The sequence below is a fragment of the Quercus robur genome, chromosome 2, assembly GCF_932294415.1.
Source record: "Quercus robur chromosome 2, dhQueRobu3.1, whole genome shotgun sequence".
Lineage (NCBI taxonomy): Eukaryota > Viridiplantae > Streptophyta > Magnoliopsida > Fagales > Fagaceae > Quercus > Quercus robur.
In genome coordinates, this window is record NC_065535.1 from 68862555 (window position 1) to 68980236 (window position 117682).

Sequence of the window (117682 nt, forward strand, 5' to 3'; positions counted from 1 at the left end):
TATATTCATTGCAGCTTCATGTTTGTCATTGCAATAGATTGTAAAATAATTGATATTTTTGTTATTGCAATGTTAAATTTGTTGCAATAAGCCATCTCTTTGAAATTTCGATCTATTATAATATATCGCAAAATATATAATTGGCATCAAGTTATTCAATGGTTTCTTCAGTTTAAGTTATTAAAAAAAAATTGATTTCTTCAATTTAAGTTATTGCAAAAATTTTCTAAATTCAATTTAGTATTAAAATCTCTATTGCAACTAAAAATTATAAATTATTACAACTAATTATTATTAATGTAATAATTTACTATTTTTAAGTTACTGTTGCAACGACTTTTAATTTTTAGAAGTGAAATTATGTCTAATACCACTATACTAATTTTGTTGTATTAACACTTTATGTAATAGACTTATTTTGGTGTAGTGATATGAAATTAAACCCTAAAGAGTTGCAAAGATGGAAAACAACTAACCTTAAAAGAGTTTGAATGAGAGAGTCAATACTTCGATTAGACAGAGTTGATATATGAAAGTAGATCCTAAATTAAACCCTAAATTAATATCAATATATGAAACTAACCCTAAATTAATAAATCAATAAATCAATATATAAAATTAAACCCTAAAGAATTGCAAAGATGGAAAACAACTCACCTTGAAAGAGTCTGAGTAAGAGAGTCAATACTTCGATTAGAAGAATTGGGGAGATGCAAAATGCGAACTAACTTGAAGAGAGAGTTTGTGCTTGTGTGTGAGAGAAACTGAGAAAGTGCAAAAGAAAAAAAAAAGATTTGAGAGAGACAAAGAGAGTCTTGAGTGTGCATGTAAGAGAGTGAAAAAAGAAAAAGAAAAAAAAAAAGAAAAAGAAAGAAGCTAGAATATTAGTGCTAGCCGTAGCGTTAAGGGTTGTTAATGGGCTGGGTCAAACTGGTCTGGCCTATTTTTACTTGGCCTATGAGCACAATGGGCTATTAACTAGTTAATGGATTGTGCTATTAACTGGTTAATGGGTAGCTTGGGCTGGGCTGAAAGAGAAAACCCCAGCTTATGACCCTGCTCATGGGACAATGCCCATTTTTTTTAACGGATTGGACTACTGGGTTGGGCCTAATGGGCTACCCATGAGCTTGTATTAGCATATTATTTTATTATTTTTATAAGGAAAGAATCAATTTTTTATAAGGGAATAATCAATCTATTTTTTGAAAATGAAAGAATCAATTAATTTAATACTTAATTACAATTTTTTTTTTTTTTTTTTTTTACAGTCAAATCTATTTAATTTTTTGTTTTGTTGATGGAAACCTTTTTTATTTTTTTTATTTTTTTATTTTTTTATTAAGGCTTTAAATGGTTTTTTTTTTTTTTTTTTTTTATCATTAATTAAAAAAAAATGTCAAATGGTTAATTCAAAGTTGCTAGACTATTAGAAAAATATATATTTGGTAAACTAAGTTTAGCATAATCATTTTAAATATCTTAGTGGTTAGGGAAGTTCTCTTAAAAAATTCTTCTATAATGTCTCAAGATTCTCTATACTATCTTAAGATCAATCCTTTATACACTTTCTATATATTTTTGTTATGAATTCTAAGTTGTTGGGCTGGGTCACGAGTTGGGCTCCTAGGCTAGCCCACGGCCTAACCCATTGGGCTAGTGGGCTGCCCATGGGCTTCAATAACAACGGGCCGGGCCGCCCATTAGCCCGATGGGTCGTCGGGCTTCTAGGTCGAGTCATGGGCCATGGGCTAATAGCATACATGCATAGTTGACTTGAAACCCGAACATTCAGTTTGGGTCAGGTCTTAGTTCTGTTCATATTGTATTTTCAAATATAATTGGGTTAGTCAATGTTGAATTCTTAAAATTCAATTTGGTAATTGCATAGGTTTTAATGAGGTGACTATAGATAAAATCTTTCCATTAGAATTAAGTTTTTTTTTTTTTTTTTTTTAATACAATATAGAAATTCTACTCTAGCCTGATCTAAGTGTATATGTGTGTGAAGTTCCTTTCTGGAGACTTGAACTCCGAGCCTTATCCCCCACACCCCACAAACACTTATATATGTGTGTGAAGTTTCCATTAGAATTAAGCTTTTAAATTCAAATTTAAGTTGGCGTTTCTATTGGGAAAGTTTTTTTTATAAGTGATTAAATCTTTTCTCAAATAAATTGGGTGATCATTAATGTCCAGAGATTTCTTTTTAAGGTTTATTTCAAATTTGAATTGAAAATAAAATATGGAAAATATAAAAGATGATAGGGTCTTGAAATTTTAACTAAGGAAATTAGGTCAGGTTTTAAGTTGAAAAAGGAAATAAGAGGGAAGTTCAAAATAGGATTTGATTTTTTATTTATAATTGGAAATAAAAATATATAATTTCAAAAGACGACTTTTTTTTTTTTTGGTCTCAGTTGTGGTTCCTCGTTGATCACGATTTTTGTAAAGACCAGGCAGTCAAGCACATCAATGAGGAACCATAACAAAAAAAATTCTCTGCTAGTTTTGCATTCAGATCATCTTTCTTCTGTTCTGTACATGTCTATATGTCCTTGTCTTCATCGTTATCATAGTTAAAAGGTAGTTGTACTGACTTGAATGCCCGATACTTCCCAACATTGTTTAAGTGTTCATTCTCCAATCTGATCAGTTCAACATAAATTTCTCATTAGTATATGAGGAGATTTTGGAGCCTGGAATGTGCCCTAGACAGCTCAAGTTAAGGTTTATGCTTAAACCAGGTCTTGTAAGCAGTTTTGAAGCAATTCAGCTATGCATATACTGTTAAAGAAAAGAATTTTATGCATATTCTAACTGATTTGCATGTGGCTACAACATGATCTGCTGTTTGACTTTCTTAACAAGTAACCTAATCTTCATCAACACCTTAACTTAGTCAAAGAATAGTTCATTTTCATGAACACAAGTGAAAGGCAAAATGAATTGTTCATTTTTTTTTCCTGCACTCTATTCTAGGCCACATCAATTTATTAGTTAGATGCCTACCTTAGGAAAACATCACTTGCCAGAAAGCTTCTTGAGTTACACAAGTGCATATCAGCACAGTAACACCTTGAACAAATATGTAAGATGTATGCATTGCATCTCTTGTAGAGTGCTCTGGATCTTAAGGTATATCAAAACTAATTTTCACTAATATGACATACTGAAGAAAAGTTAATTTTATTGAAAGCAGACTATCCATTTTCATTTTAAAGATTATCAACCTATTTAAAGGCTCCAAGAAATCTTATTTTCTAATTAAAAAAATCATAAACAAATTCTAATGGATACAGTATCATAATAAGACTAAGGGTCTGTTTAGATACTGTTTTTTGCTGAAAACTGAAAACACTGTAGCAAAATAATTTTTAAATATATGAATGGTGCTATGAAACTCAGTTTTAAAGAAAAATTTGTTGAAATCCGTACTTACAAATCTCGTGAATAGTGCATAGGACCCACAAAAATGAAATGCAGACGTTGGACGCCGACCTAAAACACTATCCAAACTCAGTCTAATTTGTCTAGAAACCCCTTTAAAACACCTAAAATCAAGGAAATAAAATCATAAATCACTTAATCCTAAAATTACATAAAATATCAAAAATTAATAAGTGACAAAAATCGATGCCTACGTTATGTTTCACATCAAACCCCACGAATGAAACTTGATCTCAAATTTTTGTTTGAAAATTGAAATCTTCTACTTCAAATAGAAAGCCACATCAAACCCCATGAATGAAACTCGATCTTGAATTTTTGTCTGAAATTTGAAATCTTCTGCTCCAAATAAAACGATATTTCGAATACTTAAAAAAACTTGATATGGTTTTGAAATTTGTTCTGCATCCTGAGATAGTAAAACATAAAATCCCCACATTCTGTCCTACATTATACTGGGGAAAATTACGTGGTCAAATGACATGGGTGCCACCATTTATTGTGGAGTATTTGTAAGCAATGGATGCATTTATCTTGTAAATGGCTACAAGGTAACTTTTTGATATGTTAATCAAAACCATACTCTGGAACCTCACTCTTTTGTAACAAATGCTGCTTTCTTCCCCACAACCATGGGGAGAAATTGCATTTATGAATTAATATCTGTTGCACCATTGATGTCTATGGATAATAACAAAGTTCAAAAAAATATAAATTTCTTAATGTTTTCTTAGACTTATGATGGACAGTGGCCCAAACCTCCCAGTTTTTATTATCAGCTTTCTCCATTAACTTTCTCATAATCCTGACCTTTCCTAGGATGTCCTAGATCAATTTTGAAATACTCAGACAAGGGTGAAATCAGGCTAGGTCAGAGAAAGGACCTGACTTTACGCATCAGATTGGCTCAGCACCAACCTCATATTTTTATAGATTTTAATTTGAGCACATTTTGCTTGTCAAGCTTCATGGTAACAAATTTACTATATTGAGAAACTTTGTGGTTTAAAATAGGCCTAAATGCAAAAACACCCCTCGGGTTTGGATTAGTTGCAAAAACAATATGGGGTTTCCATGTCAATCAAATTGACCTCTGTGATTAATTTTTGTTAAACCTTATAGATGGAAAAATCATATGACCTTATAGATGTGAATCAATTGGTAAGTCTTCTTAATGTGGACAAGCGATTATCACGCTATTTTTCCAAACATAAGAGCTAATGGGAGTTAGTCCAAGGTCAATTTGGGGGATATGGAAACCTCAAAGAGTTATAAGGAATAATTGAAACTTCAAGAAGTGTTTTTGCAATTGACCCAAACTCCCAGGGGTGTTTTTGCTTTTTGGCCTTTAAAATATATAACGGTGAATAAAGAGAGAATTTTACAAGGCATGCAGTAAAAATGGAGTTCGGGGAGAAACATTTAGACTAAGGATATTTCCTGGCATCCATTCCTTGATATCCAATGCAGCATATCAAGAGGTACTGCACTTTTGTCAATCAAATAACCAACAAAAGATAAATCAATAAAGTAACCAAGCTAAATATTAAATTTTATATATTCTGGATTAAAAGCATAGTTAAGATTCCTTACATCTGAGAATTCTATGGTGGAGCAGAGAAATAAAGTATAAAGCATACATTGATGCTAATTTCAACCAATAATTCTGCTGAAGTGCAAGTCCATGACTATACATTGAATTAAACACGCAAAACACAAAGAAATATGGTTAAGACTCCAGGTACACCACACCCCTGTTTTTCCACATACCTTTCTAATATCTCAATTCTCAAAGCACATAGCACCAAACTCACCTTCTCCACCCTGGCCGGGCCACCTTATCTGAAATTCAAATACACCAAATGGTTAAAATCATAACAAAATTACAGAAACAGCATCAACAGTACGCAACTGAAGATTTTTTGGAAACTAATATATATATAAACTATGAATAGAGTGACCCAGAAATAGAAAAAATGGTCTGACTTTTATGCCAACATGCAAGAAGAAGAAGGTACACATAAGAATGGAAATCATTTTTTATGCATTTGATAGAAAGCTATTGTGTTGGCTAAGCTTACATCTTCCATGACCAACTTAAGGAATATTTGGAAGTTCAAGAGAAAAGATAACACAATATCTCTCAGCCCTTGGAACAATGCTAGAAACAAGTTGATGACATATAAGCAACATGCTTAATATCAGATGGATGCAACAGGTGTAGAAGAAAAATGTATTTTAAAAAACCAAGTGCATTACAACCAGCTGATAACAAAAGTACAAAAAAACTACATATCTGTTCAAGGTTCTTACCCTCACCATCTTTAGAGGAAGATGGTGATCTGTAACTTTTGCCCCCTCCTTTGCCATTTGATGGAGCTAGCCTTTGCACCCATGGTGACATTGAACTCAATTTACCATTAGTGGAAGCTGGCAAAGAATGCCGCCTGATGAAACCATTTTCCATTTCATCTTGACCAAACCCCGAGGATCCTTGTGCTCTAAGTTTTGCCTTGGCAGATTCAGTTGCTTGCATATACTTTGGCAGGGTTGGAGTATTCTGTGAAACATTCTCTGGGTATTCCTGCTTTGCTGGGAAAGATCTTCTCCAGCATTTCTGGTTCCCCTTGCTAGTGTAATCCTCCTTTGTATTTAGCTCCTCATTCACCACTGGAATGTTATCAACTTTTTCAACAGTTTCCAGAGGAATTCGCTCACCAGCAGGGTGATCATCATGCATCATATCAACTGTCTCCTCCAATGCCAATGGTTTTGGAGGTATTTCTACCTCAGACAGTTTAGAGTCATTGGAAACTACCACTATTGGGTCATTTACCTTTTCAGAGGAATTATTGCTACCTTTCTGAGGAGCATCAGATACTGTGGAGCTTGACACCTTTCGCATATTTAACTTTGGCTTCTCAGTCATAGCTTCTGACCAATCAGGAGCCACTGATTTGGATACGGCAACTTTCCTCAAATTTCGTTTTACCCTCACAATTTCATCTGGAGTCTGTTGATCATGGCTTTCCTGAGGTAGCGTCTGGGCTTTTCACACTCAGATGTGGGATGCAGTGAATTATTTTCAACATTTACAGTTGGGACCTTGCGCACACCTCGTTTTGCCCTGCTTGGTTGAGTTTCCCCTGTTTGAATGCCATCTTGCTGTCTATGAGATTTAGTGTCGGGAACACATTTTGGCTGTGAAACTGGTCCCCAAAATTGGATGATGACCAGCATTCTAGCCAATCCCAAGCTGAATTTGGTTCAACTGGGTCATAGTGGAGGCTCAAGGGCATAGCAGTTGGCAATGAAGCAAGAAGCTATATAACGAGCAACATTGAATGCCACCAACTCCTATATTACATGCTGTGATAAAAATAAAAGACTAAATATATAATATCCTAAAATCTTACTTGCTTTGTCACTTTGCTTCAATTTCATATGCTTTTCTTTTTCTTATATGAATCATTTAAAATGTAGATTATAGAGGCCACTCAAGTTCTGCAGCTTGAGCCTTATCTGGTAAGCAAACCAGTGTTGCATGGGTCACTCTATATTGAGAAGATTAATGACAATAATGCTATGGCCACTTAGTTTCCCCAATTAGTGCATCCATACAATAGTCTATACTACCTTTTGCATACATAATTGTAGTGAAAAGGCTGAATAGACAGTGGATTAATCCTGTACAGAAGATGATTCTAAAATTCAGAACATATTTTTTTCTCGATTGCAAATGATATACTAATTGTACAAACCATGAAAGTTTAAAAAAACCAGATGCTTATATACCTTACAAACTAAAGAATTTGTTGACAGCTTTTCTGGCCTAGTGGTTGTATGTAACCCAACTGGTCCAACCTGTGTAACAACCTGGTAAAGGGAAAGAGATATTACGAAGACAGAATAAGATGCACAAGATATTACCAGGTTTAGAGCTGCCTAGAAAATGCAATAAGCTCAACAAGAAATGAGCTTATCCAAGAAAATCAATAGATCAACAGTGAAAAGGAAAAAAGAACAAAAAGCAAAAGGAACTGAAAAGCATTATGACATCACATTCTTGAGATAAATGCTGGCAGTCAAGGAATATAAAGTCTATAAGGAAGCATGTATTAAATTTGGATGATGAATAGATGAGTGACACATGAAATTCATTCAAATCTGAAAATTCAAAGTAGCATCAATCAAGGACTTTTTGGGGCAGGTATATAAATCAGGACAACAATACAAAAGTGAGCAAGGTCATTTCACTCATCTGCAATTAGACCAAACCAGCTAGAAATCCTTGTGGTTCAATTTTGAAATTGCTGTTAAGGGCAATGAGAATAGCAAATGGTTGATGCTGTGATATAAGATACAATAGCAAATGGTTAACAAGTGATGACAACCTTTTGGCAGCCAAACCCGATTAATATTGTTTAAAATTTTGAGCAGAGCTGGTTTACACTCCTGCAATTACTTAAGAAGTGGGAATACCTCAAAGATGAACAGGATATGGATTTAGTGCAATGGGGTACTCCATAAATATACCAGAGGCACCAAGAAATGTAATTTTAGAATTTTTTCTATATGATGAACATAACTCACAACATTTTAGATAGGGCTAAACGGCAAAAAATGATCCATATAGCCAACCCCACTTACCTGGGATTAAGGCTTAATTAAGTTGAACTAAGTTGTATAAACACAGTGCATAAAGAACTCCCAATATTGGTATAATAGAAAAATTACGAGATTCTTTAACCACATCATATAGATATTCAGAAAGACCAGTTACAGATTAATTAAAACCAATTTAGGTGTTACTTGAAAACTTACCACACTGCATCCTTTCTGCACTTCAAGCCCACAAACAGAAAGTCTGACTTTTCGACCATGAATGCATGCCTGTAACTTAACAATTCCCTGCATGCAGCACAAAGTAGCAATGGCCTGTCTCCTAACCAAGTGTCTGCGAATAAGTGCTTGCAGCCTTATGATGCCCTTAAGAGCATGAAATACCCGGCAAGCCTTCACAGATATTATATTTAAATTAGATCCATATTACATTGAGATAACCTTGTACATTTAACTTAATGAAAGAAAAACGTATGGATCTTTGTTTCGCAGATAGCCAATGAAAACTTAGGTTTCATTCAAAAATTATTTAAGTACAAAATATCCTAACAGCAAATCACATAACTAATTAATTATATATATATATATATATATATATAAACCCACAAAATATAGTGTTTTGGAATCCATACACATACTTTTTCTTTACATTAAGCAGAAAATTTGTAATCCAACCTGAATACCTGTCAATAACTGAAATAAGACCCTCATACAATAGAAATATAGACACCTCTACAATATCTATACTTCCCCACCCCCCAAGCCAAAACCCTAAAAGATTAACTAGAAAATTAAAAATCAATGTGCACACATGCATATAGTGCTTTTTTTTTCTCTTAAACAATGAACCATAAAATTTTTACATGTATGTATTTCTATCTCAATTTTCATTTTATGATTATCATTAATAATGCTAATTGCTTAAACAATCATTCGCAATATGAACTGGTACTCCATAGCATCAATTTTTAGATGGTTTCACCAAAATATTACCTCATAATGGCTTTCATGAGTTCTTTAAAGCCACAAATGCTTTCAATTATAAGACAGTACTATAAGAGACTGTAGTCAAAACCCCAACATATTGTCATGAGGGTATGCATTTATCGAGAAGATGTGGCATACAACGCATTAGAGAACCAGAAAGACATGCTAGAAAGGATCGCAGAATTAGCTTCAAATTTCTGATTCATGCAATTAACCATTATGACATCTTTTTATTTCATGCAAGAAAAGTTACCAAATAGCCTTTAAAAGCTGCCTGTGCCTTTGTAGCAGCTTGTTTTTGCCTAGTAATCTCAGCACTGTCAGCTGAATCCAAACCCATGGTTCCTTCTGTATGTGCACCTTGCTTTGCAGGCATTGAGACAACTGCATCATGTGGTAGGTTGGCAGTTACTCCAATTTCTGATTTTTCTTCAATTCTGTTCAAGGTATGGAGTGCCACATCTGAAACTACAGAAGGATTCACTGACAAATCACCAGACACTGCCTTACAGGCAATGGTTGCCTCTTTATCGGTTGTAGATTTCTTCACATGAGATGAGATTCACAAATCAGTGCAGGCCCAAGTCAAACATTGCTCAGAGTATATCAAAAACCAAATTGAAAGCATGTGCATAATTTCCACTATATATAAGCAGTAAGCAAGTAACAAGCAACAGGCAACAGGCAAAATGGTAAAACTATATCTTCTAATTATCAATTGACAAAAGATACGTGAAAACATATTATGTAGTGAAATTTCAAGTATAACACGAATTAGATATATGACACATAATACCTAGACATAATGCTAACCTCACATAAACTTCTACACTTTGATCCAACAATCAGGGACAGGCTATAGTTGCAAAACATTGATAATCAGCCAATTGAACCTCCAGATGGGCTATAAGCCACATTCAATAATTATGCCTTTTATATAACTTAGTGGAGCATAAATCATTATAGGCATGAGATATTTAGATAGTATGGTATTCTGACATGAGAAGATGATATCAATATCTCAAGAAAAGAGAATAGTACAAGTAGAAACAATATGTAATAATCGGTCATTCAAATAATTATGGTGTTCCACATGCGCCCTTCATTCCAGTAAACCAACATCATATATCAAAACATGTACACATGCATAGATGTAGAAAGAGAAAGAGCCAAATCATAACCGTGAGCAGTAATGGAAAACTGAAAGGCAGTAACTAAGTACCTTTAGAAAGCTAGATTTGGATGGTTTCTTCCCAAAAAGTATGGTCTATACCACTTTCCTGGAGACTTTCCCATTGCAAGAAGGCTTATACCAAATAAATTGGACCTATTTTCCTAGCCCTGCATGGTTTAACAAGTTAAAGCTCAAAAGACAATATACAAGCTAAAAAATAACATGATATAAGTTTTATGCTGATCCAAAAAAAAAAAAAAAAGAACACCAAAGATTAAGTCAGGATTCTCAATCTCAATCTGAACCAATTTTTTGAGCCCACGTAACCTCAGTCTACGTCCATTTTATACAGAATATCATTCAAACAGAAATAAACAGCAATTTCTCTGTTGCGCCCTAAGAGCACTTAGACCATCCAAACTAAAAGATTCTCTCTGTAATGCCAAGCAAAAATTACCAAGATTTCTATACATAGCTACTGAAACCCTTCCCATCCCTCCCCCTCCCACTCTCCAAATACCCCCAAAAGAATTCATTCAATTGGTTGTTGTCCATATCATATCATCATGAATTAAGTAGTGAGCATGCAGCTATCATATACTCTTGACCACAAGACAAACACAGAAATTCCTCTAGCTCACAATCGGAACGCCCAGCATATAAATTCAAATTTCAAAACAAAGATGCAACCACAATTTTACTTGTATTTCCACCCAAAAAAGTAAACATTCCAGTAAACTAAAACACTTGAAGACAAATTACAATAAAGCATAAATGCAAAAAACTTGGTTCCTTCATTCATTCTCGATGCACCCCAATTCACCATTTTGCACAAAACCCAATATGCTAAATCAGACACAGCCTCATAAACACCACAGACCCATTACAATAAGCTCAAGGAAACACACTGCCCACAAACCAATACAGAGACAATGCGAAAATCCACAAACATCCCAAAAACCAAGCTCTCAAATGAAACTAATGTAAATAGAATAAACACACAAACACTGAAACAGTAGAAGATCTGCACAAAGTAAAACATACCCACATACATGAACACTCAGTTAAAATATATATATATATATATATATATATAATATACCAAACAAAATAACAACCAAAAAAAAAAACCAACATTTAGAGTGGAGAGAGAGAGAGAGAGAAATGAAAGTGGGTTTGAGCAATGTTGCTCAGATCTGAGACATACCTGAGAAACAGAGAATGGTGATAGCTAGGCGTATGAAATAGTTCAAGAAATGTTTGTACAAGGAAATCAAATTAAGTTTGTATGTATTAAAAATTTGACCTTTTTTTTTTTGTTGACACAGCATAAAGATTTGAGCTTTAAAACAAACAAAAACAAAGAAACAAAATTTCAGGAAGAATTACTTGATAGAACTGGTATAATGGATTGGAGCCCTTCAACTTCAACCTCTCTCTCTCTCTCACTCACTCACTCTCTCTTTTAAAGTGGTTTTGTTTCTTTTCTTTTTTTTGGGTGGGAACCGTGTTTGGTAAGTGTGTTTTGAACACACTTTTGAGAATTTTAAAGAATATTACACACATTTTTAACTAGAAGGACATGCTCTTGTAAGAACCGCACTGATCAATATACCAGAAGGAAACCTTGAGTCTTTTCCACGTTTCTTTTTTTAATTTTCCGTGGGAAGAAAATTAAGTAATCCTAAAAGTTTTGGGAGTACGTGGATGAATCTAGAATATTTGTGTCTCTATATAATATAAGAACACTATACAAGAAACCCTAGTAGCCACAAAGGAGAAAACATATTCATAATACATAGTTGAGAGCAGAGCAATATCGCGCGTTGTAGCCATGGCTGTTCTTTTTAATCTCTTTCTTCTTTCTTGCTTCACTTTGCTGTGCTTCACTACTAGTACTACATCCTTAGCCACCACTAGTCCCACCATCACAAAACCCAAGCGGTTGGTCACCAAACTCATTCACCATAATTCGGTTTACTCTCCATACTACAACCTAAGGACACCATAGCAGACCGAGCTAGATATGCAATAGACGGTTCAAATGCTCGTTCAGACTACATATGGAAGAAGATTCAAGGGGTTTCTCTAGACACAGATGATGTGCGCGCTGGTGTTATTGCAGAGACTAAGCATGAAGGGTTTATGGCAAATGTTAGTGTATAGCTTAGACTAGTTTAGCCTATTGGGCTTAGCCCAGTATACTGTACTTGTAGTTTACTCCTTTTACTTGTACTGCACACATACCTAGCCTATATAAGGCTCTCTATTGTATATTATTTCACACACATTAATATACAGACTATTCAGTCTTTCTCACACTTTATATTCTTAACATGGTATCAGAGCCAAACTCTGTTCTTGGCATCAAACAAATTCAAGCAAACCCGTGACATCAATCTCAGATCTATGCAACTTCAAGCTTCGCTTGATGAAACCAACACCACAGACGTGCTCCAAGATCTCCTGCGACCAAAACCCAGAAATCCGGTCACCCGAAGCCTTGCCACGCGCCTCCACGCGCCTCCGTAGCCTCTGGAAAATCTCCCACGCGCCGCCATAGAATCCTTACTTCTAGATCGTCTTCTGGGCGCACGCGCCGCCCTGTCGGCCTCCTCGTCCGCCGATCTACGAAACCTGCGATTGCGGCCCTCATCTGAGATAACACGCGCTCTCACGCGCTTCCAGGATTTCTGGCTTCTCCTCCACGCGCCGGTGACGCTATCACGTGCATTCCACGCGCCGGAAAACTATTGCTGATGTCATCTGACGTCATCGGATGACGTCATCACTCCACGTCAGCAACCACGCAAGCACGTCCACGTCAGCCCTAGTCCACGTCAGCGACACGTCATCAGCCACGTCAGCAGTGTCGTCTCGTCAGCACCACGTCACCTAGCTGACCGTTGACCGGACCGACCCGACCCGGACCACCCGGATCTGACCCGTGAGCACTTTGACTGTTGACTTTGACTCTGGACCAGTTGACTTTGACTTTTTGCGTTGACCTTTGACCAAAAGTCAAAATTTCCAAAAGGGCCTATCTTGCTCAGTTTTTCGCGTAGATTCCGATTTTGGCCTCCGTTTCTTCATTTGAAGTTTCGAAATTGGACAATTGGCACATTCTTCATTGTGGTTTCTTCAAAGGCATTCTACAAGGCATCTTCAAGTGATCTTCTCATGCTTATCCAACCTCAAGTCTTCATCAAGCTTCCGCCTTGAGTTTGAGGGAGGGTGTTAGAGATATATATTAGACATATTAGCCCAATATAATAGGCCCAAGCCCATTCCTGCTTGTACTAGTAGTCTAGGGTTTAGTCGCCTATATATACTCATGTTAGGGTTCATTGTAACACAGGAGGTTATTGTACTACACTCTCATACAATAAAGATGTAGCCCTTAAGGGATTCCTCCGTGGATGTAGGCCGTAAGGCTGAACCACTTTTTGGTCATTTTCTTCATTATGGCTCAACAAAGTGAACGAGATATCATACGTGCTATCACCATCATGTTGGATGGTCCTACTAGCTATCATGCATGGTCTCAGAATATGACCGTCTTTCTCAAGGGTCGTAAACTGTGGAGATATGTGACTGGTTCAATTCCTAAGCCAGTACCAAACCCTAAGTCCAAAGCCACAGCTGCTGAAGAGTCTTCCAAGACTGCTGTTACAACAGATGATTATGAAGAACGTCTAGAAGAATGGGAGAGTATTCAGAGTAAGATCTTATCTTGGTTTATCAATACCTCTATTCCCTCTATTCATAATCTTCTTCCTCGTCTTGAAACTGCTGAGGCTGCTTGGAAATTTTTGGCCGATCGTTATAACTGCACTAATGATTCAAGCTTGGAGTTTCACATTGAATCCAAGCTTTATCAAATGCGCCAAGAGACAGGTCAGTCTATTTCTGATTTTTATTCTCAGACTTCTACTATGTGGGAACAACTCTCTGCTGCAGATCCTCCACTGGTGTGTTCTAAGGACATTGAGCTCTTTGTCAAATATCGAGATCGCCGTAGATTTATGCACTTCATGATGGGTTTACGTGAGGATTTTGAGCCTACTAGGGCTTCTCTACTTAGCCGATCTCCTACTCCTTCTCTTGATGCTGCAGTAAAGGAGCTCATTTCTGAGGAGAATCGTCGGCCCACTTATCACATGACATCATCTGATCATGTCTTGGCTACACCCTCACCACAGCCTCCCATTGTTGCATTCACTGCTCCTCCGCGAATAAACTCCGGACGTCCCACCTCTCAGTCTTCCAAAGGTGCTCACTGCAAGTTTTGCCGTGCCAAAGGCCATGACATCTCTGTTTGTCGTAAGCTACAGAAATTTGTGCAAGAGCAGAATAAAACTTCTCTTCCTCAGGCAGCTGCTGTATGTCCTTCAGATCCATCGGTTCCTACAGGTCCATCTTTGGCTTCCTCACTTACTACGGCTGATATTGAGGCAGTTGTTCAACAGGTTTTATCCCGCACTTCCACTGCCCTTTCTGTCACCTCAGGTAAACAACCTTGGTTTTTTGATACTGCATGTTGTAACCATATGACTCCTGATGAATCCCAATTTTCTGATAAGGCACCCTTAGAACATCCAATCACCATTTACACTGCTGATGGAACTCCTATGCCTGTTAGTCATAAAGGAACAATCTCTTCTTCTTGTTTATCCCTTAGTGACACTTTTCATATTCCAAAGTTATCCCTCAATTTGCTTTCTGTTGGTCAACTTTGCGAATTAGGCGTAGATCTTCTATTTACTAATCATGGTGTGGATGTGCAGGATCCCCGGACGGGTCAAGTGCTTGGGACAGGCCGTAAGGTTGGTCGCATGTTTGAGGTTCATGACTTGAAGATTCCTTCACAAGTTGTTTCTGCAGCTGCTACAACTGCCACCTCCTCACCTGATCTATGGCATGCTCGTCTTGGTCATCCATCCTTATCTCGTCTTCAATTGTTAGCTTCTCAAGGTCATTTAGGTTCAGTTCAGTTTTCAAAATTTGATTGTACTTCCTGTCATTTTGGCAAACAAACAAAATTGCCATTTAATAAAAGTGACTCATTTTCTTCTACTCCTTTTGATCTTATACATTCTGATATTTGGGGTCCTGCACCTGTTCCCACTGAGGGGGGATCTAAATATTTTGTCATATTTGTGGATGATTTTTCTCGGTATACTTGGATTTATCTGCTTCACCATAGGTCTGAACTTGTGTCTATTTACCAAACATTTCATAAAATGATTGAAACACAGTTCAATTGCACCGTTAAAGTCTTTCGATCAGATAATGCTCAAGAATATAATGATAAATCTTTCCTATCCTTTTTAGACAGACATGGTACTCTTCCTCAGCGGTCTTGTCCTTACACCTCTCAACAAAATGGTCGTGCAGAACGAAAACATCGTCACATTCTTGATGTTGTCCGCACCCTTCTCATTTCTGCCTCTCTTCCTGAGCGATTTTGGGGTGAGGCCGCACTCACTGCTGTGCACACTATTAATCGTATTCCTTCACCAACTACACACAACAAATCACCATTTGAGCTTCTCTATGGTCAAACTCCTGACTACTCCTCTCTTCGGGTTTTTGGTTGTGCTTGCTTTGTCTCTCTTCCTCCTCATGAACGAACAAAGCTCCAACCTCGTACTCGTCTCTGTTGTTTCCTTGGTTATGGTGTGTCTCAAAAAGGGTTTCGCTGCTATGATCCCATTTCTCATCGCCTTCGTGTCTCCCGTCATGTTGAGTTTTGGGAACATCGTCCTTTCACGAGTCTTCAGCAGTTTCCTACATCTTCTTCCTCAGAGTCTCCCATTTTTACTGATCTTTTTCTCCCTCTCTATCCTGAACTTGTGGAGGATTCTTCAGCATCGACTGCCTCTCCAGACAACTCATCTCCGGTTCTGTCTCCGGCATATGACCCGCCTGTCTTGGATCTTGTGGCACCACCCTCTCCTGAGTCTCCTATTGGTCCTGAACTTCGTCGTTCCACTCGGGTAAGCATTCCTCCCCCTTATCTCACTGATTATCATTGCTCTTTTGCTCTTGCCACTCTCTATGAACCTCACACCTATCGTGAGGCTCATACTGACCCTCTTTGGCAGCAAGCTATGAATGAAGAACTAGATGCCCTTCATAAGAATCACACGTGGGATATGGTTGATTTGCCTCCTGGTCAGTCTGTAGTAGGTTGTAGGTGGGTTTACAAGATCAAGACCAAGGCTGATGGATCTGTTGAACGATACAAGGCTCGCCTAGTTGCCAAGGGCTTTACTCAGGAGTATGGTATTGATTATGAGGAAACATTTGCTCCTGTTGCTCGTCTTACATCTGTTAGATGTCTCATTGCTGTGGCTGCTGTTCGCCATCGGCCTCTTTATCAAATGGATGTGAAGAATGCTTTCCTCAATGGCGACCTCCATGAAGAAGTGTACATGCAACCACCCCCTGGCTATCCACACTCAGGCAATCAAGTTTGCCGCCTTCGCCGTGCTCTTTATGGCCTCAAGCAGGCTCCTCGAGCTTGGTTTGAAAAGTTTAGCTCAGTTGTTGCTCAGCAGGGTTTCACTTCGAGTCCTCATGACACTGCTCTCTTTGTTCGGAGATCCTCTGCTGGTATCACTCTTATTCTTCTTTATGTTGATGATATGATTATTACTGGAGATGATTCTGCAGGTATCCGCTCTCTTCAGAGCTTCCTTAGTCAGCATTTTGAGATGAAAGATTTGGGCACTCTCAGCTATTTTCTTGGGCTTGAGGTTACCTCATCCTCTGATGGATACTATCTTTCCCAGGCTAAATATGCTTCTGATCTTCTCTCCAAAGCCGGTGTCACTGATAACAAGACTGTTTCCACTCCTTTGGAATACAATGCAAAGCTCACACCCTTGGACGGTGAACCTATATCCGATGCTACTCGCTATCGTCAGTTGGTTGGCAGTTTGATCTATCTCACTGTTACTCGTCCGGATATTTCACATGCCGTGGGTATGGTTAGTAAGTTCATGGATGCACCTCGTTCTGTCCACTATGCTGCTGTTCTTCGGATTCTCCGATATGTCAAAGGCACACTTTATCATGGTCTGCATTACTCCTCTCGATCTTCTCTCGAGCTTCATGCTTATTCAGATGCTGACTGGGCAGGTGATCCGACTGATCGATACTCTATCACAGGTTTCTGTTTCCTGTTAGGTACTTCTCTGGTCTCGTGGCGCAGCAAGAAGCAGGATGTGGTTTCCCGTTCTAGTACTGAGGCTGAGTATCGTGCCCTTGCCGACACCACTTGTGAGCTTGTTTGGCTTCGCTGGCTCTTGGCTGACATGGATGCTCCACAGCCCACTGCCACTCCTCTTTATTGTGACAATCGTAGTGCTATCTACATTGCTCATAATGATGTCTTCCATGAACGCACTAAGCATATTGAGATCGACTGCCACATCACTCGCCAGCATCTTAAGAAAGGAAATCTCCAGTTATTCTCCATCTCCTCTGCTGACCAGCCTGCTGATATCTTTACCAAGACTCACCCGCCTGGTCGTCTTCGAGATCTTATATCCAAACTCCAGTTGGCTTCCTCCTTGCCACCTCGAGTTTGAGGGGGGATGTTAGTGTATAGCTTAGACTAGTTTAGCCCATTGGGCTTAGCCCAGTATACTGTACTTGTAGTTTACTCCTTTTACTTGTACTGCACACATACCTAGCCTATATAAGGCTCTCTATTGTATATTATTTCACACACATTAATATACAGACTATTCAGTCTTTCTCACACTTTATATTCTTAACAGCAAATATATCCATTGGTTCACCTCCTCTTCCACAGCTCCTGGTTATGGACACAGGCAGTGGTCTATTATGGACTCAATGTCAACCTTGCACTCACTGTTTTACCCAAGCTCTTTCAATTTTTAATCCTCCCGAGTCTTCCACATATAGTACGCTACCTTGTACGTCTCCTTGCTATCGAGCTCCCGGTAGCAATTGTCAAGCTTCACATTGCGCCTTCAAACAAGGATACATCGATGGCACCTCTGTATCTGGGTTTTTGGGCACTGAAAAGCTCACCTTTGAGACTTCTGATGACGGAATAACATCAATACCCAATTTAGTTTTGGGTTGTGCAAATAGCGTGGGTGGTTTTGGTGGCCAAAGTAGCGGAATACTTGGTCTAGCCGCTGACAAAATATCTTTGGTGAATCAAGTGGGTTCTAAATTCTCTTATTGCTTTGGCCCTATTAGGGATCCTCAATATAGTCATAATCAGTTGATTTTTGGGGATGGAGCAATAATACAAGGCTCTTCTACCCCAATTGAAATTTTGGCTGGCCTTTACTTTCTAACCTTAGAAAGCATCAGCGTGGGAGAGAAAACATTTTGCCTGAAGTGTTTACAATGACTCCAGCAGGCAAAGGTGGAGTAATGATTGACTCAGGTACAACACTTACTTATCTTCCAAGAGGAGCGTTCGATCCACTTAACGCCGAAGTTCGGAGATTGATGGATGGCTTGGTACAACTCGTGTCAAGACCTAGCTATGCAGCTCCATGCTTCAATGGGGTCATCAATCGTGACCTTGTTGGGTTTCCAGTAGTAACCTTTAACTTTGCAAATGGAGTTGATTTGGCTTTAGACGTAGAGAGCTTGTTTATCGAAACAAGTCCAATCCAATTTTGCATGGCTGTGCTTCCGAGTATAGCAAATGACATGACTATTATTGGAGTAATGGCTCAACAAAATTATAATATTGCCTATGATCTTGCTGGGAACTCAGTTTCCATGGAACGGATAGACTGTGAACTGTTAGAGTCCTAGTGAAGTGAGATGTCTTTGGAAGAATTATTATATTTTCTATTTTATAAATTTTCTAGAATAAGATCTTTTATTTTATTTGGATTTTGGTGTTGTTGCTAATTAAGTCAAATGATAAGGGTGTTTTTCTCTTTTCCTCCAAATAAGATCTAGTCTTGTTTAGTACATAGATATAATGGTTTTCATTTTTCAGAATGAGCAATGTTTGTTAAACGCATGCCAAAAAAAAAAACTTCAATAGTGACAAATTCACAATTTTCAACTTAGATTCACGATTTAAGCAATGATGGGTAATTGACCTCGCTAAGACATTGAAAGCGGCCATTTTCTAGATTGGAATTTTTCAACAGGAACTTAGAGTTTTGGCATTTAAATTGGATAAAGTTTGGTTACAAACATAGTTATAACCAATGACTACAACTCTATTCAAAATATTTTTATTGGATATAAATTTTGATAAATTCACCATTGAATTACATTTTCTTCTTATATCTCTCATGCTTGCAAAATTCCAAAAGATCAAAGACTAATGCTTTTTTATTAATCAAATGTTTAAATTTCAAGTTTTTTGTAATCTAAAATTATGTATAAAAAATAAGTTAAAAAATAGTAAATAAAATTTTATTGGCACGAAATTATATATTCATGTTAAGGAAAAAAAAAACACGCAATCCAATTATTACATTTTCAAAATATATAATTATGTTAATTTTTTTAGTGGGAGTTGGGAGTTAAGTGTTCAAAGTTCAAACATTATATTGTTATATATTAGCCTCGGGCCTCTCATCGGAAAACCATCAACATAGACCACAAAACCACCATCCACTTTTGGGTCCAATGGCAATCTAGCAGATGTATCAACAGATCAAGTTCTTCTCTCCTCACTTCAACTACTTTAATCTTCTTTGGTGGCTCCACCACCAATTCCTCCAAGAGAAGCAAGATAGTTGGAGTTTGATTTAGGGATACAGATATCCAATTAGAAATGGGTTTGAATCGGGTGTAATAGAAACAGGTTGTTTAAGGTGTTTATAACTTTTTAATAATTAAAAAGTTGCCATGTCATTTAAAAATGACGTATCATTGTTTCATTAGATTCATAGTTAAAGAAACTAATAGAGGTAAATATAAGGACCTATGCTCACTTGAAATTTCGGGGAGCAAAACAACTTAATAGATAAACTTTAGGAACCTCTAGTGAATCTTATCCTAAATGAAATCTCTTTTTTTGAGCCTTGACATATGCGAGATTGACTATGAATTGAACAATGTTAAATATGTTATACAATCTAAATATGCTTAGGATCGTAGGGTAAATGGTGACTAAGGCACCAGTTGCTTCTAGAAAATTTTCAACCCGATTCATGATTCTAAACCTAGTCATCTGGATAGAGTGTGACCATATTCACGTAGATTATTAGTAGATAAACTTAGCATGTACATGACTTTTGAATTCCAAATAAATGTGCTATTTGTTACTTCATTAATGAGAACCATCAATTTCATTGACATGATGCAAAGCCTAAGAATTTTATAATGCATTGGAAATTTGTTTGCAATTTGTATTAAGCTTGATTCGGCTAGTTAAGAATTTGGTTACTTACTACTAAAATGTTTCAATATATATTGAGTGGACAAGCTCGCCTCATTTCTTCCCTTTTGCGTTTCAAATTGAGAGGAATATCAAGTTTTGGGGCTTTGGCTAAGCTCAGCACATGAGATGACTTTAAGATTAATTTCACAACTAGTTGCTAACCTTTACGATGCACAAGATAGTTATATTTAAAATCACTTATATTTATAATAACAAAGATAAAACAAATGTGTGACTGCATTAAAGATAAATTAATATAAATGAATCTAAATGCTTAGAAAGGCTTTTAGAATAATTTCCCAAAAATTGAAGAGACCAATTTGATATTGTTAAGGTCTAAAAAATAATAATTGTAACTTCTTAGGATCAAGCATGCTATCTACTATAGTCAGACCTAAAACACTATTATGCCATCATAAAAAATAAAGGATTTTCAAATTTTAACATAAATATCATTCTAGAATTCCATCTATTCTTCTTAAACATGCACCTCTAAATTCTAATTAACATGGAATATGAGCTTAAAGGAAATCAAATATCAATAAAAGCCTAATTAGCCTAGCAAAAATAAACTAAAAGAAAAAAGAGAATACAACATAAAAATAAAGATGGTAATTTTTTTTATAAAAAAAATCAAGGCAATGAGAGAATTTTATGCAAAATCTACATTCATTTTTGCACCAACAAATCTATACAACTTCATATTACATATAAATTAACTTTATTTTCTAATATAAATTATTACATATAAATAAACCTCATTACATAAATATATTCTACACTTATATGATTTTGGAGATCATTCACCTAACAATCTTCACCCAAGCATCCTCCTTCTAGAGTCCCATCTCTTTTCTTTAAACCTACATATGAACAATTTTAAGTGAAATAGTTTCAGCCAATGATTTTGAGTAAATAAAAGTTACTTTTGCCCAAATCTAAGTGCCCTTTTTTTCTCCTTTTGGAGTGTGGGTGGGTTTTGCCTTTTTTAATTGCATGCTCTTACTGTACAAAACCAAAAACAAAAGATCCTTGAGTTTCTTATGTTTCAACATCTTATAGCCTTACACATCATCAAACACCATCAGCATGAGATGTTAATTCTGTGAAGCAATGTGAAAAGGAGTTGGAAGACATTATCTGGCAAACTGACTGAAGCCATCCTGTTCATATATTCATTGCATGCACGTGTGCAAAATTAAAAAAAAAAAAGTTTTGTTTTCTTTGCTCACCATGACCAATATATATCAATCCTAATTGAGCACATATGAGTTCAAAATAAAGATAGCACTATCAATTTTTGTCTGCAGTGATTTTTCACTTTAATCAACCAAGACCATTTGTTATAATGAAGAGCTACGTCATTGTAGAGTTTATGTGTGCGTTTGGATTCAACTGAATCCTACGTCCACGTTTCCAAGTTTTACGTTTTCCTTTTTTTTTTTTTTTTGCCCGCATTTGTTGACTTTGGGAGATAATATTTACTGTTATGAACAGTGTATGCACTGTTCACGCACTGTGCATACACTGTTGACGTATTAAAAAATATTAAAAATGGGTCCCACGATACTATTTACACATTTAAAAATTATTTTGCTACAGTGTTTTCTGTTTTCAGTTTTCAGTTTCAGCAACAATAAGTTCAATCCAAACGGACCCTATATATGGTATAGAATACGAGTAATGGCAATTGACAACACAGCCACATGCATCTTATTTCATTCATATATACATTAGTTCATCTTATTTGTTCAAGTCAAAATTTACTTCTCAAAGCAATGAAGTGGACACCACAATGATGCAATCATTTACAGTAAACTTAATCCAAAAGTTCAAACTCTGAATCTGAGTATCATGAATAACCTAAACCTGCAACAATAGATTTTCCATGAAGACTGAACAAATTATGGATAGAATTTGAAGAATTCAAAAGCATCAATCATTGCTTGTTATAATAGATATATAGAATCAAAATTGGTAAAATACTATTTTGGTTCCTAAACTTTATCAAAAGTTTGTTTTTCATCCCTAAACTTTAAGGGCCCGTTTGGTCATAGTTTTAAAAAATTGTTGTTTAAAAAGATGTGAAAACTATGGTTTAAAAAATGTTGTTGAAAAACGTGTTTTTAGTGTGAATAAAACAAAAAAATGTGTTTGGTATCATGGTTTAAACAACATTTTTTAGTGTTCAAAAAATATAAAATATGTGTTTGGTAGGTGTGTTTTGAATGATAAAAAAAGCTGACCAAAGTACAAAATAAATATATTTTAAATTTGGAGAGAGAACATGGTGGGCCCATAAATCAGGAGAGAGAACATGGCTGACCAAAATATTTTTAAAAAAATTGATCAAAGTACGAAAAAGCTGACCTGAGCACAAGTGTGTGTTGTTTAAGATAATTACGGAATTGCCATTGAGCACTAGTGTTTGTTGTTTAAAAACTGTCCGGAGGTGATTTCAAAAATGGGTTTCATAACATTGGTTTTTGAACAATGTTTTCCAAACAACAGGGAACAGGAATGGTACACCAAACACATTTTTTTTTGTTTTTGGACACTAGTGTTCAGTGATTAAACACTAAACACTAGTGTTTAAACATGGTGACCAAACGGCACCTAAGGAGTTCATTTTTCTTCCCTAAACTATTGAAAATTTCGTTTTTCATTCCTAAACTATTGAAAATATTTTATTTATGTCCTTAAACTTTACTTTTCATCCCTAAATTATTGAAATTAGTTCATTTTTCATCCCTATTTTTGTCTCTAAACCATTAAAAAAACTCTTTACAAAGTTTAGGGATGAAAAAAGAATTTTTTAAAGTTTAGGGACAAAAAACAAATTTTTGTCAAAGTTTAGGGACCAAAATAGTATTTTACCCAATCAAAATTCATGGCTATGTATAGCAGATTGCTTTATAGTTCTTATGCTACAATAAATTCCATGATAATTGTTATGCCAATTCTTTGAAGATAAAAAATCTCACCAAAGTGTACTTATAGGAACTTGTTTGGACTCGTCAAACTTCATAAGGTCGGAGATGTGAAACACAATTTATACATTATAAATAAATTGAAACTAAATAAAACTCACCAACATTCTACCTTTTTATACTGGAAAACCTATAAGGATCAGCCACTGCAGTTGGCTTTGATGCTCCAACAACCATTATATAGTCCTAGGACATCATTCCAAATTTAGAGGTTAGAGCAAATGGCTAATAATTTACAAAGGAGCACAACAATCTCATAAAATCATAACAGTACATTTAAAAATATAAATAAAAAAATAAAAAGCGTACCTATTATGACCCATAGCCTCAATTCTCCCTTTCTCTTTTTTTTTTTTTTTCTTTATTTTGTTAGTAATATGCACAAAATTTGTTGTATATCATAGTAAATGACATATTAGTCAATTCATGGAGTCATAATAGTAGTTAAGTTGTCTACAATCAAATTAATTTTTTATTTAAATAAATATATTTGGGAAATTTATATTATAACCAAATTAATCATTTGCATAGAAAAATCAATTTTTTACAACCATAGTATAGCTACTTAGATTTATCACAACATGAGGACGGGAAAAAATTTTGAATGGAAAGATTTCACATCAAATTTAAAAGAGATTTCATCAAGCATATGTTATGCAACACCAAAAGAACACCTATAGAATAGATTAATTCAAAGCAACCAAAAATGACGATTCAAGAGAAAACACTTACCATTTCATCTCATCAAGCAATTAAGTTCCCAACAGATAGGCCCATGAGTATAGGATATTGGCCAACAGCTTTGATGACCTTGAAATAAACTGAATTTCTGTATTTTGATTAAACAATGAGAAAAACAGTATAAGACCCAAGATAAATAAATAAATAAATAAAAACAAACAAATTTCATCGAATAGTAGAGAGAGAAACCACCCCTTTAGAACCAAACACAATACTGAACATCTGCTAGATTAATGAATGACTTTAATTACCAATCTTAAAACTATTAAAGGTAGCTTTTGCTTGCTTGCCAATTCTAGATCTGTCAACCAAACCAAAACTTACAATTGGAGAATGTATACGTTTTCTAAAAGAATAGAATCAAAAGAAACCTAAAATCAAGTTCAAAGAATAGGTGCCATCCATAGAAGCCAATAATTCATTTTAAGTTGGAGAAACATAATCCAAATAAATAAATAAAAATTGTTGGCAACTGTTGGAAATAAAGGAGAGATAATACTTGAATTTTCCTTGGAAATTACACAATTTGATTTTACCAAAAAGAGGTGGCAGAGATGAGGCGTAGACCAAGTCACTGTCTTGAGACAAATCGTGCCGTCAACGGTATATCTGATGCAGTTAGACAAATAGTTTTTGCACGTTGTCCCTAGGAGACAACAGCCCAGTCACCTTGTTGATCATCATTGCGAGCCTACATTGCTCGTAAGATATAAGCTCTTTATAGAACTTTCTTTTCCCAGAAAATTTTGTAAAAGATAGAATATTTTTGTGAGTAGTAAGAAACAATAGATGGTAAGTGTTTAAGACAATAAAAAATTGTTTAAGTCTACAGCTTTTTAATTCAAAAATAAAAATGTGTTTGTCTGAAACTTTTTTTTCTTTCCATATATATAGAACCAGACATGTTGCTTGTCCTTAGCCAAAAAATAAAACGTTTGATATCAATTAAATAGTCATAAAGTTATTGAAATTAATATATATAATCAATAGCCTTCTTTATATTTATATAAAAAATATAATATAATATAATATAATATATATCTATTAGGCAGCATCGTTGGCTTCCGTCTGCTGGTAGTGGTTGTGTAATTTCACCCCAGCGGGACCAGTCCCTTCAGGTGGTCAGTGACTTGTTTATGCCTGGAACTAGGAGGTGGGATGAGGAATTATTAGATTGTAATTTTTATCCGTGGGAGGCTGAGATAATTAAGGGTATTCATGTAAGTCAGGTAGTGGATACGGATATGCTGGTTTGGCCCTTAACACCTGATGGTATGTATTCGGTTCGAAGTGCTTATCGACTGTACGGTGAAACTAGTAGACAAGCTTTGCCAAGTTCTTCGACTGGGGAGTGAGACAAAGGGCTGTGGAACGGTATTTGGAAACTCCGAGTTCCTCCTAAGGTTCGCCATTTTCTTTGGAGAGTGGTTCGTGATGCACTACCTACAAAGATTAATCTGTTGAAGTGGAATGTAGTGGCTGATGGTTTGTGTGAGCTTTGCCGTGAGTCTAATGAGGATAGTCTTCATGCTTTGTGGCTATGTGATATGGTGAAGGCCATTTGGATGTCTGATCAGAGTTTTTCTTTTCTACATTCCAAGCATTTTTCTAGTTTTACCAATGCTCTCTTGCTTCTGCGTAAGGAGGCTTCTCCTAGGTTGGTGGAGCATTTCATTATGGTTGCATGGTGCATTTGGGAGCGTTGAAATAGGGTAAGGTTAGGGCAGCAAGCTTGGGGGATTGGGGAGTGTGTCGGCATGCTTCTGATCTATTGAAAGAATTCCATGATGTGCATAAAAAGGTTCCTCGGTTGGCTGTCCGCAGCGGTGATTCTCGGTGAAAACCGCCGGCTTCTGGTTTGTATAAAATAAATTTTGATGGAGCTTTATTTAAGGAGCAGACTTGTGCAGGTCTCGGTGTGGTAATAAGGGATTCAGCAGAATTGATCATTGGTGCTTTGAGCCAAAAAATTAGATACCCAGGTTCTGTGGACATGGTGGAGGCTCTTGCTGCTAGTCAGGCCGTTGTTTTTGCCAAGGAGCTATGTCTTCAGTCTATGGTGGTGGAGGGTGATTCCTTACGGGTTATTCAAGCTTTAATTGATGATAGGCTTTCGAGGACTATGTTTGGTAATGTTATTGCTGATATACATAGTTTAGTTTCTAACATTGATTGTAGTTTTTGTCATGTTAAGAGAGAGGGAAATAAACTTGCTCATGCCCTCGCTCGTAGAGCAGTTGTATCTGTTGACTCTAATGTGTGGTTAGAAGAGCTACCACGTGATTTGGAGGATATTTTCCAGTTTGATTTGCATTAATAAATTTTCTTACCAATTTCTCAAAAAAAAAAAAAAAAAAAAAAAAAAGTGAAAGATAGGGTGTTGAGGGCCAAAATGTAATTGAGGATTTGGGCCTTAAAAGGAAGGGAAATTCGGCCCAATAAGATGGAAAAGGAGATTTGAAGGCCCAAGGAGGTCCAGTAAGGAAAAAGAGAACAAAAAAGCAAAGGAGTCTGTGGAGACAGAAGATTCAGGCCTAGGACATGGGCTCTCTGGCCTCAAAGAAAGGATCCTAGAAAAAGGCTGGGATGTGCTTAATAGGACGCGGATGGTTCAGGAGATGACATGGGGGAAGACACACGCACCTCAAAGTCAAAAGAAAGGAAACAAAAGAGGTCCTGTCCAGATCAAATCCTTGGACCCAGGTAGTGATAAGGATAGATGGGGGTCCCATGACCAACGCCTGATAAGAAAGACCAAGAACCAAGGATCTCAGACGAAGCAGAGGGGGTGAAAAAATGGTAATAGAATCTTGACATTTCTTATTATTCTATGTGTTTTGGATGCAGAAAAAAATGGTTTTGCTGTTTCTGAATTTGACTAGCTTCATAGCTGTGAGATGACATAACGTGACCATGCATGGTGGTGGTACCCTGGTATTGGATAAATTCATGCGTGCATTTCAGATTGCCAGTGGGGAACATATGGCGGCTACTTTCCATTTCCCCTCAATTTCAGCTTTTACATGATATTTTTGTTAAGCCCCTTTCATATTGCCAATATTTGTGTATGTGATATAGGAGGAAAAGAAAGACGACAAATACAAGTGCACTTTTCTAAAGTTCATGTATTCTTTCTGAATCTCCTTGATTATCTTTTTTATTTTTTTATTTTTTATTTACCGTCTCGTGAAGATGTGATTTAAATTAGGGTATTGCTTTGTTATTTGAAATCCAAGGAATGTGATTGTGCTTTTGTCCTTAACTAAATAACTAGTTCCCAAAATATTATATTTTGGGCTTAAAAGATGACAAATTAGAGTAATCAACTTATGTAACATCCTTTTATCAACTAATTTTCGAGATCCTTACAATACAAATATCTATTATACGTACCCAAACAATTAAGCTTTTAGTGATGTTTGGACTAAAAGATGGTAATAGGATGGTTTAGGGTCGGATCAGGAGTACCTTGTACTTGACTCATCCCTTCTTCGAGTTGGGTGAAACCCACATGAGGAACAAGTGGAGTTGATGGGGGCAAGAAAAGTTAGAGATATTTTTCCATCTCTAATGAGTGGACTTCAATATTAACAAGGTGGAGATGAAAGAGAAATGAAATAAAATTATAACAATACAAGAGAGAAAACAATTATTTTGGGGATGATAAGAGAAAATGTAAAATATATATATATATATATATATATAATTAATAGAATATGTAAAAAAATGGATTAAATTAGGACAAAATTTAGCTACAAAATTAGTTGTACCCTAAAGGAACAACCTTACTCAATATATATATATATATATATATATTTTATTGGAGGTGAATTTTGACAAATCTACCATTGGATTACATTTTCTACTTATATCCTCCATGCTTGTAAAATTTCTAGAAAAATTAAAAATCAATAATTATGCCATTAATAAATAGTTTAAATTGTAAATTTTTGTAGTTTAAAATTATGCATAAAATATAATTTTATAGATTATAAAGTAAATAATATTTTATTGACACAGAATTTAACATGTGTATTAAGAGCGTAAAGAACATACAATCCAACGTATAAATATTTAAAATATATAGTAATGTTTATGATATTAAGTAAGGTTGTAACCTTAGATTAAAACTAATTTTATAACTAAACTTTGTCCATTAAAGTATATATATATATATATATATATATATATATATATATTTGCCTCATTAGCTCTTCAGGATAGGGAAAATTTACTTAAGTAGAGCGGGTCATATAGGATCGGGAATATTTGTTACCCTTATGATGCTTGTAGATTTTTTTTTTTTTTTGGCAAAATAGAAATGTTTGAAAGTTGTCATGGGAAATAACTTATTTTGAAAATCTTGTCTTAATTAACAAAATAATTTTTAAAATGGTATTGTTAAGTAATAATAGCCGCGATGTTTGTCAAGTGATAATAATGTTGGGTTTGCCAAGAATCTTGTTGTTCAATCAGTGGCGGCGCCGCGTTCATGTTAGGGTGTTCCCAGGAACACCCTAACCTAAAAAAAAAAAATTAGGAATACCCTCAATAAAAATTAGGAACACCCTAAAATAAAAAAAATTATTTGTTCTACTTTCAAGCAAAAAAAAAAAAAAAAAACCCTGATCGGTGCAAAGCCCAGCAAAGAGCAAACCCACATATTCTCAACAAATATAATAATACTACCCAATCATATTTTAAATTAAAACAATTCCTAACCTAATAAGAACCTCACATCCTCACTTGAGTCACTTCTTAGCAGTAGCAGCGACTCAGCAAGGCACTAAAGGTAGTGATTCTAAAAAAAAAAAAAAAAGACTTAGCAAGGCAGCAACAATAGTAACACTGAACACCCAAAGAAGCTCTGCGACGGTGAGATCGGAGATTGACTTGGCCCAAATCGGAGAATGCGAGATCGGTGACGGCAAAAGCGAGATTGGCGACGGCAAAAGCGAGATCGGGAAATAAGAACCTCAGCCTTCAACGTGCTGCGGTAGCGCCGCCCTTGACCTCAGGCAACATCAAGGTATTTCAATTCTCTCTCTCTCTCTCTCTCTCTCTCTCTCTCTCTCTCTCTCTCTCTCTCTCTCTCTCTCTCTCTCTCTCTCTCTCTCTCTCTCTCTCTCTCTCTCTCTCTCATAGTCTGACTTATGTTAATTATGAGTCTTGTGACTTAGACTTATCTTTTGACAATATAAATTGCTTAGCTTTTTGATTTTTTTCCCTATTTTCTTTTGATTTTTAAATTTCTTAGCTTTTGTCTTTTTGTGTAAGTGTATGTAAATATAAAAATATGTAATTGTGTTGAAATTGCTGATCGGCTCCTGTCTGAGTTGTCTCTTAATGTGGGGTGGATGGGGTCGTGGCATAGAATTGCAGTAGTGGTCTGTGGTCCCTTAAAAGTAAGTGAATACACATTATAAAAGAAAAAAAGAAGAAGAAGAAAACTATGTTAAGCAGTTTTGCAGTGGGTTGATATTCATTATACACTCTTATAGTACTATTTTTGGTTGTTGTTTTTCATTATTTAATTATAATTTTATGTTGTATAAGAAAATATAAATATATATTATTTTTAATATTTTTTAGAAACCCCGAAATACCCTGAAATGGTTCGTCGAAATAAATCGGTATCGAAATATTCCGTTCCACTAAACAAACTGAAACAGGGTCCAAAATGATATTCATAACATTGCTTTCAAGCAAAAAGAAAAGCTAAAAAAAAAAAATTTTGAACTGAAATCTAAAAAAGAAAAAATTGTAACAGAGAATCTGAAGAAAAAAAAAATTGTAACAGAGCAAATCCACCTAGGAACACCCTGAGAAAAATTCCTGGAGCCGCCACTGCTGTTCAATTGATATATATATATATATATATATATATATATTTTTTTTTTTTTTTTTTCAACAAATAGGTTTAGGGTTCAAATCATCCTCTTGATATTGAAATATTAAAAAAAAAAAAATAGTATTGATGAAGAGGTGGGGTGAAAATAAAATCTAAGGTTTGAAAGTTGTCATGGGAAATAACTTATTTTGAAAATCTTGTCTTAATTAACAAAATAATTTTTAAAATGGTATTGTTAAGTAATAATAGCCGTAATGTTTGTCAAGTGATAATAATGTTGGGTTTGTGATAACGCCTTAAAATGTATACTTGTTATATATTTATATGAGCGTTATCTCCTTATTACTATGCTTAATTTGTATAATTAAGTCATGATTTGCATTAGTCTCTATTATTTATCTTTACATAATTTCTTGAATAAGATACTATTCATTATGTGTAATTTTCTACTTTCAGGAAATCATGTGAGAAAGATGAGTTTACAGGAATTTGTGAGAGAATGGAGGCCAAACTAGAATTAAAGTGGCGCTAAAGGACCATGCCTAAATGTCTAAGGAGGTGCAGCTGAAGTGCTTGGATCGTCTACCATGATTGGAAGCTTCAAATAAGGAAAGAAATCAAAGAGATAGAATCTGAAAAGGAAAAATCTAATTTGAGCACTGATCAGTATTTTGGGCGTATCTCTCTCCTCAAAAATCCAATTGACACAAGGCCAGACGGGTTGGAACCGTGACTTAAATATCTACAATTTTCCAGTTTTGAGTTTTTCGAAATTCTCAATTTTTGAAGGCCGAAATTAACTCACAAATTACCACTGTAAACCTGGACGGAAATTAAAATAGTAAATGTTTTATTTTCTTTGGACACTTAGACATGAGGGTTTTGAAGAGAGGCTGTGTAAAACGAATTTTGGCAGAGAAAACCTTTTATTTTTCTTTCTCTAATGGTAGCCTAAACTTTTTGCTAGGACTAGGGGTTATGTTTCTTCTATACGGTATGAATATTCAATGTGATTCTTTTTAGGATTTTATCAACAATATATTTGATTGTTCAATTAGATTTCTTTTGATGTATTAGTTCTTTCATGATTTCAATAAGCTCAATCATGTTTTTCTTATTGTTTAAAGGAATTTCTAATAGTTTCAAATAGAAATCAGGTTTTAAAGTGAATGAGTTTTTTTGAAAACTTTTCTAACCGCATTATCAATCGAGGTTATCATGCGTTCTTGAATTGTCTCAGTTCAACCGAATCATAAGTTTTTAATTGTATAAGAACAATCAATTATGAAATAAATATTTTCTTAGATCACAAAGAATTTCATATCGATATAGGGAAACACCCCGATGCCCTAGTATTTATATTATTGATTAAAATCAGTTTTTATTATTATTCTTGTTAACAATCACCAAGCAAAAGTATTTTTCTTCTTCACTCAAATTGTTATTTAATTATATTGTCTTTGAATTTACCCTGCTCCTTGTGGTTCGACCTCGATACTCCGAGAAATATATTGCTACGATCTCCTGCACTTGGGAGTGAGCAAGCAGTTTGCCAAGAATCTTGTTGTTCAATTGATATATATATATATATATATATATATATATATATTTTGTATTTTCAACAAATAGGTTTAGGGTTCAAATCATCCTCTTGATATTGAAATATTAAAAAAAGAAGAAGGTAATTATGAAGAGGTGGGGTGAAAATAAAATCTAAGGTTTATCAAATATTGTCATTGATGATGCAAAAAATCTTCAGTGGGTCGAATGGTCCTCACGTGCTCTTAACGGAACTTACGAAACAAAAACACAGAGAAGATCTTACAGAGAGTACCGATGTACCGGCCAAATACCTTCCGAAGATTAAATTAGAAAGAGAATTTCTATAACTCTAGAGTGTCAGAGTTGGGGAATTATGCGTACCTTGATTTATGAGGGCTTTGGAGTTTTTATAGTAGTATAGAGCTGACCTCTATTTCTTGACAGAGAAGGTATTTCCTTGTATAGAATATTCTCATTAATACTCGTATTTTATGGAATCTTTTCCTTGTAGGGATTTCTTTGATTATGGTTGAGCGTAGAATGCAAGATATTTCCATACTAGGATTCTTGGAGACCACTCATGCCACGTAGGTGCCCCATGGCTTCAACAAACCGTCTCCCTTGGATCCGTCTACCTTAAGGAGTCCATCTGTCACCCTGCCTCTCCGTCCAGGTTATGAGTCCGTCTACTAGTTTTTTGGTTGGTAGAATAACTAGGCCATCTCTTTTGGCGACTCCATCACTTATGACTCCCTCTGTTAATTGGATTTGTCTACTTTAGGATTTATCCCTATCAGTCATCTTGAGCAAAGAGTTGATGAAGTTGTTGGTTAACAAAATATGTATTTCTTTAATTAGTATTGTTCGGTTTTTCTTAGGGTATATATATTCACAGTATATATATTCATGGCAATCAATATTGTAAAAGATCTAATGCACTCCCCACCCCCCCCCCCCCCAAAAAAAAAAAAAAAAACGCAACCGTTGGTGATTGCAATGTTTGGAATTAGAAGATTGACATCAAAATATTTAACGCAGCCTCCTTGCTCTATAAAATGATTTAAACTCTAGTAGCTAATATTGAATAATTCCTTAGCCCTGATTTACTAGGAAAAAAGAAAAAGAAAAAAAGAAGGTCAGTCATGATCCTTATGAGTTGTGACTGACCTTTTTTAGTATACTCTACAAAATTTAGTTGATCCTCATCAATTTAGTTGATTCTCATGTGACTTGTTGAATTCGATTTGCCAAACTAAACAAGTTCAAGTTTCATTCAAGTTCTCTCAGTGAAGTTGGGTTGGACAATTCTACTCTAGAAGGAGATTCTGAAATAATCATCAATGCTATAAAGAATTAATGGTGATATGTTTACTTTTGTTTTTAATTAGTCATTTACTTAAAGACACCTTGTCTTATGTAAACTCTTCTCTCATACCTTTAAGTAAGATAAGTAGTAAGAGATGCCTTAACTAGGAGAGCTAGATTATCTTTCCTATTTTTAGTTTGGATGAAATCCGTTCTTACAAAATATTATCAATTTTGTTAACACCGATTTATTTGCTATCTGAATAAAATTTCATTGACAATTTTCTAAAAATAAAAGTCCTATAAAAAAAAAAAGTTCATTCTTCAAGTGCCAAGATTTTTGTAGTGCAATAACCTTTTGATATTTTTAATGAAAACTAGTCTCATCACATGCGCTCCGAATATGCCATGAGACTCTTTTTTATTATTATTTTGAGTTTAATGTAGTTTTTCAATTTAAATTTATCTATTTTTAGTGAGATTACACATGAATGAATTTTTAAGAAACTAAAATTTAGGATTTGAAAATAAGTAAACGGCTAGATTTAACGTATGCTAATTTTTTTTTAAAAAAAAATGTATTAAACATGTTTGAGAAATATATTCAAATAGAGAGTGTGCTAATATTTAGAAAAAAAAAATTATCTAATAGTTTTTTAATTTTGTTGAATTACAATTTTAACTCTATTTTTTTATTTTTTAAGAATAAGAATTATCTAATTAAATTAGGGGTATTTTTGACATTTTATTGAAATTATAACTAGCTTTTTAAATCCTCTAAAAATTAACTTTTAAATCCTTTTTTCCTCATATTATAACTATCAAATTACCATTGAAAAAGAAAAAGAAAAAAAATAAGGGTTTCATCCAAATGATTAGACCAACTGACCCATTATCCATGATTGTTGGCAACGTGGGAAAACATTTCCGCTTCAGAATTACTAGTTTTTGAATATCGATTAGACGAACTGACTGACCAAGTCAAAGAAATAGCCAAAACCTCTCCCACTACCTTCATGTCCATCCACTCTCCCCTGTAACTGACTCATCTCAAGCACTACTTCACACCCACGCTCTCTGGCGGATTCCCCTTATTATAAGCCAATAATATCACAAACTCCCACTATTATTACTCACATATCACACCCTCAAAACTCCGTGTTTCTACTCAACTGATCTCTTCCTTTAGCATATATCCTAGTCTCTTCTGAGAGCCTTTGCAAAAGCTTCCAATGGCTTCTTTCTCCAAGAGTTCCACCACAGTTCTAATTGTGTTCTTGTTTACCGTATTCTGCACTCTTCACAATTTCTCAGTCTCTTCCTTTGAGTTCGAAGTTGGAGGCACCCATGGTTGGGTAGTCCCACCAGCCAATGACAGCAAAATCTACAATGACTGGGCCTCAGAAAACCGCTTCCAAGTTGGTGACACTGTCCGTAAGTATACACAAACATGCATTCACAATCACATGCACTCACAATCACTTACACTTAACTAGTTTGATGTTTATGCTTTCAGTAGGTCTATATAAACACAACTTTTTTCCAAAAAAAAAAAAGAAAAAAGAACAGTAAACAAAAAGTGGTATCAATGATGATCTCATGTAAAATCAACAACAATTTGCTAAGGTATGAAAAAGTTGTGAAAAAGTATTGGGTCTATTGCACTTCAAACATGCATTCATATATTATACACGTGTTTAACTAGTTTGATGTTTATATTTCCAGTAAGTCCATATACACAACTTTGTTCATAATCACTGTGGTGTAGACAGTAAAATGGTATCAATGATAATCCATGTAAAAATCAATAACAATTCATCACTTCTTTTGGTTGCAAAAAAGTTGTGCAATATATTTGTGTCTACAATGTGTTTCTTATATATTTTGGTGCTTGTGTTTTCTTTTTTGTACACAGGTTTTAGATACAGGAAGGACTCAGTTATGGAGGTGAATGAGACAGAGTATAAGAGGTGCAATTCCTCTCACCCCAACTTCTTCTCCAACAATGGGAATTCAGTTTTCAGGTTGAATCAGCCGGGTCCTTTCTACTTCATCAGTGGAGTATCCGGGCACTGCGAGAAGGGTCAGAGGATGATCGTAAAAGTGATGTCACATGAGGAAGAGTCTCCATCTGGTGATGGTGGCGGCAAATCATCATCTGGTTCCCATGTTGCAGTTTCTTCACTTGGAGTCTCTGCATTAGTCTTTCTTCAGTTTGTGTTGTCATTTGTTGCTTCTAATGTTATATAGTCACCCTAGTGTTATGCTAGGTGGGAAGTTATTTAGTTCTATTGTCCAGTTTTTTAATTTTTAGGGTTTCATAAGACTAAGTTATTTTTTTGTTCAGAGATGTTATTGTAAATCTAACGTGGGATTTGTTTAGACCTCTGATGATGGAATCTGTCTTTTCTTTAATTTTTCATGTGCTTTGCTTTATAATTATATCTTGAAAAATGTGATATATAAAAGGATAACAAGTTGAGGAGACTTCAGGAAGTTACCAATACAAATATAATATGATTGTTTTATAAGAATATAATGTAAAATTTGTGATTAAAATAGTGCATGTATTATTTAATAATATTTTATATTTTTATAAATTTTATGTAATGGAACATATAATGTATTTTGCATTTAACAAAAATCAACAAAAATACTACAATGAAAATTTTAATTTATTAAAAAGATTTAAATTATATAATTATATTATTGTTTTATATAAATGGAGAAAATGTTATTAAAAATGAATTTTTTTAAATATATCATAATCAATTAACCAATTTGAACATATCTAAGAATATTAATATATAGACACACACACACCCTTATTCCATGGAATATAAGTAACATGTTATATTAACCTACAAAAAGAATCAATTTAAGGCCCAAATAGTCCAAGGTGGACCGATTTAAATTGAAGTGGACTAAATAGACTAAAGTGAATTGGATTAGACCGAAGTGTAATGATATGACCAAATGGACTGAATAGGACCGAAGCAAAACGAAATTAAGGACCGACTGAAGTGGATCGAATTGGACTGAATGGATCAAAATACTACGTTGATGTGCTTAAAAAGAGCATAACAACAATAAATGTTACGTTTTAGTTTTTAAATATACTAGCCGCGATCCCGCGCGTTGCGTGTGATAATTGTTTTTATAGTGGTTTTATTAAATATTTTTTATAATTTAAACTAATCTAGTAATGAGTAATGTATTTTGTAATTATATTTTTATTTATTATAGGAACAATCATAAATGTAATATAGGAACAATACAAAACATATAAAAAAAACGTAAACTAAAAAAAATTAAAAAAACTTAACAATGACTAATTGAACCAATATTAGGATAAAATTTTGTTTTTGATAATCTATTAAAGTTATTTTCTTTGTAGAAATTATAATTCTGGCCACCCAACGCATATTATCAAATAAATAATTATTAGCTAAATCTACGAATTAAATTTCTATACATGCATTGTTATAAAATAATAATAATTAAAATAAAATTGCAAAAGTTAAAATTTGTCACTCATCCGATTATTTTCGTTTGGCTAACCTTTACTTTTCTTTAAATGAATGGCATTATAGAGTACTTCTAATACAACTATTAAGAGTACTTTGCCCACCACAAAGGATTAAAAAATAAACAAAAATTAGTAAAGTCTCATAGTTTAACATCTAAATTGAGCACTATAAAAAATCATGCTATGTAACAGAATAAATACTAAATTATCCAAATCATGCTATGTAATAGAATAATATTATTTTTTTATATGCTATATTTAATTCTTTAGAACACAATAGGATAACATTTAACAATAAAAGAGAATTTAAAAAAAAAAAAAAAAAAAACCAACAACAACAACAACAATTTAAATAACAAAACTAAATCGCATTAACCCAAAATAGAGTTTTAAAAAATATAAAAAATTATCAACCTAAAGTAGAGATGCAAGAAAAAAAAATCCACCAAAAATTTAGAGAGAGAGAGAGAGAGGGAGGGAGGGAGAGAGAGAACTTTTTTTTTTTTTTTTTGGGTGAGGGAAAACTATGCATAAAATAGAAGAGATAGTGACAAATTTATAATAAAAGAGTGTGAATAAGAAGAGACAAAAATAAAGAAAAATGAAGGGAAAGAGGAAGAATGATATTAATGTAGAGGGTAGTGGGGAGATAAAAAAGTAAAGGAGGAAGAAAGATTGAAGAAGTAGTGGGAAGATGAAATGGTAAGGAAGAGAGAGGTTGGAGAAGTATAAATATTAAAAATGTAAATGTTAAAAACAATTATAGGAAAATTGGAAAAAAAAAAAAATGATGGAGACACTGATGTGGCTCAACTGGAGCGTAGCAACCATAAATGCTACGCTTCAACTTTTAGATATATATAAATATATAGATTAACTGCATTGACATCAAACAACACTCTTTGAGGTTTTAGAGTACTTGACGCTTTTAGTTGCATATCCTCAACCTATATATATAACATCTGTTTGTCTTGTTTGTGAAGCTTCATTCCCAATTTCTTCAATTTCAAATTTCTTTTGTTCACTTGAATCAGTCATCTTAATTTCTTCGATATCAATCTCCATACCATGATGCTCTGACGCTATTTCACTATTTCATTTTCACTTGTTTCTTTTGCAAAATAATAATAATAATAATAATAATAATAATAATAAATTCTTTTATTTTTTTTATGACAGAAAACAAAAGGAGCTCATTAAAACTATTATATGATATGGAAACTTAGGCTTTTCTTCTTTTTAATTTTTTATATTTTTTAAATTATAAAAAAAAAAAAAAAACTTTTGGAGAGAGAAGAATCAATAATGGTTTCCTTTCTCAAAACCCATTTCTCCTACCTGTACTGTGTGATAAATAGATCAAAACAGAGAAAGAGACAACATAGATTTGTTATTGGTTTAAACAAACAAAACAAACATCTGACAGAACTCAACACAGAAAAGATTGAAAATTTTCTAAATTCTTGTTCTACTTGCCTGGACTCTTGATTGGCAAAACCAAGGATATTACACCAATTGACTGTGGAGGAGCTAGTCGAGCTTGAGCTTGAGCAGGTGCTGGTGTTGGTGGAGATGAATCAACTGTAGAGACTGAGCCGGGATTTGGATTGAGAGGGGTTGAAGTATAGAAAACAAATTCATGAAAATTCAAAATAACATTGGTTCAATATTTGAAAACTAAGAACAAATGAGAAATGATTATTTCTTAATATATTGTAATACATTTGTTGTCACTCAAATTAATTATGGTTTCTAAATAAAAAATAATACAAGAGGGGCAATAGATGAAGGAGAGAGAATTAGATATGTGCAGGGGGCCATGGCTTAATGTTAAGTAGATTTTCGAAAGGCCATGAGGGGCTGTAGCTCCATCCTTGATCATCAACTGCTTGAATTTTGGTGTCTGACTTTGAATTTGGATTCATTACTGGTTGAGTTTGAGCTCTAGCGCTTATTTCTGCCAAAGCATCACAGAAATCCTGGTGCGTGATAAAGCTATCATTCCTTCAAAAAATGAAAAAACCAAAACAACTTCAACAATCCCAAAACCCCTCAACAATTGCATTAACAAACTAAAATCTTAATCAAACATCAAAAGCAAAAGCAAAACAAAAACCTGAAGAACAAAGTCCCACAGCCAAAGCATCACAGATACCTCAACCGAAGCAGGCAAGTTCTATTAGAATGTATACACCATGTGGAAAGCAAAACAAGAAGGAAGGAAATGAAATAGGTAGCTGTTACTGTGCAACGGTAGAGCAGGAAGGTGGGTAGATTTCAAACTCTCTGTTTATTTTTACGCAATACCTGAAGGCTTCAATGTTTTTTTGTATTGTTTTTTTTGTTTTTTTTTTTCCTTTTAACTAAAAAGGCTCACACAAAACCCTAAAGGCTTCAACGTTTTTAATTTATTTTTATTTCCTTTAAGCTGAACTAAAAGATCTTTAGGTTAGGCTTGATAGTGGAACTAAATAAATAAGAGATGGACTGGATTAATTATACAATTTTATTATAGGGTGATAGTGAAAGTAAATAAATAAGTAGTGGGCTGCATTTATAGGGTTGAAAATTGTAAAAACCATTTTAAAATTGTAGGACAAATCATATTAAAAAAAAAAAAATGACGTGGTAGTTGATGTGGCGCAACGTGAGAGTAGAAGCATTAAACCCTACACTTTAGCTTTTAGTAATATATAGATAGATAGATAAGGACACCATTTGACCTCAAAGCTTAATTCGATAGGTTTGAGTCTAATTAAATTATATTAACTACTCATTTTTCACATTAATATTCAATGTGAAAATTCACTACTCAACTAATTACATTATTACTCACACATAAATATTCCAACATAAACCCATTCAAACAAAGCTGCAATGCGGTTAGAACAGCTAAAATAATCAATTTCTCAAGGGAATAAAGGTTTTTAGTTAATGAAAGGTGCATATAAAATTGGAAAAAAATAATAATTCGAACTATGTAGGAGTTAGTTGGCCTCCACCCATTGCTTGGCCCATTTCTCTATTAAGATTTTCATCTCTGTAATTTTCATAGTTTTGAAATCCGAATAATTCAATGAACCGTAAAAGAGAGAAGTTCAAGGTTTTTGAAATTGAACAGAGATCAAATCGTGATAACGTCATAATTAATTTAATAATTATTTAAAATATAAATAAATATATTAAATTAGTAAAAATTGAAAAATTACATAAAAATTTATAGGAAAAAGTTGGGTCATTTGTAAATACTATTTTCTCTTAATTAAATTGTATTAAATTAATAATATTTAATACAAAATAATTAAAATAAATGCTTAAAATTATGTAATATTGACTAAATTAGTACTTATAGAGATTCAAATATATCTTAATTTACCATAAATATGATATTTGTTAGATTTTCTCTTATTATTTAAAAGATTTTAAAACATTATATCTAAAAAATAATAAATAAATATAACAAAAAAAGTTTTATAAAATATAACTTATGAGCTGGCTGTGCTGGATAAAAAAGAGAAGAAAAAAAACTTATGACTCATGAGATCTCACGAGAAACTCAACCCCCCACTCACACATTTCCCCAAGCATCATGATCAAAGTTCACACGTTTCCTCGAATCAAACTTCAAATCCTATGGACTTTTGTCTTCTATTCTTTTAGCTTTCCCCTACAGCCTCCGCCTCTCTCTCCCTCTGTTATTTCTTCCACAGTTTTCAAACAAACAGCAGTCTCCTTCCACAATTTTTCAACAAATAAAGAAGCAGCAGAAGCAGATGCAGATGCAGAAGCTAGAAGCAGATTTGTAACCTTTCTTCCATAGTCTTCTACTCATATTTTTTTTACTTGTTTTCTTTTTTTCTTTTTCTGGGAAGATCTGATGTTGGAGATTATTTTGAGCAATGTTATGTGATTTTTTGGGAACCGTCAGACCCGTCTAATTTCCTTGTGCCTGGTGGACTTGGAGGACTACCAAAGAGATGAAAATGCAACTAAGCCTTCTAATGGGGCTCTTTTCATTTGAGTTGTGTTTTCATTCAGCACTAACAAAATAGATGATAAAGCATTCTTACTAATATTGAATGAGATTGATTATCACCTAAAGATAGTTACTAATAAATCTTGTACCACAATGAAAATTGTAGCACAAATAGCATCACTTAAAGCTAAAGTGTCTTCTCTTGGACTTAGAGAAGTATGAGATACTAGTTTTGGCCGAGAGCCACAGGTCTATGTAAAAAAGAAGTTAAAAACCTAAGGCATAGTAGGTAATTATGTGACTGCAATGCATGTGCTGCAAAAGTAAGCCAATCAATTGCAAAGGCTGCTTGCTTCTAGCAGTAGTATTTGTTGCTGTGATCGCCATAGCTCTAAAATAATATAAGTAATATATAGTAGCCTTGAGGAAAGTCTGAGAAGGTTTCTAAAGTATAAACAGACGTACTTTGAGTTCCTAATTTGAGAAAGCAACAGCACACAGCTGACATATCAGCAACAAAACTAGTAAAGACAAGCCATTTCGAAATTGACAAATAGCTAGGCATTATATGGTACAGTATGAGTTAACATGAATTCTTCAAAATTAATGGTAAATTTACCCAGGTCGGAGCTGGGATTTTAGCTTTGGGGGGCTAAAGTATGAACCATTTTGTTTTTGTTTTTGCTTTTTGTCTTTTAAATAAGAAAAAATATACTAAGATTCAAGACTGAATTTACTATGAAAAATAAAACTAATAACCATTCAATATTAATAATATTTAAACAAAAGAAAATACAAAATAATTATTTGTCAATACATTTTAAATCAATCATTTTGCAAATGTGTACAACATTGTGCGTCTACAATGTAAACTTATAAAAATCCTCACAAATTTGTGACTACTTTTAGATTCCTAAACTAGGTCATCAGCTAGCAAACAAAAAATGGCACAAGTTTGCTTCCTAAACTAGGTCATTAGCTAGCAAACAAAAAATAGCACAAGATTGCCCTTCGATGCGCTTACATTGAACTCACAATCACAATCCATCAACATTAGGCAACAAGAGCCAGCAGACAAGAGACAGGTCCCATTTCATTGTCACAGAATTTGTCTAAAGAACCTCTGTTCTTCTTCCTGGATCATCAAGATACCTGAAAGGACATGGACCAATCAAAGAACCCTTTTCCGAGTGTCTCATCTTGTGTGACAATGAGTTCACAGATCAAATTAGGAACAAGTAATAATTTGATTATCAAAGCCACAAATAGCTTATGTCTTATCCTGTGATTTGCTAATTTAGTGAACTTCATAATGGTGCTTTCAATCCGAATACACTGGAAATTGTAGAAAAAGGGAATAAGTCTGTTGGTTAGTACAAATAGTGGAGAAAGGAGAGCGAATGCATAAACTTTTGCCTTTTGTTTGGTGGGGTGGGGGAACCCACACTGATATTCAGAAAATGGAAAAAGAAAACAAAACCCATATCTATTTTTTCTCTTACATTGCATTTTCTTTGTACAACATAGAAATACATGCTTCTTTATCTGTCATGATGGAGACGGCAAATATGAGAATAACTAAAGGTTACAACTTAAAATGACCAATTAGGAAATCAAGGAAAAAAGAATACTAAGATTGGTACCAAAATTACATTTAGCATCTCTCATTATAAAATTTCAACATTTCTCACTGCTGTTTGTGACTCCGGATCAGAACTGTGATTGTTCGTCTTGTACTTAAAAGATTGCTGGCTAAACATTCGTGCAAAGGCACTCTTTGATCTTGGAACTGTTTGAGGCCCATTGTTTGATCCACTGTGATCATTCTTTTTGACAAGATTATCGGATAGGGTCTTCACAAGAGCCTCAAAACGACGCCTAAAAGTTGGATACCTTGAGATAGATTTGATGATTCCTTGAAGCCTTCATCATTATTTTTTTACCAAAAAAAAAAAAGGATAAATGAAGCACAACTAAAAGGGGCATTAATAGAAAAAAAAAATTCTGGGAACTAGGAAGGTTCTGCAAATATTATTCACTTTATTACCTTCGAGCTAATGCATCGAGTTCAGCTCGTTTACGTTCAGATTCAGGTGGTGAGCCAATATTTGAGTTTTTCAATCTCACTGGATCTCCACCCAACAAAACTAACTTGGAGAAATAGTCCTCTTCTGCCTCAGAAAGATTCTCAGCTTTAATCTGATCTTTAAGGATAAGAAGTGGATTAAGAAACCAATCGAAGACGGCATCTTTCGGCCTGTTTGTGCTAGTGACCTCTGTAACCTCGTCAGCTATATCAATCAATTATAAAAGGAATTTCTTTATTAGCCATCAAGACTGCTGGAAATTATAAAAAAGAAGAATGATACAAAAATAATTTATTTTAAAGGAACATATGTAGGAAAGTGCAGCACTACCTAACAATAAACCCACAGCATTGGCTTTTGCAGAGCGCAGGAGCATCTGAAGAAAGCAGTAAGCTGGTAACCCAATGCTAATAACTCTGCTAGACTTGGCACCTTCAATGTCTTCAAGTGTTATTAGTCCTTCAGAAAGCATTATTTCGGCAAGGCGTTGACACTCCTTGAATAAGCTATCAAGTAGCTACAGAGACATGAAAAAACTTTCATTCAGCACCTAAACCATGAGCTAAAAAATTAGGTGTCTTCAAAATTAGAATTATGCAATTAAGTCACGCATCTCAAACACATGCAAATTGGGGGAACTTCATTCCAGAGAGAAGCATTCCCTTAATTTTAAATGCAATATATACAAGATACCTCAAGTGGCTTCAACTCAGTCATAGGGTTCTTAATTGATGTTGTGCGGGAAGGAGGATTTCGGAAAGAATTGGGCCTTGAGATAGAAGGTGTACGAGAGGTGGGCTGTAATTGTGCATGTCGATACTTAGGCCTGTTAATATCAGAATTTTATGAGAATCGAGTCACAGTGCATGAAAACTTTTCACAACCAAAGAGAATTAGAGTGCTGAACAAAACCTAGGAAAGATGGATCCTTCTGGCATGTCAAGAACATCATTGCTATATTCATCATATATGGACAACGCTGCAACAATATAGCAAAGACCAAACCAAAACGAGGACTCCTGTAATCCAAAGACCAAACAATCAATTTATGTCACCTGCAATCTATGCAACCGGGACACCGACAAAAGGTCTCGCTATCTCATATGATCTCAAAGTCTCTGACATGAGAATCATAATTTGGTGATTATAGCATAGGTGCAATTGCTTGAAATGATTACACAGACTAAATGCTAAAATCTGAGATAACTTGCAATATATTTCAATCTTAAGCTGAAACATCTACTAACAATGATCAGTTGAAGAAAATGGTAATCAACTATAGCAACAATCACTTTTTGGAGGTGTTAAAACCTCATGGAAAACAGGCAAAGTAAATATTCGTTCTGTTTACAATGGAATCTGACCATGAATATTTATTATAGTTACTAGAAAAATCAGATGGTGTCATTCTCTAGTAGTAAGTGTGATTCTTGTACAAAACAAACATGTGAACAACAAATTAACTCAATTTGAATGCTACCTCCATCTGCTCATCAGCAAAGAAAAAAAGCAGCAATTTATAACAAGCTGTATTAACTATACAACTGAAAAACAACATTACCTCATCTAGCATACAGTCTTACCTGATAAGCAACCACCCCTGCATAAGCACCAAGAAAAATACTGGCAACCATGGAGCCTAACACTGCCCCAACAACAGCCAATGGCCAGAGTATGAGAGCAAGACCAGCAAAAGGTACACATATTGTCTCCAAGAAAGGGCCTTCACGACCTATAAGGTCATGAAACAAACGGTGCCACCCCTTAAAGAGCATGTAGATGCTTTTGCATAGAGCAATGAATGAGACTAATGGAAAATCAACAACTAATCCAAGAACTCCAGCAATTACTGCCCCAGGAAGATAAAGCAATCTGCAAGCAAGTTAACACCAAAGAAAAAAAACACCTTAATAAAACAAAATAAGTTCAGCATGAAAGAACTCCACAAAACTTAACTTCTGTATACAATGGAAACATGGGCACACTAATTCACATATCCAGATAAACTACCAAGATTAAGAACAAAAATATCAATCATCAGTGTCATGTTGTTATATTATGGGGAAGGAAAAGACTAGGTTTTTGTGAATAAAACATGATGACTGGGCTAATCATGACCATCAGATAATTTATACTATTTTTTTAAAAAGCTTGACTAAAGCCTGTCCCATTAAATGATGCGCTTGTGGACAATCATACCATAAATATATCTGTTAACAACCCTTCTGCCAATCATATCTTGTACAGTCAATTAGTACTTCCCTTTGTGTAAATTCCACATGCTAGTAGTGTGTGTTAACTAGGATCAATTAACCAATGCATTGGACAATTCACCTTGTGTTAATGTCAATTAATTCCACCTACAGCATGAGATATAATTTCTCAAACTTGATTGTGGATGTTGACGTCAAGTCAAACATCTCTGAATTGCCAAAAGGATAGAATATAAGTTTTAACCATCAAGCATATTCTAGAGGCTGAAAAATGTCCTTTCTCCACAAATAATCTTTCAAAGATAATAAGCAGAAAATACTTCAAGAGACCTACAAATACAATTCATTTTCCAAGATTGAAAACATGGAGTTTGAAACAAAAAGAAATACAGGAAAGTATATTCTCACCTCTGATTACTCCATCCATCACGAAAATAAAGTTAACACATGGAAATTATAAATAGTTTAGCAAATGCAAATTGTAAGAACTTAAGAGCCCATGTTCATCATTACAATCCTTCATATTGTAATAAAGGATTTGTTTTCAATAATATAGTCTCTACTCTATTTTATGGTTTTATGAGCAGTAATATAAATGAAATAAGAAGCAAATGTAGACAGTAGACAGAGAGAAAACCTAATCTCAAAATATTTCACATCTGGAGGTCCTTTTAGACGTAGGTCATCCATAACTGAGAAGTAGGAATGGTAACAAACATCCCTAAAATCCCTGACAATAGTAAAGGACCCTTTAACAGTGTCCTTAGTTCCATCCTGCAAATACAGTAAAAGAAAGAATGTCTCTTGTGACAGGCAACATGAGAATAGAGAATTTTATAAAGAAGAGAAATCATGTATTGAAGACATACATAAAAACAGTGGTATAATTTTCTAGTCTTTCCCACTCCAACAGCATCAAAAGTAGCAAATATTGGTGAAAAAAAGCCATATGCTGCTCCACCTATGATACTTCCAACAATACCAACTACTGGCCACAAAATCAAGGGCACAGGTAGAACGGAAATACAGAGAACAAGCTTCAAAACAGGTCCTAATCGCTTAGCTCTGCTCATTAAAGACATCAATATTCAATACTATGAGAAAAAAATTAACCAAAATAGATAAATAAATCAGCAAATCACAACGGGAAGGTGGAGGGACCATGAAAGCACCTCAGAACGCAATAATATGTCCAGGCAATATGTACAGGCCAAAGACCAATTGTGATAGCAGAAATTCCAACTGTCATGATAAGGCATACCACAGGGCAGAGAATGATACCTGAAACAAGTTTCATTTAAAATTTGGTGTTTATTAAAAGTCACACTCTTCATTCTGGCAATATATTGTGATTCACTAGTCAATGCTTTGTATACATGACTAGCTAAAATGACTATTCTAATTTCTCTGCATACACAATTCAAACATCACCCTCAAGGCATAGTTATTTGTTTTGCACATGATGCATGAAAACTAGCATCTAAACTTGGTGATATAGACATGAATCAAAATGGCCTGTTAAAGAAAATTCCAAGGGGGAGAAACTAAACCAGGCAAGGACTCAGGTCTAGCATGAGGAGCAAATAATGATGCAATAACAATGAAATCAAACTAAGAAACCCAGGAAGCAGCTTAATCGCAAGATGAAAAGAGGGAGAAAGAAAGCACAATCCTGAAGCAATCATTTCTGTCTATCAATTTTCAAATGTTAAACTCCAGAACACCTTCTAACAAAGCAAACAGAAGCAAAACTAAATTCAAAAAACAAACATCAGATATAAATTAAAACAGGAATTACACATGGACAGTGTATTGTAGTAGTACTGAAAAGATTAATTAATTCATTTATTCAAAACTATCTTTTTCCTAAATAACATAAGAAGCAAATACATATATAACTACATGATTAGTTTTGAGGGGAAAAAAAAGACCATAACAAGAATGAAGCCAACAAGAGAAAACAAAACCCAGGAGCAAATTGACAACATACCTTTAATGACTCCCAGAATAAGAAGTCCATTGAAGAAAGGTAGAAAGCAAATAAAGTTCCACACTGAAGCCAAAACCCCCCTTGGGGGTTCCATCTCTCTCTCCTTACTCTTTACCAAACCAGATCTCCCCCAAATAACTACATACCCATCTCAGAGTCAACTCCAATTCCCACCTGCAATCACAAAATATATACTATTTTCAACAACTCAAGCAACAAAAATAATTAAACAAGTACCATGAAACCAAAAAATAACAAATACCCAACACACCAATAAGCAAAATTGCTGAAAACCCACATCAGAAACTTACTCAAGATCAGTTCTTTTACTCTTCTTCAGGACCAAATGAAAATGAAAAAAGAATAACAAAGATTGTTATTCTTTAAGCCTTTGTCTTCTTTTTTCTCTGGGAAGCTAATGTCTTTTTTTTTTTTTTTTTTTTTTTTTTTTAAACGTTAAGGTTTAATTTGAAATTAAAATATGAAAAAACATCACATGGGTTTTCTGGGATTGAACACAGGGCGTTTGAATAACCGTTGTTATAAGGCCTCAACTTAGGAGGGATCGTGGATAGAGCGGTTACTATAAAAAAATAAGCAAAGTTTTTATCTTTCTTTCATTTGTGTTTCTACTAAAAACCAAACCAAAGCAACTTGGGTTCTGTCTGTCTCTGTGGCTTAAATAAGAAAAATGAAAAACACGTATAAAAGGTTGAGGTGTTTTTGGTACATTCACTCCGACACGTATAAGGACACATATTAGTAAAATCATTTTACTTATATATATTTTTATACATATTTTCAAACAACAAAATAAGAAATACATATTTTTAACAACAAAATAAGAAATACATATTTTTAAACTCATGTATCAAAATCCACTAAATTTGCATAGAAACAAGTAAAAGCCACTTGTTGGAGTGTTTTACAAGCACTTTGTTTTTTCTACTTCCACACTAAGTTAAAGATTACTATTGGACATCTTAACTAATCATTCCGTGGAGGAAGCAAAACAATTTTGGCAATATGTTTAACGCGCATAGAAAATTGAGAGAGAGTGAGTAACGCTAATAAAAAATAATAATAATAACACTACAATTTCACAACATTCTTAAATTAGTGTGCTAAATTACACATGCATTCACTACAATTTCTATTATAAATTTTCTTTATAGAAAAAAATTTAGGGCCACAACCAATTTCACATTTATTTTTAATTATTTACAACTATGTGATTGATTGTAAGTGGAAAAAAAAAAAAAAAAGTGCTAGATCCATGTGAAAGTAAGACATAAACAATCACAACTTGCCATATAAAATAGATGTTAAAAGTAAGAGCGAAATTAGTTGCAAACTAGAATTAGCCTTTTTGTTTTATTTTTGTTTTTAATAGAAAGAGTTAGCCGTTTTGTTATGCTAATTTGGAAATTAAATTTTTTTAATATGTTAATTTGGAAATGTACTGATATTTATAAGCACTCAAGCTAGGGAGCTCCAGCAGATGCTGCAGAGAAGAGACTGATTAGCTCAGACATCTTTTTCGGACAAGTAGCTCAGACTCAGTAGCCGACTCACTTGGAAAATCAAAAAGCTTTAGCAATCGAATTGTCGTATTCAATATTATCTTCCTCTTTTTCTTTTTCTTTTTTTGGTTAAATATCTTCCTCTTTTTTTTTTCTCTAAAAAAAAATCTTTAAAAAAATTATAAATAAAAGCATTAATTGGAAGCCAAAGAAAATAAATATGTCGGTATGTTAAATGTAAGATTGTCAAAATCGAGATCCTACGTAGGATTGTGGGAGATGAATAGGATTATGGATCGTAAGATCCTACTTATTTTCAGATTTTAATCAAAAAACAATTGATAATGACTTTATATGTTGAATAATCACTTAAAATATAAAATCATCCTTTAAAAAAAATATTTGCATTATAAAATATAATTTGCATGCACTTCATTGTTACCTCATACAAACAAAACAAAATGTATTTAACTTTTGACATAATGTATCTGAAAAGTTCAGTACAACTAAGTACCAAAGTATTATCTACACATGGAAAATGTTTTCCAAATTCTAAGTTCCAAATCCAAAATAAGTTAAGCTAGTTAGCAAATGAAAACTAGCTGATTACAAATTAACAATATGTAATCCAAAAGGGAATTCTTATTCTAAGGTAAACTAGTTGTTTTATAGTTTTTCAAATTTTGCTTAATTTAGTTAACAAAATGGAAAAATAAAAACCTTAAAAGCTTCATCAAAATCATATGCACAACACAACAATGTAGAATCAAGCTATCAAAGTACAAATAAATGATAAACTATTAACTATCAAAACAAATTACCCAATAGCATAAAGCTTAAAGGGGGCAATGGCTCACGGCATCGTCATTGAGAGGGTTGACAAGTGCTAGGTTTTTTAGAGGACTGAGGAGGCATGGCTATGGGGCTGAATGTTTCTAAATATTTTAGGTTTTTTTTTTTTTTAATAATTTTTTTATAACTTTAAACTTAAGTACAGTAGGTTTTTTTGAGATTTTATGTTGACATATGGGTAAATTTGGGACTTCAATTTGTTATTGGGCTTCTGATACCCCATTGTGCTTGTGGATTTAGTTGGATTATCTTACCCCAAATCAATTCCACTAAAAAAAAAAAAAACCCCCAAACCAAAAACGTGTTTGGTAGGATCAGTAGGATCTCATACAATCCGACACGATCCTACATACAATCCTATCATTTATACGATTCTAAACTTTTTGGTGAGATGAGATCGTAAAATCATACGATCTTATGATTCAAAACACGATTTTAACAGTTAAATGTTTATCTAAACCACCGTGTCCGCATAGGGGAAAGTTTTATGTCTCAAGTCTCAAGTCTCAAATCAAAAGGCTTGTAAACTATTTGAGAAAAAAAAATTGTTTTATGTTCAATTACTCTTTATTAAGTTAAGCTCAAATTTATGTTTAAACTCAATTTTACTGTTTGAGTAGAAACTAATTTTTAACCAACATTGGTCTCTTCTTCTTAAAAAAAAAAAAAAAAAAAAAAAAAAAAAAAAAAAAAAAAAACTAACATTGGTCTCTTATTATTGTTTTAAAATTGTTTGAACTGAATTTTTATGGTGTTTTTTTTAAAAAAAAACAAAAAAAAAAAAGAAGTGAAATTTATGGTGCTGTGACCTGCTCGAAGTAAAATCTAACTTCATAGATTACGGTACGTGGTCTAAAAAATACCTCACTTTAGAGGATTTGTTGAGAAATGCAAAAAATAATAATGAGAAAATAAAATCCTAATCGACTAAAGTTGTGTTTGGCATTGGCTTAAAAAGCCAATTTTTTTACTATTTAGTTTATTTTTGCTATTATTTATAGGTCCCATTACATTTTTTTAATATTATTTATGAGTCCCACTCTATTATTTCAGCTACCTTTTAGCTTTATGTACAATACTTTCAACAAAAAAGTTTTCAATTTCAGCTAAATAAGTTATTCTCAAATGGACTTTAAGTGTAAGTTTGGATACAACATTTTTAGCTCAACGTTTGCGTCTGTGCGTTTTTTAGTAGGTTCTGTGCACTGTTCATGGGACCCGTAAGTATTTTTTTTTTCCCAGTAAAAATAACTTTAAAACTAGGTCCCACGACATTATTTACATATTTAAAAATTATTTTGCTACAGTGTTTTTAGTTTTCAACAATAAGCAATATCCAAATAGACTCTAAATTCCTAAAAGACCAACTTGAATCATTGAGCTTAAGCAGTTACTGAATTTAAGTTACCAAGCCTAATCAAACGAAATTGATTCAAAATGTATCATTTGGCCCAACAATTAACATGAGTTGATATCAAATAAAATAATGTATTCATGAACAAACTCTTATGAGATTTGTTTTAAAATAATTAGGGTATGCTTGGTACATTGAATGAAAAACTATGTTATAAATGGTAATTCATATTACTAGAAATAGAAGATGTTTAAATTGACTAATTGTTTCTAGAAGATTTTACTCATATGTTTAGTTGTGAAATTGAAATAAAACCTCAAATTTGTATCTTTGGAACATCTTACATTCTTACTTATACAATTAGATCTACACTTGTTGTGGAACTCAATCGTCCTAAAATAATAATGATTTTATAGTTAATATCATTGCTTGTTTTTGCAAATCAACAAATATATCAAAATAAAATAAAAGACTAAGAAAGCATTTTTACATACATATATATATATATATATATGTATGTATGTATGTATGCATGTATGTATATATGTTTGATTTGGCAACTAGAATTAGAGGTTTTGAATTGAAATGGGAATGTTTATGTTTTTACTTTTTAGGAATCATAGAGAGGGAGAGATGTGGGTTCCAGTTAGCTCAACTAGTAAAGTCTTTGACGGTTGAATAAGAGATCTGGAATTCAATCATCGCCTACACTAAAAACCGAATGGTGTTTTGGTCTGATAATAAAGAGCTATTATCAGGAGCAAACGCCATAGGTTGGAAGTCTCTATTAAAAAAAAATAAAAAAAAATAAAAAAAAAGAGGGAGAGATTAAGGTTATGTTTGGTAACAGTTTTTGTTTTCTATTTTCAAAAACTTGTTTTTGGGAATATAAAGAACAAACAATTTTCTTGTATTTTTGAAATAAAAAACACGTTTGGTTAGTTGAAATTTAAAAAAAAATTGAAGAAAAAAAATAGAAAATACTAAAATATGCTGTTACTAGGTTTGAATTCTAATGCTAACTCATTAAATGAGACAAATTCATTAAATTAAATGTGTATTTTCATTGACTTTTAAAAATTAGAAACTGAAAATAGTCTTTTGCATATTTTCAGTTTCCTTCACAAATTGAGTTTTGAAAACGGTTTTTGTTTTCTGTCCATTTCTGGTTGCAAATAAGTTTTTTAGTTTCAAAAATAGAAAATTGTATTTGGAAACAGATAATAAGGAGAAAAACAGTTACCAAATATACCCTAGTATTTTTTGCATGTGTGCTGCCTACACACACAAAAAGAATTTTTTTAGGATTAGTTTATAATAAAATTATTATATGCATTTAGAGAATAATTATTACAACCTTGTTTAAAACTTTTTCATAAAAGGATGATTATCCCTCAATATAAAAAATTATAATGACCAATAAATATTATATCATGGGATATATATTTGGCTATCAAAAATAAATATTCTTAGATTCGATCATCATATCTATTGAACTCTAGTAAGTGTGACGTAATTACTTAATAATTACTAATTAGCATGGTCAAATATCCATTTAGCGTGCTTGGGATGTACTTAATTTTGTGTTAGTCTCTCAATCTTTGACGTGACGTTATCTTATTATTATTATTATTATTACAAGTGCAAAATAATGATGAGATTTAAGATATGTATAGAAATAGTAAACTCTCTCAAGCAAAGGCTTTTACGTAACCGTTGTGTCGCAAAATGAATTGACTGGTTTCCAATTTTGTCGCATATAAAAGTTGTATCTATATGTTGTTCGGTTCATAATTTCTCAGTGAGTTCGTGGAAATTCCCTTTGGTAAATTTCTTGTAACTTTTAACTTGTATTTTTAAAGCCCCCAAAATTGGTTCAGCCAGCGGTCATGGACGGGACCACATACATAACTCTCTGTCAACTGAGACCATAATTATGGCGATGAATATTTATTCAAATGTGCGTATGGATACAGCGAGTCCATGGTGCTTTAGGGATGAACAAGAGAAGTCGGTTAAATAACACTAGGCTTTCAATAATTTTTTTTTTTTTAAAGAGAGTTTCAACATTCACTATAGTTCTTTATCATCAAATTAAGATATCAATCGGTTTTTAACAAAGGCGAGGATTGAACCTCAGATCTCTTATTTAATTATCAGATACTTTACCAGTTAAGTTAACTGGAACTCACAATAAAAACTTAATTCTATAAATCTCTAGAAATTTTATCAGGCTGAACAAGGATAAATGAATTTTTTTAAAAAATTAGGTTCTTATATGATTGTGAATATCCTTTTGGAACAGTGAAAGAAGCACAATTAATAAGAAGTAATCAACATAAATATTTTTCATTCGATTGGGCACGTAAGGTATCATCTTGGTCCACAAGCAAAAAAATAAATTTAAAAAATAATAAAAGATGCTGGGTTGTCTCTATATAGTTTCCAATAATTTCTGGAGTATTTAACAAGTTAAAAGTCTGTGTCTTTCTCTTTTCCCTGCACAGAACAAGTTAAAAGTCTGTGTCTTTCTCTTTTCCCTGCACAGAATAAGTTAAAAGTTAAGATATGCTGAGAATAATGATTCTCTGTTTTGGCTTGGAGAATGCGGTTGGAAGAATCTGCAAACATCACAGGATTGTTCACAAATAAATTAAAAAAAAATTGCACTGCTCCAAAGATATGAATAAGGAAAAACAATTCTAGGAACACACAATTATTTTATTATTGGAATAAAGTCATTTTTCATATGGATTTACATTGGCATTACAATAAAAGTGACCTTAGAGCATCCACAGTAGTGGAGCTAAAAATTTAGTTTTTTAGCTCCATCAAGTTACTTTATCTATTTTGCATACACATATACTACAGCAGTGGATTTATTTTAGCTTTCAACACAATAAAATAATATATCCTATACAATAAAATAATATAACCCACTACCCAAAAAACATTCATAGCACCAACCACAACCACCTCTACCATTAGCCACAGCCACGACCACACCCACAACCACCACCACAACTCCACCACCACCACTGCTACCACCATTCATCAACCAGAGAAACCCAGCCACCATTCATCAACCATCAACAAACCCCATTCATCAACCATCAACAAAATCAAAAGCCATTCATCAAAATAGAAATATAACCCATCATTAACAATCAAATTAGCCAAAAGCCACCACGAAACCAGAGAAACCCAACCACCATCAACAAACCCCATTCATCAACCATCAACAAAATCAAAACCCATTCATCAAAGTAAAAATAGAACCCATCAACATAAAACCCAATCAGAGAGATAGCAGAGAGATAGGGGCAGAGAACGAAGAGATCAATCGGCGCTGGGCAAGGGCTTTGGTCGGCACTAGGCAAGGGCTTGGGTCGTCGGCGCTGGGCAGGGCTTGGGTCGTTGGCGCTGAGAGCTTGAGAGATGAGAGCTTGGCGACGGCAACGGCGTGGGCTGGGAGATGAGAGAGATGAGAGCTTGACAGATGAGAGAGATGAGAGCTTGATGAGAGAACTGAGCTTGAGAGTGATGATGAGAAAGAGCACTGTGAGATAGAATAAAAAAAATGAAAAAAAATAAAGTAAGTTGCATTATTTTAATCGGAGGTTGAATAATTTTTTTTTTTTAGATGTCTGCTACAGTGCACATCTATAAATAGATGTGCACTGTAGCAAATCAGCTAAAAATTATAACTTTGCCTCCACTGCTGCAAGGCTTTTTTGGTATATTGGTGGAGCTAAAATAGCATTATAGCTTTTTAGCTCCATTGCTGCAAATGCTCTTAGTAATGTTACTGGGTGGAACTCAAGTAATAACTTAGTGATACACTGATACTGACAAATCTTGTAGTGGCTGATGTTTGTAGTTTAAACTTTAATGTTGGGTTTGTTTTGAAATAAAATATTTAAAAAAAAAATGTTTTTTCTATTTTCTGGTGTTTGTTTGCATGTAAAATGTGATCAAACTTGTAAAATATTTTTCATTAACTATAAAATCCTTTATAAAAACTTGTAAAGCATTTTACCTTTAATATTTTGGTAAAATATTTTACAAAAACACACCGTGGTTTTCCCTCACCCTAACAGGTGGCGAGGTTACTAGCTTGATGGGCTTGGCAGCCAATGCTGGTGGTTTAGTCATTAGAGCCATTGTTTCAGTGACTGGTTCCAAATGTCCAATCAGACATCGTTTTGGCAACTGATGCTGGAGGTCTGATAACTGACTTGTCATTCTAGCCACCAATATTGGCAATTCTGTGGTGAAAAACATTGTTTTGGCCACCAGTGTTGGCAATTTAGTCTCTAGAGACACTTTTTTTTTTATTGGCGGTCACTAGAGCCACCATTTTGGTTTCCAGTTCTAGTAGTTCAGTCATCGGATCTCCGATACTAGCAACTCCAATGACTGAGCCACCAATTTTGATAATTTACTTAAAATAATTCACTTATCATACCAAACACCTAAAAATATTTTTACATTATAACAAATGGATCATATACCTCACTTCACCTCTCTCTTCTCCCACTATATTTATCCGTCTTTGTATAATGATTTCTTAGTCATGCTCCAATGGTCGGAAGCAGCCAGAAGGCGGCATAATTAGGAGGCATTGTCCCATTGTAATCATTATTGATAAATGATAAAGGTCATTTTGTTCATGCTGTCAGATTCTTGAATCAGCTTCCATCTTGAGAACCGGAGACATAATGTTGACAACCCTGTCAGGCCATTTATTCTAATGCAAATCATAGGCTTGTGGACAATAAGCATCTTGTACAAAATGTTCAATTATGTTAATCGTCAAACGTACTACTATATTCAGGCGTTGGCTTACTTTGGCTTTATGATTATAGTTTGATAAATCCAGATTCTTTTTGTTAGACACCCACCAGATAAAATACTAATGTTTCCTTCAACTACTTTTTGTATACAAAGAAAAATCATATATTATAAAATAAAATTGTGTAATCATTATAGATATAATAAAGATAGGGATATGATTCTCAAAAATAAAATATAGGGACACAAAATTTTTAACTTATTTTAAAACGACAATTGTGACTTGTTGTGATTGATGCATGGTAAAGCGGTATCAATGATTGACTTATATAAAATAGATATTGTTCTAATTATAACTAACTAACTTAACAAATTGTGAAAATGTTATAAAAGAAGTTGTCCTTAGCATTACTCTTAAAGATAATATTGTTTTTTCTTTTTACCCATTTAAAACTGTTGTATAGCATGTTTTTGTCATGTGAATTACAGTAAACTAGTCGCAAACTCATGCCATGTGTGGAAATATACACCTATTTTGTAACGTGGTATAATGTATGATTTATTCTCTAAAACCTACTGAAGATACCATTTCTAAAATTATTTTTCATCTCTCCATCTCTAAAAATAATTCATTCTATTATTTTGAGTTTTTTTTTTTTGTTGAAAAACTTAGGTACATTTGATTGATATTATTCCATTATTATTTTTTTTGGAGATAAAAGATAGAAAAACTATTCTTTTTTCAAGTGATCTATATTATTCAAACTTTTGTATAATGTGTTATGGTTTTTTTTTCTTACAACTAAAACTTTTAGGTTCTAAAATTAATTATTTGAATTTCTCATTCTCTTAAGAAGATTATCATGATAACCAAACCTCATCACAAATTTACAATTGATATTACTCAATAATTTATAGAGACATTTAAATACATAATCATCTCACTTCTAAAATATCTAAAAATCAACTCAAACCAAAACTATAAGAGGGATAGAGAGTACATATGATAAATAACTCAAAAAACACACCACCAAAATATATAATCCAAAAGTAGAGAAAAAAAAATCATTAATCTAAAATAGTGTTGCAAGAATGAATTAATGAGAGAGAGAGAGAGAGAGAGAGAGAGAGAGAGAGAGAGAGAGAGAGAGAGAGAGAACAATCACCTTTTTGGAACAGAATGTGAGACAAATAACAAAATTATACAAAAGAAAATGAGTAGAAAAATATTCAAAAGTAAATGTATAGTTGTAAATACCAAATTATCCAAGTCATGTTATGTAATAGAATAACATTAAATCATTCTGTAATTTCATAGGATAACATGTAACAAACAAAGAAGATAAAATTAAAAAGATAAAAAATTAAAATATAACCAAATCATATCAACCAAAAGTGGATTTAAACATAAAAATTCATCAATCTAAATAATTAAACATCCACCAAACAAAAGAATATATATATATATATATATATATAGAGAGAGAGAGAGAGAGAGAGAGAGAGAGAGAGAGTATTCACCTTTTTGTGTGAGCAAAATATGAATTGAATTGAAGAGAAAATAACAAATTTTTATAGTAAAAAAAAGGGGAGAATAAAAGTCAAAATAAAAGGAAGATGAAGGGATGAAGAAATTGTAAGGTTAAGGTAGCGTAATGGAGAGATAAAAAAGTGAAAGTAAGTAAATATTGGAGAAGGTGTAATTGTAAAGTGGCAAATTAATAAGGAGAAAAATAATAAAAAACGAGAGAGAAAATATTAAAAATAGGTTGATGATATGGCTCAATTAGAGCGCAATAATATTAAATGCTACGCTTTAACTTTTTGATATACATAGATTAATTGAAATTATTAAGAGAGAGAGTATTCACCTTTTTGTGTGAGCAAAATATGAATTGAATTGAAGAGAAAATAACAAATTTTTATAGTAAAAAAAAGGGGAGAATAAAAGTCAAAATAAAAGGAAGATGAAGGGATGGAGAAATTGTAAGGTTAAGGTAGCGTAATGGAGAGATAAAAAAGTGAAAGTAAGTAAATATTGGAGAAGGTGTAATTGTAAAGTGGCAAATTAATAAGGAGAAAAATAATAAAAAACGAGAGAGAAAATATTAAAAATAGGTTGATGATATGACTCAATTAGAGCGCAATAATATTAAATGCTACGCTTTAACTTTTTGATATACATAGATTAATTGAAATTATTAAGATGGTTTACTCTTAAATGAAACTCTATTTCTAAAATTCTAAAAAGTTTAAAATAATACTCCCCTTACAAATTGTGTTATCAAAATTTAAAAAAAAAAAAATAGTTTTATTATTTATTTAAAAATATCTTTTAAGTAATAAATGGTAGGGATTTTCAGGAAAAAAAGAAGAAAGAAAAAGTAAAATAATAGGGAGATCACCAATAGTTGTGACCCTAGCAGCACCTACCTACTGAGAAATCAATGCCCGAAGGATTTAGACAATATAGGATGCTTCTTAGGCATTGAGTCATGTCGTGTTTACACCATGTGACTCAATGTAAGTGCTACATATGGAACAATGAGTCACATGGTTTGATTCACTAATTATCAAGATAATTTGCTTTAGGTAAAACTCTTAAAAAAGTTTAATTCTAAAGTACTACACTTACATCAAGATAATTATAAAGTTTCATTATTAATTTAAGATTATTTTAATCATTTACCAGTTTAGCAAAAAAAAAAAAAATCATTTACCATTTTTTTATAATAAGAACTTGGTTTTACACAATATGCTTCTGTCATGCAACTTAAAGTAAAATTTTCTATTGCGTATTTTAATACTTAATTCAATAATATTAGTGAATATTTTAAAAAAATTATATAACTTATTTAATCAGTACATTAGACATGCATACGCCTAGCGTTGAGATTTATTTATTTATTTTTATAAGGATTGAGATGGTTGTTATGTTTGGTACACAATATAACTAATGTTAATGATGGGGTCTTATAAAAATGATGTGGCACCACTCATATTTTGACACCTCAACAAATGACAAATCACTTATGAAAAAGATTTGTGTCCCAAACATTGATTGAGTTTTTTTTTTTTCCCCCAATCTTAGTTGACCTCTTGTTCAGTCGTTTGTGACATTGGTTTTGAAATTGAACATGGTATTGGATCTTATTCCAATGTTCTCTCATAGACAAAAAGATTGAATAATTTATTGATAGCCTGACACGCTATTACTTTCCATATCTGAGTATGCTTAATTAGTACTAAATACTCGTGTTAACGAATTTTGCATAAGATAGAAGATTACGTTTGTTACATATAGGAGCTGCACCTGAAAGAGGTTGGTTACATGGCCATATGCACAACAATATGGAATATAAAAAAAGAAAGCTTATCATATGGAGTTTTTATTAACAAATCACTTATGGGTTTCCTTCTGTTTGTGAAATGTAAATTTCCTTTGTGTCAAATAGTTTACTTCTGCTGGGAACATCTGCCAAGTTACAAGATTCTGTCAAAGTTTTTGTAATTTGTGGTCATTTGGTTTTATCCGGAGGCCGAGGCCCTAAAACTCTTGTATCAACATTTGCTTCATAAACCTGAGAGGATTGCAGAACTGCATCATAAGCCTTTGAAGAGAGGTTAAGGCCTTCATTCTGAGCCCTCAGATATAACTCGTACGCAAGCCTTGGTTTACCATCCTTTGCAAGAGCCTCAATCAGCATTTCATAAGTAATCTCATTTGGGGTGATGCTCTGAAATTTCATGCGATGAAACCATTCATATGCTGCACCACTCATTCCGTTGCGTGCACAAGCACTAATTATTGCATTGTATGTCACAACTGTTGGCTCATTACCTGTTGAAACCATTTCCTTAATGATGGCATCAACCAAGTTTAACTTTCCTTGTCCAGTGAGAACTGAAGCCATAATTGTGTAGGCATACAAGTTTGGTTCAAGACCTACCCTGATCATATGGTCCCAAACCCGGCGAGCCTCATCATATAATTTATTCTTCTCCAGTGCACTAAGCAAGGCTCCATAGGAGATTATTGTAGGTTTTTCACCTTGTTCAACCATCCTCTTAAATATTTCCACCGCAGCAGAAGTTTCTGAAGCCTTGGAACAGGCAATAAGAACTGCATTCCATTCCCTACTTCCAGGTTTAAGGCCTTTTTCTTCCATCTTGTTAAGCAACCTAACACCCCATCTCCAAATTCCCCTTTTCTTAGCTGCAGTGAGAAGAACATTAAAGTGAGAAATTATCAGCTCCTGTGACATGTTATTTGGTCTTGGCCCCTTGTCCAATAAATCCTCATATATCTCCAAAGCTGCCCACCACTTCTTAGCCTTCCCCATCAGCCAAATGACATGGTTACAGACTGATAAGCTAATTTGAGAGTGCCTTTCTCTAATTTTAGTATACAGTTCCTTTGCCACAATGTAATGCTCTTCACGGGTACAAGCCCACAAAAGCCGCTCTTGTTCTGCTCGACCAAGTGGAAGGCCAGCATTATCCATGTCATTGAGAAGTTTCAACACATTTGTGCTCAAATTATTACCATTCACAAGCCACCGCCGCATCACTTGGTAGCAAACACGTAGTGTTAAATTCTCAAGCTTAACAAATTCATTTTCCCAATCTTCATTAGCATCTTTCCTTATGTCACCTTGATGATAGTTTTCCCTGAACTCAATAAAGAACCTTAAAGCTCCATTCCCATCTTCCATTCTTCGATAAGTCAACAATGCTGTAGAATAGGAAACTGGAGAAGGCCTCCAGCCCTTCTTCTGTATCTCTTCAAGAATATTAAGAGCCTCAGTAGTTCGACCTTGGTCCAAGTAAATTGCCATAAAAGTGTTGTAGGTTACAACATTAGGTAAGACCCCTTCCTGAGTCATATCATCCAAGACTTTCTCCATTTCTCCATATTCTTCAGATTGTTTTACTGCACCCAACAGACTATTATATATGAAAAGATTTGGACCAATCAAACCATTAGTTTCATGCTTCTTTTTCTTCAGCCACTCAACAACAGCAATCGCAGAACTCATTCTCTTGTCTCTACCAAAACCTCTAATCATGGATGAGTATACTTGAGAGGGCAAGTCACCCATGTCCTTAAGAACCTCCTCCACATCATCTACAGTTCTTGCAAACCATAAGCTCTGTGCTAGTGAACGAACATCAACTTTTGTACTCTTCTCTTCCCCATCTCCTTCCCCACTTTCAGCATCATCATCTTCTCTTTTATTATCCCCATCATTTACTTCACCTAATTTATTATGATCACCATCCTTTCTCTCAATTTCCCCCGACACCCCATTAGCCAAATCCAATCCTTCTATTAAAAATTCATTTCCTATTGCTTGTTGCTCCAATGCACATGCCAATGCAACCAAGGCACCAAAAGAGCTTGTCATTGGCATACAAAAGAGAGCAACTTTAAGCTTAGAGTACCCAAATCCCAAATCAAATTTGGAGCTCCCACAGCGACCTCCACGCTGAACAACTCTTGAATTATTTGAAAGTAAAAAGAGACCAGCACTTCTACTATGACAAACATGAACATCAAGACCCCTTAACTTTTTCCTTCTCCTTCTAGTTTCAGTTCTACAAGAACCAAGTTCAAAACCCAATTGAGATACCACCCAAAAGTCACCCTTCAATGGCAAAGTAGTTAAAAATTGCATTTTCTATACAAGTTATCAGTCAAGACTAAAACCCAGAACTGAAAATCCTACTAAAAATTAACAAGGCATAGCATTTCCTCTCATGACAAAACTTTGTTTCTTGTAAACTTTCTAGCTTACAAAAAGTAGAAACATGCTTCGTTCAGAGATAACAAACTTTAATGAAGATGGGGTTGATGGGTTCTTACCTTAAAGGTTGAAGAGCACGAAAGAAAGTAGCAAAATTGGGTTTTGCTTTGTCAAAATTGAGTGGATCTCTGAGGTGGGTAGTGAGTATTCTCTATTGTATTCTCACTGGCGCTGTGGTTTTCTCACAGCCATTCATTCATTTGCAACAAGAATGAGCGGTCAGCTAAAAAATCAGTTAAACTGATTCTGCCAACGAGATCATTTTTTAAGGTTGTAAAGCCAAAAGATTAGACGACGTCGTAGTGCCAAATTGGACTTAAGGTTAACGGTTTTGACTTTCATTGGGCCTAAACTGCGAATTGGCATTCCCAAAATAAGTCTATCATGGGCTCCAAAGACTTGACAAGAAATTAGGAAGGGGGGGCTTTTCTTTTTTAATCATTGGGCCCTTGAACGTGTTGGGTAAGGTGATAAAAGTGAGATGATAAAATGAAGTATTTGGTTGATATCTTCACTTATTTGTGTTAGGTTTTTTTTTATTGTTGGCTTCTTTCATGACATTTGCTTATAATCAAACTGAATTCTTGAGGTATTTTATATTGATGTAAAATGGGTTAAAGTGTGTAAAAAGAAAGTCTGAAGAATTGTTGCTAAAAGAGTTCACTCAAGCAAGGATAAACAGCCTTGCTCAAGAGACTCAATAACCCAATTCAAGCAAGTTCCCGCTCAAGTGAGATTGCGGGAAACAGATTATTTGTTTAGATTTGAACTATGTTTTCAGCTGTGTTTCAACCCTAATCAAACACCTATTTAAACACTTCTTAATTAAGCACATTTTTTAGAGTATGAGAGGCACATAGTTGGAGCCATTCAGTGAAGAAAATTTAGCCTCCATTCTAGTGTTTTCATGAGAAATCTAAGTTGCTTTATTACTGTTTATATGTGTGATCAAAGAGATTGAAACCACAGAGCTTTCATCCTAGTACTACTACCGCGAAGCCAACCCAAATTGCGAGTTATAAATTTAATTGTATATGAATAAATTTCAAGCTTTAATTCTAGACAAAAACCAGATGGATGAAATTATGACATATCATCTGGACAAGAATGAGTTCAGTTGAGATTGCATACATAGCAACTTGGGATGGTGATGCAATATCTCAACTAAGGGGAGAAATGTAGTCTGTAAATTTCCCATATAGAAACATAGCCTTGCAAAGATCTCAGGATCCTATCCCAAACATTACAAGATAATAGCCAAAACATGATTGAATAAAAATTTGAAGCCAAGCTACTATGATGGAGAAAGCCACTACCCTGAACAATCCATGTCATTAATTGCCAAAACATGATGCGATTAATTAAATCATACACTTGGTTTCTCAAAAAAAAAAAAAAAAAAAAAAAATCATACACTTGCCATGTAGATCTAAATTGGATTTGTTCATCATTGTAGTGGGCCTTTTTTACAATGTTGGGCTGGGCTGCTTCTTACGGTATTAGGTCCAAATGTTCTGAGTAAGGGAGTCGAGATTGGTCCAACTGCAGCTTACTTTGGTTCAGCTTGTGCACAAATTATATCTCGTTTGCCAGGCTTTGATCACAGGCCCATGGCAGGCAAAGTTGCTGTGAGTAAGTTACGGCAGGCAGACATGAAAAGGATAATACAAGAAATAATAGACAAAATGAATAAAAGGGAGCGACAAGCGGCAACTCGTGGGCTGAAAGTAGAGAAATAAATGAGGAATAATAATAATGGATTTATTGAATTAAATAGGGAAAACTCGGTCTGCCATGCCAAATAAGGTCGCGGAGCTAAAGCCAAGAAGGTAAACCACTTCCTTAATGCGATTAATCTCCTAGGGGAAAGAAATTAATTACTTTGAAAGAATGGGCCTAAATGGTTTATATTTAATGGGGATCCCCTGTCTTTTTGATAGAGAGCAGGGCTTTAGAGGGAGAGAGGAGATCAACTTATTGGTGCATTCTTGCCATTCTATGCTTTCTATTCTCTATCCTTCCTAGTGTGTTTTTTTTTTTTTTTTTGGTGATACTCTCTTAGAGGTTGTTATTACAGTGCACGGCAAAGCCCCTTTTTATAGTGCCTGTTGTGACTGGATTTTACTATTTTAGCCTTGAACAACCTTTGTCTGGTTTTGTTGTTCTTGCCGACCACTTATTAGTTTGCCAACCACTACCACTTACATGTACTGGTTGTGATACTAAACAAAGAAGGTTATTTTGTTTATTTACCTGCTGTGCTACAGTGTGAGTGTTCTCTCTCTTTTTCTATCCCTCATGGCATGCATCTAGTGGTCCCAGCTCATCATTGCTTCCTTTGGGTGGTATGTCATCCCAACAGGACGTATCCCCCAAAAGAGCCAGAGCAGGAACCCCATAATAGGTTTTCCCCTCTCCCCACCGTCAGACCATGCCCTCTTACCTCTGACTCATGACCTCACCACTTCCTGTATTGGCTGAGTACGGGCTAATGATGTCTGGGCTTTGTGCGTGCTTCACTTCCCTGTATATCTGAAATCTACCTACTGCTCACGCGTCCGCTGTGGTCTGGAGACTTGTCTACACATCTTGCCACTCATCCTTGGCTTCTTATGGCGTGAACCATTTTTTGGCTTCTCATTCTTTAAAGCCTGCTCCTTTCGGGGTTGGGCTTTTGCTTGGCCATGGGCTTTTCTTCCTTCAGTCTACTCCCTTGTTCTTTTCTGCAGTCTTTGTGTATCCTGCCGTACTGCTCTGCCATTCCTGCCGTGGTGTTATTTGACCTAAGCTTGCTAGGTCTCTTTGGGCTTGTTGCTTATTCTTCCCTCAATGATTCAGTATAGTCATTTGAGCCTTTTTGGTTACGTTGGGCATCCTTGGCCCTTTTTCTAGCTCTGCATTCCTATGGGCTTTACTAACTTCTTTGGACTTCCCTGACCCAATTACCTTATCCTTCATCCTTGGGATTTATGGATTTTCCATTAACCCCTTACTTTCTTTACTTTTATTACTTCGGGCCTGCTGTGGCTCATTCTCACTTTTCTACATCACATACTGCCCATGAGTTTACTTCTTCTCTCTTTCCTGGATCCTTTAGGCCCGTCTACTTCCTCAAGGTCTATTTGCTTATTTTATGGGCTTGTAATCTATTATTCTTGCCATTTGGGTTTAATGGTTTTTCTATCCACTTACTAACTCTTTTCTGCCCATGTTACTGGGCTTCTTTTTTCTATTGGGCTTCCAAAAATGATCATCAACAATCATGCATATTCCATATGTCATATAGAATTGCATCTAGGTTTTTTCCATGCATTATTATTATTTTTTGTGTCTATAACATGTTCATTGCTAACCTTGTCTACTTTCCATAATTATTATACTGTGTATTATGCAAACTATGGAGTTTTTCATATGGATAAAGTTTAGCTATAAAATTAGTTGTAGTTTTAGACTACAACTTTACTTAATAAAATAAACATTACTATATATTTTGAAAATCTAACCGTTGAATTGCATGTTCTTTACTCTCTTAATACAAATGCCAAATTTTGTGTCAATCAAATATTATTTAATATATGATCTATAAGCTAATATTTTATACATAATTTTAAACTACAAAAATTTGCAATTTAAACAATTTATTGATGACATAGCTATTGATCTTTAATTTTCTCAAAATTTTGCAAGCATGGAGGATATAAGGAGAAGATGTAATTCAATGGTAGATTTGTCAAAATTCACCTTCAATAAAAAGATATTGAGTAAGGTTATAGCTTAAAACTAAAATCAATTTTGTAACTAAATTTTGTTTTTTTCATATTTCCTTTCGATGCTTTCATGGGTTGTTTTTCCTTGTGTGGTTCAAAGTATGTGGATTTATTTATATCGGCCAGTATATCCTAGGAGATCAACTTAAGTTGTGCGGGATGGGAGTTTAATACCTTCCAACTCAGTAAGTTAGCCCCTGATCCTAGTCTATGGGACATAGATCAAACTTTTTCCTTTATAATTTTCTGTGACTAGGAAATCAAGCCTCGAGTCTTTCTTTTTATTGTATATAGGTCCAAAGCTTTGTAATTATGAATGTGATGCTATTTGTAATTATGACAGGACTAAGGAGTTAAAGGTTAGAAGATTCACCAATAATCACAATGGAAAAAGAAGAATATTAAATATTAATGAGCACGATGATTATGAATATGATATTATTTGGATTTTGATATGCTTCGGATATCATAAATATAAGCAGGCATAAAATCCAATTGTGGCTCATCTTATACTGTTATCATAAGAACAAGAATAATAAGGTATAGGTAGTGATACTGGTTCTGCACAATATTCTAGTAGAACCCATGCATGATACTTTATAATTGAGATAGCCTTGATGCGCATAAAATCTCTGGCTATATCTTCTGATTAGCATGCCAACAAGAAGCAAATCTTGTGGGGTGCGTGAAGGAATCAATCTTCCACTGCATTTTCCCTTTGTAATTTGTAATATGTGTGAGCATGCCTTCCTAGATATCATATCTCTAAGTGTTTCAAGAAAGGGTAATTTATTAAATACATTTTCTTTGGGACTGTAAATATTTTTTAACTAGCCACCTGAAGTAAAATACAAAACACATGGTTTTAAGTTTCAATCCCAATGATCATGTGAGATCATAGAATGTGGGTTGTCTAATAGAAACCGAAAGAATAAAGTTTGGCTCCAAATATGTTTAGAGCTAATGGCTACAAGTACATCATCATTCAATATCTTTTTATTGGATGTAAATTTTGACAAATTCACAATTAAATTATATTTTCTTTTCATATTCTTCATACTTACAAAATCCTAGAAAATCAAAATTTGATAAATATATTATCAACAAATGTTTAAATTTCTAGTTTTTTTTTTTTTTGGGAATATAAGATTATGCATAAATCGAATAGTAAATAATATCCGATTGACACGAAATTTGACATGCGTATTAAGAACATAAAAAACATGCAATCCAACGGTTAGATTTTCAAAATATATAATCATTCATGTTAATTTTATCAATGAATGTTGTAATCATTAACTCCAAACATGTTTGGACTTTGGAGTCAAACTTTGTCCAAGCTGAAATACTTGAATTGAATTTCCATGTGGCCATCCATGTCCGTTCAATATCATTTAAAAAAAAAAAAAAAAAAAAACTTAGTTGAGGCAGGTTATATATATGCTAAAAATTCTTCAATTATAACAGTGCCTTTGCCTAAAATAGGATACATGCCACAATATGAGAAATGTGTCCCCTGAACATATAGGGCCCATGGCACGTACTTTTTGCTTACCAAGGTGCTGGTTTTCAGAAAAACTGTGAGCTAGCGTTATCTCTTGCACTAGCAGCCATTACCAGAACATGTGGGGTGTCCTCAGCCCTAACACCTTATATAAATTTCATGCCTTTTCCTTCAATTCCTCTTTATCTTTCTTCTTTTACAAGTGCTAATAAGGTCTCTAATTGGTGGAACCTGCAAATTTTATTATATAAGTCACCTTATATATGTATGTATTGTACATTTCTTGTAGTCAATTAATTAGTAGTTGTCATGCAATTAGGCAAGGAGAGCTAGTTAATTAGGTGTGTGTTTAGAGAATCTTTCATTGTTAAATTGGTTACTTATCCCTAAATCTCGGATGATAATTTGTCTTTAAAAAAAAAATTGTATAAAATTGATTGGAGAACCTTTCAATGTTGAGGGAGATAAGACACGGTTGAGAGTGACTGTTATGTGTATTTTTCTAAGAGTCTCTCTCACATGGGTTGATACCCTAAAGAATAGCCAACCACCCTACAAATGGTAAACCCAAAAAGAAATCTCAAGTCCCGCCAAACTAGTTACCTAACATTATTTATAAGCCAAAATCACAAGTTTAAGAGTCAAGACACAAAAAAGACAAAATAGCTTTGGTTCTTTGTTTAATGTAACATATATTCCATGGGACATTTAAGAGCTATGGCCTTCTGGATCCAGGAGAAAGTGTTGTTTTAGGACCAGTCTGCATAATATTTTAGCTATCTATGATCAGGGTTTTCTTTAACTCCAAGGTGAAAGATGCATAATATTTTAGCTACCTATGATAAGGGGGTTCTTTAAGTCCTAGGTGAAAGATGTGATATGAGACATCTCTATCACATCGATAATTGAGGCTGAAAAGATTTGAACTATAGATGTGTTCATTGGAAACATCAAAGATGCCAGTTAAGTTATAAGATGAGAACTTTTTTTAAGATGAAACATCAAACATCCCTATGATCAGTTTGAGGTGGACATCCAAAGTAATTTTTCTGAACCAACATTTCTCTCTTGGGGAATTAAAAGATTAAGCAGAAGAAGAAAGTCAAGAATTAGAATATGGGTTTATGGATATAAGAAAATCTAATTCTAATTTCTTTTCTATTGCATTTTATTTTATTTTATAATTAATTACGGATAATATATTGAAACAAAAGAAGAAACAATTACACAAAGCAAGCAGAGCCTGGACCATCTCCTTCTACATGGTTGAAAATCCAGGATGGAAGAGTGAAATTTTTCCTTTGGCATTTAGATTAGCAGCATTTGAGATTTTTGATATATTTTCTTGGTGCATTCAATGACTTAGGCACTTAAATAGTTACATACAGCATAGAAATCCTTTGTTCTAATCATCGCTGGAGCCATGAAGTTTTTCCATAGGGATGAAGTAAAATATATGAAAAAAGAAATTTAAAAATCCAAAGAATGACCTACAACATAATTTAATTTATGTTATTTTCTTATATACAACTAAAATATTTGTATTCGTTTTTGTACGTGCAAGTTAGATTTGAACTTATATGAGAGAGTAGATAAGCTATCTAATAGTACATCTCGATGAAAAAGCTCATGAGTGACAAAAATGCAAGCTTTGACATCATAATGTCTAGAGAAAAAGAAAGTGATTGCAAGAATGTAAAGTGGATAAAGGATATACATGGAAAACCCTAAGAAAATGATGAAAAACCACAGTTTGAGCAAGAGAAAATCACACCTTCTCTGTTCAACTTTCGTATTGTAGTGAAAAAGGGGTATCTCTTGTACAATAAGGATGTTCTTCCTCAAAAGAGAGACCTTGTTTTCGACCTTACTTCCTTATCAAATTTCTACTCTTTTCTCAAAAGATCTACTTCAATTCTTGCCCTAATAGTCTAGCTGCATGTTCCTCTTATAGTCTAAGGAATATGGCTGAGTACAAAAATAGGTGTCAAGTCATCATTTTCTTATTTTGAACCTTACTACAACAAAGATACTATTTGGTGGCTGGAGGAGATAGAACGCCAGCATCGGCACTGTGGCATGAGGGTAGGTGACTTTGTCACTGTATGGGAAATAACTCTTGAGCAATGAGAGGGACATCAGAGGTGCTGAAGATGATACACGTGTCCCTGAAGTGGTCCAACATGCACTTAGCCAATGAGGGGTGTTTCTATAGTACCTGACCTTAGGAGGTCACTATCTCCCTTTTTGTGAGTGCTTGAGTACCCATGTCAGATGCATATCTTACTTCCTTCTCAAGGCAGTCATGCCATTAGCATGAGCTAAGGATAATATCTTGTAGCCAATGTTTCCTCTCCATTGCTCACAGCCACTGCACGTGTAAGGTTCAGATTCAACCACATCGATACTCTCCCATGCCTTGGCTGGTGTACTATACAGTCCTATTGGATTAGTTTTTACATTGGTCAAAACATTTTTTTTTTCATTTAACCAATTTGTATTCTATGAACTGTTTTTAAAATAATATTAATTAAAACTAATATTCTTTAAAATTATAAATCGAGATTTTTTAAATAATTAAAGATTACACTATTAGAGTATACTAATAGTTAAAACATATAAAAATTAATCAATTTTAAATAAAAATATCACATTACATGCTTAAATCAATACAATTCAATATAATAAAAAAAAAATTAAAGAGAAACCTTATTTTCTATAGATGACAAATACGATAAGGATCTTAACTTCTAACCACATAATTCACAAATTTTCTTTCTTCTAAAAATAAAATAATAAAAATATAGTGTCCATATGTCTAATTTTTCAAATGCAATTTAAAAAAAAAAAAAATCCTTTTGAAAATAAACAAGGTTTTTGCTTTTGGAGCATAAACTTTTGTAGGGACTCAAAAGTTTGGGGCCCAAACAGATAGAATTTATAAAGAGAGTGAGAAAAACAAGTTTGGGTTCAAGTCTGAAGATTCGAGTAAGAAGGAATGAGTTAGAAGTGAAAATCAAGTAGTATTAATGTTTTCCTTAGGCCAGCACAAATTCTTACACAAGGATATGCACACTCCTTTCTCTCATTTTTTTTCTACTGTTCTTGTTCTAATCCTTTTTCTTTCTTCTTTTTCTGGTCCCTTCATCTGGAAGTTCTCTTCCTTTATATACTCTTATACTTCTTGCATCCTAGCCCTCCATTTGCCTCCTTCTAGGTTCTCCTGAAGACACTTGTCCCATTAAACTCCTGTTGAAAGTGGTAGAAGGGGGCTGCTTAGTTGTAAATCCATTGTTCGGATGTCATTTTCTCATCAATACAATTGATAAAGCTGTTGGCAGTCATTTAATGCGGAGGTAGTAGGTAGGCCTTCATAGGAAACTTCTTTCAAATACCTTGACTTTCTCCTTGAATGCCATTATCTCCACTCGGGCTTCCAAGAGATATTTAGTCCCTTCCCACATTCTTCGCGGGCAAACACACTCCTTAGATTTAAGGTGCTTTCACCTAATGAACGAATAATGGTCATAGCATTTTTAGTCTTCCCCGATCCTCGGGTCCCCACACTTTAATTTAATGAGCTACATACAATCTAAGAACAATTAAAACATATACCTTAAAGATATTTTGGTTTACTAAGCTAAGTACGGCATAAGTGTAATAAGAGAAAAAATCATATATAACTAATTTATATTAATGAGATGGGTATGGAATAACTATAACACGAGGAGAGGGTAGGAGATATAGTATTCATCTCTATATATTATGTGGATTTAGAAAGTTAATTATAATTTCAAAAAATTTCAAAAACACCTCTAATCTAATTAGATAATCATTATTCCTAAAAAATAAAAAGTAGGGTTAAAATTATAATTCAACAAAATTCAAAAACAAAAAACTACCAAAGAATTTTTTTTTCCCCTAAAAATTAGCATACACTCACTATTTAAATATATCTCACACAAGTTTAATACATTTTTTCTCTAAAAATTAGCACACACTAAATCCAACAGTTTACTTTTTTTCAAAATCCTAAATTTTAGCTTCTTAAAAATCTCTTCCCATGTAACCTCACTAATAATGGACAAATTGAAAATTAAAAATTACTACACTAAACTCAAAACAAAAAAAGAATCTTATTGCATATGTGGAGTGCGTGTGATGAGGTTAGTATATATTAATACAATATAATTCCTTAAAAAAAAAATTAGGTGGATTATGTCATTAACTAAATTTTAGATATACTTTCATTTTTTTTATATGAAAGGTAAACGAGGGTGAGGATGATTTCAAAAGTTAGGGGGGCCATGCCCCCTCCCTCCTCCCCACCCCCCAAAATCTTCTCTCTCTGCCAATTGTTCTATTTTTAGAATTTCACCTTATACTTCACAAATTTCAATACGTTACGTTCTATATTTTTTTTTAACATTTTTTAATTGGTAAACTGATTAATCATATAAAACGTAACACTCAAATCAGGATTATTTTTTTTTCTTTTTTAATGAAATGGGATTAGAAATCCTTAAGAGTTCACCTCTTAATTGATGAATACTTGCATCAAATTCAAAGCTACCTATATAATTCCCAAAAGGAAACCTTCTTCATTAACTAGTATACAAAAGAGAGAAATGAAGCCTTTTTTTTTTTTTTTTTAATGAGGAAAAAGAAAAAGATGTTCACAAAAGTAGGGGACAATACAGCAGTGCCAAAAAAACTTGGTGGTTCTACTTTTTGGTTTCCCCAAACAAGCCGTTATATATTAACGGTTTTTAAACGAAGATCGAAGCTCATAGACACACAATCAGAAGCATTAAAAAAAAAAAAATGAAAATGAATAAACCCAAATTTTATTAAAAGACCAACAGACCAATAAACTTGATTACGTTTGGCCCGCTAATCAAGCAAGCGTGTCTTGAAGCACCAGTCACCACCCTCCCATGTGCTGTATCTGCCCATAATATTAGCATTACAAACCCCATGCCCATATTCTTCACCATGTATGTGTCACATTCTCATTGTCCCATTTAATTTACTAACATGCATAGCTTCTTCTTTTTCTTTTTTTTAATCTTTTGGCAATACTCAATGGCGGCTTCTATTTTATTCATTCTTTGTTTCCTTTAGTCCAAATGCAGACTCTCTCTCTCTACTATTATATAACTAGCTAACCCCAGCACTTCTTTTCCTCCATCACTGACTTTTGAGTTTTGAGAGAGGGAGAAAGCTAAAAGAGAGAAAAAGAAAGAGAAAGAGAAATAGAGAAGAACAATGATCAAGTTGAGGTCAAAGAGGTTTAGCAGAAGCAGTTCTAAGCTGAATAATGGTGGGAATAGCATTAAAGGAGGAGCTGAGAAAGTGTGTGGAGGCATTAGTACTGAAATCAAATGGGAACTTCGACCTGGTGGCATGCTTGTTCAAAAGAGAGACAATGGTGGAAGTAGTGAGGGAGAGGGGATGATCACAATTAGAGTCTCAACTGTCTCTAAATGGCATGACATTTCTATTGAAGCCACTTCTACTTTTGGTAAGTCTTTTCGAATGTTACTACACTGCCACTCATTTATATTACATTGGTTAAAGGGTTTAAATTTAAAACAACAACTATTAGACTAGAAATACAAAGAAAATTGTGATTAGTACAATATTAATTTCACACGACTTCATCACTGATACTACTTTTATTGGAGATACCATACATTTTTATTTGGAGCCGGTTTGGATTGAGGGGGGAGGAAGGGGGAGTAAAGGGAGTAAAGTAGAGTTTGTCAGAAATTAGGAATAGAGTAGAGTAGAGTAGAGTAAAATTGGTCAAGAATTAGTCTAATTTTCAATTAACTCTACTTTACTCCCTTAATCCAAATTGGCCAATGGTTATGGGTCAAAATTTGTATTACCACTGCAAATCTTCTATTGTGATGATGATTGATTGAATTTCTTCTTTAATTTTTGCTTTCAGGAGAATTGAAGATGATATTGTCATTGGTAACTAGTTTGGAGCCAAGAGAGCAAAGGGTATTGTTCAAAGGGAAAGAGAGAGAGGATGATGAATATTTACACATGGTTGGTGTTAGAGACAAGGACAAGGTGCTATTGCTAGAAGATCCAGCCACCAAGGAGAGAAAACTCTATGGCTTGGCTGGAACAAAACCCATTGGGACTCCTTGTTGTACTATTAGTGTATGACACTAATTAATTATAAACTTCTTGTTAATTATTACTAACCACCAAAAATGTTAAAACTTGGTGATGGGTTATCCTTCTTCACTAGACTAGACTAGGGAGTTATTGTATTATTTTTGTGTCGGTTTGGGCAGTTTTAAAATATGTAAGCTGATGCACGTCCTGTGTCAAATTGCAAATACTTTACTATATGTTAATAGAAATGTTTAATTTTCTTTGTGGCCTACAAATTATAATGTTCTCTTTATCCTTATTTATATACTAACCAAGCGTGCACGCCTATGCACATAAAATTATGTCACGTAAAGTGAAAGTAATACCAAAGTTTATTTAATTTTTAGGCTAAAGTTCAAATTATACCCTTAAAGTTTGGCAGTGTTTGAATTTTATACTTACAAATTTCAGAATTTGGATTTTATCTCCTAAAGTTCTATTTTTTTCTATTAGTAACTCCTCTATCCATATTTTCCATTAAGTGTCACCCAAACTTGCCACGTGTGTTTAGTTCATCCAATAAAATGATGTCATGTCATTTTTATAATGCCATGCCATTTTTAATTATTTAATTTTTTTAGGCTACAAAAATGATGTGACATCATTTTATTAGATAAACTAAACATGCGTAACAAGTTTATGTAACACTTAACGAAAAATATAGATGGAGGGGCTGCTAATACAAATGCAATAGGACTTCAAGGAGTAAAATTCAAATTCTGAAACTTCTGAGTGTAAAATCCAAAAACTCTCAAAATTTTGAGGATAAAATCCAAATTCTGAAATTTCAAAGTGTAAAATCCAAACATCTCCAAAGTTTCAAACTTTAAAAATGTAGTTTGCAATTTACCCTAATTTTTATTATTAAAAGCTGTCATTTTATGGGTTCCACAGTATAGATTGCTTGAGCAAAATTGAAGTGAGTTCCATCAATTGCCTACATAAAGATTTCATTTATAAATTCATGCCAAGAAAATACCCTAAAGATTCTAGCTAGGCTCTGAAAATTTGGGACAACCGGGGTCCCATGACAAGTATTCCATCCCCTTTGTTGTAATGCATTCTATTATAGTATTATGTGTAGGGAATTAGCTTCAAAAGATTATGTCTTCTCAGTGGCCAGAAAAATGATTTCTAGCTAGACAATGATACTTCTTATTAAAAAAATTGTTTGGAAAGGATTGTACGTAGAGCCCAAGAATTCAAAAATAATTTGGTTACCACTTTCCCAATGACATGAATTGCACATCCCACTCCCACTCGAAGAGCAAAGAGGCCAAATTATTCCTAGACACTCAAACAAGCTTTATGCTCAACCTTTTTTTTTTTCTTTTTAAGCTAACTCCTCAATAATTGTAGCTTTTCAAAAGACTTAAATTCATAATGCTCGGGAATTTTGCTGATGATTTTTCTTTTTAAGCTTAATCCTCAATAATTGTAGCTTTTTCAAAACACTTAAATCCATAATGCTCGGGAATTATGCTCAATATTTTTATTTTTTAGCTTAATCCTCAATAATTGTATCTTTTTCAAAACACTTAAAATCGTAATGCTCGAGGATGTTCCTCCCTTCTTATCTTCTTTCTACAGGTAACATTTAGGTTGGTGGTTTCCATGGGTTGGTAGATTGGGCTGGGTTAGAATTTTATTTTAAGCTTTGACTTGGGTTCGATTTGGGTTGATAATTTTTTCAATCCATAGGACCCAACTCAACTCACCACAGACACACACACATATATTAGTTTAATTTATTTTGATCTTCTGGGAATCAGTTACGATGGATTTGAAAATTTAAAATATAATTTTAAGAATATTATAACTATTTATTGAAAAAAATCCTTAAATAGTTCATGAAAGTCTTTTTTTTTTTTTTTACTAGAGATAAAACATTTAAGCAAAATCTACTAACATAACTCGGTTCATATGAGTTGAGTTGGGTTGAGTTGGATTGGTGGATTTTGCTTAGATGTGGGTTGGATTGGGAATTTCTCAACATGACCTTAGCTGGTTGGGTTGAAAAGATCCTCCAACCCAACTCATGCACATCCCCTACATTTTTAATTTTGAGATGCTATGAACCCATGATGTTGATAAACTCAAATGAGAAAAATGACAATTTTCATATTTCAGCACTATTTCGTTCTCTTTTTTGAAAGATAACTTAATTTCGTAGCATACAACAACATATTCACAAGAAGCCCATTCTTAAGGGTCTGTTTGGATAGAACTTATTTTGCTGAAACTGAAAATGCTGTAGCAAAATAATTTTTAAATGTGTGAATAATGCCATGGGACCCATTTTTAATAAAAAAGTTGTTGAAAAGTGAAGTTTGTAGATCCCATAAATAATGCACGGGTGCACTATTCACGAGAAAATTGGTCAACAACTGTGGCTGAAACAAAAAGAAAAAAAAAGCTGAAAATGGGCTAGAGTTGAAAGCGTGGACGTGGACGTGTATCCAAATGGATACTTAGTATCCGTTTGGATTTGCGTTTGCGGATTCACGTTTGTGTTTCTTTCCTTTTTCTTTTTTCTTTTTTTCCCCAGCCGTATGTTTTGACTTTTCAGCAGTGAACAGTACACCTGTGCACTGTTCACGGGTCTCACAAACTTCACTTTTCAGCAACTTTTTCATTAAAAATGGGTTTCACGGTACTATTCATACATTTAAAAATTATTTTACTCTAATGTTTTCAATTTTCAGTTTCAGCAAAATAAGTTCTATCCAAACGGCCTAGTCTAACAAAGCCTAGTGCAAGACCGGTCTTTATGATGAAGCCTAGATAGAAATACAATTATGGGGAACTATGATTTCTCTATGCGAGAAATCCACGGGCAAGATTATTCGCATTTAGTGTGGGCATGGTTTTGGGCTTCCATTCTTGGGCTGCCTAAATAGCTAAAGAAAAACAAAGTCCAATAACTAAACTTTAACATTATATTTATGTATATGATGCCAGCTTTGATTCTTTGAATTGGATTGGAAACTGAAATTATATATGGATGGATTGAAGGCTTTCAATCCAGTTAACATTATATTTATGTATATGATGCCAGCTTTGATTCTTTGAATTGGATTGGAAACTGAAATTATATATGGATGGATTGAAGGCTTTCAATCCAGTTAAATTTTTTTAACAAGTTTTTTTCAGTCGACCATTTGGAAGAATGCAAACCACATGAAAATTTTGTATCTATTTGCCCATGCGGCAAAAAAAAAAAAAAAAAAAAAAAAAAAAAGATGAAGTGCAACAACTTAACCCCAAAACAAAAAGATGAAGAAGCAAAGTCACCCCAATTTTGGCTAATTGGAAGCCTTGGAAATTTCCTTATTAAAGAAGCATGCACAAAACATATTACATAACTAAATAAAAAGAAAGAAGTTATTGATTATGTTTATATGGTGCTGGTATAGGTGTGTGACATTTAATCATCGAAGAGTGATAAGAAATATATGAATCTTTGGGAGCTTTTTGTCTTTTAATCATTGTTCTTTGAAAATGATATATATTTGCGCTTCAAGAGTGTTAAAATAAATGGAAGGAAATACATAATAGATGTGAAAGTGAAAGCAACGAGATCAAAAAAAGAAGGAACACAAGAATTACGTAGTTTGATTTGATTATTTACATTCAGTGTAAAGTCTTAAACAACTACATCTTTGATATATATGATAAAAAAACATTATATAAAGAACCCAAGTAGAGTATATATAGGAGCTACAAAGTCTAATGTTAGTCCTAAACGAGCTTACACTAAATTAGCTCTCTTGGACCATTATACAACAACCATTATATTTTCTCTTTAACAAAGAGATCGATGGTGATTTGGTTTCCATAATTTAAATTGACTTGTAATTAGAAAAGAGAGGATAAAATGCAAATAAAAAAAATTGTTATATCAGCGAAACTCCAAACAAAATCTTTGAGAGCTTTTTGTCTTTTTATCAATGTTCTTTGAAAATGGTATATTTGTGCTTGAAGAAAACGAGGGTGAAAGTTATAACTTTGGTTTCCATAATTTAACTTGACCAGTAATTGATAAATGAGAGGATAATGCAAAGAAAAAAATGTTTATATTAGCGAACTCCAAACAAAATGGGCAAGCAAAATTTGTAAATTTTAATAATTGAGTTGTGTTTAGAGTTTGCCATTCAAGTCTACATCATCTTGTTCAACATGTTAAACTTACACATGTATGCAGGTATTTATTATTTTATATTTTGTTAGTGTGAGAGAAATTTATTACATTACGTTAATTAATTTTTTTCAATATGATATCCATTATTTAATCAAACAAAACTTGATAGATATACAATCATTAGTTCTCTTAAAAAAAGAAGCATCCAATTTATTAAAATTAAAAAAAAAAAAAATTTGTGACTTGACTCGAAATCAAAAAATTTTATTTATGAGTGAATTAATTAGTACAACTCAAGAGAATAATATACATGACAAGGGTAATAAAGCACACACAAATCACACTTTTATGGAACATAACACAACTTTATTTTCATATTAACTCTCGCTGAATTTCTTTCCTTCTCCATCCTCTACTTTTCTTCAATCTCGATCACCCTCCTTTCGGGTTTCTTGGGCTCCTGTTTTGGCACAGTGACAGTAAGCACACCATTTTCCATGGAGGCCTTAACTTCATCTGTCTTGGTATTTTCTGGTAACCTAAACCTTCGAAGAAACTTGCCACGGAAACGTTCTCCGGTATGCCATTTAACATTTTCATCAGCTTTTTCCTCTTTCCTTTCACCGCTTATTTGGAGCACCCTCCCATCATCAACTACTTCTACATTCACTTCCTCTTTGTTGAGCCCTGGAAGATCAGCTATGAACACATGAGCTTCTAGGGTCTCCTTCCAATCTGTAGGGGTATTAAGCACAGGACACTTGTTGATCATAGAAAGGAAAGGGTCAAAAATTTCATTACCAAATACTTGGGAAATGAGTGCCATATATGCTAAAATAATTTTTAAAAAAAGGCTAGGTTGATTGCAATATATTGTGGTTAAGAAGTGAAGTCTTGGTTTGGTGTGAGGAGTTTAGGGAGTACGTCTTATATAAAGGAGACTTTAGGGTGGGTCTTGAACTTTCTTGGCTCTTCTTTCCAATTATTATAATTGTGATTTACCATGATTTGGAACAATATAGATGAGATGAGGGTTCTACAATCTTCAGTAGGTGCACAATTTGAACTTTATCCGATCTTTTCAATAACCGTGTCTCTGTATCCAAACAAAAAATAATAATAATAATTCATGTCTCAAATATTATTCAATATCATTATCCTATGAAAGTTCCAGATTTTGAAATTTCTGGATCAAAGACTGGCCCGGCCTGGCCCATAGAGACAGTTGTGGGCAACGTAAGGCACTAGTATTTAATTTGCCAGTATTGATTTGGGCTTGTAAGCCCAAGACTATCAAATACGTCTCCCAAGATCCAGCAAATACTTTTTTTTTTTTTTCCATAAAAAAAAGAAAGAAAAAGATTTGAATATATGATGTTTATTCAATAATAATTGTTACTTATCATCATGTTAAAATACCAAATGATTTTAGCATAGGCGGAATTCAAAACCAACTCTCATATTAGGCAATAAGAGATTTTACATTTTAAATTAACTAGAACCCACACAACATTGCTTCTATATTGCCTCTTCTTGTTCCATGTTCCATTTTTTGTTTTGTTTTGTTTTTTATTTTTTTGTTTTTTGAGAAACCATTTATGTAGGGAGAAAATAAATAGTATTAATTTTTTTTTTCTTACAAATGAGAAAAGGGTATATAAACTCATCTTCTCTATTAGAGAATTAGATAGTACCAACCAAACCATAGGCCTCTTAACAAGTGTTAGAATAGGAAAATAAAAGATTGATGTAGAGATTGTAGAGAAGTGGAAGCAAGAAGGAGAAAAGAATGAGAATGCAAGGATTATGTGGTTCAGCTTAACATCCTATGTCCATGAGAGAAAAGCCTTTAGCAATTACATATTTACTATGTTGAAATTTGTGTATTATAGTGAACCCTAAGTAGGGTGTAGATAGGGAGTAGGCTAACCTTAGTTGGGCATACAATAAACTTTGGGTTTTTTGGGTGAACACAAATAAATATAAACTCAATATTTTTAACACTCCCTCTTAAATTTAAGGTAGAGGCTTGATGATGTCTTGAGTTTGGAATATATACCTGCAAAGATGCCTCAAAGACACCTTACAAAGGATCATTGATGACCAAATTTGATGGAAAACGGACAACGCAAGACTCTTTTAAGCAATGATCTAATTCTAGACTTCATATCTAACCTTGACAGTGTAAAGTTAAGCTTTGATGGAGAGCAAGTGTCCCTTGACCATTGTGTAAGGTGCAGCAAGTGTTGTGGATTTTCAAAAATGCAACTAGGTTTTGATAATTGAAGATTTTGATGATTGAAGTGATAGGAGAAGAAATCAAAGCCTTGGATATTTCGGCTCTAATTCCATATTAGAAATGAAAAATAAAAAGATTGATGTAGAGATTGTAGAGATTAGAGAAGCAGGTGTAGGAAGGAAGGAAAGAAAGAATGAGAATGCAATGGTGATGTGATATGACTTAATGGCCTATATTCATGGGAGAAAGCTGTTGGTAGCTACATCTTTACCATGTTCAATTGTGTGTGTGTGTGTACTATAGTGAATCCTAAGTAAGGTATTCATAAGGATTAGGCTAAGCCTAGTTGAACCTACAACTCACTTAGAGCTTCTCTTGGACCATTTCTAAATTCATATACACCTAATATCTTTAACAAGTATTATTGTATTATGATAATACTTGTTGCACAAACTTGAAATCATGTTTTTAATTCACATTTCCAGTTGTTTGTATACATGTGTGTTCGTATACAATAATATGTAACAATCACAGCTATTAATATCAACTATTAGCTCATATTTTTAGTTGTTTGTACACCTGTATGTCCATATACAATAATATGTAACAATCACGGCTATTAATGCCGGACAAAATGGATAATGTTGTTCACAAACCGTCCACACCACACCTCCAAAAGCCATCTACCAAGAAAATGAAACCTTAAGAAGAAAGGTAGGTAGTAGTTACTTGAGTGATGGTGATATAAAAGCCATACTTATCAAATTAGTGAGCCACTTGCTTTAGGACGACACTTCGCTCGTTCTTATCCCTACAAGATCATGTCAACCTCTCACTTTCGTGTTCTTAGAAGTTAAAGCAATTGGCTTAGATAGCCCTCTTTTTAACTTTCTTCTGTGTGTTGACAACTCGACTAATTAGAGTGTTCCAAGTTCCCAGTTCCAACCAAAGGAGTCTATTTTCTCAGTGGTACGGGACAACAATATCACATAGTCTTATCTACTAATTCCCAACATATTTCCAACTTGTCATTAATGGTTCTTTCTCTTATTATCATCATCTTATTTTGATTCCTTCATCCTAATCACTCTCTATGTGCATGGTTGCTGATGCAGATGGGCTTTTTTTTACTTGTTCAAGGACTTGGGTGATGGTGCTTATTCAAGATGATCGATTTGTTTGTTGACAGAAGATAGAGAGCACAGTTGAACATACCCAAGAAGGCATGTGTATGAGCAGTTTTGTGCTCTCTTTTCTTCCGTCAACACATTCTTCTACTGGTGAGTACATCTCCTTGGATTTCTCTATCTTATTTTTTTAAGTACGACTAATTAAGGTAATATATATTTCTCACATATTCGCTTTCCCCGTTCTCCTTTTTTATGGGTGGAATTTCTTTTTCTCATTTGCAGTTGCACCACTTCTTCATATAGTAATACTTAACAAGCAATTAGTATTTTTAGACAGGATGCCCTTTTAACAAGCAATTAGTATTTTTAGACAGGATGCCCTTGGTTTTGGTTTCTTGGTAGGGTTTACTACATATTTTGTTTATTCTAGAGGAGTGCTTTTGACACCATCAAACTATATATCAAATGGAGGAAACATAATTCGGAACATGAGGTACTTGATCTAATTGAAGACGCTGAAAATGCAAATTTAGCATTAGAGCCTTATAACTAGGTAACCAAATTAAAGAGCTCCGATAATTATCTCTTGCCACTTAATTAGTGAACAAATTAAAGATGATGAAAATCTTTGCTCTTAAGTCCTAAAAAGTTTTGTCACCAGTTTTCATAAAATCAAGGAGAATGCTTGTTAGAATGTTTAATATCTAGGTTTAAATAAATAATAGGAACTGCATGTGTTTATGGTTATTAGTTGTTGTCTTTTCATGATCAGCACGTAAAGGTGAAGTTGACCCATTATTTATTTGTTACTGAATTTAAAAATATTTTGGATATTTAGACGAAGGTAATCCATAACGTGTTTGTTTCAAACTTGATTTGAATGGTTACATATTGTCTCGATAAAAAATTAGCCATTTTGAAAAGTACCATCCATAGTGCTACTAAACTAAACTAAATATTGTCTGGTATACCAATATACATATTTCACCATCTTACCTTTTAACTAGTCACTAGTGATGTATCAATATTTATAATACGAAATAAAAATATACATATTTTGAAAAAAAAAAAACCCATATTATATATATTTTTTAAGATGAAACAAATGTATACTATTTATATTTCTACCATGTTTAAATTTTTATGAAACATGGAACAACAAAATACAACTTATTGACAAAATAAGAAAATAAGAAAATTTTCTAAGTTCCATCAAAACTCTTAGGGGAAAAAAAGTAATACAAAAATAACATTCTATAACACAAAGTATTTGTAGGGACACGATTCTCAAACGGCCCAACGATGACGTTGGGCTCGCACGTGAAGGATCCCTCACAATAAGATTTGTAGAGAGTGGGCTTGAAAGGCTAGCGTTTGGTCACAGGGCGTTGGTCCAAACCGGACTTCAGGGAAACTCAGATAAGAAAAGGCTTCAGCCTGGATATCCAAGCCCTACAACTTTGTAACTTAAGGGATTGGACTCCTCGGATCATGTCCGAGGAGCACTAATGTCTTTCTCCGGTTACCCGGCGGTGGGTTTTTAGTGGTGGTGTACATATATTGTCCGGTCATTCTCATCCCTGGAGTTTTTCCCAGGAAGTGAGATGGGGGATCCCCACTTCGTTACCTTATGTTTCCTTTTATATTATCCTGCGTTTGCTGTCCTTCGTCCACGTGTAGGGTTAACTTTTCCAGGACTGACATTTGTCCCGTCAGTCTAATCCCAGAATTGGTGGGGATGGTAGATAAAGCCTAAGAATCCGGTTCTGTTAGGTGTATAGTCTTATCTGGGAAGGGTAATAAGGGTAACTTTCCCAAGATATTTTAGATCTTCTTACGGATTTGTTCTTATAGCTCTCTTTTACCCCTTTTGTCAAGGGAGCTTTAGGCTTGACGAGGACTAAACTGTCCTCGGCTGCATATCTGGGCCATCCTCGGCCTTATACTTTTAAGCTTGGGCCATAACTTTTTTCAGCTTGGGCCTGCGGGCTCCCCATGAGCAAGTGGGCCTGGCCCATAAACTATTGGGCCCCACAATAGCCCCTCAAAACCCTGCTGTCCAACATCTTGGTTGGAAAGGTGGGTTTTGGTGATACCGAGCGTTATTATGGTTCATTTATTTCAGCCCTTGAATGACGTTGGCGACCCTTCAACAACCTAGAGAATGTACCGGTCTACGAGCCGTTCCCCTGAATTTGCGCACGTTGCCCTTATGCCGTTTGGGTATCCGAGGCGCGTCTTTAATATCTTCCCTTTACGAAACCTCCCAGATCTAACGGCTATTGATGGCGTGGGAGAACGAAACGGCGTATTCTTAATTGTAGATTTCCCTGGGGATCCGAACGTGTTATGTACCCTTGTCTTCTTCCCCTATATAAAGAGAGAAGACAAAAACTGATTTTATCATACTTGAATCCTTCATATTCCTCCCAGAGTCCACTCCTTCCCTCTGGTTGTACCTTATCCGATAAAAGGTTCACCACAGTAGTCAGCCATGAATAAACCCTTTCATTCCCAAAAACACCATGTCTTAATAAAGCTCGAGATGGCTCGGTCAGGGCAAGGATGGCGGAGACTCAAGATTTGTTTCCCCTTCCTTTTAGCCAAAATCCGAAGCAGGGACTCGTCACATCTCACTTTCGACGTGACCGAGTCAAAGACATCCATCATCACCACCATCCGCTCTGTCATGAACATATCTAACATGGCGCCAGCGTGTTAGGAGTCAGGACTGGGGCAGAGATTGAAGAGACTTTGAAGGCGAGTTTAAAAGATATCTGACTGTTTACTTATCGGTATTGCGGATGCTATTGTTGCTTTGGCAATTCATTTTTGTATAGGCTTGTTTAAGCCCTTCTTTGTACGTTGTAGTAATTTTTCATATTAATAAAAGTTATTGTTATTCTACTTCGCATGTTCTGTTTATATGTTTTAATAAATTTGCGAGCACTGCTCGGCACAATAGTATAGCATTTGAATCAATGACAACTAAGGCCAAAATACTTGCTAATAAAAAGATGCCACCATAACTTTAATAAAATTATTCGACATGGCAATGCCGACCAGTGAGGAACGAGACTCACCCTAAAATTAGCTGAGATAAGGACTGAGTGTTTGATACGGTGTAAGAAGTAACCATCCAAGGACATGTCGCCCGCAAAATGATCAGTTTCCTTAGGCTAATGAACATTGGGTCGTTTCGCCATCTTCTTAACACATTGGCCTTAACCTTTTACAGTATTTTGAGCTGAGAACCTTCCCCATCCGAGTAGTTGGTTTCCCCAAAAAGGCTTGAGTCCGAGGACTTCGCAACGCCTGGGTTTTATCTAAAACTTGTGTTTTTTCTTTTGCGTACTTGGTTTCCCCATAGGCTTGAGTCCGAGGACCATGCAAGTCCTAGGTTCTGTCCAAAACTTTTTTGAGTTCAGATTCTCCCCTTCCTCAGGTATTTCACGAGGCGCCGAGTAGGGGTTGTTCTCGGCAATGGCTATTTCTTGGCGTGGGCCATAGTTCCTGGGTCCTCATGCAGAACGGGCCTGGGCGGCGAATTCACTAGGCCCACGAATTAAGAGGTATCTCTGCAGTCTTTGACCACGCGGTACTCTCTGATGTCCCAATGATCGAGGTGCGCCTTTACGAGGCTTCTTTAATCTTGTGGTTGCAGTTGACATTGGAAGTTGAGCCAGAACTATTTTGTCTGTAGCGTCCCTTGGGATGCTGCATGAATTAACTGTCACCACCTTATTCCCTTAAATAAATGGGAGAGATAGTTGCTTTCCCTACACACAACTCCTTCAGCTTTCTCCCAAATCACAGCTCCTATACTCAGTGCTGTCCTCCCTTAGCATAACATGTTTGAGGCGAGGGTTGGGGAGAAGGAACTCTCTCCGCCACGGAATCGTCGTGTCCTCCTGAGACTAAAAATAGCGAGGTGCGGCACAGGAAGCATAAGTTCAAGAGAATACTCCATTTCGACCGAGGGGAGAGGGTGTCTCTCCCTCTTTTAGTCAAAATCCGAAGCAGGTTCTGTTCATGTCCGAGTTTTGGTGTATCAGAAGAAAGATTCTCCGCCGTCAGCGCCTCTGCCTTGTGGCGGGCAAATATTTAGAGAAAGCCCCTCAACTTCCAACTCCCTGCACCTTTCCTTCAGCGGTGTCAGGCTCAAGTTGGGTTTCTTTTGCTGCCTGAGTCATGGGTATGTAAAAGCATTGAGGAAGAACAAGGTCTTGGAGCAGTAGCCAACCTCTCCTCTGATCCACTTCCTCGACTTTGTTTTATTTTCTTGTATCTTTCCTTTTGATTATGTGGTTAGCTTTAGTATCCATCCTCTCGTCTGTACTGCTCCTCGGCTTTATTTTATATATTTTTTCTTGTATCTTCCTACTCAATTATGTATTGAGCTCTGACATAAGCTGATTCCAGCTTTTCATTGTACGCTGTACTATTTCTTTGTTTTAGTAAAAATAGAAATTTATTTACATGTTTTGAGTACTGATCTTTTGGCAACACTACTTTGTGAATGGGTGTGCTCTATGTGTGTGTTTCTTCAAGAATATTTAGAGCAAGATACCTTGAAACATAATCTAACTAACTCTAATTTACCAATACTACCAGGCATTATATCGATAATTCATAGTAAATCAAACTTAGGAAACTAACCGGGGTAACAGTTGAATATTCTGTGATAAGCGCGTGAATACCGTCCAAGACTGATAATCTCTAAATAATCCATCCGAGCAGTCGACTGGGAAGCAGGGAACTCCGATTGTGCTTCTGTGTACTTGGTTTCCCCATAGGCTTGAGTCCGAGGACCATGCAAGGCCTTGGTTCCGTCCAAAACTTATGGTTTTTCTTTTGTGTACTTGGTTTCCCCATAGGCTTGAGTCCGAGGACCATGCAAGGTCTTGGTTCTGTCCAAAACTTGTGGTTTTTCTTTTATGTACTTGGTTTCCCCATAGGCTTGAGTCCGAGGACCATGCAAGGCCTTGGTTCTGTCCAAAACTTGTGGTTTTTCTTTTGTGTACTTGGTTTCCCCATAGGCTTGGGTCCGAGGACCATACAAGGCCTTGGTTCTGTCCAAAACTTGTGGTTTTTCTTTTGTGTACTTGGTTTCCCCATAGGCTTGGGTCCGAGGACCATACAAGGCCTTGGTTCTGTCCAAAACTTGTAAGATATCTTTTTTGTACTTGGTTTCCCCATAGGCTTGGGTCCGAGGACCATACAAGGCCTTGGTTCTGTCCAAAACTTGTAAGATATCTTTTTTGTACTTGGTTTCCCCATAGGCTTGGGTCCGAGGACCATACAAGGCCTTGGTTTTGTCCAAAACTTGTGGTTTTTCTTTTGTGTACTTGGTTTCCCCATAGGCTTGGGTCCGAGGACCATACAAGGCTTTGGTTCTGTCCAAAAACTTGTAAGATATCTTTTTTGTACTTGGTTTCCCCATAGGCTTGGGTCCGAGGACCATACAAGGCCTTGGTTCTGTCCAAAACTTGTAAGATATCTTTTTTGTACTTGGTTTCCCCATAGGCTTGGGTCCGAGGACCATACAAGGCCTTGGTTCTGTCCAAAACTTGTAAGATATCTTTTTTGTACTTGGTTTCCCCATAGGCTTGGGTCCGAGGACCATACAAGGCCTTGGTTCTGTCCAAAACTTGTGGTTTTTCTTTTGTGTACTTGGTTTCCCCATAGGCTTGGGTCCGAGGACCATACAAGGCCTTGGTTCTGTCCAAAACTTGTAAGATATCTTTTTTTTACTTGGTTTCCCTATAGGCTTGGGTCCGAGGACCATACAAGGCCTTGGTTCTGTCCAAAACTTGTAAGATATCTTTTTAAGTAATTTTTTCTCTATACTTATTTATTTTTCGAAGGTTAACCCCTAGGCCAGGGAGGGGAGAGTTGGCTTGAGGCCGGAAGCCCCTAGAGTTGCCCGCGCCGTTAGCAGTGCAAGGCGTAGCCCCTAGCAGAAGCTTATGTCAGAGTAAAAACTGCACGTCGCCGGAGATGGGAAAAACTCGCGAATCTCTGCTTGCTAGAGAGTTGACTCATGCGCCACCCGTGCCAACGCGCAAGCCTTCCCACAGACGGCGCCAATTGTAGGGACACGATTCTCAAACGGCCCAACGATGACGTTGGGCTCGCACATGAAGGATCCCTCACAATAAGATTTGTAGAGAGTGGGCTTGAAAGGCTAGCGTTTGGTCACAGGACGTTGGTCCAAACCGGACTTCAGGGAAACTCAGATAAGAAAAGGCTTCAACCTGGATATCCAAGCCCTACAACTTTGTAACTTGAGGGATTGGACTCCTCGGATCATGTCCGAGGAGCACTAATGTCTTTCTTCGGTTACCCGGCGGTGGGTTTTTAGTGGTGGTGTACATATATTGTCCAGTCATTCTCATCCCTGGAGTTTTTCCCAGGAAGTGAGATGGGGGATCCCCACTTCGTTACCTTATGTTTCCTTTTATATTATCCTGCGTTTGCTGTCCTTCGTCCACGTGTAGGGTTAACTTTTCCAGGACTGACATTTGTCCCGTCAGTCTAATCCCAGAATTGGTGGGGATGGTAGATAAAGCCTAAGAATCCGGTTCTGTTAGGTGTATAGTCTTATCTGGGAAGGGTAATAAGGGTAACTTTCCCAAGATATTTTAGATCTTCTTACGGATTTGTTCTTATAGCTCTCTTTTACCCCTTTTGTCAAGGGAGCTTTAGGCTTGCCGAGGACTAAACCGTCCTCGGCTGCATATCTGGGCCATCCTCGGCCTTATACTTTTAAGCTTGGGCCATAACTTTTTTCAGCTTGTGCCTGCGGGCTCCCCATGAGCAAGTGGGCCTGGCCCATAAACTATTGGGCCCCACATTATTCATCCAACAAAATTAAGATGTCAAACATGAGAAAAAAAAAATCATGATATTTTGGTGGCATCCATTACCTCTTGCTTTCTTTTAGCATTTATTCTATCTATAAAAACTCTAGAATCAAACTTGGTATCTAGAAGTTTGGTTCTTCCTATAATAGTACACAAACAATCTTTGATTAGTTCTTTCAAGAGGGACTTCTATTTTGATTGATGGGGACATGTAACAAATAAAACTATTTTATTTTATAGTAAAATTATAATAAATCTAACTTATTATAACTAATACTAAATTAAATAAAATAATAAATAAACATAGTACTCATATTCAAAACACCTTGTGATCGATCTTCAACCAATTCTACACACGGGCAATGGAAGCCAAAATATGAAAAAAGATAAACAAACACAAAATATGAAGAAAAAAATATGAAAAACAAAAGTGACTAAGAAAAAGAAATTCATGTAAAAATACCTTGAGGCTTGAGAACGAAGGGTTTGTATAAATAAAAGAGCAATAACAACAGAAAAATGGTAAACCACATAGTCAAACGTCTTCGGTTTGGTTTAAAATTTATGTGGTAAAATAGTAGAAGGTCAACTAATAGTCAATCATCTTTGGTTTCGTTTAAAACTCTTCATGTTACTGAGGAGTAGTTGGTTTAAAACTTAATTTCCATGTTGTTGAATAATATATGGTTTAAAACTCTCATTTTGACGTAATAAATAAATTAGTAAAAAAATTATGAGTAAATTGTGGTAAAATATTAGAAGGTTAACAAATGGTCAAAATTTTCAATTTTTATATTATATATAGAGATATAGATATAGATTAAGAGGTTTGTAATTTAATAGCATTATTTCATCTCTCACATAAGGGAGCAAATTCAAATTCTCTCTTTCTTTCTTGTAAGGAAGAAAAAAAATCTTGCTTTTGTTTTTAATGGGAATCTTATTCTTTTTCTCACACTCCTAATAATGGAATATATATATATATATATATATTCAAAAGTCTTGTAGTTCAACAGATGCATTTTTAATAAAAACGTTCAAGGTTTAAATCCTCCAACCTTATTATAATCATCAAAATATTATAAAAAAATGGTATAATGTGAGATACGTAGGGCCAATTATAGCAATTTCATAAGGAATCTATATTCTATAGTCTAGCACTAATCGTAGTTTAAGAATTGAATTTTTTGTTTGTGTTTTAATATAAAAAACATTTCATTTTTTTAACATGCAGAAAATTTATTCTGCCAATATAAAGTTGTGCACATTTGCCCTCTATACCATAGTAATATACGGAACAGATATATATGGTACGGCAATACTCAAATATATATATAGACACACACATATATGGTACGGAATATATACCTGTTTCATTTGATTATAGATTTCAATGGCATAAAATACGGAAATGAAAACAAAACATAAATAGTAGTTTTTCTTGTGCAACAGGTTTATATTTCGTACTTCCTAATTGTTTTAGGAGTAGTTTTTCACGTGCTCAAAATATATTGACTAGTTTGGAATAGTAACAAAGTAGATATCATTGAGATTTAGAGTTCTACTTTAAGTACTATAATTTGTCTTTGCTTGGAGCAGTACTTTGCACGTGGACATAAAGAAGTTGCATGTAATATAAGGACTCATCTTTGCTCACTTGATATCTTATATAAGCAGTGTATTGTAGCAATTGTAAAATAGAGAGAAGAAAAAGAGAATGAAATAGAGAGATTGGCTGGTGCATATTTGTGAGAGTTCTCTAGTTTAGAATAGGGTGCAAGGTTTTGTCTATTATTTGTATTTGTGAGAGAGCTATTGGGTGTGAGTGAAAATATTGATACACCAACTTGTATATCTCCATATTTGATTAGTGGAATTTCTTTGTCATTGCCCGTGGATGTAGGCCAAAAGCCGAACCACGTAAATCCTTGGTATTTTTTTTGTTTGTGTGTGTTTGTTTATTTTCTAATTTTGGGTTTTCTTCGTTCCTATTGTTTATTTCTTGGAGATCTTTCTATAGTCATAATATTTTCCCAATCAATATTGAGGTGGGAGTGCTATTCAGAGGCGCTTTCCTACAACAAATTAAGCCTTTGATATATATAATTTTTTTTTTATAAAATTTTCGATTTCCTTAATTCCTAATCTCACATACACTAGACCAAAGAAAAAAGAGTCTCATCACACGTGCTTTGATGAGACTAGTTAATTAGTAAATAACCTAACATCTTTTTAGGTCAGTGGCGGCATTATGAATCTTTTTTAGTGTGGTCACTAAAAAATTTAAACTATATAAAATTTAATAAACCTATAACTTGAATATTTGCTACAACTGCGAGTAAGGAGAGCAAAATTGTTACAACTGCAAAGCTAAAAAGAGTATAATTGTCATCACTATCAATAAGAACTCACAACCACATTATTTTTCTTGATACCATTTTTTAAGGAAAAATAAAATTAGAGATTATTTTAATTGAATAGGTACAAATTTTATACCTGTTTCATTTGGTCATAGATTTCAATGGCATAAATACGGAAATGAAAACAAAACATAAATAAACATATGTATGGGTACATTACTTACAAATTCGAATAAAAAAATCAAGACTAAAAAAGCTATTATATATTTTAGGTTATTTCTTTTTTGAGTATATTCCAAATTTTGTATAATACTTATGTTATTTTTAATAAGATGTTATTAAAATACATCTAATTAAGCCTCTGATATATCTATACTATCTATACTGGACTTTTATATGGGTCAGAAATACTCTTAGACCCTATGTTTAATAGGGACAAAATTTGAGGACAACATGGTAAAAATATATCTCAAACTTCACGTAAAATGCCTACAAAATAGGACACTCTCCTACTAATCCATGTTTTCAAAACAAACTTATCCAAAAATTAAAATTAAAAAAAAAAAAAAAAAAAAACTTCTTAGTCCACTTTGATATTTTAATTTAATTTTTTTTTTGTTTTTTGTTTTAATTTCTGATTTCCTTAATTCCTAATCTCACATACACTAGACAAAGAAAAAAAAAAGAAAAAAAAAAAGAAAAGAAAAAAAAAGAGCATCATCACACGCGCTTTGATAAGACTAGTTATTTAGTAAATAACCTAACATCTTTTTAGGTCAATGGCAACCTTAGGATTTTTTTTTTATTTTATTTATTGTAGTCACTAAGAAATTTGAACTATATAAAATCTAATAAAGTGATAACTTGAATATTTGTTACAACTGCGAGTCAAGTTGTTAAGGAGAGCGAAATTGTTGCGATTGCAAAACCAAAAAAAGTATAATTGTCGTCACTATCAAGGAGAACTCACAACCGCATTATTTTCTTGCTACCATTTTTTAAGGAAAAATGAAATTAGAGATTATTTTTATTAAATAGGTTGAACAAGTTACAAATTTTATCTTCTTCTTTTTTTCTTTTTAAATTTTTATAATAGGTTTTTTGTTGAATAATTTGTTCACTTCTTGTTGTTTGGTCTTGTCTTGTTATTATTTGGTTTATATTTGTTGTTATTTGGGCTAATAGTTATTGTTGTTATTTTTAGCTTCTTTTTTTTTTTTTTTTTTTTTAAGGGATTAATGATTATGTTTAGGGGGACAGAATTAATTTTGGAGTAATGCTACATTTATAAAATTTTTACAATAAATATTATGCAAAAAGCTGTTATTGGTTGGTAAAGAAATAATATTAGTATTGAGCTCAAATTAGAATGAGTAACAGCTTACCACATTGGATTTGTTGTGAAATTATTATGAAAATGTTGTAAATGTAGTATTACTCTTTTTTTTTTTTAATTCTCAAGTCAGGGTGTTGAACATTTTTATTAGGGTGGATACAATAGGTTAGTTTAGCATATAATTTTTTTTTTTTTTTTGGCAAGTGTAAATATACCTTTTTTTTTTTTGGCAAGTTAGGGTGCTCCAAGGACCACTGTTTTAGGTTACTACTTTTTTGATTTTTAGTTGTTCTTTTGAGCAAAATATATAACAAGTTAATGAATGAGATGATGATTCATATAATATTCTTTTATTCACTCATTTGGCTCCACAAAAAAATGTCATATTATATTATTATAATTTAAAATGATTTTTATTTTTTTGTTTATTTAAAATCTAGTATATAATATATAATACTTGACAATAAGATCTCATCAGTCAAATTATATTAAAAAAAAAAATCTTAAGAGAGAAAAAATTTAAGATTATAATAACAAATGAAAATATTAATTTTTAATATAAATAGTAAAACGTGAATAAAATATTAATTTTAATAATGTCATTGTCGTATATAATGATACATCTTAATAAAATAAAAGATTATATTGCCAATTAAAGAATTTTTGTGTGTATATATTTTTTTAAGATATATAATTACAAACTTACTATATTCTACTATATCTGCAGTTTGAACATTTTTCCTCATAAATTTTCAAGCACTTTATGCACAAAGGTGCCAATTAAGCTACCCAACTATTGACTATTTTTGTGTGAGTATATTGTCAATGGTGTCGGTGTGGCAAGAATATGATTGGTAATACTTAAACAACATAATAAATGAATGTTTGAATAAATTTTTTCTAATTGATAACATGTAATCATGTAATGCTTACATTGTAAAATTTGTAGTATATCTAGCACTGTTCAGGTGAATTAGTCATATTAAAATAAGAATAATGAGTTTTAAATTTAAAAAATAATAATAATATAGAATATTAACTAAATTGATGGTTACTAAATTAAATATTATTTAAGAATTTTTTTAAAAAAAATATAAAAGGATTCATTTAAAATTTTGGCAGACAGTATTCATGATACTGACCAAAAAGACCATTTGGTATCAATTTTGATCCATGAATATTCTTAGGAACATTTGCCTTTTTCCGTTTCTTTTTGACCCAATTTACGCAAGAAAACAAACAAACAAACAATTCAAATTTTAGAATCATGATGTGAGGCAGGTCCTGCTTTGGATGTTTTCCTATTGACATTTGTTCCCGAGTCCTGACGCCATAGAGCTTGTCTTAAGACCAAAGGGAGAACAAGTGGTCCTTTATGTATTTTATTTAATAATAATTTTATTAACAAAAACTACTTTTTTTGAATAGTGGAATTATAAAAAGGTTTGAGCATGAAACTATCTTTATCTAGAACCTCCATAACAGAAAGAAACGGATTGAAGATGAGAATTAGCCTAGACTAATAAACAAAAGCAGTCCATTGGGCAAGGAGATGAACAAGGACATTGATCTCTCTCTATTTACAAAAGAAAATGAAAAATTTGCAAAATTTTTAGCTAAATACAGAATATCATCAGATATGAGCTTTATACTAAAATGAGGGACATATTCTAAGTTCTTCAAGGGCTCAATAACATTTAGAGCATCACCTTTCAAGATTATATTTCAGTAATCTTCCCTAGCAGCACACCTTATGGCACACCATCAAGCTACTTTGGCTTCCCCTAGCAAAGAATTCCCTTGCTCCAATTGTTCATTCCACACCAACGGAAGCTTTCTTAAGTCATCTCTACCCACTACTGCAACAGAAGTTTTCTCTTCCTTGATTGCTGCATCAAAGTTAATTGTTTGGAGGAGGCTGTCAAATATCAATTTTGGGTGGTCTCCTTGGTAATTCACTCCAAGCTTGTTTATGCCCTTCAAAGACACACCTCATTTGTCTAGCAAGCTCAATTGGATTGCTTTTAGATCCCTCCACCCTGGCTTTGTTCTTGGAAACCGTATTTGATCACAAATAATTAAGGTATACAATTGATAGCCTATGGCAGAAGCATCATCCAACCCCAAACTAGTTTTTGGGTTGAGAATAATCTTAACCCAATCTATAATAGATATATTTGGCAAATTACTCAAGTTTGTAGGCAATGGGGGCAATCAACCAAATTTGTGCAACCCAATCACATTGAAGGAACAAATGCTCTAAAGATTTTGAAGCATTATTACACAAATAACAATTTAGTGAGGGAATGGGGATCCTGTTGTTAAGGATATTCCAACTTGTTTTTCATAAAAGGTTTTTGAGTCTAACATTGCTTTAATTTTCCATTCCAATCCTTAGGCTGCAATAAAGTGTGAGCTTGAATATTTGAGCTTTTAATGGCTCTGTAGGCTAATTTCACGGAGAACTCCCTAGAGGAGGACAAACACCAAAAGACTTGGTCATGCAATAGCTGATCAGATAGGTGGATATTAAGAATCCTATTCACCATTGCTGGCTCAAACAAATTAGACAGTTTCCCTATATCCTATATCCTATATCCTATTGCCTGGTGTCTTGGTCAATTAGATCTGCAACTAGATGAGCATTGTCAATAATTCCACTTCTGACTTGGGAATGAAACCTGTTTCATTGGGAATCTATGGATCTTCCCAATTTTATGATTCATTTGATTTAATATGGGTGTATGATTCTATAAATCGCCACATAAGAGGTTGGAAAATATTCATCCAAATCAACTTGGATGAATACTTTGTTTAAGATAAAATCTTTTTTACAAAATTTTTTCTCAAACTAGTTTTGAGGAATCTCCTCCAACTGATTATGTGGGGAGTTTATAAGACCATCAACTTGTATTAAATCATACAATTTATCAAATTATTTAAACAAGTCATATGACTATTTAAATAGATTATGTGACTAAAAGTATATGTATTTTTTTGAGTTGTCATGTAATGGATTGGAGAAACTTTCCTTTAAAAATTGTGTTCATAGTTTCTCAAGAAATTATTTCTATACTTATTTAAAATTCCATTCCACCCTTCAAAAAATTATAGGTTAAAATTTAATTTAGTTAGTTGAATATTACCTCAATTGTCAAATTAGTACACAAGACTCATTTTTGTCAATTTGGTCTCTTATTTTGTAAAAACTTGTCATATTATCTAAATTAATTTGTTAGCATACACGCCATCATAACATATTTTTATTAAAGATTTAACCTAAAACATTCATGAACATATAATTATGTTTGAACTTAGCTCATTTAATAATCAAGTATAAACTTGTTTTGAACTTGACTTATTAAACAAATAGACGTAAACAAGACTTTTTAGAACCAAGTTTAAATTGTTCATAATTAGCTAAGTTCACTTACACCCCTAACCCAACCTAAATGTCAAGATGAGATTCTACACAAGACAGATTTCATAGCCACAACGTGTTTACTATGCGCCTTTGATAAAGTTATGAAATCAACTCAACTCCTCCCAAATTTGCTTGAAACAAAGTCATGTCCTATTAAAATAAAACATTGGTCCCATTCCAATTTATTATTACCTTTGCGAATATTGTGGTAAGTGGTAACTCCACTAATATAATCATGAATTTTGCTTTTGCAAATAATAAGTGTGGGGGCAGTTAATCAGAGGTACTGTTAGGACTGTACTAATTGGACGTATGGCCCAATCCGAGGACATTAGACCATCCGAGGAAGTCCAGATATGATTATAAGGAGAACGGAGTAAAGAGAAAAGTAGAGATAATATGAGATAAGTCCAACGAGTGTCTGAGAATAAAAGTCATCTCGGCAACAAGTGTCCGAGGTCAGTAAGAGTGTCATATCATCATGGATTTTCTTCAAAGTTACATCACCACTAAGAGTTAGACATTGGACAAGGGATAAGAAAGGAGAAGGACAACAAATATCTTCAAAAAGCCGCTATCTCTGTATTAAATGACTCACAATCAACTATCTGACCGCATTAATGTGGAGGTGATGCCTGAACAGTGGTCAAACAGCCTTACAACTACTAGTTGATGGTTCTAGGAGGTGTTGGATGGGATAATAAGGAATTCCCTAAATCTAACCAACATGTGTGTGGTAGAGATGATACGAAGATTGTAGTATATAGCATGGGAAGATATACTAAAAAAGGGGAGGGGTGAAGAAAAAAGCAATTTTGATGATAAGACTGTAAACTCTTGTAAAACTCTGTGGATGTACAAGATAATATAATATAAGCTTCTCAGGCCATTCCAAGGACAGATTTTTTTATCTTACTTGTGTTTAGTAGCCTTAAATTAGCAAATTTTATCGTTTTTCTTCTAGAGTAGATCTAGTTCTTTTATTCACGCTCTATAAATTTATTGTTTGGACTTCTTGGGTTAAAACCCAATCTTATATTAGGTCCAATCCAATTTCAGTCCTTACAATAAGTATAACTTTGATTTGTGGGGGAGATAGATCAAACCTGCAACATGGGAGAGAAGCCCATTTATGGGAAAATTAAGCAACCAAGACCGGATCTCATCCATTATTTCAAAGTAGGCATTGCTTAGAACTTAAATGGTACCTAAATTCTACAGCTCTCTTATCTTTTTCTTTTAACTTTTTTTTTTTCCATTTCTTGTTTTACGCATTGCTTATTATATTCATGCCTTTACTATGCTACAACTTACAAGCCATATGGAACAAGTAAAAAAAAAAAAACTAAACAAGAAAACCTAATTTAGACACTCAAAAGAAGGAGAAATTATACCATCCTCATAGTGGACCACATTACTTGTCATTCATTCCACTAAAAAATTCCAACCTATTTAAAATTTCTAATTCAACAATTCTAAACAAGTGAGAGCTTTTTAGAGGAATGATAGACAAGTGACACGATTTACCATGAGAACTATATAACGATGCCCTCCAACTGATATTATGTCCAAAAGTCTACACTTCTCAACTTCTCTTCACGAATCTACCCTGCAAAGATACAAATTATAAGGAAAAAAAAATGATAGAAATGACTCAGGCAAATATAGACAAGATTTAAAACATACAAGAACAGTAAATAGTCCATCTTTTCTTGACATCATTTTATAGTAACAATCTTCAAACTTTTTTTTTTTTTACCTTTTATGTTTCTTTTCAACCCAAAAAAAAAAAAAAAAAAAAGAGTGGTATTAAGAATTGTTTATATTTTTGCTTATTTTATTTTATTTTGAGTCAATTGTAGAAAATCACCCTAAACTATGGAGGCACTTGCACTCTCCAATCTCCACCCCAGTTGTAACAATTGCACCCCCAATTAACCATTAAAATTAAGGATCACATGAAAATCACATAACATAAAATTTCAATACATTAGCTAATCCTGAAGCAACAAAAAGAAAAGAGCATTCCCACTTTCCCAATAGAAAGTTAACAAACTCCTACCGACGTAGGAAAATGACAAAAGAGACCTAGTATACTTTAAAGTTTAAAGAATCAGTCTAGCACCTAGAAAATAAAAGGCGTCAAATTCTCAATTTATTTCAGTCATTGTCACACATTTTCACCACGCTATTATTCACGTGGCAACTCATTCATTCATATTTAATATTTTACACAAAATGATTATAAATACTTAATGTGCTTGTACCATGCTAAAACGGTAAAACCTAAAGCCCCCACCTATCTATTTTTGCCTTCCGTTCTCTTACTTTTACACCGTTGAGAAGAATAGACAAAAATAAAGGGTCGAATATGATAGATTTTTTAAAAGCAATCAAGGTAGTGAAATTTGCGTAACTTTATGTCCTTAGATGAATCTCATACTATGATGGTTAGTAACTTTGAATTTGATTGTTTTTGTTTATTAATTTTAATAATATGAAAAATTCATTTGTAGTTAACTAAGTTTATGAAAAATTCTAGGCTTAATAATGGGTTCGGATTGAATTTTATACGAACTCGTATTGAGGTAGATTTTACAATTACAATTGCTTACAATTGTCTTATTTATTTTATCATTAATACTGATCAATATTTTTTATTTATTTTATTTTATTACTACTGTCTTCTAATCGCGTCCCCCTAAACCAAAATCTTGGCACCACCATCAATTACAAGGATAATATCATAATACATGAAAATCAAAATTTTATAGTCATGTGACTTGTCAAGTGATCGTTAATTTTAACATTCAATTAGGCTGTGCGATGCTATTTATAAACTATAAAGCTTGTCTGGATTATGTCAGTCCCTTCCTTACTAATATTTATTACTTGCCCCCCTGGAAATTATTTATTAAATCTGTATTCACCAGAGTAATATTTACCATTTGCATCAAATAAGAAAAGTAAATAAATCAATCCAATTACACACGATGGTTGTTTAGCTGTTTATACTTTATACCCAGAGCAAACTGTTACTACTTGTCACGAATGAAGACGATAAAACAAAATAAGATAAAATAAAATGTAGTTGTCAAAAATCAAGGGCCACGTTAATTAAGAACGTCATTGTTTAGACTAGTCATAAACAGGGGTAGTTTTGAAATCAAATTAATTTCGGTAGCCGCCGGGAATTGAATTTGAAAAATAAACACAATATTTTTCTTTTTATTGTAATTTTTTTGAAGAGATTTTTTTTTTTTTTTAGAAGGATTTTTGGAGGGAAAATTGTCCCTACAGGAATCCTAGAAATTGCACAAACTTTGTTTTATTGAATTATGTATAAAATCTTAAAGAGACTTCGACTAAAGGAGAATGTATTTGGTATCAAATGATACTATGTTAGTGGTATCAAAATTTAATAAGTGTGGGACATATTAACAAAAAATAACTAAACCACATAATATCATTTGATACAAAATACTTTTTTCCACTAGAGAGAGGGAGACTTTCAAGGTCCAAGTGTTGGTATCAACAATTGTGAAAATTATTATGTCTGTAACATTGCTCTTTCAATTTAACATAGAAGAATTAAGGCTCTTGTAGTATACCCAGAAACATTTATATATATATATATATATATATATATAGTGGTTCAGACCTCTATTATTGATAACCTAAATTCAAATCTTCACTCCTCACTCTTCCTAGTAGGTAAAAAAAAAAAAAAACCCACAAATATTGCTACAGAATGCACAATTATGAAAACATAATTAACTACATTAGGAAATTTAAATCCTCAGCAATCTCTGCTTTTACTGGGATAATGATAATGTCCCAAATTTAGGGATGGAACCAAAGCTTCGAGTAAGGGGGGGCAAGATACACTTAAATCCCAATGCTTAAAAAACTCATTATAGACTAAACCCTCATAATGTGTGTGTGTGTGTGTTTTTTTGTGTTTTTTTATTTTTATTTTTATTTTTAAAATTTTTATCCCAAGTTTCTTTGAGTAACTTCATCAAACACTTAAGTTGCAATTATCTTATGATAATGCTTTGAAATAAATTAGATAAATTTCATAACTCTTTTAGAACCCAAACAAAAACCAACAAAAAGAATCAAACTTTAATGAAAATTTAAATAAAGAAAGTGTACTTTTTGTGAAAGCATGAAAGTATTGAACAAAAATGGATGTATGGGTGTGTGACAGAACCTTCAAAACCCCAAACTTGCAAAGAAAGAGATGAGGATGGAAAACCAAATAAATTGTAGTAGTAAATTCCTGGAAGATCTATATTTGTAAATTCCTCAACTATTGGACTCTATGGTTTGTTGTTATTGTTGTTGTTGTTGTCACCACTAAAGCAACAATGATGCTCTGTCTCTCTTTAACTCAGGCATAGAACTTTTTTTTTTTTTTTTGGGGGGGGGGGGGGGGTGGTGGGGGGGTGTGGGTGGGTGGGTGGGTTTAATTTTCAAGGCTTTGGGCAGATTTTGTGTTGTTATTTTTGCTATTTCTTGGTTTTAAGTTAGTCAAGATAATGTGCAAGCCTAAGTTTGAATATTTATGACCTTTCTTTTTCCTATTGGGCCAGGGGGGCCATTGCTCCCCTTAGTGTCCAAACATAGCTCCGTCACTCCCAAATTATCTAATCCTTGGTTTATTATGAATATTGGCAACAATGGCAAGGGGCTTTATAGAGATGGAGCTTTCAAATTCCACCCAAACCTTTAACTTATGCAGAGTTTTAGAAACATTTTCAACAATTTAAAACATTGAAAAGAATAGTATAGTTGGGAAGTTTAACATAGATTGGTGAGCATGTAGCTTTCCTCAACTAAAATGTTGACGTACCACTTAGATATTGGACACTCTAAAAATGTCATTTTGCATGCAGCAGTCATAACCTTCCCATACGCAAAGGCAAATGTCACATTTCATGACTTAAATATGGCATCATTCAGTGTCATTGTTGACACAGGAGCCACAGTTTTGAAATATTAACTCGGGTTAATTTGTTTGAGACTAAAAAACAAGGACTTAGAAAATAATGGAGGAAATGCACCTTTCACAATTTCAAACATTTGAAGCATTGCATTAAAGTTAAAAGCAGAAAGGGAAATCTCAAAAACTCATACCAATTATATAAGCTGAGGGTTACCTTCATGCGGGGTCGCTTTTCAGCATTAAGCTTTCGAACTTCGTATCTAATACGTTTTGAGAAGAGTCTGTTTTGCCTCTTCTTCTTGTATCTCAACACACTAGCTTCTCTGTGCCTCATCTTCCAACTATCTGTGCCTTTCAATTCCAATTCCAATTCCTCCTCTTTCACTTTCATTCTACAACCAATATCATCATTACTGCCCATTTCTGGAACCCTCCATATGTTCCCAACGCTTCCCCACCCATCCACCAACACCTGCAAGCCGATCACAATTATATGTGATTCTCAACATTTGTGGTTAAGAACCTTATAACTCAACTGATATTTCTTAATGTTTTCAACGGAGACATTCAGAATTCAAATTTCCTCTTCTTCAACTATTGAATTATCCCAAAAATGGAGAGGATTATATATATATATAACCTCTACATCCAAGCATGTGACATGTTACAAGCCAACATCAATGCAACTCCAAGACCAAGTAAGAAAAACTTGTTAATTCATTATTAACATATTGTTAGTGTCGAAATAAGAGACCTATATATATATATGAGAAATGTTATGTCTACAACATTTCTACAACATTTTTATAACAAATCCTAAGTGGTAAGTTGTTACTGGTTGTTTTTGTTGGGGCAAAAAAGTAATCTTAGTATTAGTTTTAAATTTGAACCAATAACAACTAACCACCCATGATTTGTTATAAAAATGTTGTAGACGTAGCATCTCTCATATATATATACCCAATAAACCAAATCCAATCCATTCGTGTACCTAAAGAAGGAAGCATCTCTTAAATAGCTATATCTACTCACTCATATATATACTAAGTAGACTGAGTGTTGTGTGTGGTTTAATTTTATATATTTTAACAAAATTGGTTTCATCAACTGCTCCAATGACTTTCACTCACTGAATTGTAACATGATTGATTTGATATAACAAAAAAGATACCCAAAATATCTAGAGGTAGATCGAAGGGTTGAGATATGAATCTCTATAATATATGTCCGATGTCTAATACTATCAATAATTCCAACCAACAAAATGTTGGTGGACTGGGCCATAGGCCACAGCTGGCTAAGGTTTACTGGGCCCCAAAAAAGCGAAAAGTGCAACTATGAATGGGTCGAAGATTCCAGTTAGCAATACCTTTCAAAACTTTAATTGCCATTTGCCCCATGGTCCATAAAATACTCAATGGACAAAGCTATGTACGTACCATTTGGCATTGGACAAACGTTGCTAAATTTATGATCCTATATTCCTACCCTTAAAAACTTTTACTACCACCATTTCAAAAAAAAAAAAAAAGAAACCCATTAATCAATTATATGACGGATTAACTGTCAACCTCTAAAATTTTGCCACGCCCTAGACGAATGAGCCATCAAAGAAATACTCATAGGGGTAGATATAGGTACGTACAAACTTCAGTAGGTGTTTTATATACAGAAGACAGACATATGGTACAAAATAATTGAAAATAAAATAAGAAAAAGTAAGAGAGATGAAAGATCTTACATTGGCTTCATCATGCAACACAGGTACAGTCTGTGGGGACTCTCCTTCAATATAAAGTGGGCCCTTATCAGACCAAGCATTCATGATCCCCTGATAATCAAGCTTCAACGACAACAAACCCTGTTTCTTCATCGTCGTCGTAGTCGTCATAGTCCGCTTTGTACAGCTACTCACTTCCTCTAGCTCCACCTTCTGCTTCTTCTCCACCACTTCAGAGTAACACACCCACTTCTCTTCACTCGGGTCTCTCTCTTTGATCCTCATGGCTGTTCTTAAAAGCTTGGATCTACTGGCACTGTAGTTGCTACAGTCACCATTGTTATTAGCTTCCTCGCTTCCATAAGGGTATGTTAGCGATGGTGTTGGGGGAGAGAGTGAGTCTTCCTCTGAAGATGATCCAAGGAAGTTGAGGCTTGCACCACCGCTCTCTGTACCGTTGAAGAGGAACGCTACGTTTTCGTCGTGTATGTCTTTGTCTTCAACTTGGTTTTCTGGGTGTAAAGGGAAAAGGTTTAGCTGGTGTTGTTGTTGTTGCTGGTGGGTACTATTGGTTTTATGGTTTTCGATCATTTGGGTGGAGCTAGTAGTGTTTGAGTTTTCTGAGGAGAGTTCTAAGCGGAGACTGAGGAACTTGGGCTTTCTGGTTTTGGTTCTTGATTTCCGAGCTGGTTTAAGTGGCTCTCTAACTCTAACTCTGCCTCTGGCTTTCTCTTTCTTGGTCATAGACCTAGTTTTCATATCAGGACTATTCTTGTTGCACATCTTTTTCCCACTCATACGCGATCTCTCTTTGTAAAGTTTTTAATTTTCTATTGAGTTTCTGGGTGGGAGTGAAGTTTAGGTGAGAAAAAAAAAAGTGATAAAGAGGAACTTTTTGTGGGGGAGACAACAGACTTGACCCACTGTGAAGAGAGAGAGATATATGATAGTGATGTAATGCCCTTTTGACACGTGGAGAGAGGTGATTGGGCGAGGGGGTGGATTGTGTTGTTATCCGGATTTCGTTTTGTAGTGATTGGATTGGGCTGCACTTTAGTTTTACGGTTTTACCACTCTGCTGTCTGCACTGCAGTGCACTAAAACTCTGTATCTATTGCCTTTTAATTTAATGCTATGTTGCTATTCACGTGATAGTTTTACTTTGCTATACTAGTCCCAGGGAAAAACTGCAAATTTTTTCTTTCTTTTTACAAGCATTCACGTTTTTACCTTTTTTTCACTTCACATGAAATAGTTTTGAATTTGATTTCCACCATAAAGTAGCCACGAAAAGAAAAGGAAAAACCAAATGGGAGTACGTACTGGTTCGTGCTGGTGTAAATATTCTTTGAAGGGTGATTTTTCCATTAGCATGCTTAAATTAATATGAAAGGATTTAATTGTAGTCTATTAATAAGTTAAGATTTGTGATCGATCAAGTTTGTAAGAAAAGTCATGCATCACCGTCACGTTGACATCTTAGGCTACTTTGTGGAACGAGACAACATATGGTTGTGGCTTATTATCAGCCAGGGGATTGGGGATGGTTAAGAAGCAAGACGAAATCAAATCATAGATAGATGTTTTGCTCCCTCTTCAACAAGGAAAAAAATCTGTACACTGGGCCGACGGGGTGGGATCGGATGGGGTGAAGTCATTTACCATCTTTAAAATGGTGTCGGCACTAATCACACAAGAGAGATGAGAAAGAAGAGACTGATGATAATGAGAGTATTGCAAATTAGACACGAGTGTTCTGAGGGTGGTACTACGAATCTACGATATTTACATTAAAAAAATGTTAGATTATATAAAATTATAAATAAATAAAGTAATATATATATATATATATATATATTATCTATTCCTTTGTCGCAATAAAAAGAACACTATATTAGCTATTTGTAAAAAAAATTGTAATTCTAGTATTTTTTTTTTTTTCATTTTAAAGGCCATAAAAAAAATTTACATATCTAAAATCTAAAATAAAATATACCAGATCTAAAATATTAGTCTAACAACAAAAATTACCAACAGCAAAGCTAAAAAAAGAGTAATAAATCAATTTCACTCAAAATAATTTTGTCATTATCCAATAGTAGACACATGCTTTAAAAAAAAGAACCTTGGCGGCTAAGCAATAGCAGAGCCACTGCACACAACTAGAACAGCAGAAGTACTCTCAAATTCTGACTCTGTCCCTGATGGAATTGTAAAACTAAAGCCCAGTGGAAGAATTTTACCATCAAATTCTGCTCAGAATTAGATCCATTTCTTCTTCTGCATTAGTTTTCAAGATTACAAATTTAAGTTCCACTGATCATGTGTATATATTTTGAGTCTACCATGTAAAATATGACAATGTTGGCTTTCGACATAGGTTAAAATTCAAGTATGTATGGTGATTATGGTGTAAAATGGGTACTGATTGTTGGATTTCCTTATGCCATCAAGAAGCCTTCATTTAACATCATATGTTTGTTTCAATTGCTGTTCTAGCTTTCTTGTTACTCCAAAAATCAAAACAATTATGCTAGGTAAGTATGCATTATGCTTTCTCCAAATAAGAAAGACAATCTTTGATAAGATGGAACCTTCAAATATGTCAATGATTTCCATAAAATTGCAATTTAACATAAGCAGTAAGTACGCACCAACTATATAGTCCAGCAAACAACATGACTTACTGGTTTGAATATCAATAATATAAATATGAAAACAAAAATTATGAAGAGTTTTGTGTGATAGGCTTAATATAGTCTGAATGAATATTATTGCACACACCATGACAATCACAACTCGTCATCACTCATCATCTACATACGTATATCGAAGGAAATCAACTACAACAACTAGCGTATGGGTTTCCATGTGTTTGGCACAACAGGAAAAATTGCAGAGTAGATAGATACACGAGAAAGTGCAGTGTGGGACCATCGTCCCAACCGCTTTTGTCTACACTTTTCTTTGCAGTACAAAGCTCTCCAAGTTGGCAAAAGATATCCCCATGAAAGAGCTTTCACTTTTTTCTCAATTCTCTCTCATTGGCTGCTACTCTAGTTGTTGTATATAAGCATCAATGTTACACTGAACTTTAAAATTAAATGTGTCAAAATACTTTTAAAAAAAAATACAAACGATGTGGGGGCATTCCGAGAATTGAACTCGGGACCTCTCGCACCCTAAGCGAGAATCATACCACTAGACCAAATGCCCTTCGGTTGGTGAGTTACACAAAAACTTATATTACTAAAAACAACACCTATTTGGGCCCACTAACTGCCCAAGATAATGAAGCCACCCTTGGAATTTGGAGGTGGGGACTGGGGATTGGGGAAGGTGTCGGTGTTTCTTGAATGCTCTTTTTGATATTGGGTGGATTTAATTATTAATATCAGTATTCATTGTTTGAAAGTTATTTGTGACACATGACCTCTGAAACAGTGTCTGACCAATCATGTTTCTGTATAAACAAACTGTGGAATATTCTTTTGTTTTTTTTTTTTTTTTTTGGAGAAGAACTGTGGAATATACTTGGTGTCTATTAATAGATCTTAATGCAATTTCAAATTTGCTAAAACAATAAACTTGATATTTATTTAAATCGCAGTAAATGTAATTTGCTAAGAATGAGAAGAGAAAGAGAGAAACTTATGAATATAAATTCTTTTTTTTAAAAAGTTACAGTTATGAACTCAAGGTAAAACATTGATAGAGGGAGCTATGTACGATTTTCAACTTATTGTTTTGTTTTTTTCTTCTTTTTGCTGAATGATTTTTAACATATTAACCTGAAAAATATCAGAGCAGCTGTACAGAAAAGGCCAGATCATAGAATTCTACTGGACTTGTCTTGAATTGATTATCAATTCAAAGTTGTGGAATTCCTGGCAACCAACTCGTATAAAGGGACCCTATTAGAGACAGGAGATGCAGAATAGGCCAGAGTGATGGGCCATTCTTTTTAATTTTTTTTTGACATCATTGCATAGGCCTGAGTAAATTTTAGGTATTGTCAGAACATGAAAAATAATATTTCTTTCTCTAACATTTATAGTATGTTTTACTCATTAAATTTATAGTAAAATCTATTATAAAGGTAAGAGAAAGAAGCACAATTTTTCTAGACTTTGAAAACACCTAAGAATTTTCCGCCGAGCTACTAAGGCTTAGAGCATAATAAGATTAATCTTGCTTGACTAGTCTACTCTTGGGTTCTATACAAACTGGATAATTTAAAAAAGGAACTTTATGGGAGTGAACTCCTCAAGATGTTGGTTAAAATCCGAGAGACTTAAACCATGACCATGACCATGACCATGACCCACTATACCAATCCCATAAGTTTAGAGTGGTGGGCTATTTCGACTAAGAAAAGATTCCCTATTTATCAACATTGAATCATTGATGCAAGTGGCCTAGTACTGTCGCTTTCTTTTTGAAAAATACATGGAGAAAAAAAAAATCTGAACGAAATGGGCTGAATTTGAGCCACAAATGGGACTTTCTTTTTCTTTTCTTTTTTCTCTAAAAAAAAATTGGTTGTTCATTATAAGGCTTGGGCTTATATTTGAGTCAAACGGTGATCTACAAATAAAAAAGAAAAAAAAAGAAAAAGAACACTCATGGGCCTAGAGGGGTTTCAAAGATCTTATAAGAAATTGAGGCTAAGCTGAAATTATGGTAAACGGCATAGATACTTGGGCAAGCGATCATTGTGGTAAAGTGGCACATACTTGGGCAAGCTGAAATTATGATTTCTCTCTCAAAAGCATGGCATAGATCATTTTTTTTTTTTTGGTAAACGGCATAGATCATTTAGTATTACACAAATTTTACTAGGACATGAAACTTAAATTTTCATATGATAAATATTACGAATGGCCCGGCAAAAAGTCTTCGTGTCTTATTTATAAATTTAAATTCACCCCTTTAGGAAGTCATAACCCTCTGAAATTAATCTGATTGACTTAGCAAGCTAGACCTCCATATTTCTACTTTTATGTCTATAACGAAACTAATTAAGCACTCGGGAACACAAGGCCTGTGGTGATTATGAGAGAGTTTTTCCGACATCTCCCCACCTCCGATAAAATGAGGATTAATGCCTTGTTGTAATAGTTGCTACCCTTTTCATTAATTAGAACACTTAACTCATACCAAGAGTTTTGTCACTCAACTCTTCTAATATTTTGAATTGAAATGTTTAGGGTTAAAATCCCTTCACACTCTCTGTTATCGAATAGGAGTACTAAAAAAAAAAAAAACACTAAAGTCATTTGCTAAGAGCATCCACAGTAGGTGTGGCAAATGTGTCAAATGCCAAATATTTGGCACATTTGCCATACTAAACACAAAAAACACCAAATATCAGATGTGCTAAATCTCATCATTTTTGCAACATGTGAACAGTACCGTTGCAAATTTGCAACGATACGGAATCGGTATGGTATAAGTTTAATCATTTTTTATTCTTTTTTTCTCTCCTCTCTCTTCACTTTTCTTCCTCAGACATCACGCCTCTCCATTCTTTTCTTCTTTCACTCTTTTTTCTTCTCAATCTCGTTGTTTTTCTCTCTTCCTCTCAGACATCACCCTCAGTTTTTTCTTCTCATTCTTTTCTTCTTTCACTCCGATCTCTGTCGCTGTGGTTTTTTTTTTTTTTTTTTTTTTTGCAGTGATTTGATACCCGGTTCGGTAGTGGGTGGGTTGAGATGGTGATTGGCGGATCACTGGTGGTGGGTTGCGATGATCAGATTCAGTGGTGGGTGGGTCGGCTGGTGATGGGCGAATCGGTGGTGGTGGGTTATGTTGTGCGAAATCGGTGAATGGGTTCCGAATCGACGAAATCGGTGGTGCGAAATCGATGAATCGATGAATGGGTTGTGGCCGTAACAATTTTTCTGGTGTTGTGGGTGGGTGGGTTGTGGGTTCTGTTGTTTTTCTGGTGGTTGTGGCAGCAACAATTTTTCTGGTTGTGGTTTTTTTTTTTTTTTTTTAATTTATTTATAAAGTGGTGTTGGTGGATGTGGGTTTGTGCCGGTGGTGGTTGTCGGCATTGTTACAGCGGAGGTGGTTGTGCCGTTGTTGTTGATGATGATGATCGGGTTTGGGTTTGGGTTGATCGGGTTGACTGATTTTGGTTGATCGGGTTTTGATTGTAGTGTTTGTTTGAGTTTTTTTTTTTTTTTTTTGGTAGCAGTGGCTGATATTGGTGGTCGGTGGTTGATCTGTGGGGATGGCCGGTGGTTGTGGGCTATGGCGATTGATCTGTGGTGTGGGTTGTTGATATTGCTGTTGTTGATGATAATGGGAGGGGATAATATATTATTTTAATGTATAGTAAATATTATTTTAATGTATATAATTGAATTATAAAACATCCGATAAATGAGATATTGCAAAATGATGTGATAAAATAATAAAGTAGGCATTTAATGTGATAAAATGACATAATTTATGCACCAACTACTACGGATGTTCTTAGGTATCTTTCTCGTCACTTTGTTGTCCTGAAGTTTGGCAGAAAATAAGAATTATTTCTCACTTGAGGTCCAATGCACCAACCTAATTGACAACGATGTCTTTGACAATATAATTCTAGCTAGCTTCATATACATGCATGGGCACGTAAAGGTACGGTTAACTAGAAGGCCGGCTAAGGACTAAACGATCCTTTATACTATATAATACATCACGATGATGTATAACTATATATATACAAATCAAATTTGTTCCGCAGTCAGTGGGGGAAAAAAATAAAAAAAAAAAGAATTTGACAGAGTATATAATTATGGATTAGGATCATGCATGGCCGTGCCTAGACCCTAGAGACACATGGTGTTTGTTGATAATCTTTGAAAAGAGAACTCCTTAGGGCATGTGAGATTTATTAATTTTTCTTTTCTCGGCGAGCTTGCACACATAAATTTACTTTTCACTTTGCAAAGAAGTCAACACTGCCATTATCAACTTCTAAAGTAGGAAAAACGTGTTCAGTTTAGAACTGACAAAGGCCATATGGGTTTGGAAGTTTAATTTGACCAAAGACATAATTTTTACCTATAAGAAGAAGACAAAAATATGTTTGTTTTGGGTACTACTGCAAAATGATTTTTTTTTTTTGGGGCAAGTTGTATAAGTAATTTCTAAAAACACATAAGACAACTGGAAATGATGGCAAAGGAATCCCGTTTTACCTTGAATTTGTTCATGACCTTTCATCTTTTTCTGGTCAGTAAAACTGTTTTTTTTTTTTTTTTTTTTAAATCCAAATAATGCACATATTTTTTAGCAAGTGATTTCTTCGGCCACGTTACCATTATTTTATTTTAATTCGTATATATGTATATATATATATTATAATGAAAGAAATGCAGGAGGGGTGATCAAAGTGGCTCTATTTGGGTGTTATCATAGTAGCATCATACATAACGAGTTTGAACCTACAAGTAGGGGAATTGGTGAATCATAATTGTTATCTCAGTCTCACAAAAACTAGTAGCCATTGAGTTGGGGCCCATGGGGGTGTGGAATTTTCCCCAAGCTTTTCTCATTGTAGGATTTGATTGTGAGATCTTCACCCCACAAATCACTTTAGAGTTACAATTCAATTGAATGAAAGATAAACATAGTCTAATTATGTATCTCTTATTTTTATAAAATCTTTGATAATAACGTGGCTCAACAAGTGATGAACTCATGATCATAGATATATTTATTAAAGAAGAAATTGATAGTTATTTTTAAGGTGCTTAATTAATTAATTTGTTTGTTAAATATATAAGATTTTTGTTCAAGCAAAAATCAAAATATTTAAATCTAAGATCTACATTAAACCACAATTTATCCAAAGTTCCAATGACAACTCATAATAGACAAAATATAGCAAAATTAATGAACCTTTCTATTATAATTTTCTGTTCACCTAAGGTTGAACCTGTGAAAGTTCAATGGTTGAAGCATAGGAATGATAAGGCCGTATAATGGAATGCGGGCGGATCATGGGTACTTCGTCCCCACATTGGAGAAAGGAAAACTTTGCACCACAAGAATAAGATGGGTCAAAACAAGATGATAGAAAGGTATTTTATTATCCTTAATGAGGTTGTATGCACCTAGCATGAGATGGGATGAAACAAGACGGTTCACAAAGTAACTAAAGTCCTTTCTAACCCATCACCTCTTTGGAATGAGGACAATTTGTACGATCAGAACGGAGCAGGACATTTTGTCATCTCTAAAAGTAATTATAACGTAATTATAACAAAACATGTACTAGTGGAGGTGTTTCATATGAATGGGAACGGGGCGCAAAGACTACAGAAAAAACATTTACGGGCCCGTTTAAGACAGAGAGTCAACCAATTTGACTTACAGGGTTTGATTTTATTGGGGCTTGATTTACGGTTTTAAACTACCAAAAAATGTAATGTAAAAACTTAAAAACAAAAGATAAAAACAAAACCCTGAAATTACGATAATGGAGACCCTACATGCACAGATTAATTAATCACGCCTGTACTCTCGGCTTTTATTTCTTTATAACCCACCAAGTCTACACCACAGCTCTCACCTCACTCCAATTTGCCTCCACTTTCTTCCAAGTCCAAGAAAAAAATGTCTCGTCTTTCTCTTTTGCTCCTTATCTTCATCTACATTCTAACCCCAAGTTTTGTTTTCTCATCACCAGTACAAGACCCAGATCTTGTTGTACATGAAGTACATAGGTACGTAAGAATAAGATCCACATTATTATGTTACATTTACATATATCTCATACTATAATTCATGCTCTACGTAAGTAAAGATTAATGTGACATTTTTTTGTTTGTTAATAGGAGCATCAATGCCTCTAGGAGGAACTTGGGATATTTATCTTGTGGAACAGGCAACCCAATTGATGATTGTTGGCGTTGTGACCCCAATTGGGACAAGAATCGCCAGAGATTAGCTGATTGTGCCATTGGTTTTGGTAAGAATGCAATTGGAGGAAGAAATGGCCACATCTACGTGGTCACTGACTCTAGTGATGATGATGCCGTGAACCCAAAACCGGGTACTCTACGACATGCCGTAATACAAGATGAACCCTTGTGGATTATCTTCAAAAGGGACATGGTAATTAAGCTTAAGCAAGAGCTAGTGATGAACTCTTTCAAGACCATTGATGGTAGGGGTGCTAGTGTTCACATTGCTGGAGGGCCATGCATTACCATACATCATGTCACTAATATCATCATCCATGGCATCAATATTCATGATTGTAAGCAAGGAGGCAATGCTGACATAAGAGACTCCCCTCATCACTATGGCTGGTGGACTGTATCGGATGGTGATGGGGTGTCCATCTTTGGAGGGAAGCACATATGGGTGGATCATTGCTCATTGTCTAATTGCCATGATGGTCTCATAGATGCCATCCATGGATCTACGGCCATCACCATCTCCAACAACTACATGACTCATCATGACAAGGTCATGCTTTTAGGCCACAGTGATTCCTTCACACAAGATAAAGACATGCAAGTCACTGTAGCCTTTAATCATTTTGGAGAAGGGCTAGTGCAAAGAATGCCAAGGTAGGTAACTCATGTTCAAAATTGAAAAAAAATAAAATAATAACGGTGGCACACTTTAAGTCATCGATCTATAGATAAATAATTATTACGAATGCTATGAATATTACAAATGCTATTACATAAATCTCTCAAATTAACAAATCAACTTTTAAATATTTATATTCATTCATGTTAGATCGTAAAGTTTTGTAATAAGTTTATATTCTTACATAAATAAATTAAATGTGATATTTAAGATGATACAAATTTAACTATAAAGACTATATTACTAATTACATAGAAGTAATTTAAATATTTATTTATCATGTTGTCAAAGTAGCATTAATTACATTCAATTTTATGTTGGTTTGTAAGTTTTTTATAGTTGTTAAAATATAAATCCAATAAGCTTTAAACCTATTTTTAGTTATACTATACTCATATTACTTGTATAACACTCATATGTCTACTTATATAAGATAATCCATTATACAATTTTCACATATATTGTCTAGCTGCTTATATTGTAAAGATTTTTTCAGTCCTTACATTAGTAAAATTGTTAATTAATAACTTTACTGTTTCCATCCTTCAAAGTTGATAAAGGTGAATTTGAAAAATGTACAGGTGTAGACATGGGTATTTTCATGTGGTGAACAATGACTACACTCACTGGGAAATGTATGCTATTGGAGGGAGTGCTGACCCTACTATCTACAGCCAAGGCAATAGATTTCTTGCACCTGATGACAGGTCTAAGAAAGAGGTGACCAAGCACGAGATTGCATCAGAGAGTGAATGGAAGCACTGGAACTGGAGGTCCGAAGGGGATTTGCTGTTGAACGGAGCATACTTCCGGCAGTCGGGAGCAGGTGCATCTTCTAGCTATGCTAGGGCATATAGCCTGAGTGCAAGACCATCTACTCTGGTGGGCTCAATGACCATGACTGCTGGTTCACTTAATTGTAGGAAGGGTTCCCGCTGCTAATTGAGCACACTGAACCCCTAGTTTATCAGCTAAAAATAACTGTGAGAGCAACTAGAAAAAAGGATGAGAACAATATTAATCCTTTGTTTGCCAACAGTTTACTATTTATATATATATATATATATATATATATATATATATATGTATTTGTAGTGTTTTATGTTACTTAACCACTTAACAAGTATCTCATGCAAAGATTATATATATATATATATATATATATATATATATATTCAATTTCTCACATGTTGTGGAATCCACATACCTATAGAATTCATGTATGTTGAGAAATCTCAAAAATAAATAAAGCCGAAACATAAGATAATTAAAAAAAATTACCCCATAGATAGGGGCAGAATTGAAGTGCCAGTAAGTCATAAGACCAGTGGCAAATTTTGCTTTAAAACCATTTTGTGTGATATTGACTGCATTTTCCGTATCATAAGGAAGTCAAGTGTTGATTTAATTGACTTCATTGTTTTTCCCCTAGCCACCCTTTTTATGGTGAAATCTCAGTCTTTTCCTTCTGTGTTAAATAGTGGAGGTCCATATGTGAACAAGAACAACTAAAGATCATCTAGCTGTGGAGAAAAAACACTTGTTATAAAAGTGATAATGTACTCCTTTTCTTTCACTTTTGTTTTTGGGGGCCAAAGACTAGAAAAATTCCAAATGTTATAATTAAATATTTATGTTGAATCTAGAATCTTCACTCTAAAAATAGACTAGACAATTAAATTGGCTTCTTCTTGTGAATTTCAAATCTATTCTAGCTTAAGCTCATGTATATTGACTAAATCTTTTGAAGAAAATATAAAAGGCAACTAAAGAAGTGCGGATCAGCTAAGTGTTAGGTCAACTGCTAAAATTTCTTAATGAAATCTAATCTTACTAAAGTATTATTAATGAACTCTAGAGAGACAAAGATAGAATACATAAAACTAGTATAATGAAATCTATATCAACAATATTGTTCTGAATCTAGGAGTATGACCTTATTACCAGCTACATTTCCACTCGGAAAGCAAGTAATTCAGTTTCATATAACCGAATAGATATGCTCATCTTGATCTCATATAAGAACAAGGTTTTAATGATTGATTGAATATATATATACACGCACACATATATATACACATATAGAGTGAGGATTTACATTGGGTGTAACTTTATACCACATTAATTATATCATATGACAATTCTTTATTAATTAATATTTTGAAAATTCTATTATTAGATTTCATATTCTCTAGATTAATTCTTAATACGCGTACTAAATTTCGTTGTAAATAGATGATCTTTACTATTTGATTTTTAAACTTATTTTGAAAATTCTATTATCAGATTACATATTCTCTAGATTAATTCGTAACATGCATGCTAAATTTCGTTGTAAACAGATGATCATTTCTATTTGATATATAAACTTATGTTTTATACATAATTTTAGAACACAAAAATTTAAATTTTAAATATTTACTAAATAAGACAATATATTATTGATTTATGATCATTTTAAAATTTTGCAAGCATTTAGGGTATAAAAAGAAAATATAATTCAATTGTAAATTTGTCAAATTTCACATCTGATAAAAAAAATAGTGTAATATTGTTAAAAGTTATACTAAAGTTATAACCAAATCTAGATATTTGTAAGAAGAGTAATATGAAAAGCACATATTTTCTTTTTATATTATTATTTTTAGATTGTTAGGGTTGTAACTTGTAAGTTGTGACTAATTTTCTTTAAGAAATTAAAAAACTAAAAACAAAAACAAAACAACAAAGCGTTGATGCTTCCCTTTTTCCTGTCAATCAACAGAATCAACTGCTAGAGGAGTAACAGTACTATCTAACTTTATTTGATCCAAAAAAAAAGAGAATCTAAATTTATAGGTAACGAGTCTTACATATCTACAGTTGATCAAGAGAGGTGGGGCTAGCAGTCTTCATGTCAAAAAAACACACACTCATTTTTAGTTGCTAGTCAAGATTGACTTGTTTACGTGCACCGACTCTTTCTCTCTCTCTTGCTGCATTCCAGCAAATTTGTCCCATAGACTATATAACTAAAATAAAGTAACATTAATGGACGTTTGGTGAAATAGTGCGATTAGTTTAGGTAATTATTACTTTTGTGTGTATGGTAAAATTCTATGTTTGATTAAAGGCATGCATTGATAGACAACATTATGTGATGTATGAATTAGATGATTTGTACTATAATAATTGTTTTTTATCATCAAGTTAAGACATTAATCAATTTTTTATACCAATATGATATATACTAGAGACTAGACTATAGATTAGACTAAAAAAAGAGTCAAACTAATGAATTTGTAATGATTTGTTGCTTTTTCCTGCCTCATTTGCGGTGTTGAGACTTGAGATTTTTCATATATCAATTTATTTATTTATTTGAGCATTTCAGTTATATATAAAAAAAAAAAAAAAAAAAAAAAAAAGAATGCCTTCTTCTTCTTTTTTGTTCATGACTGACAAAAGGGAGCTTCCAAACTTCTAGCCACAAAAACTTTAGTGACCTCTCTTCAGACCCAAAAAGAAAAACCCTCCAACATCTTGGATTTCTTGGTTCTTCCGTTCTTCAAATGCAAAGTAAAAGAAAGTTGCTTGACTTATTGACAATTATAATTTTTTGAGGCATATATTTCGAATGCACTTTGTTTTAATGGGTTAGGCATGGTACAAAAGAGTACAAAATAACATATTGGTTCTTCAAATTAGTGTAGTTTGAGTTTGACATACAACTTAGGACATAAGTAGAAGGAAATTTTCAAAAGCCACTGGTTTAAGGTATGAACAAGTGTGGAAATTTAAATTGTCTGTAGACGAATAGCTATGACTTAATGACTATCTTTATATATAGTTGAGGTATTTCCATGTCAATTGTATGCTTTTTTTTTTTTTTTTTTTTTTTTTTAGAGAGAGTTTCAACCTATGGTGTCCGCTCCTGATGATAGCTCTTTATCATCAGACCAAGACACCAATCAATTTTTGGTGTAGGCAAAAATTGAACCCCATATCTCTTATATAATCATCAGAAACTTTACCAGTTGAGCTAATTGGAACCTACAATTGTATGCTTATTTGTAATGTGTGTGTACTACTGGAACTGTGATTCTATCTCATTTTTTTGGACAGTGGGACTATATATACTAAAAAAAAAAAGGAATATTTGAATGACCTAAGTTGGTGTAATGAATTGGTGTCATGGCTCATGACTAAAGTGTAAAGAGTTCTTTTCATTACTTAAAATAGAATAACCACTTAAAATAACGTAAGAGTTAATTTAGCAAACAAAAACATCTCACTCTAGTTAGATGACCAAAAAAAAAAAAAAATACTCATGCATGGCTGAAAACCTAGTTGTTCAGGAAATTTCGAGGAGATTGTTGCGACATACCAAAAATATTTCTGGCTAATTTTGGACTGCATTCGATATGAGCGGATTTGAGACTGGGTAATCAAATCAGGGCTTCCAATTTTTTATGTAAGAACTAAGAACTCCACAATTGTATTGGTTCTCTATAAGCCACTAATCCTGTGGCCGTAAACCAATTTTCATTCCTCAAATACACAACTAGAGGATAATACATGAAAGTTAAGAGTTGAAACTTATTTTCCAATTTCCATTTTGTGGTCAATAACAATAATACAATTAAACTAGTTACTATCTGATCATATCGTTCCGGACAAATTATTACTATAAGAGGGACACAATCTTTGTCTATTTGGAACTTGATTTTTAGGTTCCATTTCAAATGACCGAACCACATTATATAAAAATTGATAAAGATCCATTAGATATATGGTATTGAAGGCATATATAATGTTTATGATTTTTTCCTTCTCTCATATATATGACATTCAAAATGGAAACCGAAATCCTACAAATCCCCAAATTTATTTGAATATTGGATTCTTTTCAATTTTCTTCCCCCAGTTTTATTTCCTTATTATTATTATATACTATCATTAGAGTGGCCATTCCAGTATCAATTGGGAGATTGTCTTTTTTTTCTTTTTCTTTTTTTTTTTTTTTTTTTTGAGAATCGAGAGATTGTCAGATTGATAGGGCTCAGAAAGATTTTAAATTAGAAGAAATCTTGTCAAGAAGTTGAATTTCTAATGTGGTTATTAAGTATGAAAATATGTTCATAAATATGTCTAACTCTTAATACTTAGAATAAATATAATTAAATAAAATAAAAAATAAAAAAATAAGAAAGAGAATTCTCTAAGAGTTTTATAGGTTTACATTGTACACACACAAAATGCGGTAAATGTTGTGTACATATTTGCAAAATGTATATAATATTGTATACATTTTACAAATATGTATAACATTTGCCACGTTTGTGTATCTAAACTGTAAGTTTACATTGATTATTGTTAGTATAATGTAAACTAGGAATTTTTCAATTGAATAATAATTAGTTAATGATGGTCAGTTTCTATGCTATGCTGTCCAGCTGCTAGCCAACTGGTAAAATCTACGAAGTTATTGACATGCAAATATAAATTATATTATATGGTAATTTGAAGCAACGTTTAATCAGATTATCCAAATTAATGCATTTGAAATCTCAAAAGTGCAAATGAATTCTTTTTCCTATCAAATTGATAAAGATCCATTAGATATATGGTATTGAAGGCATATATAATGTTTATGAATTTTTCCTTCTCTCATATATATATGACATTCAAAGTGCCCGTTTGTTTTAACTTTTAGAAACTGAAACGCACGTTTTGAAGAAAGCTGGAGTCCAAAATGCGTTTGGTTCAACTCAAAACGCAACTTTTTGGAAAAAGTTGCGTTTTGTGCCAAGGCTGAGAACGCGCAAAGCAATATGGAGCTCGGGAGGTCCATAAAACAAAAAGTTCATGCGCATTTTGAACTATCCACTGGGCTCTTCCTTCAATTACCAAATTACCCTTCAATAAACTTTGCCCTTTTCTCTTCTCCCTCATATTTTTGCTCCTCTGTTATAGACCTACACCGGTCAAGAAAGTATCAACCAAATACAAACACAGCACCACCTAACAATCACCGGTCTACCATCACAACCCATTTCAACATTTGATAATCCAAACACAAAATCAAACCGATTTTACACAATTTTACAAAGGAACCCAATAATCAAATCAGAACCAAAAAAAAAAAAACCGAGCTGACCCATTTCCGCCGCATGTCGTTGGCAGTGGGGAAGAGATCAAGCAACAGTGGAGAGGAAGACAGGCAGTGGTGAAGGCAGAGATCAAGCACCGATCTAACCCATTCCTCCCTTTTGGATTTCCCCTCTATCTTCGTTTGATGAGAATCAAATGGTGTGGTGTGTGTGACCTTTAAGTTTGTGTGTTTTGATGGGATAGAGGGAAAGAATCTTGCAGACGAAGAGCTTAGAAAAAAAAAAAAAAAAAAAAAAAAGAGGAAGGAGAGCTATGTGGGACGTTCTGGAGCTTGGAGGAAGTAATATGGAAAAAGAAAGGAAAGAAGGAAAAAAAAGGAAAAGAGTGGGTACGTGTGTGGAGGGGAAAAAAAGAGGGGAAAAAAAAGAAAAAAAAGAAGGAAATGCGATAAGTGAGTGGAGGAGAAAAAAAAGGGGAAAAAAAAAAGGAAAAAGAAGGAAATGTTATCACAATATTTTCACAATAAATGTTAAGTAGTAGGTTATTATTAGCTAATACTTGTGAGAAAAAAATAATTTAGAAAGAAAAAAAAAATTGTAATAGTACGTTCAAATTAAAATCAGTATAAATTATCAAAATACTCTCACAATAAATTTTAAGTGGTAGGTTATTATTAGCTAATATTGGTAAGAAAAAAATAATTTCACACTATTGATTTAAGTATGAAATAAACTCTCTTGTATATACATTGTCCTTTTTGGTAATTTACCCCTCAAACTACCACTTTTATAAGTACTAGTCAAACACTTAACTTTTTCAAAAATCACTTTTTAACAGTTTTTACCAAACACTCAGCTTTTTGAAAATGCACTTTTTCATTATGCACTTTTTGAAAACTCCACTTTTTTATTATGCACTTTTGCTAAAAGCTGAACCAAACTCACCCAAAATGGAAACCGAAATCCTACAAATATTGGATTCTTTTCAATTTTCTTCCCCCAGTTTTATTTCCTTATTATTATTATTTTTTTTATTTATTATATACTATCATTAGAGTTGGCCATTCTAGTATCGATTGGGAGTTTTTTTTTTTTTTTTTTTGAGAATCGAGAGATTGTCAGATTGATAGGGCTCAGAAAGATTTTAAATTAGAAGAAATCTTGTCAAGAAGTTGAATT

General features: G+C 33.8%; 7 protein-coding genes, 1 long non-coding RNA gene, 1 other non-coding gene and 1 pseudogene across 10 annotated transcripts; 4 read left to right on the plus strand and 6 right to left on the minus strand.

The window, feature by feature from the left end:
- Window positions 1–5060: 5060 nt before the first annotated feature.
- LOC126714723 (protein IQ-DOMAIN 31-like) lies at window positions 5061–10716 on the minus strand (annotated as a pseudogene).
- A 23584-nt stretch (window positions 10717–34300) lies between these two features.
- On the plus strand, window positions 34301–35318 carry LOC126702342 (mavicyanin). The gene is made up of 2 exons (XM_050401029.1): window positions 34301–34502; window positions 34984–35318. The coding sequence occupies exons 1-2, from the start codon at window positions 34301–34303 to the stop codon at window positions 35316–35318; spliced, it is 537 nt and encodes a 178-aa protein (XP_050256986.1).
- Window positions 35319–42034: 6716 nt separating this feature from the next.
- Window positions 42035–47531, minus strand: LOC126714724 (uncharacterized membrane protein At3g27390). The gene is made up of 11 exons (XM_050415000.1): window positions 47175–47531; window positions 46864–47037; window positions 46046–46154; window positions 45743–45938; window positions 45511–45647; window positions 44244–44532; window positions 43573–43679; window positions 43354–43486; window positions 42991–43177; window positions 42621–42864; window positions 42035–42496 (listed from the first exon to the last, which is right to left on the minus strand). Exons 2-11 carry the CDS (start codon window positions 46955–46957, stop codon window positions 42241–42243), a joined length of 1752 nt encoding a protein of 583 aa, XP_050270957.1. The 5' UTR covers window positions 46958–47037; window positions 47175–47531; the 3' UTR covers window positions 42035–42240.
- An 11214-nt stretch (window positions 47532–58745) lies between these two features.
- Window positions 58746–61422, minus strand: LOC126714725 (protein LOW PHOTOSYNTHETIC EFFICIENCY 1, chloroplastic-like). The gene has a single exon (XM_050415001.1). It carries the CDS (start codon window positions 61062–61064, stop codon window positions 58905–58907), a length of 2160 nt encoding a protein of 719 aa, XP_050270958.1. The 5' UTR covers window positions 61065–61422; the 3' UTR covers window positions 58746–58904.
- Window positions 61423–71567: 10145 nt separating this feature from the next.
- Window positions 71568–72861, plus strand: LOC126714726 (BAG family molecular chaperone regulator 2-like). Its single transcript, XM_050415002.1, has 2 exons — window positions 71568–71988; window positions 72421–72861. The coding sequence occupies exons 1-2, from the start codon at window positions 71733–71735 to the stop codon at window positions 72645–72647; spliced, it is 483 nt and encodes a 160-aa protein (XP_050270959.1). The 5' UTR covers window positions 71568–71732; the 3' UTR covers window positions 72648–72861.
- Window positions 72862–77022: 4161 nt separating this feature from the next.
- Window positions 77023–77823, minus strand: LOC126714727 (class I heat shock protein-like). The gene has a single exon (XM_050415003.1). It carries the CDS (start codon window positions 77603–77605, stop codon window positions 77192–77194), a length of 414 nt encoding a protein of 137 aa, XP_050270960.1. The 5' UTR covers window positions 77606–77823; the 3' UTR covers window positions 77023–77191.
- Window positions 77824–80006: 2183 nt separating this feature from the next.
- LOC126714728 (uncharacterized) lies at window positions 80007–88948 on the plus strand. Its single transcript, XR_007651666.1, has 2 exons — window positions 80007–80298; window positions 88614–88948. It is a non-coding gene; the product is annotated as an uncharacterized LOC126714728 (long non-coding RNA).
- Window positions 88949–95275: 6327 nt separating this feature from the next.
- LOC126714730 (zinc finger protein CONSTANS-LIKE 6) lies at window positions 95276–101892 on the minus strand. 2 transcript variants are annotated; one of them, XM_050415006.1, is made up of 3 exons: window positions 100827–101892; window positions 99277–99557; window positions 95276–95743 (listed from the first exon to the last, which is right to left on the minus strand). In XM_050415006.1, the coding sequence occupies exons 1-3, from the start codon at window positions 101601–101603 to the stop codon at window positions 95731–95733; spliced, it is 1071 nt and encodes a 356-aa protein (XP_050270963.1). In that variant the 5' UTR covers window positions 101604–101892; the 3' UTR covers window positions 95276–95730. The 2 variants fall into 2 exon arrangements, with proteins under 2 accessions (XP_050270963.1, XP_050270964.1); XM_050415007.1 differs by having other exon boundaries at window positions 99300–99557; window positions 100827–101888.
- A 2057-nt stretch (window positions 101893–103949) lies between these two features.
- On the minus strand, window positions 103950–104021 carry TRNAP-AGG (transfer RNA proline (anticodon AGG)). The gene has a single exon. It is a non-coding gene; the product is annotated as a tRNA-Pro (tRNA).
- A 5348-nt stretch (window positions 104022–109369) lies between these two features.
- LOC126714729 (pectate lyase-like) lies at window positions 109370–111487 on the plus strand. Its single transcript, XM_050415004.1, has 3 exons — window positions 109370–109534; window positions 109646–110386; window positions 110993–111487. The coding sequence occupies exons 1-3, from the start codon at window positions 109425–109427 to the stop codon at window positions 111351–111353; spliced, it is 1212 nt and encodes a 403-aa protein (XP_050270961.1). The 5' UTR covers window positions 109370–109424; the 3' UTR covers window positions 111354–111487.
- The last annotated feature ends 6195 nt before the right edge of the window (window positions 111488–117682 follow it).

Excerpts from the sequence above, each read along its gene's own strand:
- LOC126702342 (XM_050401029.1), top strand. The coding sequence starts at position 34,301 with ATGGCTTCTTTCTCCAAGAGTTCCACCACAGTTCTAATTGTGTTCTTG. Across the intron at positions 34,503-34,983 it reads CCAAGTTGGTGACACTGTCC|GTTTTAGATACAGGAAGGAC; the intron begins GTAAGTATACAC and ends TTTTGTACACAG.
- LOC126714730 (XM_050415006.1), bottom strand. The coding sequence starts at position 101,603 with ATGAGTGGGAAAAAGATGTGCAACAAGAATAGTCCTGATATGAAAACT. Across the intron at positions 99,558-100,826 it reads TGTTGCATGATGAAGCCAAT|GTGTTGGTGGATGGGTGGGG; the intron begins GTAAGATCTTTC and ends ATCGGCTTGCAG.
- LOC126714724 (XM_050415000.1), bottom strand. The coding sequence starts at position 46,957 with ATGGAACCCCCAAGGGGGGTTTTGGCTTCAGTGTGGAACTTTATTTGC. Across the intron at positions 45,648-45,742 it reads AATTATACCACTGTTTTTAT|GATGGAACTAAGGACACTGT; the intron begins GTATGTCTTCAA and ends CTGTATTTGCAG. Across the intron at positions 43,680-44,243 it reads CAGGGGTGGTTGCTTATCAG|GAGTCCTCGTTTTGGTTTGG; the intron begins GTAAGACTGTAT and ends TTTGGATTACAG.
- LOC126714729 (XM_050415004.1), top strand. The coding sequence starts at position 109,425 with ATGTCTCGTCTTTCTCTTTTGCTCCTTATCTTCATCTACATTCTAACC. Across the intron at positions 109,535-109,645 it reads GTTGTACATGAAGTACATAG|GAGCATCAATGCCTCTAGGA; the intron begins GTACGTAAGAAT and ends GTTTGTTAATAG. Across the intron at positions 110,387-110,992 it reads CTAGTGCAAAGAATGCCAAG|GTGTAGACATGGGTATTTTC; the intron begins GTAGGTAACTCA and ends AAAAATGTACAG.
- LOC126714726 (XM_050415002.1), top strand. The coding sequence starts at position 71,733 with ATGATCAAGTTGAGGTCAAAGAGGTTTAGCAGAAGCAGTTCTAAGCTG. Across the intron at positions 71,989-72,420 it reads TGAAGCCACTTCTACTTTTG|GAGAATTGAAGATGATATTG; the intron begins GTAAGTCTTTTC and ends TTTTGCTTTCAG.
- LOC126714725 (XM_050415001.1), bottom strand. The coding sequence starts at position 61,064 with ATGCAATTTTTAACTACTTTGCCATTGAAGGGTGACTTTTGGGTGGTA.
- LOC126714727 (XM_050415003.1), bottom strand. The coding sequence starts at position 77,605 with ATGGCACTCATTTCCCAAGTATTTGGTAATGAAATTTTTGACCCTTTC.